The sequence below is a fragment of the Coregonus clupeaformis genome, chromosome 15, assembly GCF_020615455.1.
Source record: "Coregonus clupeaformis isolate EN_2021a chromosome 15, ASM2061545v1, whole genome shotgun sequence".
In the NCBI taxonomy this organism is placed as follows: domain Eukaryota; kingdom Metazoa; phylum Chordata; class Actinopteri; order Salmoniformes; family Salmonidae; genus Coregonus; species Coregonus clupeaformis.
Window position 1 is genome coordinate 8,452,771 of NC_059206.1, and position 144,179 is coordinate 8,596,949.

At 43.4% G+C, this 144,179-nt stretch overlaps 2 protein-coding genes across 4 annotated transcripts in view; both read left to right on the plus strand.

Annotated features, from left to right (window-relative positions):
• The first annotated feature begins 20,491 nt into the window (after positions 1-20,491).
• mvb12ba (multivesicular body subunit 12Ba) lies at positions 20,492-81,863 on the plus strand. Of its 2 annotated transcripts, none has more exons than XM_041897333.2 (10): positions 20,492-20,722; positions 41,106-41,228; positions 61,130-61,237; positions 63,649-63,745; positions 64,242-64,371; positions 64,679-64,822; positions 70,845-70,939; positions 74,862-74,917; positions 75,038-75,097; positions 81,701-81,863. In XM_041897333.2, the coding sequence occupies exons 2-10, from the start codon at positions 41,115-41,117 to the stop codon at positions 81,785-81,787; spliced, it is 891 nt and encodes a 296-aa protein (XP_041753267.2). In that variant the 5' UTR covers positions 20,492-20,722; positions 41,106-41,114; the 3' UTR covers positions 81,788-81,863. The 2 variants fall into 2 exon arrangements, with proteins under 2 accessions (XP_041753267.2, XP_041753266.2); XM_041897332.2 differs by lacking the exon at positions 20,492-20,722 and adding an exon at positions 20,735-20,942.
• Positions 81,864-113,683: 31,820 nt separating this feature from the next.
• LOC121581925 (LIM homeobox transcription factor 1-beta-like) overlaps positions 113,684-144,179 on the plus strand; it is a 102,663-nt gene continuing 72,167 nt past the window's right edge. For both annotated transcript variants that reach the window (XM_041897330.1, XM_041897331.1), the window contains exons 1-2: positions 113,684-114,361; positions 116,475-116,661. In XM_041897330.1, the coding sequence (XP_041753264.1) occupies positions 114,223-114,361; positions 116,475-116,661 (326 nt within the window). In that variant the 5' untranslated portion in view covers positions 113,684-114,222. The remainder of the gene's footprint in view (positions 114,362-116,474; positions 116,662-144,179) is intronic.

The following is a 144,179-nucleotide window of genomic DNA, read 5'->3' on the forward strand; positions in this document are numbered from 1 at the left end:
ATAACACATGCGTTAGACATCCATCGCCTCAGTTTAATCCCACAACCCCACAATAATGATAATAATAGCTTCTAGATATGTTTTTAAGATAATGGATCACCACCAATTGACACTCACACTTGGATCAGGATTAAAACGTGAATAGAGTATATATTAAAGTGGCATTAAAACTCATTCACACATTTAGCTGTACAGACATGAAATATTTTAAATACATCATTAAAGATGTTTAGCTTTTGGCTGAACCAACCTCCCCAATGTATCAACAACACTTCTAGTACACCACCTGTATTCAACATCCACTACTTTCTTTTGTGTTTCAAAATGTACTTAGCCAGTTACCTTATTAACTTAAAACATGGAGGCTGGAGAGCATAAATCAGCCAGGAGGATTCCAATTCCAAGTTTGTTGCTGACCAAGCAGCCAAGGTCAGCAAGGCTCTGGCATTCAAATATACCCCAAACAATGAAAACACTGTAAACCATATTTAAAAGCTCTGCTACCAAACCAGAGAGGCACGCATTGCGCTCCGGTGCCAATTATTCCTGGCCTCTTCCTGTTTCCAGAATGTCAGGGGAGGCTGCTGCCATCAAATGAATCAACTGACCGTTTTCATTCATATCTGGACATGTGATATTTGAAACGAGCATGTAACTTCAGTCTGCTGTGCGAAAAATAACACATTGTCAAATCATACATACTATAGGCCAGGGTTCTTCAATTCCGGTCCTGGAAACACTTGTTTTTTTATTTCTACCTGGTAGTTAATTGCACTCACCTGGTGTCCCAGGTCTGAATTAGCCCCTGATTAGAAGGAGAGGATGAAAAACCAGAGGTGTTTCGGCCCTCCAGGACCGGAATTGAAGAACCCTGCATAGGCGTTTACATACAGTGTCTTCAGTAAGTATTCATACCCCTTGACTTATTCCACATTTTGTTGTGTTACAGCCTGAATTCAAAATGGATGAAATGTTGTTGTTTTTTCACCGATCTATATGCAATATCCCATAATGACAAAGTGAAAACATGTTTTTTTTGTTTAGCAAATGTATTGAAAATAAACTACATGAATATCTCATTTAGATAAGTATTCACACCCCTGAGTCAATACTTTGTAGAAGCATCTTTGGCAGCAATTACAGCTGTGAGTCTTTCTGGGTAAGTCTCTAAGAGCTTTCCACACCTTGATTGTGTAACATTTGCCCATTATTCTTTTCAAAATTCTTCAAGCTCTGTCGAATGTATTATTGATCATTGCTAGACAACCATTTTCAGGTCTTCCCAAGTAGATTTAAGTAAAAACTGTAACTCGACCACTCAGGAACATTCACTGTCTTCTTGGTAAGCAACTCCAGTGTAGATTTGGCCTTGTGTTTTAGGTTATTGTGGGTTCGATTCCCACGGGGGGCCAGTGTGAAAAAATAAAATAAAAAAATAAAATAATGTATGCACTCACTAACTGTAAGGCGCTCTGGATAAGAGCGTCTGCTAAATGACTAAAATGTAATGTAAATGTGTCTGGTGGAAAGCAGACTGAACCAGGTTTTCCTCTAGGATTTTGCCTTTGCTTAGCTCCATTCCCTTTCTTTTTTATCCTGAAAAATTCCCCAGTCCTTAACTATTACAAGCATACCCATAACATGATGCAGCCACCACTATGCCTGAAAATATGGAATGTGGTACTCAGTGATGTGTTGTATTGGATTTGCCCCAAAAATAACGCTTCGTATTCAGGACATAAAGTTAATTGCTTTGACACATTTTTTGCAGTTTTACTTTAGTGCCTTATTGCAAACAGGATGCATGTTTTGGAATATTTTTTATTCTATACAAGCTTCCTTCTTTTCACTTTGTCATTTGGGTTAGTATTGCGGAGTAACTACAATGTTGTTGATCCATCCTCAGTTCTCTCTTATCACAGCCATTCAACTCTGTAACTATTTTAAAGTCACCATTTGCCTCATGGTGAAATCCCTGAGTGGTTTCCTTCCTCTCAGGTAACTGAGTTAGGAAGGACGCCTGTATCTTTGTAGTGACTGGGTGTATTGATACATCATCCAAAGTGTAATTAATAACTTCACTGTCTGCTTTTTTTTCTTTTTTTTACCCATTTACCAATAGGTGCCCTTCTTTGCAAGGCATTGGAAAACCTCCCTGGTCTTTGTGGTTGAATCTGTGTTTGAAATTCACTGCTCGACTGCCATTCAAAAATCATGTTAAACACTATTATTGAACAAAGAGCGAGTCCATGCAACTTATTATGTGACTTTTTAAGCACATTTTTACTCCTGAACTTATTTAGGCTTGCCATAACAAAGGGGTTGAATACTTATTCACTCAAGACATTTCAGCTTTTCATTTTTTATTAATTAGTAAAAATTCGAAAAACACTTTTACATTATGTGTAGGCCAGTGGGAAAAAAATCTCAATTTAATCAATTTTAAATTCCGGCTGTAACACAACAAAATATGGAAAATGTCAAGGGGTTTGAATACTTTCTGAAGGCACTGTATTTCTGTCATTTAGCAGGCACTCTAACCCAGAGCGATTAACAATGAACGCATTCAAGGGAAGAGAATGAAACAACCCTATTATACAAGCACTGTAAAGAAAGCCCTGCTCAAAAATCTGGTGTTTGCAAGAATCACACTGTTAGAAGATAAATATTAAAATACCGATATAATATAATACAAAACAGAGACAAATTCGAACTATTACAACATTGTGCAAGGTAAAGCATGGGCAAGTGGATGCGTAGATGCTGATCTGGATCCCTCTCCCTTCCATGGCTTTTCAGATTCTTTACAGAGTCTTCTTTTTTGGGTATTCCTACCGGTGATGCAACAATGCCAATATGGAGATTTACAGTTATCTTGTGTTTTAAAGCCGAGTGTTTCTGTTCCGCTTTAATGTCCCTGGATCTTGTTGGTATGGCAACTATCACTTCTTGTGTTTACTCCCAGAGAAACCCTCCTTGACAGCCACTCCCATCAAGAATACCATTGTTGTGTTCACAGACACAACAACACAAGGCTTAAAATTGTCAGTTTCAAAGCCTTTCTGTTTTTGAACATTGAATTGTGTATTGTTGTAATCAAACCTAAATGAACAGTATTGTAGTTTACATTTACAGTAAAATACATAACCTCATCAACCTCTCCAAACAAAATCATAAAGTACACAACATTTGCTTGTCTCTCTCAATCTAACGGCCTGTTATTAAGTCTGAATGTGATAGTACATCAGTAATAACTATCTAAATATAATATTAATATGCCATTTAGCAGACGCTTTTATCCAAAGCGACTTACAGTCATGTGTGCATACATTTTTACGCATGTGTGCATACATTCTGACATGTTTATCTGAATCTCAACATTCTTTCAAAAGGTTATTCTTCAACATAGACCACTTCCATTCTTTGAAAGTGCAGACAGAAAAACTAAAGTAATGTCATGAGTCTTTGACCACTGCATGTTTGACCATCTAATTAGAAGTTGCAATTGAACATTAGGGGACCTGGGTGTGAGCTTGCGTGGGACATGCTCTGTATCTATGTTTCTAACTGTGTACAAACCGAGACCAAGGCTTCAGATTCTTGACATTTTACATTGTAGCTCAGGGCAAGTCTTTGATTATAAGAACTGCAGCAAATTCTATTGATCAGAATATAAATACTTCAAATGCTGATGAAGAGTTTGGGCTGCATGCGTCATCACCAATCTGTCCATGAGCCAATTCCCTTTAATTAATTAACAAATTGCAGATCACAAGATATGGCATGGCCCATCCGTAAAGAAAATATACGGAAATCAATTCACCACAAGTACAGTTGATGTCAGAAGTTTACATACACTTAGGTTGGAGTCATTAAAACTCATTTTTCAACCATTCCACAAATTTCTTGTTAACAAACTATGGTTTTGGCAAGTCGGTTAGGACATCTACTTTGTGCAAGACACAAGTAATCTTTCCAACAATTGTTTACAGACAGATTATTCCACTTTAATTCACTGTATCACAATTCCAGTGGGTCAGAGGTTTACAAACACTAAGTTGACTGTGCCTTTAAACAGCTTGGAAAATTCCAGAAAATGATGTCATGGCTTTAGAAGCTTCTGATAGGCTAATTGACATCATTTGAGTCAATTGGAGGTGTACCTGTGGATGTATTTCAAGGCCTACCTTCAAACTCAGTGCCTCTTTGCTTGACATCATGGGAAAATCAAAAGAAATCAGCCAAGACCTCAGAAAATAAATTGTAGACCTCCACAAGTCTGGTTCATCCTTGGGAGCAATTTCCAAACGCCTGAAGGTACCACGTTCATCTGTACAAACAATAGTACACAAGTATAAACACCATGGGACCACGCAGCTGTCATACCACTCTGGAAGGAGACGCATTCTGTCTCCTAGAGATGAACGTACTTTGGTGCGAAAAGTGCAAATCAATCCCAGAACGACAGCAAAGGACCTTGTGAAGATGCTGGAGGAAACAGGTACAAAAGTATCTATATCCACAGTAAAATGAGTCCTATATCGACATAACCTGAAAGGCCGCTCAGCAAGGAAGAAGCCACTGCTCCAAAACCGCCATAGAAAATCCAGACTACGGTTTGCATCTGCACATGGGGACAAAGATCTTACTTTTTGGAGAAATGTCCTCTGGTCTAATGAAACAAAAATAGAACTGTTTGGCCGTAATGACCATCGATATATTTGGAGGAAAAGGGGGGGGCTTGCAAGCCAAAGAACACCATCCCAACCGTGAAGGACGGGGGTGGCAGAATCATGCTGTGGGGGTGCTTTGCTGCAGGAGGGACTGGTGCATTTCACAAAATAGATGTCATCATGAGGAAGGAAAATTATGTGGATATATTGAAGCAACATCTCAAGACATCAGTCAGGAAGTTAAAGCTTGGTCGCAAATGGGTCTTCCAAATGGACAATGACCCCAAGCATACTTCCAAAGTTGTGGCAAAATGGCTTAAGGACAACAAAGTCAAGGTATTGGAGTAGCCATCACAAAGCCCTGACCTCAATCCTATAGAAAATGTGTGGGCAGAACTGAAAAAGCGTGTGCGAGCAAGGAGGCCTGCATACCTGACTCAGTTATACCAGCTCTGTCAGGAGGAATGGGCCAAAATTCCCCCAACTTATTGTGGGAAGCTTGTGGAAGGCTACCCGAAACGTTTGACCCAAGTTAAACAATATATAGGCAATGCTACCAAATACTAATTCAAATCAAATTAAATTTTATTTGTCACATATACGTGTTTAGGAGATGTTATAGCGGGTGTAGCGAAATGTTTGTAACTTCTGACCCACTGGGAATGTGATGAATGAAATAAAAGCTGAAATAAATCATTCTCTCTACTATTATTCTGACATTTCACATTCTTAAAATAAAGTGGTGATAAAGTGGTGACCTAAGACATGGAATATTTATTAGGATTAAATGTCAGGAATTGTGAAAAAAACAGAGTTTAAATGTATTTGGCTAAGGTGTATGTAAACTTCAGACTTCAACTGTACGTAATGGAAACATTTGCAAAGGGTATTTTCCGTTATGGTTCTCACTGGTGGTTCAAAACAAACAAGGAAGTAACGTCGTCCTAACATCTAACAAGTGGTGCGGAGGAGACACTTGCACACACAGAACATAGAGAGAGGCCATGGCTGAGGATAAACAGACCACTACTGTAGAAGACATGCATCAGTACGCCAGCGTGGGACAGGAAGTCCATCTGCCGTGTGTCAATGTGGTCTATCCAAACAACTCCTCAACGGTGTGGTATGTACACCAGGTTTGTGTCTCATAGCCCTATCGAGGTGGTCACGGGAGATCCACAACAAAAACACAGAGAGCCGAGAGACTGTAAGTGGGATCCGACTGCTCTCTACATGTCCGTAACATCAGAGCTACTTCTGCACAGGAAGGACAGTTGGTAAGGGATACTTATGTATTTCCGTCTCTTCTAACCATCTCCTCATCCACTCTGGCGACAGGTCTAAAGCCTCGGAGGCCTGTGACATTAAGGTGCTCTCTGCTCTATTAGGATGGACTTAGAGATGACGTGTGTTCCCATAGCGTGGACAGCTTCTGAGGTGGGATTTTGAGCTTCAGGGAGATGGTCAGAATTCACACAGAATTCCCATTGTGACATCAATCTGACTGTGACACCCCAGAGGGTGGAGACCTTTCTTGACTTCACTCCTAAGCTCTCAGAAAAGGTCTGACTGGACAATTGTGCTTTCAGTCAAAGAAAAAAACAATGACTGCCCTTCAGCAACATACCTATGATGGATTAGGTCCAGGTGCCAATGACATTAATGAGTTGTCGTAATCCCTCCGTGGTAATCACTGCAGTTGTTTACAGAGCATGGAAGAACCGTCCTCCTGCTGATGTTTCGTAAAGGTGATGGGGAGGCGGTAAAACTAGACAGGTGGGCCAGTAACCAGAGGGTTGCCGGTTCAAAGCCCTTTCAGAGATGAGCTCTGTGGCGTTTCAGGGTGTTGGGTACCGTGTCGTCAGAATAACACTTATGTTGTTATCTCAGTGTAACTGATACACACTGAGTGTACAAATCATTAAAGAACACCTGCCCTTTCCATGACGTAGACTGACCAGGTGAATCCAGGTGAAAGCTATGATACCTTATTGATGTCACTTGTTAAATCCACTTCAAATCAGTGTAGATGAAGGGGAGGAGACAGGTTAAAGAAGGATTGTTAAGCCTTGAGACAATTGAGACATGGATTGTGTATGTGTGCCATTTAGAGGGTGAATGGGCAAGACAAAATATGTAAGTGCCTTTGAACGGGGTATGGTAGTAGGTGCCAGGTGCACCATTTTGTGTCAAGAACTGCAACACTGCAGGGTTTTCCACGCTTAACAGTTTCCGTGTGTGTCAAGAATGGTCCACCACCCAAAGGACATCCAGCCAACTTGACTAAACTGTGGGAAGCATTGGAGTCAACATGGGGCCAGCATCCCTGTGGAACGCTTTCGACACCTTGTGGAGTCCATGCCCCGATGAATTGAGGCTGCTGGGGGAATGTCTCCTTCGGGAAAGAGGATGCAAAGTTGTGATGGGCATCATCATTTAGCAGAAATAGCATATGGCAACGGTACTAAAGACATTGGTTGGTGATTAGTTTATTGTCCATTATAGAGAAAGGGGAAACCAATACCACTTACCTACAGTTGAAGTCGGAAGTTTACATACACCTTAGCTAAATACATTTAAAGTCAGTTTTTCACAATTCCTGACATTTAATCCTAGTAAAAAAATCCCTGTCTTAGGTCAGTTAGGATCACCACTTTATTTTAAGAATGTCAAATGTCAGAATAACAGTAGAGAGAATGATTTATTTCAGCTTTTATTTCTTGCATCACATTCCCAGTGGGTCAGAAGTTTACATAAACTCAATTAGTATTTGGTAACATTGCCTTTAAATTGTTTAACTTGGGTCAAACGTTTCGGGTAGCCTTCCACAAGCTTCCCACAATAAGTTGGGGGAATTTTGGCCCATTCCTCCTGACAGAGCTGGTGTAGCTGAATCAGGTTTGTAGGCCTCCTTGCTCGCACACGCTTTTTCAGTTCTTCCCACACATTTTCTATAGGATTGAGGTCAGGGCTTTGTGATGGCTACTCCAATACCTTGACTTTGTTGTTCTTAAGCCATTTTGCCACAACTTTGGAAGTATGCTTGGGGCCATTGTCCATTTGCAAGACCCATTTACGACCAAGCTTAAACTTCCTGACTGATGTCTTGAGATGTTGCTTCAATATATCCACATAATTTTCCTTCCTCATGATGCCATCTATTTTGTGAAGTGCACCAGTCCCTCCTGCAGCAATGCACCCCCACAGCATGATGCTGCCACCCCCGTGCTTCACAGTTGGGATGGTGTTATTCGGCTTGCAAGGCACCCCCTTTTTCCTCCAAACATAACGATGGTCATTATGGCCAAACAGTTCCATTTTTGTTTCATCAGACCAGAGGACATTTCTCCAAAAAGTAAGATCTTTGTCCCCATGTGCAGTTGCAAACCGTAGTCTGGCTTTTTATGGCGGTTTTGGAGCAGTGGCTTCTTCCTTGCCGAGCAGCCTTTCAGGTTATGTCGGTATAGGACTCATTTACTGTGGATATAGATACTTTTGTACCTGTTTCCTCCAGCATCTTCACAAGGTCCTTTGCTGTTGTTCTGGGATTGATTTGCACTTTTCACACCAAAGTATGTTCATCTCTAGGAGACAGAACGTGTCTCCTTCCTGAGCGGTATGACGGCTGCGTGGTCCAATGGTGTTTATAGTTGCGTACTATTGTTTGTACAGATGAACGTGGTACCTTCAGGCGTTTGGAAATTGCTCCCAAGGATGAACCAGACTTGTGGAGGTCTACAATATTTTTCTGAGGTCTTGGCTGATTTCTTTTGATTTTCCCATGATGTCAAGCAAAGAGGCACTGAGTTTAAAGGTAGGCCTTGAAATACATCCACAGGTACACCTCCAATTGACTCAAATTATGTCAATTAGCCTATCAGAAGCTTCTAAAGCCATGACAACATTTTCTGGAATTTTCCAAGCTGTTTAAAGGCACAGTCAACTTAGTGTATGTAAACTTCTGACCCACTGGAATTGTGATACAGTGAATTATAAGTGAAATAATCTGTCTGTAAACAATTGTTGGAAAGATTACTTGTGTCATGCACAAAGTAGATGTCCTAACCGACTTGCCAAAACTATAGTTTGTTAACAAGAAATGTGTGGAGTGGTTGAAAAACAAGTTTTAATGACTCCAACCTAAGTGTATGTAAACTTCCGACTTCAACTGTACATTTTATTGAACGTTTCCCAAGCCTCTCATATAGGGAGCATGAGCAGGAATACATTGTGTTTGCAGATGGCATGATATTGTTTGCAAGTCTATCATAATCAAAAACAACAGCAACCAAGTGGAAGTAGATAGCTCTTTACATCCCACTGCGGGAGGGTTGAGGGTGTGACACACCAGACAAGCTATAATTTACCTTCATTAATGAACATTACAATTCTACTCTAAGTACGGACCGACCGTCTCCAAAAAAGTTATGACATTTTGAAAGCTGCTACACATGGTAATTTTCAACCCAGAGGCACCCAGGCACACCGTTGCATAGAGAGAAGGAGTAGGCGGGGACAGAACACGGATGACACGCACACGAGGGCTGTGACAAAAATAATAAAGTGACAAAATGATTCCGTGTCGGACACACTTACCAGAGCAGAAAGCGTCTGGAGGGAAGGAAGGCATCTTGAGTCATCTATCTTCCTTAAACACAGAAAGCCTCGAAAGGTGGAAAAATAAATGATGACAAATGGGCAGATACATTTAGTCAATACCTGACTTTCTGTTCGTCGCCCTAACTCCGTTTTTTTTTTTTATTCCAACTTGCTCTGTTCGAGCTAATGCACTTTGGATTTAATCAAGGGTCTTGTCTTTGTCTTTGTGGGAGTCTTTATATATCATTTTAGTCATTTATTTTAGTTAAAGCTCATTGGTGAATCCCACACTGTGACTAAAATGACAATGAGAACCTGATGGGCTCCACACTGCAGGCTCTGTCACCGAGACAAATCACCCAGGGCTCTTTTACATGTCTTGTGTCTCCATTACAGTCAAACGCATCTTCAAATGGCTGAGATAGGCCTCTCTACTGTCTGTTCAAGCAAACAATGCCGTCAATTATTTCACTGACTCGTTTGAATACAAGGGCTTTTGTTTAATTTGTGTGTGTGTGTGTGTGTGTGTGTGTGTGTGAGTGAGTGAGTGAGTGAGTGAGTGAGTGAGTGAGTGAGAGAGAGAGAGACACAGAGACAGAGACAGTTATAACAGGGTTAACTTAATGAGTAAACAAATATAAACAGGTTCTGTGGGTTTTCTGTCATCAGGATAATTCTGAAGATCGATTGAGCATCAGCTTCATTGTCTTTAACCCTTTATTGTCATGGTTCACCAGCATCAGAACTGTTGAGAAAGTCAAGCAGGTTATCAAGACTATAATGTTAAGTCTGGGTTGTGTTCAGTAGGGCACCCTGTAGCAAAATGCTTTGCAACAGAAAACACTAATCTGTGTTCTTATTGGACAAGGTCAGGTAGTACCTCCCGGCTTCACTTGGCTTCAAAAAGTTATTCCTAATGAACACTACTCTGGTGTGCCAAATAACCATATGTTCAGCCTATTGATAACCTAGTGGCATTCGAAGGCCATAGAACGTGAGAACCACAGAAGAAGACACAACCTAATGGAATAAACATAGATGAAGACAACCTAATGCAAGGAAGCCGATCACCATCTGATGATGACCCTGAGAAGATCCTTGTGGTCCTTCACTTCAAGAGATGCCACGTTTTCCCAGCATGCATGGGGTTTCCATAACACATTTGACAGGGGCTGGAGGTGTTGGTCACCGGGGGCGACATTACGTAGCTTGTCAACATTTCTGCTCTTGCCAATACACTTGAACCCCATAGACTCAGGCCCGGAGTTAGCATTATTGATTTCTAACTACGTTTTTCCCCTCCACAATTATCTTCAACGCAAACTCAGACCATGAAAACAATTGAGAGAGAGAGAGAGAGCTCTGGAAGATGGAGAGACTGTGCTCATTAGAGAGAGGGGAAAGGGCCACATCGTTATACGACTGCTCCATCATAAAAAAGACAGCACCAGACACAGCTGTGCTGCTATTCATCTCAGGACAGCCAAGAGCTGGCACGCACATCTGGTGCCAGATACTTAGAACAATTATTTATGATTCCCTGGCTGATTGAAAAAGCCCTCTGCCAGGCGGTAACTGATGGTGCCGCTAATGTCATTATGGGGAGATTATGATACCCGTGTGGAGCAGCAGATGGTGGCACTCACTGCCAGGGGGGCTGGTAGAGGGCTCGGCTAGGGCACCATGGCAATGCCAGCCAGTCAAAAGATACTAGACTGGTGAGTGAGTGAGCGAGCGTCCCTGCATGTATATATATATATATACACACTACATGACCAAAAGTATGTGGACACCTGCTCGTCGAACATCTCATTCCAAAATCATGGGCATTAATGTGGAGTTGGTCCCTCCTTTGCCTCTATAAACAGCCTCCACTCTTGAGGGAAGGCTTTCCACTAGATGTTGGAACATTGCTGCGGGGACTTGCTTCCATTCAGCCACAAGAGCATTAAGTGAGGTTGGGCACTGGTGTTGGCCGATTAGGCATTGCTCGCAGTCCTCGTTCCAATTCTTCCCAAAGGTGTTTGATGGGGTTGAGGTCATGGCTCTGTGCAGGACAGTCAAGTTCTTCCACACCGATCTCGACAAACCATTTCTGTATGGACCTTGCTTTGTGCACGGGGGCATTGTCATGCTGAAACAGGAAAGAGTCTTCCCCAAACTGTTGCCACAAAGTTGGAAACACGGAATCGTCTATAATGTAATTGTATGCTGTAGCGTTAATATTTCCCTTCACTATAACTAAGGGGCCTAGCTCGAACCATGAAAAAACTGCCCCAGACCATTATTCCTCCTCCACCAAACTTTACAGTTGGCACTATGCATTCAGGCAGGTAGCGTTCTCCTGGCATCCGCCAAACCCAGATTTGTCTGTCGGACTGCCAGATGGTGAAGCGTGATTCATCACTCCAGAGAACGCGTTTCCACTGCTCCAGAGTCCAATGGCGGCGAGCTTTATACCACTCCAGCCGACGCTTGGCGTTACACATGGTGATCTTAGGCTTGTGTGCGGCTGCTCGGCCATGGAAACCCATTTCATAAAGCTCCCGACGAACAGTTGTGCTGACGTTGCTTCCAGAGGCAGTTTGGAACTCGGTAGTGAGTGTTGCAACCAAGGACAGACGATTTTTACGTGCTACGTGCTTCAGCACTCGACGGTCCCATTCTGTGAGCTTGTGTGGCCTACCACTTCGTGGCTGAGCCTGTGTTGCTCTCAGATGTTTCCACTTCACAATAACAGCACCTACAGTTGACTGGGGCAGCTCTAGCAGGGCAGAAATTTGTCGAACTGAAATGTTGGAAAGGTGGCATCCTATGACAGTGCCATGTTGAAATTCACCGAGCTCTTCAGTAAGACCAGTACTGCCAGTGTTTGTCTATGGAGATTGCATGGTGTGTGCTCGATTTTATACACCTGTCAGCAACGGGTGTGGATGAAATAGCCGAATCCACCAATTTGAAGCGGTTTCCACATACCTTTGTGTATATAGTGTATGTGTATGTATGTGAGTGTGTGCGTGTGCGTGTTTGCACCTTGGAAGTCAACGTGGACCAACAGATCTACCCGTCTCTTCCAGACAATGTTAGGGATGTTACGTCCATTCTGACACATGTTGTAAAGGTAGGGTGCTATCGTCATAATTTTATCCATCGTATACATTATTGTATACAGTATTGCCAATGATAAGGTCAAGGGTCCCCTCAATTAATTATTTTCATTTCTCCCAAGAGAAAATCAAAGTATGCTTACACATAGAGTAGTTAACAAAATGTGTCTTACATATCTAAAACGGCTAGCCACATTTAGCCCATGTTTAAAATCAAGAAATATGTAGTTAGTAAATGCAGCTAAATCATAGTTGTTGTTTAAATGAAAGTACAGTATTTTAACATGCTGATGAGTTTCTAGCTTCCCGTATCACAGGTCTGTATAAAAGCAGCACTGTTTTAGTTGGAGAGTGACTCTGAGATTGACCACAGCGTAGATTACACCAATCATGTTAGTGCCAAATGGGAGCCGAAGAATATACCTTCTGTTTATGAGATTATCAACAGCTAGTAAAGAGAGAGTAAAGGATGAGTGAAGGTTGCCTGGTATTCACACCTCTCTCCTACTCCCATGCACACATACACACACACACACACACACACACACACCACACACACACACACACACACACACACACACACACACACACACACACACACACACACACCCATGCACTCAAGAACACACGTATGCACACAATCTCAATAAGGTAATAACATAAAACAAGAATGTTCATGGTATAGGGAGAGAGGGGTGGAGTAAACACCATGGTATAGGGAGAGAGGGGTGGAGTAAACACCATAGTATAGGGAGAGAGGGGTGGAGTAAACACCATAGTATAGGGAGAGAGGGGTGGAGTAAACACCATGGTATAGGGAGAGAGGGGTGGAGTAAACACCATAGTATAGGGAGAGAGGGGTGGAGTAAACACCATAGTATAGGGAGAGAGGGGGTGGAGTAAACACCATGGTATAGGGAGAGAGGGGTGGAGTAAACACCATAGTATAGGGAGAGAGGGGTGGAGTAAACACCATGGTATAGGAGAGAGAGGGTGGAGTAAACACCATGGTATAGGGAGAGAGGTGGAGTAAACACCATAGTATAGGGAGAGAGGGGTGGAGTAAACACCATGGTATAGGGAGAGAGGGGTGGAGTAAACACCATAGTATAGGGAGAGAGAGGGTGGAGTAAACACCATAGTATAGGGAGAGAGGGGGGTGGAGTAAACACCATAGTATAGGGAGAGAGGGGTGGAGTAAACACCATGGTATAGGGAGAGAGGGGTGGAGTAAACACCATGGTATAGGGAGAGAGGGGTGGAGTAAACACCATGGTATAGGGAGAGAGGGGTGGAGTAAACACCATAGTATAGGGAGAGAGGGGTGGAGTAAACACCATGGTATAGGGAGAGAGGGGTGGAGTAAACACCATGGTATAGGGAGAGAGGAAGTGGAGTAAACACCATGGTATAGGGGAGAGAGGGGTGGAGTAAACACCATGGTATAGGGAGAGAGGGGTGGAGTAAACACCATAGTATAGGGAGAGAGGGGTGGAGTAAACACCATGGTATAGGGAGAGAGGGGTGGAGTAAACACCATGGTATAGGGAGAGAGGGGTGGAGTAAACACCATGGTATAGGGAGAGAGGGGTGGAGTAAACACCATGGTATAGGGAGAGGGGGTGGAGTAAACACCATAGTATAGGGAGAGAGGGGTGGAGTAAACACCATAGTATAGGGAGAGAGGGGTGGAGTAAACACCATAGTATAGGGAGAGAGGGGTGGAGTAAACACCATGGTATAGGGAGAGAGGGGTGGAGTAAACACCATAGTATAGGGAGAGGGGGTGGAGTAAACACCATAGTATAGGGAGAGAGGGGTGGAGTAAACACCATAGTATAGGGAGAGAGGGGTGGAGTAAACACCATGGTATAGGGAGAGAGGGGTGGAGTAAACACCATGGTATAGGGAGAGAGGGGTGGAGTAAACACCATGGTATAGGGAGAGAGGGGTGGAGTAAACACCATGGTATAGGGAGAGAGGGGTGGAGTAAACACCATGGTATAGGGAGAGAGGGGTGGAGTAAACACCATAGTATAGGGAGAGAGGGGTGGAGTAAACGAATCAAATACAATTTTGCAAAATAAGCCCCTATTGCTACTCCAAAAACATTCACCATCACCAAATCCACTCCTCATTTACATTCAAGCAATCACTTGAGTGACAGACATTGTAAATATCTTCCCCAATTCATTGCCCTCTAAGTAATGTCAGTGGTAGAAACACAGTTCAGGTTGAATATCAGAAGTGAAAAGTGTCAGTAGGGATATGGGGATCTCGCACGACAGACGAAACCTCTCCGATGCATGAGGCAGGGAAATGGAAAGACATGGAGGATCGAGAGATAAATTGATTTAAGCCTGGGCTCAGTAAACGTGTCCTGTTGAGGGATTAGGTCTAAGTGACAAGATAATATGGGTACCCACATTCAGGGTTGTGACGGGTGTCATGATGTTTATTGTTTGGCCTACATTTCTGGATGGGGGATCATCCGTTGTGATTTGTGCATGTCAGTCTTACTCCATTTACTGGTGCATTGTTCTCATGACACTATCCTTCTCCCTCCATTAGTTTTATTTATAATTTTTCTATCAATCATCATAAAGGGTTTTACATTTATGAAGGGCAAGCAGTGTAGATGGATTGGGACATTTATGCATTGTATACTATAGTCTACCTATTCAACCATTTCCCCAGAGTATGAGGCATACTGTTAATAGTATCGTAACTATAACAACACCCAGCTAGCACATTTGGTTCTTTGGAAGTTGTGGGAAGGTACATTTTTGGTTTCCCATTGGTACTGGGAACGAAGCCATACGTTTCCTGATGGTTAAAATAGAAGAAGAAAAAAAACATTATAAGAACGGAAGTGAACATTTAGCCTGTTCTGGGATTGTACATTTCTAGGTTGCAGGGAGGTTCTGATAACGTTTTTCTATGGTTCCCTGAAAGTTTTCCTGGTAGGTTTTTAGTAACGTTCTGAGAAAGGAAATGATAGGTTATTTGAAGGTAATTAAAAAACGTTCTGAGAACATGTTTCAATAAGACTTTTTATAACACTGCTAGCTTAGTTTGGGTTAACTGTTTTGAACAATCGTGGGAAAAGTACCCAATTGTCATACTTGAGTAAAAGTAAAGATACCTTAATAGAAAATGATTAAAGTAAAAGTCACCCAGTAAAATACCACTTGAGTAAAAGTCTGAAAGTATTTGGTTTTAAATATATTTAAGTATCAAAAGTAAATGTAATTGCTCAGATATACTTACGCATAAAAAGTAAAAGTATAAATCATTTCAAGCAAACCAGACGGCACCATTTTCTTGTTTTTTATTTATTTACGGATAGCCAGGCGCACACTCCAACACTTAGACATCATTTACAAATGAAGCATGTGTTTAGTGAGTCCCCCAGACCAGAGCCAATAGGGACGACCAGTGAATTTGTCCATTTTCCTGTCCTGCTAAGAATATAAAATGTAATGAGTACTTTTGGGTGTAAGAGAAAATGTTTTGGGAAAAAGTACATTCTTTTCATAAGGAATGTAGTGAAATAAAAGTAAAAGTTGTCAAAAATATAAATAGTAAAGTACAGATACCCCATAAAACGACTTAAGTACTAACTTAAAGTATTTTTACTTAAGTACTTTACACCACTGGTTTTGAACTCCAAGCACAGGACACATGGAAATTAATTTGCTTAGGCCAGGTGTCACGAACTACCTATAGCTCGCCAAGCAATTCTGAAAGTACATGCAATTTTAAGAAAATCTTTCTTAAAAAAGCCGAACCTAAAACAACATCTACCAATTAATTTCCAGCAATATCGCCCGTCTGTCTGTCTGTCTGTCTGTCTGTCTGGTGCACGCATTTGTCTATCACTCTGTATGTAGCCAGTTGATGTGATAACCATCTTGTGGGTTGACAGAAACACTTTCCCTGAAAAACGTCTTAATTCAATGTTAACTGCAAAATAGGTTAACCTGGCAGAAGTATATTATGAGTATGTACAGTACCAGTTTGCGACTGCACTTGAAGAAACGTTCAAAGTTCTTGAAATGTTCCGGATTGACTGACCTTCATGTCTTAAAGTAATGATGGACTGTTGTTTCTCTTTGCTTATTTGAGCTGTTCTTGCCATAATATGGACTTGGTCTTTTACCAAATAGGGCTATCTTCTGTATACCACCCCTACCTTGTCACAACACAACTGATTGGCTCAAACGCATTAAGAAGGAAAGAAATTCCACAAATTAACTTTTAACAAGGCACACCTGTTAATTGAAATGCATTCCAGGTGACTACCTCATGAAGCTGGTTGAGAGAATGCCAAGAGTGTGCAAAGCTGTCATCAAGGCAAAGGGTGGCTACTTTGAAGAATCTCAAATATAAAATATATTTTGATTTGTTTAACACTTTTTTGGTTACTAAGTGACTCCATATGTGTTATTTCATATTTTTGATGTCTTCACTATTATTCTATAATGTATAAAATTGTAAAAATAAAGAAAAACCCTTGAATGAGTAGGTGTGTCAAACTTTTGACTGGGACTGTATATCATTTGTATAAATTGTTTGTTATTTGCAAACTTTACCATGAAATGAGCAGCAACAGTACAGAACCATCACTAGACCTGCACATTAGACAGCACAACATTCCTCTCTCGACCAGCACATTAGACAGCACAACATTCCTCTCTCGACCAGCACATTAGACAGCACAACATTCCTCTCTCGACCAGCACATTAGACAGCACAACATTCCTCTCTCGACTAGCACATTAGACAGCACAACATTCCTCTCTCGACCAGCACATTAGACAGCACAACATTCCTCTCTCGACTAGCACATTAGACAGCACAACATTCCTCTCTCGACCAGCACATTAGACGGCACAACATTCCTCTCTCGACCAGCACATTAGACAGCACAACATTCCTTTTCTTGACCAGCACATTAGACAGCACAACATTCCTCTCTCGACCAGCACATTAGACAGCACAACATTCCTCTCTCGACCAGCACATTAGACAGCACAACATTCCTCTCTCGACCAGCACATTAGACGGCACAACATTCCTCTCTCGACCAGCACATTAGACAGCACAACATTCCTCTCTAGACCAGCACATTAGACGGCACAACATTCCTCTCTAGACCTGCACATTAGACAGCACAACATTCCTCTCTAGACCAGCACATTAGACAGCACAACATTCCTCTCTCGACCTGCACATTAGACGGCACAACATTCCTCTCTAGACCTGCACATTAGACAGCACAACATTCCTCTCTAGACCTGCACATTAGACAGCACAACATTCCTCTCTCGACTAGCACATTAGACAGCACAACATTCCTCTCTAGACCAGCACATTAGACAGCACAACATTCCTCTCTAGACCAGCACATTAGACAGCACAACATTCCTCTCTAGACCAGCACATTAGACAGCACAACATTCCTCTCTACACCAGCACATTAGACAGCACAACATTCCTCTCTAGACCAGCACATTAGACAGCACAACATTCCTCTCTAGACCAGCACATTAGACGGCACAACATTCCTCTCTCGACCAGCACATTAGACGGCACAACATTCCTCTCTCGACCAGCACATTAGACAGCACAACATTCCTCTCTAGACCTGCACATTAGACAGCACAACATTCCTCTCTAGACCAGCACATTAGACAGCACAACATTCCTCTCTAGACCAGCACATTAGACAGCACAACATTCCTCTCTCGACCAGCACATTAGACAGCACAACATTCCTCTCTCGACTAGCACATTAGACAGCACAACATTCCTCTCTCGACCAGCACATTAGACGGCACAACATTCCTCTCTCGACCAGCACATTAGACGGCACAACATTCCTCTCTCGACCAGCACATTAGACGGCACAACATTCCTCTCTCGACCAGCACATTAGACAGCACAACATTCCTCTCTCGACCAGCACATTAGACAGCACAACATTCCTCTCTCGACCAGCACATTAGACAGCACAACATTCCTCTCTCGACCAGCACATTAGACAGCACAACATTCCTCTCTCGACCAGCACATTAGATGGCACAACATTCCTCTCTCGACCAGCACATTAGACGGCACAACATTCCTCTCTAGACCAGCACATTAGACGGCACAACATTCCTCTCTAGACCTGCACATTAGACAGCACAACATTCCTCTCTAGACCAGCACATTAGACAGCACAACATTCCTCTCTCGACCTGCACATTAGACGGCACAACATTCCTCTCTAGACCTGCACATTAGACAGCACAACATTCCTCTCTAGACCTGCACATTAGACAGCACAACATTCCTCTCTCGACTAGCACATTAGACAGCACAGCATTCCTCTCTAGACCAGCACATTAGACAGCACAACATTCCTCTCTAGACCAGCACATTAGACAGCACAACATTCCTCTCTAGACCAGCACATTAGACAGCACAACATTCCTCTCTAGACCAGCACATTAGACAGCACAACATTCCTCTCTAGACCTGCACATTAGACGGCACAACATTCCTCTCTAGACCAGCACATTAGACGGCACAACATTCCTCTCTAGACCAGCACATTAGACAGCACAACATTCCTCTCTAGACCAGCACATTAGACAGCACAACATTCCTCTCTCGACTAGCACATTAGACAGCACAACATTCCTCTCTCGACCAGCACATTAGACAGCACAACATTCCTCTCTAGACCAGCACATTAGACAGCACAACATTCCTCTCTCGACCAGCACATTAGACAGCACAACATTCCTCTCTAGACCAGCACATTAGACAGCACAACATTCCTCTCTAGACCAGCACATTAGACAGCACAACATTCCTCTCTCGACCAGCACATTAGACAGCACAACATTCCTCTCTAGACCAGCACATTAGACAGCACAACATTCCTCTCTAGACCAGCACATTAGACAGCACAACATTCCTCTCTAGACCAGCACATTAGACAGCACAACATTCCTCTCTCGACTAGCACATTAGACAGCACAACATTCCTCTCTCGACTAGCACATTAGACAGCACAACATTCCTCTCTCGACTAGCACATTAGACAGCACAACATTCCTCTCTCGACTAGCACATTAGACAGCACAACATTCCTCTCTCGACTAGCACATTAGACAGCACAACATTCCTCTCTCGACTAGCACATTAGACAGCACAACATGCCTCACTAGACCAGCACATTAGACAGCACAACATTCCTCTCTCGACTAGCACATTAGACAGCACAACATTCCTCTCTAGACCAGCACATTAGACGGCACAACATTCCTCTCTCGACCAGCACATTAGACAGCACAACATTCCTCTCTCGACCAGCACATTAGACAGCACAACATTCCTCTCTCGACCAGCACATTAGACAGCACAACATTCCTCTCTCGACTAGCACATTAGACAGCACAACATTCCTCTCTAGACCTGCACATTAGACAGCACAACATTCCTCTCTCGACCAGCACATTAGACAGCACAACATTCCTCTCTCGACCAGCACATTAGACAGCACAACATTCCTCTCTCGACCAGCACATTAGACAGCACAACATTCCTCTCTCGACCAGCACATTAGACAGCACAACATTCCTCTCTCGACCAGCACATTAGACAGCACAACATTCCTCTCTCGACCAGCACATTAGACGGCACAACATTCCTCTCTAGACCTGCACATTAGACAGCACAACATTCCTCTCTAGACCTGCACATTAGACGGCACAACATTCCTCTCTCGACTAGATGTGCAATTAAAGGGCCAGATGCGCAATTAAAGGGGAATTACACTCAAAAATCAAAATGTGTTCGTTTTCTACCAGACCTAAAACAAAAAAAAGGTATTCTGATGTGATTTGAGCATTGACATGGACTCAGAACAGCCAAACTAATAATGGGGAAGGAAATTAAAAGGAAAACAATGTGACTGTAGTTCTTCCATCATAAGAAAATAATTCATAGCGTCTCATTTATAGTACTTAGCTACATGCATTGTTGATATGTCCGTCACAAAACAAAACAAACATGATCAGAGAGAGGGGGTCATTACCATACCCCTTCTGCCATGGTACACTCCCTCATTCTCTCACTGCAATGTCCACAAATGGCAGCTATTAGACTCCGCTAGCTATAATCTCAGTCACCTGAATGCTCAGTAAATCTACTCGTTGGGGTTTAGCTAACATCACGGAAAGGATGCGTTTCTTGGCGCTGTAACTCCGAACAAGGGGAGAAAAGGAAAAGAAGATCTAAACCAAGATTGTTTAAAAAAAAAAAAAACATAATTCTTGGCCTCACTGGGTAAGAAACCGATTAGTTAGCTTGCAAACTAGCTAGTTAGCTTAGCTTCCATCTGCTTTCCCCCTAAGCGAAGGTTGCATCTCGCCCTCTCTCGCTTCTCTCTCCGCGGTGGCCTCAAACGAGACCGCGGCTTGTAGTACGACTACTAGCGCCTGCTGCTTCTGTGGTCATGAAAAGCTGCTTTTGTCTGAAAAGGAGGGACACTGTGCCGCGAGTAACAGTTAAGTCGACGAGATTTAACGAGATGATGACAAATTTGGAGTAATAGATATGGATTGTATTGTTGCTAATTTGCTTTGCATTATTAACCTGCTAACTAGCTATTGATGGTGCATGCAAACTACCGAGAATGCTTTGACCTTCTTTTGGAGCGAAGAGGGTAATGTTAGCTAGCTTTGTTTACTAACTTAATTGCCAGTTCTACTGTTACCATAATATGGCAAGCCGTTTTATTATTTAATCGACTTTAGTTACCTAGCTAAGCTACAAATATGAATGAAACGTTAGCTAGCTAGCATGCCAGAGCACTGGCTGTGTTCGTTAGCTAAAGTTAGCAAAACATCGGCAAGAAGGGATGTGGCAATGTCAAGGACTCACATAATCGGCTAGTTAGCATTCTCTTACCAACGGTAAACCAAAGAGTAACTTCGCTACTAGCTAGCTAGCAGTGTATGTCTTTCCACAGCCGTATATTTACTACATAGCTAACGAACTAACTAGTTAGTTGGAGGAGGACGCTAGCTAGGTTTGTAGGTAGGCTAGGTCCCAGTCAACAAAGCAGGCCACTCATTTAGCTACACAGTGCATTCAGTCATACAACATTTTTTTTTTTTTATTACATTTACATTTTAGTCATTTAGCAGACGCTCTTATCCAGAGCGACTTACAGTTAGTGCATACATTTTTCATACTGGCCCCCCGTGGGAATCGAACCCACAACCCTGGCGTTGCAAGCGCCATGCTCTACCAACTGAGCTACAGGAGGCTACATTCCTTTTATCAAAGGCAATGGTACTGGCTACACCCCACGGTGATCTTTACTCTCATGAACAATAAGCAAGGTTCTCTGCAATCTTGTTGACCAGTTGTGCATATGCCTATTTGTTGGGAAGAAGTTGTGTATATAGATGAGCTATAATGCTATTCCTTTGCATGGCGTTCGGTCACTCAGAATATATTTTTTAAAGGCCTCAGATAAAATGCTAAACAGCCAAGAGACCCAGGCATTCGCTCTGTGATGTAACGTTAGGCTACAGCTAAGTATAATTGCGGTTTAGTCTCAAACTCTCTATTTGGATCAGCCACCTACCTTTTATACAGAAATGCACACTTCTTCCTATATAGGCCTATTGAATGTGATTCATCAGATTTTGTAAACAGTTTTGTAAGCATTACAATGCAATAGCCTAACCAGAGTCATTCAATTCGCAAAACGCTAGGATAGCTGGTAAATCCGATTTTGGTCTGTTTTCTGTAGTCAGTGCTTGGTGCTCTGCCAATGCCAAGGCATACAGAAGGCCCATCTACATACTGTAGATAGTAGTAGGCTACTGTAACTTTCATACTATATTAATTTGTTCTGGGATGTTGTTGCTGGATTCGTTCATCTTGAAAGGTTCGATCGTCTTTTATTGGGGTGTACGAGTTAACTTGTCCTACATAAGGTAGGCAAGGTTAAATGCTTGAGCTGCATCTCTGTGCAGAAAAGTAATTAAAAATCTGATGATGGACCTTGCTAATTTTAGCTGACACTTGTTCAGCAATTAATCGGATTTAGCCTCAGACCATGTTCTTACATGAAGAGGGAGGAAGTTAGCCTCAGACCATGTTCTTACATGAAGAGGGAGGAAGTTACAGTGGGGAAAAAAAGTATTTAGTCAGCCACCAATTGTGCAAGTTCTCCCACTTAAAAAGATGAGAGAGGCCTGTAATTTTCATCATAGGTACACGTAAACTATGACAGACAAAATGAGGAAAAAAAATCCAGAAAATCACATTGTAGGATTTTTAATGAATTTATTGGCATATGATGGTGGAAAATAAGTATTTGGTCAATAACAAAAGTTTCTCAATACTTTGTTATATACCCTTTGTTGGCAATGACACAGGTCAAACGTTTTCTGTAAGTCTTCACAAGGTTTTCACACACTGTTGCTGGTATTTTGGCCCATTCCTCCATGCAGATCTCCTCTAGAGCAGTGATGTTTTTGGGGCTGTCGCTGGGCAACACAGACTTTCAACTCCCTCCAAAGATTTTCTATGGGGTTGAGATCTGGAGACTGGCTAGGCCACTCCAGGACCTTGGAAATGCTTCTTACGAAGCCACTCCTTCGTTGCCGGGCGGTGTGTTTGGGATCATTGTCATGCTGAAAGACCCAGCCACGTTTCATCTTCAATGCCCTTGCTGATGGAAGGAGGGTTTCACTCAAAATCTCACGATACATGGCCCCATTCATTCTTTCCCTTTACACGGATCAGTCGTCCTGGTCCCTTTGCAGAAAAACAGCCCCAAAGCATGATGTTTCCAACCCCATGCTTCACAGTAGGTATGGTGTTCTTTGGATGCAACTCAGCATTCTTTGTCCTCCAAACATGACGAGTTGAGTTTTTACCAAAAAGTTATATTTTGGTTTCATCTGACCATATGACATTCTCCCCAATCCTCTTCTGGATCATCCAAATGCACTTCAGACGTGCCTGGACATGTACTGGCTTAAGCAGGGGGACACGCCTCGCACTGCAGGATTTTAGTCCCTGGCGGCGTAGTGTGTTACTGATGGTTGGCTTTGTTACTTTGGTCCCAGCTCTCTGCAGGTCATTCACTAGGTCCCCCGTGTGGTTCTGGGATTTTTGCTCACCGTTCTTGTGATCATTTTGACCCCACGGGGTGAGATCTTGCGTGGAGCCCCAGATCGAGGGAGATTATCAGTGGTCTTGTATGTCTTCCATTTCCTAATAATTGCTCCCACAGTTGATTTCTTCAAACCAAGCTGCTTACCTATTGCAGATTCAGTTTTCCCAGCCTGGTGCAGGTCTACAATTTTGTTTTTGGTGTCCTTTGACAGCTCTTTGGTCTTGGCCATTGTGAAGTTTGGAGTGTGACTGTTTGAGGTTGTGGACAGGTGTCTTTTATACTGATAACAAGTTCAAACAGGTGCCATTAATACAGGTAACGAGTGGAGGACAGAGGAGCCTCTTAAAGAAGAAGTTACAGGTCTGTGAGAGCCAGAAATCTTGCTTGTTTGTAGGTGACCAAATACTTATTTTCCACCATAATTTGCAAATTTGCCTACAATGGGATTTTCTGGATTTTTTTTCCTCAATTTGTCTGTCATAGTTGACGTGTACCTATGATGAAAATTACAGGCCTCTCTCATCTTTTTAAGTGGGAGAACTTGCACAATTGGTGGCTGACTAAATACTTTTTTTCCCCACTGTATGTGTCTGGTCTGTCATTGTGCGCTATTGCAAATGGGTGAATAAATATGTTGAGTTACAAATTGAGAGACCTGAAAGTACAGATTTTTAAACAAGGTAGCCACTACCTTCAGTTAAGACCTGTTGGTAGCCTATGCCTTTCTGTTTAGAATGCGAGACATTTTGGTTTGGCGTGGGGTACTTTTTCTTCGTGTTAATTACAGTAAGATGAGAGAAGAGGAAGCTTAAGGAGGACCTGTGTATTGAGGAAGTGACCCATGATTTCACCTACCTGCTATGGGAGCATAACATTTGGGTAGTTTCCTTTTACTACATTTGCCCATAACACTTAAATTGCTGTTTGTTTTGAGTTTCTCTCCAGAAAAGGGGTCAAGGAGGCAAATTGTTGGGGAAGTCCTGCTGTGTTAGGCTATGTAGGCTGGACTACAACCCTCTCAACAGAAGGATGCAGGGACCATAGCCGTAGGCTGTTTGTTTTTCTTAATGTGAGGACCAGTGCTAGCTTAATGCAAGCTGACTACTTAACTTGCCACCTACTCTGTTTTAACTGTCTTTGCCCTCAAACTAATCAAGACTGGTTAATGACACATTCCAGGCTCTGTCTCTCTGTCTCTCTCTCTCTGTCTCTCTCTCTCTGTCTCTCTCTCTCTCTGTCTCTCTCTGTCTCTCTCTCTCTGTCTCTCTCTCTCTGTCTCTCTCTCTCTGTCTCTCTCTCTCTCTCTCTTTCTGTCTGTCTGTCTGTCTGTCTGTCTGTGTGTGTGTGTCTCTCTCTCTCTCTCTCTCTCTCTCTCTCTCTCTCTCTCTCTCTCTCTCTCTCTCTGTGTGAGTCAAGAGTGTGTTCACTCACTGTTCAGCTCATGTCACTGTAAGCAGAGATACAGTGCCTGGATGGTCTCTGCAATCTTGGCAGCCGTGTTCCTCCCTGTCTCCTTGGCAATGGCTTTATTATTATTATTATTTTTTTTTAACGAGGAATTCAGATAGGACTCTGCTCGGTGTGGACCCGCTTCGCCCCATTAGCGTGTAAGTGGTATGCACATAGTGTAATGGGTGTGCATGTGCACTTCTTGGCTAGCCCAGAGACCCACCTAACCTCTGCTGTTGACAAATGCTGGATTCCTACAGGTTATACCAGGCACTATGCATTTGTTCTCGCTGTTTTTTAGGCACATGCTTGTGTGTACGATTTTAGGATGTCCTGGTTCTCCTGGTTCTGCGATGCCGCAGTGAATGAGTGAGTTAAAAACGGGTTGTACAGTATCCTAATGTCTCTGTGTCACTGTCAGGTGCCTGACGCCTAGTCACTTGTCAGGTCGCTCTGACTCTAGCCTGTCACCATCAGCTGCGTCAACCCCAGTGACTCAGAAACCCAGGATAACTCGACAGTCGTTTGCAGTCTTGAGGTTAAACGGGTGTCTTTTGTGTGTCATCACTCTGTACTATCTCCGAGGAGGGGGGGGGGGGGGGTTCTGTCTCCTCCTGAGCCTGTGGTATACATTTCACGTCGGCCTTTCCCTTTGCCTCAAACTGCTTCTGTTTACCTCACCGAGTTGACGCAGCCCCTTTTTATGTCAGTTGTTTTGGCAAGGGAGCCGGGTAGCCAAGGAGATACCAGGCGGGGGGCCCCGGTTGCCTAGGTAGCCTCCAGAGTGTTGCCTGCTCTGTGCAAACCCCAGAGTTCAGCTCTCGTTAATATGCTGCTATGTCTTGATGTCCCCCCAAGGCTCAATATTCAGAGGACAAAGGGGTAAATCCAATGCAAAATGTAAATAAAGTACTAACCACTAGGCTAAGTTCTGGTTTGAAGGCTGCCAGGTAGGGATTTGACCAATTTTACTTTTTTTCTTAACGTTTAAACTTCAAATTTTTTTTGGTTAAAACTATAGAACATTAAAAAAAATTCCAGGTGAAATCCAATTGCGTGGTATGACTGCTAGGGTGGCAATGAAGATCTACCACTGTCGTACAGTAGGCCTAGGCATCTGGAATCTGCTTTGTGGCTGTCCGAACGGCAGGTGAAGTTTTGTCCTGAAGACAACCGTTAATTAATTCACGTTGACTCTAGTGTTCCTTCCATTTGCTATGTGCATTAACAACTGACATTAAAAAATAAAACTAGCCAAGTGATCACAGTTCTTCTCCCTACATTCTCTTTTTCCTCCATAACGTGTCTCACTCAATTTCTGACCGCTCCCTCTACACCCCCAAGCCCCCATTAGGCCTACTGAAGTGATGGGATACACAAACAAAACTGGAGACGAGCTACAGTCCTGCCAAATCAAGACAGCTTTAACACCAATTCAAAATGGACTTGATAAAAGTAGGGAAATATGTGTTCCAACCACGAGCTGCAGTTGTGGAATATTTTAGGCTTTTTTTTGCCCCCCAACAAAAAAAAACCTAGACAGGTTCCAGACTGAAATATGCAGCAAAAATGTTTTGATGAAGGCAAATAGCGTTTTTATTCGTCTAGGGGCCTAGTTTGTTTCATGTTGAATAAAAGCCTGCCCACCAAGATTAAACTCACATATCAAACCCAGACCAAAAGAAACCACCAAATGTGGGTATCTACTGGTTAAAAGGGGAAGAATTTTCCCTTTCTAATGCTGTTAGTCTCAACTCCCATTATGAAGGTAATAACATCCTGTTGAAAAGGGAGTGAACGGTTCACAGTGATATTGATGAGTAAGACTAACTTGTTTCAGTAGCGCAAGTCGCGGCTCAAATGGCGCTCGCAGTCCTTCATTTAGCAAATTACCTCGCAACTTCACAAAGGCCATTGACAATGGCTACATATCAACTGCAATCATTTCTGTAATCAGCGCATTTTCCCCCAACTGTTAACGACGATGCACGCGGAGGACTTTATATCCGTGGCAAATCATTTGAAAGATGCATATCCCCTCTTACTAACGTTAGAGCATTGTTGTGTTAGGTAGACCTATTTGTTGACATTTTTTCCCTTTACGAAGATGATCGGGACTTTGAAAAATAAATATTCATAGCACTGATGCGCCCAACTTAAAGTTATGAGAACCACATTAAATCTAGGAGAAACTGAAAATAAGATTTTAAAATAAATTGATTGAGATACAGCCTATATGAATTCTATCTAGGCTACTTTTGAAGCACATTTTGTGCCCCACAAACTGTAAATATATTAGTTTATTATAAAAGCTAAAATGTTGATACGAATATGTCGTTGAAATGTGTCATTTGTGGAATATTAGGTTTCTACATTGTATAAAAGCAACATTTTCCTATTGCAGTACATTGAAAATTGAACACAGTCTCTTTAAAAACATCAGGTTTGTGATGACGACATGCAAGACATCTGTCATTCATTCATTGCTATGATCATTGATCTCCTGAAGAAGATATCCCTTTCTTTCTGTGCCCCCAAATGTTTGGATATACTGATAAAATTCCCAGGTTGTTAGCTAGCTAATGAGGTAACGTGACTGAACAAAGATTAAATAAATGGTTAACGACGTCGATGCACAAGTAGTTTTTAGAATGGCCCATGACATGGTTTATGAATTATGGCAGATCAGGGGGTTGGGTCAAGACGTTTACACAGATCAGACACGGACAGAGTATGATTAGCTCGGTTTCAAGGGTGTTTATTAATTGTGGTCCTCTGTAGCTCAGCTGGTAGAGCACGGCGCTTGTAACGCCAAGGTAGTGGGTTCGATCCCCGGGACCACCCATACACAAAAAAATTGATGCACGCATGACTGTAAGTCGCTTTGGATAAAAGCGTCTGCTAAATGGCATATTATTATTATTATTATTATTAATAAAATAATCAAAAGAAAAGGTTAGGTCTCCCCCATGAGACCCTCTCCAGGATACCGTCTCCAACTACACGGAAGTTACCTTACTTCCCCCAGTCCTCTCTCTCATATGCTGCCCTTCTGGCAGCTTTATGGGCCTTGCACAGCTGGTGAGCAATCCGCCCTTAATTACTCATCAGCCCCAATTAGTCCTGTCCGGGGAGCCCGTCGAGACCTGGCACGTCCAGCAGATGGAGCCACCGCCTCGTGCTGTATACTCCATCTGTTACCAGGCCTCGACAAGTCTCCCCCTGGTGGCTGACCTGCTGTACACCACAGAATGTAAAATGCTTTCCTGGTTATCCGCTACTGCTATAGGAAGATATGTGTGTTGCGCCGGTAATATGGGTCAGATCTGCGTACTGCTGGTGGGGTCGAAGCACTCTGTTCATCAGTCGCTGGAATGTGGGCGGGGCTCCGTGGAGACCAAATGGGAGCACCCGGTACTGGTACAGACTGTCTGGTGTTGAGAACGCTGTCTTCTCCCGGGTGGAGGCTTCCAATGGTACCTGCCAATATCCTTTGGTCAGGTCAAGGGTGCTGATGTACCGGGCCTTTCCCAATCGGTCGATTAGCTCGTCCACCCTCGGCATGGGGTAGGCGTCGAATACGCTTATGTCGTTCACCCCCCGGAAATCATTACAGAAGCGGAGGCTACCGTCCGGTTTGGGCACCAACACGATGGGGCTGCACCATGCACTGTGGGACTCTTCAACAACCCCCATCCTCAGCATAGCCTCCCACTTCTTGTTTCATGGCCTTCCGTTGGGCCTCCGGAATTCGATACGGCCTCTTTCTTACAGTTTCCCCGGGCCGGATATGGATGTGGTGTTCAATGAGGGTCGTGCGGCCCGGCTTCTCTGATAACACCGCCGTGTTCCGATCAACAAGCTCCCGGAGCTCTTGCTTCTGGGCCGGGTCAAGGTCCTCACTGCTCGGGACCACCACTGGTACCGTTGGCGTCCTGGGTCCCGACCATAACACGGCCAAGGCTGTCCTCTCGTGCCACTTCTTCAATAGGTTCACGTGGTAAATCTGAGGTTTCCGTCTCCCCGGTTGCCATACGCGGTAGTTGACAGGTCCCAGTTTCTCGACCACCTCGTATGGTCCATGCCATGTTGCCAGGAACTTACTTTCGGCTGTGGGGATCAACACCAACAGCCTGTCTCCCACCTGGAATTCTCGGGGCTGGGCTCCCCGATTGTAGACCTGGGCTTGGGCGCGTTGGGCCTTCTCCATATGTTCCCTCACGACTGGCCAAATGGATGTCATCCGCTCCCGCATCGTCCCCACGTGCTCTACCACGCTGCGTTGGGCTTCCCACACCTCCTTGGCGAGGTCCAGTAGGCCACATGGCCTCCTCCCTTAGAGGAGTTCAAACGGGGAAAAACCCAGTGGAGGATTGGGGTACTTCTCGGATTGAGAACATTAGGTGGGGTAGCAGCTGGTCCCAGTTCTTCCCGTCCTGCTCAATGACCTTCCGCAGCATCTGTTTGAGCGTTTTGTTAAAGCGCTCAACGAGGCCATCCGTCTGCGGGTGAAAAACGGAGTTCCGGATCTGCTTGATCTGCATGAGGGAACACAACTCTTTCATGAGGTGGGACATAAACTCTGTACCTTGGTCTGTCAGGATCTCGTTCAGGATGCCCACCCGGCTAAAGAGGTGGAACAGCTCCCGGGCGATTCCCTTGGATACCGCCGCCCGTAGGGGAATGGCCTCGGGATACCGGGTGGCATAGTCTACTATTACCAAGATGTACCTGTGTCCTCGTGCAGTCTTTACCAGGGGTCCCACTATGTCCATGGCGATGCGTTCAAAGGGCACCCCGATGATCGTGTGCTTTCGGGTGTGGGCTTTCGGGGCAGTGAGTTGACACTCCGGGCAGCTGCGACAGTAGTCTTCCACGGCCCTCCTCTTCCCGGGCCAGTGGAACCAGGCGGCAACCCGTTCCCGGGTCTTCTCCATTCCCAGGTGCGCCCCCAACAGGTGGGTGTGGGCCAGCTGAAGAACGGTTCCTACGTACCGTCGGGGCAGCAACAACACCTCTCGACGTTCCCTCTGTTGGCGCGACACCTGATACAAAAGGTTATTCGTATCGCCGGTCACTCACCCCCGGAAGTAGCTGTCCATCCACCGCTATCACTTGGGCTGCGGCAGCTTTCAAATTCGGATCCGCCCACTGGGCCGTCCAGAATTGTCCCCTCAGTTGTCCCCCAACGGGGTCTCAACTGGCCCCTCGAAATCGAGGGGGAGGCTGGGCTCCTCCTCCAGTGGTTCCCCAGGGGGTTCGGGTTCTGGCTCCCACTCCGACTCCGGACCTGTAGAGTCAGGTTGGTTAACCGGTGTTGTCCTGACCGTACAGGCGAAGGGTCGTCCCCGCTCTCTTCTTCGGCCGGCTCGTATCTTTTTTTTCAACTCGTGCCCCCATAGGGCCGTGAACAGCGGACAATCCCGTCCCACTAGGATAGGTACCGGCAGCTCTGGTACTGCACCCACCGTCATCTGGCAGCTCACTTGTGGTGTCACGAGGTTGGTCCATACGGTGGGATTCCGCTTTGTGTCATCGTGACCACAGGAAATGGACATCTCCTTACCCCGTTCGGTCTCCTGGTTCAGCAGGCTCGTGGTTACGAGTGTAACCATGCTTCCGGAGTCTAATAGCGCTTCCGTGTCGTGTCCGTCAACCTTCACCGGGACCATGGGTGCAGTTGATTCATGGTGAGCCCAACAGGAGGTGACAGTTCACGGCATGACCCACCTGGCCTCCGGTGCTAGCTGATAGCATCGACTCCTCTCAAGCAGGGTAATTCCAGGCAATATGCCCCCGGGCGCCACACTCAAAACACCTCCGTTGGTCCATCTACCTTGTGTCGTCGGTGGCGAGTCGGCCCTTCCCCAGCCGTCTCTCCACGGGTTTGCGGTCCCTTGGCCCTGCCGACTGTCTGTTCGGGGTACACCGCGGTGGGGTTGTCCTTCCGTCCCCTCGCACAGGTCGCCGACTCGTCCCGGCTCCCCCTCAGTAGGGCCTGAGTGTTCTGATTCGACTCCACTGCTTCCAGGTGGCCCTCCAAGGTCTTGGGCGCGCATAGGCTCGCTGCCCTCTTCATGTCGTGGGGTAGCGCCCGTACGAAGCGATCCAGGACCACTATGTTGAGGAGGGAGAGGGTGGATACGTCGGTTAGGAGCCATGCCCTGGTGACGCGCAGAAGGTCGCTCATCTGGGCTCGGGGGGATGCGTCGGGTACGAACCTCCAGTCGTGGAACCGTTGAGCCCGATGGGCCAGGCTGTACCCGTAGCGGCTGAGTATCTCCCGTTTTGAGTCCGTCGTAGTTAGCTGCCTGTTAGTCGTTCAGGTCCCAATACACCTTTTGGGCATTCCCAGAGAGGAACGGGGCCAGCAGACTTTGCCCACTTTGGCCTTGGCCATCCAGCGCTGTCCGTTCAAACGTACAGAGGTATGTTTCAATGTCATCGTCTTCCGCTAGCTTGATTAAAAACGGGTTGGGATGGGTTTCAGGAGACGCTCCTCCTTGCAGCTTCCTGACTTCCTCCACGAGGCGGACGTTTTGTAGTCGCTGTTCCTCCAACGTTTGTTCCTGAACCGCCTGTTGTGCTTGTTGGACCCGGACGAACTGAGCTATCAACTCGTCCGCTGATGCTGTGTAAACGTCAACCCTGATCTGACCACGTTATCAAAATGCCCGCATTCTCCACCACTTGTGGCAGATCAGGGGGTTGGGTCAAGACGTTTACACAGATCAGACACGGACAGAGTATGATTAGCTCGGTTTCAAGGGTGTTTATTAATAAAATAATCAAAAGAAAAGGTTAGGTCTCCCCCATGAGACCCTCTCCAGGATACCGTTACTTCCCCCAGTCCTCTCTCATATGCTGCCCTTCTCGCAGCTTTATGGGCCTTGCACAGCTGGTGAGCAATCCGCCCTTAATTACTCACCAGCTCCCAATCAGCCCCAATTAGTCCTGTCCAGGAGCCCGTCGAGACCTGGCAGATGGAGCCACCGCCTCGTGCTGTATACTCCATCTGTTACCAGGCCTCGACAAGTCTCCCCCTGGTGGCTGACCTGCTGTACGCCACAGAATGTAAAATGCTTTCCTGGTTATCCGCTACTGCTATAGGAAGATATGTGTGTTGCGCCGGTAATATGGGTCAGATCTTTTGAGCTGGTTGGGCTAGAAGCAAGCCGTTTTTGCTGTAGTAATGGTGTGAACATGGCGCTAACAAATCTGCACTTGCTTGTTTATCTAGGGCGCTCGGAAACAACGGCACAGCGAAGCCTTATGCCCCGTTTCCATTGTGACGTATTTCATTAAGTACGAAAAAAGTATTAAAATGTATGCACTCACTACTGTAAGTCACTCTGGATAAGAGCGTCTTCTAAATGACTAAAATGTAAATTACGCCGTACGTCATCTTCACGGAGTCTTGTCCCGCTACTGAACGGACAAGTGTAGTGTAATGCAAGATGGAGGAGAGCCTGTCTCTCGTCAAAGATCACATTTATTTTGGAAGATTGCAAAATTACCTTTTCATTCACTACAGGATAAATATATTGTTTCAGGTGATAATAAAACATGTTTTGTTACTTTTTCCTCAACTTGTTTCTCTAATGTTATAGCAAGTCAAGCTAGCTTGCACTGCAGAGCAGCTAGCTAGCTAAAAGCTAGGCTAGGTTGAAGATACCATTGTAGCTAGCGACCTCCACCTAATAATTATAATAAAAAACAAACGTCATTACCATCACAATAAACTTAAACGGGAGGCAACAGTCAATATAATTGGCTTAACAGCCAATGTGTATTAGTTAACATTACTATTCAAATACAGTAGTACTCACTTATAGGAATAGGTCATTGTTAACAAGTTGCTAGCTATCCCATAAATCCATCACCGAAAACCACATTTTCTTCTTCTGTGGTTTGGTCATTACCTGTTCTTCAACGGACTCTGGCTGGACTGAAGATGAAGGAGAGAAAAAATCTTAAGTATGCGGCGTCTCCATTGATATGCAGGACATCCGGCGCAACGTAACGGAGTGCTTATGGGTATCAGTGCTCCCAAAATAAAACTCCTGGTCGCCCAGGAACATATTTCGTCGCACTTTAGAGCCCTGCCTGTTAGTGGTAGTTGTGTGATAACTGCACTGTGTTTTTAAATGTTGTGGAGAGATTCAACTTTTTAACGTTTAAATCATCACACCCAGACTGCCAGGTCAGGACCTCCATTCCGTGTCCTGTCTGTGAATCAGTGGAACCCATTTTTGCTGCGCTGTTCGAGACGACAGTGTTCTTTGCCATCTCTAATTCTGCTAAGCACTTCCAAAGCAATCTGATTCTGTTTGTTATTAAGGAGGCCAGGTTACCCTTTTTACCTCTGAGTAATTTGAATCCAGAGCAATCAGCTTTTCCTTAATACATGTCCATTGTTGTCTCTCCGTGTAGCCTGACATTTTCTTCTTGTTTTGTTAACTAGCATTTGATCAAGTTTGCTTTCAGGTAGACATCAGAGAAATCCTGCTCGTCTTGTCTATTAGGCAGTGGTAAATGGTCATAATCAGGCCACATCCTCTCTGGTGAAACTGAGCTCTCCTCTGGTCAAAACGAGTATCCTGTCCCCTCCCACTGCAACTGGGTGACCCACTGTGAGATGTTGTTCCAACATGTTCAGGTGCTGTTTGGCTCTAGTTGCTTAGTGTTTGTGCCCCGCCTGGAACAGTGGATGTATTGTTCTATTGGTGTTTCTGAGGTGCTGTCATGAAGCTTTTGTGTTTTGTTGTGTGAAGTCACAGGAGGAATGAGGCTGTGGGATTCTGTGGTCTGCACAGAGGAAGGGCACAGTTTTAAGGGCCCCAGTGAGACTGTTGAGACCAAAGGTGAATATGATTGATTGGATCAAATTTCTCTTGGTTTGAAACCCGTCTTCTGCAGTCTGCTGAATTGAGGAGAAGCAGAGAGGATAGTGTGATCCAAATATTTTTGTAGCGTTTATCGTTTCAAAATGCATTGAAAATATGAATTACTCATACAGTGCCTTCAGAAAGTATTCACACCCCTTGACTTTTTCTACATTTTGTTGTTTTACAGCCTGAATTTAAAATGGATTACATTTAGATTTTTTGTCACTGGCCTACACACAATACCCCATAACGTCAAAGTGGAATTATGTTTTTTTTTCGAAATTCTTAAAAATTAATTACAAATTAAAAGTCTTTGATGTCTTGAGTCAATAAGTATTCAACCCCTTTTATGGCAAGCCTAAATAAATTAAGGAGTAAAAATGTGCTTACCAAGTGACATAATAAGTTGTATGGCAATAATAGTGTTTAACATGATTTTTGATTGACTACCTCATCTCTGTACCCCACACATACAATTATCTGTAAGGTCCCTCAGTCCAGCAGTGAATTTCAAACACAGATTCACCGACAAAGACCAGGGAGGTTTTCCAATGCCTCGCAAAGAAGGGCACCTATTGGTAGATGGGTAAAAATAAAAAAGCAGACATTGAATATCTCTTTGAGCATGGTGAAGTTAATTACACGTTGGATGGTGTATCAATACACCCAGTCACTACAAAGATACAGGTGTCCTTCCTAACTCAGTTGCCAGTGAGGAAGGAAACCGCTCCAGGAATTCACCATGAGGCCAATGGTGACTTTAAAACAGTTACTGAGTTTAATGGCTGTGATAGGAGAAAACTGAGGAGGAAGCTTGTAAAGAAGGAAGCTTGTACAGAATAAAAAATATTCCAAAACATGCATCCTTTTTGAAGGCACTGTATAATGAGTCCCTGCCTGGTCTAACAGTAGGCTAATTCCAATCCCCTTAATGTAAGATGGGATCATCATTCTATGAACCTGCTAGTTCAACACTCCAAAAGTAGGCTATTGTGGTTTAGTTTTATTAACAAGCTTGTGGTCCTCTGTAGCTCAGCTGGTAGAGCACAGCGCTTGTAACGCCAAGGTAGTGGGTTCGATCCCCGGGACCACCCATACACAAAAATGCATGCACGCACGACTGTAAGTCGCTTTGGATAAAAGCGTCTGCTAAATGGCATATTATTATTATTATTATTATTATAAGTTAATACTTTTTTTTGTCATTTTGAACTTGCCTCTTGGTAATTATTCTGGGGTTGATCCTCCTAATGGTATTGTATCTTATGAACTTTTTTTTTTTTCTTAAGAAAATTCCTCAACAATATCTTAAGATTTCATGATTTTCTTACTGTGACGAGTACTGAGTATACGAAGAGGCAGACGCAGGAATGAACAAGGTCAAGGTTTACTCAAACAATGACAAAGAGAAATAACAAAGATAGAGGAACCGACACGAAGCTAAACAATCACACACAACATCATCCAGAACAGTCCCGGGCTAAATAGGGGTGGTGATGAGATGATGAGGTGCAGGTGCGCTGGAGGTGATTAGGGTGCGTTGGGTTTCCATTCCGGTGTTGCCGAGGTGGTGCGCTCAGTAGACCGGCGAATCAGAGCGCTGGAGGGGAGCAGCAACGAGAGGAGACGTGACACTTAAAAACGTCTCAAATATCTTCTTACAAATCTTCTTAAGGTGTTTGTTGCTAGGCAACTGTTTTAGCTAGCTATCTAGTTAGCATATTTCTTACTGAGATTACTGTTCTAAAACATGTTCTCGGGTTTAAAATAATCAATACTGAAATGTTCAGTTGAATGTTCAATTGCTTTCATGAGCTTTTTCTCTCACTGCCCTGAGTTTAAGACAAGGGTTTAGAACAAATTCAAGAGCTTTATTTTCAAGAATCGAAACATTTATTTTCGCAACAACGCAATAACATTTCTAATAACCTTTTTGAGGAATAGCAACTTTGCTTAAGGAAAACATTTCAGTTAAGAATGCATTTCTTCCTAAGGTCTTGTGAATCTGGGCCCAGGTCTCCAACTTCTAAAGTAGTTTGTGGTCTAAGGGTCTATTCTCAGTGACGAGAGTTGAGGAGAATTTCGAGAGATTCTCGAGAGGTATCGATGATTCTGGAGAGATATTACTGTAACGTAAACTTATTTCTCACGTCTCGACCGCTACCTCCTGAGGTCGCGCATGACACTTGCCCCCACTCTAAGCAGATCGGTGTAAACAGAATTGTCTCATTGAGCCCAACATTCATATCGTAAAAATACTAATAGACTAATGTTTTTAAAACAGCTGAAATGTATAGACATTTTCATTTATATTTGAGACTTGTTTTATTGAGTTTTCACCTGAAATGGCAGTTAACAGCCTGTTACATTCTGAAGTTGGCTGCTGTATTTGCCACATGCACTGAATACAACAGGTGTAAGTAGACCTTAGAGTGAAATGCATACTTACAAGCCCTTAACCAACAATGCAGTTTTAAGAACAATAAGTGTTAATTAAAGAGCAGCGGTAAAATAAAATAACAGTAGGGAGGCTATATACAGGGGGTACAGAGTCAATGTGCGGGGGCACTGGTTAGTCGAGGTAATTGAGGTAATATGTACATGTGGGTAGAGTTAAAGTGACTACATAGATAATAAACAGAGAGTAGCAGCAGCGTAAAAGAGGAGGTGGGGTGGGGTGGGGGGGGCAATGCACATAGTCCGGGTAGCCATGTTTAGCTGTTCAGGAGTCTTATGGCTTGGGGGTAGAAGCTGTTAAGAAGCCTTTTGGACCTAGACTTGGTGCCCCGGTACCGCCTGCCGTGCGGTAGCAGAGAGAACAGTCCATGACTAGGGCGGCTGGAGTCTTTTGACAATTTTTAGGGCCTTCCTCTGACACCGCCTGGTATAGAGGTCCTGGATGGCAGGAAGCTTGGCCCCAGTGATGTACTGGGCTGTACGCAGTAGTAGCTCGCTGCCCACCTATGAGTAGCTCTCCAAACAATTCTGAAAGTACATGTATTTTTCACGTGTTCCACCGCAAACTTTCATTAACAAGTCTCACAAGTAGCTATCAGACACTTCAAGCTTCTCTACTATCAGGAATTGAGATGTATGTATGTATGTATGTATGTATGTATGTATGTATGTATGTATGTATGTATGTATGTATGTGTATATACAGTGGGGGAAAAAAGTATTTAGTCAGCCACCAATTGTGCAAGTTCTCCCACTTAAAAAGATGAGGCCTGTAATTTTCATCATAGGTACACGTCAACTATGACAGACAAATTGAGAATTTTTTTTCTCCAGAAAATCACATTGTAGAATTTTTAATGAATTTATTTTCAAATTATGGTGGAAAATAAGTATTTGGTCACCTACAAACAAGCAAGATTTCTGGCTCTCACAGACCTGTAACTTCTTCTTTAAGAGGCTCCTCTGTCCTCCACTCGTTACCTGTATTAATGGCACCTGTTTGAACTTGTTATCAGTATAAAAGACACCTGTCCACAACCTCAAACAGTCACACTCCAAAGTCCACTATGGCCAAGACCAAAGAGCTGTCAAAGGACACCAGAAACAAAATTGTAGACCTGCACCAGGCTGGGAAGACTGAATCTGCAATAGGTAAGCAGCTTGGTTTGAAGAAATCAACTGTGGGAGCAATTATTAGGAAATGGAAGACATACAAGACCACTGATAATCTCCCTCGATCTGGGGCTCCACACAAGATCTCACCCCGTGGGGTCAAAATGATCACAAGAACGGTGAGCAAAAATCCCAGAACCACACGGGGGGACCTAGTGAATGACCTGCAGAGAGCTGGGACCAAAGTAACAAAGCCTACCATCAGTAACACACTACGCCGCCAGGGACTCAAATCCTGCAGTGCCAGACGTGTCCCACTGCTTAAGCCAGTACATGTCCAGGCCCGTCTGAAGTTTGCTAGAGTGCATTTGGATGATCCAGAAGAGGATTGGGAGAATGTCATATGGTCAGATGAAACCAAAATAGAAGTTTTTGGTCAAAACTAAACTCGTCGTGTTTGGAGGACAAAGAATGCTGAGTTGCATCCAAAGAACACCATACCTACTGTGAAGCATGGGGGTGGAAACATCATGCTTTGGGGCTGTTTTTCTGCAATAGGACCAGGACGACTGATCCGTGTAAAGGAAAGAATGAATGGGGCCATGTATCGTGAGATTTTGAGTGAAAACCTTCCATCAGCAAGGGCATTGAAGATGAAACGTGGCTGGGTCTTTCAGCATGACAATGATCCCAAACACACCGCCCGGGCAACGAAGGAGTGGCTTCGTAAGAAGCATTTCAAGGTCCTGGAGTGGCCTAGCCAGTCTCCAGATCTCAACCCCATAGAAAATCTTTGGAGGGAGTTGAAAGTCTGTGTTGCCCAGCGACAGCCCCAAAACATCACTGCTCTAGAGGAGATCTGCATGGAGGAATGGGCCAAAATACCAGCAACAGTGGTTGAAAACCTTGTGAAGACTTAAAGAAAACGTTTGACCTGTGTCATTGCCAACAAAGGGTATATAACAAAGTATTGAGAAACTTTTGTTATTGACCAAATACTTATTTTCCACCATAATTTGCAAATAAATTCATTAAAAATCCTACAATGTGATTTTCTGGATTTCTTTTCCTCATTTTGTCTGTCATAGTTGACGTGTACCTATGATGAAAATTACAGGCCTCTCTCATCTTTTTAAGTGGGAGAACTTATATATATATATATATATACAGTGGGGGAAAAAAGTATTTAGTCAGCCACCAATTGTGCAAGTTCTCCCACTTAAAAAGATGAGAGAGGCCTGTAATTTTCATCATAGCTACACGTCAACTATGACAGACAAAATGAGAAAAAGAATTCCAGAAAATCACATTGTAGGATTTTTAATGAATTTATTTGCAAATTATGGTGGAAAATAAGTATGTGGTCACCTACAAACAAGCAAGATTTCTGGCTCTCACAGACCTGTAACTTCTTCTTTAAGAGGCTCCTCTGTCCTCCACTCGTTACCTGTATTAATGGCACTTGTTTGAACTTGTTATCAGTATAAAAGACACCTGTCCACAACCTCAAACAGTCACACTCCAAACTCCACTATGGCCAAGACCAAAGAGCTGTCAAAGGACACCAGAAACAAAATTGTAGACCTGCACCAGGCTGGGAAGACTGAATCTGCAATAGGTAAGCAGCTTGGTTTGAAGAAATCAACTGTGGGAGCAATTATTAGGAAATGGAAGACATACAAGACCACTGATAATCTCCCTCGATCTGGGGCTCCACGCAAGATCTCACCCCGTGGGGTCAAAATGATCACAAGAACGGTGAGCAAAATCCCAGAACCACACGGGGGGACCTAGTGAATGACCTGCAGAGAGCTGGGACCAAAGGAACAAAGCCTACCATCAGTAACACACTACGCCGCCAGGGACTCAAATCCTGCAGTGCCAGACGTGTCCCCCTGCTTAAGCCAGTACATGTCCAGGCCCGTCTGAAGTTTGCTACAGTGCATTTGGATGATCCAGAAGAGGATTGGGAGAATGTCATATGGTCAGATGAAACCAAAATATAACTTTTTGGTAAAAACTCAACTCGTCGTATTTGGAGGACAAAGAATGCTGAGTTGCATCCAAAGAACACCATAACTACTGTGAAGCATGGGGGTGGAAACATCATGCTTTGGGGCTGTTTTTCTGCAAAGGGACCAGGACGACTGATCCGTGTAAAGGAAAGAATGAATGGGGCCATGTATCGTGAGATTTTGAGTGAAAACCTCCTTCCATCAGCAAGGGCATTGAAGATGAAACGTGGCTGGGTCTTTCAGCATGACAATGATCCCAAACACACCACCCGGGCAACGAAGGAGTGGCTTCGTAAGAAGCATTTCAAGGTCCTGGAGTGGCCTAGCCAGTCTCCAGAGCTCAACCCCATAGAAAATCTTTGGAGGGAGTTGAAAGTCCGTGTTGCCCAGCGACAGCCCCAAAACATCACTGCTCTAGAGGAGATCTGCATGGAGGAATGGGCCAAAATACCAGCAACAGTGTGTGAAAACCTTGTGAAGACTTACAGAAAACGTTTGACCTGTGTCATTGCCAACAAAGGGTATATAGCAAAGTATTGAGAAACTTTTGTTATTGACCAAATACTTATTTTCCACCATAATTTGCAAATAAATTCATAAAAAATCCTACAATGTGATTTTCTGGAGAAAAAAAATCTCAATTTGTCTGTCATAGTTGACGTGTACCTATGATGAAAATTACAGGCCTCTCTCATCTTTTTAAGTGGGAGAACTTGCACAATTGGTGGCTGACTAAATACTTTTTTCCCCCACTGTATATGTGTATATATATATATATATATATATATATACTATTGAATTGACTGGTTGGAAATCCCCCTCATTGCTCACAGAGTGGTCTTTGCTCACCGCTACGGATCTCAACGTCCTTTCCCCCGCTCCGCAAAAAATCGCTCAGACTTTCCCCAAAACCTTCTCAATTAAATGTTAACTGCAAAGGCTTACCTTTAGGCTTACCTTTAGGCTTACCTTTAGGCTTACCTTTAGGCTTACCTGGCAGAATCATTATTATTTGTATCAATCGCGTGGCCTTTTTGTTTTGCAGAAGCAAAAACATCGCTAGACCAGCCCATTCCTCACTCGCAAAATGCGCAATTAAAGAGATATTGTACTCAAATCTAAATGTATTTATTTTTATTCAAAAATGGTATTCGGATGTGAGTTAACCATTGACATGGACTCAGAACAGCACATGTTATTGTTTCTCTATGAATAATTGTAATTTTGAGAGTTAAAAAAAAATCCCAAACCAGGAAGAATAAAACCGAATAAGTAATTCTGGAAAATACAAAGACCTGCTTATTTGAAAGCTAAGAAAATAAATGTATGAGTAGCATGTGACATGTTTCATAATTTAAAAGTAGCCCTCATGCTAGAAAATGTTGGACACCTCCTCTAATCTTTTACCATAGCCAGCGTGTCTTGCTACCAGTCACTAGCACTGGGTCCATAACATAGATCTGTGCTTAACATAGATAACATAACATAACATAGATCTGTGCTTAACTTTTACATTAAACCTGTTTCTCTTGCCCTTTTCAACCCAATCTAGCCTATCAGACATTTCTGGAGGCGCTGAAACCTAGCTGCGTTTCTTCCTTCCCCAGAACTCTCCGATGATGCCTGAGGTTCGGGACCTTTCAGATGCACTGCCGGAGTTGCCCATGGACCCCATCACTGGCGTGGGGGTGGTGGCCTCGCGAAACAGAGCGCCTACTGGCTACGATGTGGTGAGTACATCAAGGAGGGAGGAGGACTCAGGAAAGATGTGTTAAAAAAAAGATCAAATCAGCCTGTTTGATGAAGGATTAGCCACACAAGCTATTTTTTTTATGTTGGCATGTGATGTTCATCACATATTTATTGTGTTGATTCTTACACTGATGTAGGCTCATAGTTAGGGATGTAACAATTCACCGATACGCATCAGTCCCCAATTCAAATGTTTAAGATGCAAGTGCATCGGTCAGCGGACCCCAAACCAATGCAAATGCAGAATGCGTTGGTCAGAAAATAGATTCAAAGGTTACGAATCGCCACTAACAATCTTTGCTCATATTACATTCTTTCTGGCTTTTCGAAAATACCTCTTCTTTTGTGACAACTGATGCGTCCTCTCTCCTTCGGTGTCAAACTGCTAGGTTAGTGTTGACTTTTAATATGTTAGGTTGTTATCTATGCGCTGTTGAATTAGTTAAAAGTAAGGTAACGGAGACAACTCTGATCTGGCTATACCTGCTGAACGGGGCTTACAATTGCCTGACGACTCAAACAGAATTATTCCGCTGCTGTATTGTTCGCTGGGCGTGGCGTAGCGTTTGGCCGGAGCCAAAAGTCTGGGTAACCAGGCAAGGCCTACAATAGATTTTGATTTTGATTTTTCAGTTTCCGCAGCAGTTTTGGTAGTTTAGCTTAAAACAATCAGTGTGTATATATAGTCATTTTTAGATATACAGGGTAAAGTTGATAATTTCATAACGAGGACACCAAGGTGTACTGCATGGCCGACACGAGAGGAGAAGATCACTGTAAACATTTCGAATTTGAGACTGGGGGTGAAATCCAAAGGTGTGGCTTTGTCATAGTAACGTGTCAATAGTTATCGTTTACAAATTAGCTATCTCAAACACTTCATCTGCAAAAACGACTAGTTAATTAGTGGGTGATGGTGATTTCAGAACCCAATATATATGCCCCCCTTAAAAAACAGACTACATAAATTAACGGAAAGTGGTGCGTGCATATGTACAGTTGAAGTCGGAAGTTTACATACACCTTAGCCAAATACATTTAAACTCAGTTTTTCACAATTCCTGACATTTAATCCTTGTAAATATCCCCTGTCTTAGGTCAGTTAGGATCACCACTTTTATTTTAAGAATGTGAAATGTCAGAATAATTGTAGAGAGAATGATTTATTTCAGCTTTTATTTATTTCATCACATTCCCAGTGGGTCAGAAGTTTACATACACTCAATTACAAGCATTTCGCTACACCCGCTATAACATCTGCTAAACACGTATGTGACAAATACAATTTGATTTGATTTGAATTAGTATTTGGTAGCATTGCCTTTGTTTAACTTGGGTCAAACATTTCAGGTAGCCTTCCACAAGCTTCCCACAATAAGTTGGGTGAATTTTGGCCCATTCCTCCTGACAGAGCTGGTGTAACTGCTCGCACACGCTTTTTCAGTTCTGCCCACACATTTTCTATAGGATTGAGGTCAGGGCTTTGTGATGGCCACTCCAATACCTTGACTTTGTTGTCCTTAAGCCATTTTGCCACAACTTTTCAAGTATGCTTTGGGTCATTGTCCATTTGGAAGACCCATTTGCGACCAAGCTTTAACTTCCTGACTGATGTCTTGAGATGTTGCTTCAATATATCCACATAATTGTCCTTCCTCATGATGCCATCTATTTTGTGAAGTGCACCAGTCCCCCCTGCAGCAAAGCACCCCCACAGCATGATGCTGCCACCCCCGTGCTTCACGGTTGGGATGGTGTTCTTCGGCTTGCAAGCCAACCCCTTTTTCCTCCAAACATAATGATAGTCATTATGGCCAAACAGTTCTGTTTTTGTTTCATCAGACCAGATGATGAAACCGTACAACCACCGTACCTATAATAATAATAATAATAATATGCCATTTAGCAGACGCTTTTATCCAAAGCGACTTACAGTCGTGCGTGCATACATTTTTGTGTATGGGTGGTCCCGGGGATTGAACCCACTACCTTGGCGTTACAAGCGCCGTGCTCTACCAGCTGAGCTACAGAGGACCACATACCTGCGGGCGGCAGGTAGCTTAGTGGTTAAGAGCGTTGTGCCAGTAACCAAAAGGTCGCTGGTTCTAATCCCCGAGCCGACTAGGTGAAAAACCTGTCGATGTGCCCTTGAGCAAGGCACTTAACCCTAATTGCTCCTGTAAGTCGCTCTGGATAAGAGCGTCTGCTAAATGACCAATTTATTTTTATTTATTTACCAGAGGACATTTCTCCAAAAAGTACGATCTTTGTCCCCATGTGCAGTTGCAAACCGTAGTCTGGCTTTTTTATGGCGGTTTTGGAGCAGTGGCTGCTTCCTTGCTGAGCGGCCTTTCAGGTTATGTCGATATAGGACTAGTTTTACTGTGGATATAGATACTTTTGTACCTGTTTCCTCCAGCATCTTCACAAGGTCCTTTGCTGTTGTTCTGGGATTGATTTAGACTTTTCGCACCACAGTACGTTAATCTCTAGGAGACAGAACGCGTCTCCTTCCTGAGCGGTATGACGGATGCGTGGTCCCATGGTGTTTATACTAGCATACTATTGTTTGTACAGATGAACGTGGTACCTTCAGGCATTTGGAAATTGCTCCCAAGGATGAACCAGACTTGTGGAGGTCTACAAAAAAAAATCTGAGGTCTTGGCTGATTTCTTTTGATTTTCCCATGATGTCAAGCAAAGAGGCACTGAGTTTGAAGGTAGGCCTTGAAATACATCCACAGGTACACCTGCAATTGATTCAAATGTTGTCAATTAGCCTATCAGAAGCCTCTAAAGCCATAACATCATTATCTGGAATTTTCCATGCTGTTTAAAGGCACAGTCAACTTAGTGAGTATAAACTTCTGACCCATTGGAATTGTGATACAGTGAATTATAAGTCAAATAATCTGTCTGTAAACAATTGTTGGAAAAATTACTTGTGTCATGCACAAAGTAGATGTCCTAACCGACTTGCCAAAACTATAGTTTAACAAGACATTTGTGGAGTGGTTGAAAAACTAGTTTCAATGACTCCAACCTAAGTGTATGTAAACTTCTGACTTCAACTGTATTCACCCCCTTTGCTATGAAGCCCCTAAATAAGATCTGGTGCAACCAATTACCTTCAGAAGTCACATAATTAGTTAGATTGCACACAGGCGGACTTAATTTAAGTGTCACATGATCTGTCACATGATCTCAGTATATATACACCTGTTCTGAAAGGCCCCAGAGTCTGTAACACCACTAAGCAAGGGGCACCACCAAGCAAGCGGCACCATGAAGACCAAGGAGCTCTCCAAACAGGTCAGGGACAAAGTTGTGGAGAAGTACAGATCAGGGTTCGGTTATAAAAAAATATCAGAAACTTTGAACATCCCACGGAGCACCATTAAATCCATCATTAAAAAATTGAAAGAATATGGCACCACAACAAACCTGCCAAGAGAGGGCCACCCACCAAAACCCACGGACCAGGCAGGAGGGCCTTAATCAGAGAGGCAACAAAGAGACCAAAGATAACCCTGAAGGAGCTGCAAAGCTCCACAGCGGAGATTGGAGTATCTGTCCATAGGACCACTTTAAGCCGTACACTCCACAGAGCTGGGCTTTACGGAAGAGTGGCCAGAAAAAAGCCATTGCTTTAAGAAATAAATAAGCAAACACGTTTGATGTTCGCCAAAAGGCATGTGGGAGACTCCCCAAACATATGGAAGAAGGTACTCTGGTCAGATGAGACAAAAATTTTGGTTTTTGGCCATCAAGGAAAACGCTATGTCTGGTGCAAACCCAACACCTCTCATCACCCCGAGAACACCATCCCCACAGTGAAGCATGGTGGTGGCAGCATCACGCTGTGGGGATGTTTTTCATCGGCAGGGACTGGAAAACTGGTAAAAATTTAAGGAATGATGGATGGCGCTAAATACAGGGAAATTCTTGAGGGAAACCTGTCTCAGTCTTCCAGAGATTTGAGACTGGGAAGGAGGTTCACCTTCCAGCAGGACAATGACCCTAAGCATACTGCTAAAGCAACACTTGAGTGGTTTAAGGGGAAACATTTAAATGTCTTGGAATGGCCTAGTCAAAGCCCAGACCTCAATCCAATTGAGAATCTGTGGTATGACTTACAGATTGCTGTACACCAGCGGAACCCATCCAACATGAAGGAGCTGGAGCAGTTTTGCCTTGAAGAATGGGCAAAAATCCCAGTGGCTAGATGTGCCAAGCTTATAAAGACATACCCCAAGAGACTTGCAGCTGTAATTGCTGCAAAAGGTGGCTCTACAAAGTCTTGACTTTGGGGGGTGAATAGTTATGCACACTTAAGTGTTCTGTATTTTTGTCTTATTTCTAATTTGTTTCACAATAAAAAATATTTTGCATCTTCAAATGTTGTGTAAATCAAATGATACAAACCCCCCCCAAAAAATCCATTTTAATTCCAGGTTGTAAGGCAACAAAATAGGAAAAATGCCAAGGGGGGTGAATTCTTTCGCAAGCCACTGTACATCATTTACACACACAGAGAGAGAAGTCCAGCTCAGACCGATCCAGCTCATCAGCAACACATGTTAGTGCATCGAATCGTTTCAAACTAAAATCTATGGTTCCTGTATCGTATCGGAGCTCATGTACAGTGAGGGGAAAAAAGTATTTGACCCCCTTCTGATTTTGTACATTTTCCCACTGACAAAGACATGATCAGTCTATAATTTTAATGGTAGGTTTATTTGAACAGTGAGAGACAGAATAACAACAAAACAATCCAGAAAAATGCATGTCAAAGATTTTATAAATTGATTTACATTTTAATGAGGGAAATAAGCATAATGTTTCCACCTCCATGTTCGACGGTGGGGATGGTGTTCTTGGGGTCATAGGCAGCATTCCTCCTCCTCCAAACACGGTGAGTTGAGTTGATGCCAAAGAGCTCGATTTTGGTCTCATCTGACCACAACACTTTCATCCAGTTCTCCTCTGAATCATTCAGATGTTCATTGGCAAACTTCAGACAGGCCTGTATATGTGCTTTCTTGAGCAGGGGGACCTTGTGGGCGCTGCAGGATTTCAGTCCTTCACGGCGTAGTGTGTTACCAATTGTTTTCTTGGTGACTATGATCCCAGCTGCCTTGAGATCATTGACAAGATCCTCCTGTGTAGTTCTGGGCTGATTCCTCACCGTTCTCATGATCATTGCAACTCCACGAGGTGAGATCTTGCATGGAGCCCCAGGCCGAGGGAGATTGACAGTTATTTTGTGTTTCTTCCATTTGCGAATAATCACACCAACTGTTGTGACCTTCTCACCAAGCTGCTTGGCAATGGTCTTGTAGCCCATTCCAGCCTTGTGTAGGTCTACAATCTTGTCCCTGACATCCTTGGAGAGCTCTTTGGTCTTGGCCATGGTGGAGAGTTTGGAATCTGATTGATTGATTGCTTCTGTGGACAGGTGTCTTTTATACAGGTAACAAGCTGAGATTAGGAGCACTCCCTTTAAGAGTGTGCTCCTAATCTCAGCTCATTACCTGTATAAAAGACACCTGGGAGCCAGAAGTCTTTCTGATTGAGAGGGGGTCAAATACTTATTTCCCTCATTAAAATGCAAATCAATTTATAACATTTTTGACATGCTTTTTTCTGGATTTTTTTGTTGTTATTCTGTCTCTCACTGTTCAAATAAACCTACCATTAAAATTATAGACTGGTCGTTTCTTTGTCAGTGGGCAAACATACAAAATCAGCAGGGGATCAAATACTTTTTTCCCTCACTGTATGTAGATGCGTATTGAATAATCTGGAAAGGGAGAGATGCACATTCCTACCCCTAGTCCTAGTTGTACTTTTGAATGTGAAACAACATCCTGCAGTTTGAGTCTCCTTGAGCATTGCAGCCAGCAGCCTTGTGTTTATGATTCAGAAGGTGGCCATCTTGTTAGCCTGTTGAAGTTCTCTAGGCCTCCACACGGTAGTAGCCTCTCAGCTGTGCCTCATCCATTCTGCTGGCACCCAGAGCATCACTCATAGTGTGCCCAAGTTGAACTGGAGTGCAAGTTTACATGGACATACTACTACATGGTGCTATTTAATGAAGCTGCCAGTTGAGGACCTGTGAGGCGCCTGTTTCTCAAACTAGACACTAATGTATTTGTCCTCTTGCTCAGTTGTTCACCGGGGCCTCCCACTCCTCTTTCTATTCTGGTTAGAGCCAGTTTGCGCTGTTCTGTGAAGGGAGTAGTACACAGCGTTGTACGAGATCTTCAGGTTCTTGGCAATTTCTCGCATGGAATAGCCTTAGTTTCTCAGAACAAGAATAGACTGACGAGTTTTAGAAGAAAGTTCTTTGTTTCTGGCCATTTTGAGCCTGTAATCGAACCCACAATTGCTGATGCTCCAGATACTCAACTAGTCTCAAGAAGGCCAGTTTTATTGCTTCTTTAATCAGCACAACAGTTTTCAGCTGTGCTAACATAATTGCAAAAGGGTTTTCTAATGATCACTTGGATTAGCAAAACACAACGTGCCATTGGAACACAGGACTGATGGTTGCTGATAATGGGCCTCTGTATGCCTATGTAGATATTCCATTAAAAATCTGCCGTTTCCAGCTACAATAGCCATTTACAACATTAACAATGTCTACACTGTATTTCTGATCAATTTGATGTTATTTTAATGGACCAAAAAATTGCTTTTCTTTCAAAAACAAGGACATTTCTAAGTGACCCCAAACTTTCGAGCGATAGTGTAAGTATTTTGATATTATTGTTTAAATATTGGAATGTATTTGGAAATACACTTGGAAATTATTGGCATGCATTTAAAAAATACTCAAATGCATAGAAAAGTGTATTTTCAAATTCAACACAGATTCAACCACAAAGAGCAGGGTTGTTTTCCAATTCTTCGCAAAGAAGGGCAACTATTGCTAGATCAAATAAATAAAAAACGCAGACATTGAACATTCCTTTGAGCATGGTGAAGTTGTTCATTACACTTTGGATGGTGTATCAATACACCCAGTCACTGCAAAGATACAGGTGTCCTTCCTAACTCAGTTGCCGGAGAGGAAGGAAACCGCTCAGGGATTTCACCATGAGGGCAATGGTGCCTTTAAACAATTAGAGTTTAATGGCTGTGATAGGAGAAAACTGAGGATGGATCACGACATTGTAGTTACTCCACAATACTAACCTAATTGACAAAGTGAAAAGAAGGAAGCCTGTACAGAATAAAAAATATTCCAAAACATTCATCCTGTTTGCAACAAGGCTCTAAAGTAATACTGCAAAGAATGTGGCAAAGTGGATTCACTTTTTGTCCTGAATACAACGTGTTATGTTTGGGGCAAATCCAACACATTACTGAGTACCACTATCTATTGTAGTGTATTAGGATTATGCCTTTGTTAAATGTTTTTCATGAAGAAATGGAATGTTGTTTATGTTAGTTCAAAAGTAGTCCGTTTTAGGGTGACGCCCCAGGGGAGACCGGTGATTGGACGAAAGAGGGAGCAACCCATTTTTGCCATTGTTTATAAGTATGAGCTAGACAAAGAGGCGGCAGAAGCATTCAGATTAATTTGGGACGGTGCTTCTCCAGACACCGCGGGTCTGTAACTTATGCTGTAAACTTGTGATATTAATAAAAGCTTATAATCAAGGTGCAGCCTAAGCGGACTCTTTGTTTGACAGCAATAGCCACCAACAGCCGACGGGACACGATACTATATTTTCAGGCATAGTGGTGGCTTCATCATGTTATGGGTATGTTTGTAATCGTTAAGGACGGGGGAATTTTTTCTGGATAAAAAAGAAACGGAATGGAGCTAAGCAAAGGCAAAATCCTAGAGGAAAACCTGGTTCAGTCTGCTTTCCACCAGACACTGGGAGATTAATTCACCTTTCAATGGGACAATAACCTAAAACACAAGGCCAAATATACACTGGAGTTGCTTACCAAGAAGACAGTGGCTCAGTTACAGTTTTGACTTAAATCTGCTTGAAAATATTTGGCAAGACCTGAAAATGGCTGTCTAGCAATGATCAACAATCAATTTGACAGAGCATGAAGAATTTTGAAAATAATAATGGGCGAATGTTACACAATCAAGGTGTGGAAAGCTCTTAGAGACTGAAGAAGGTGCTTCTACAAAGTATTGACTGAGGGGTGTGAATACTTCTATAAATGAGATATTCCTGTAGTTCATTTTCAATGCATTTGCAAAAAAAAAAAAAAATAACATGTTTGTAACTTTGTCAGAGAATGCCAAGAGTGTGCAAAGCTGTCATCAAGGCAAAAGGTGGCTATTTGAAGAATCTCAAATCTCAAATATAGTCGTGGTCAAAAGTTTTGAGAATGACACAAGTCTTGGTCTTCACAAAGTTTGCTGCTTCAGTGTTTTTAGATATTTTTGTCAGATGTTACTATGGTATACTGAAGTATAATTACAAGCATTCCATAAGTGTCAAAGGATTTTATTGACAATTACATTAAGTTTGTGCAAAGAGTCAATATTTGCAGTGTTGACCCTTCTTTTTCAAAACCTCTGCAATCTGCCCTGGCATGCTGTCAAATAACTTCTGGGCCACATCCTGACTGATGGCAGCCCATTCTTGCATAATCAATGCTTGGAGTTTGTCAGAATTTGTGGGGTTTTGTTTGTCCACCCGCCTCTTGAGGATTGACCACAAGTTCTCAATGGGATTAAGGTCTGGGGAGTTTCCTGGCCATGGACCCAAAATTTCGATGTTTTGTTCCCCGAGCCACTTAGTTATCACTTTTGCCCTATGGCAAGGTGCTCCATGATGCTGGAAAAGGCATTGTTCGTCACCAAACTGTTCTTGGATGGCTGGGAGAAGTTGCTCTGGGAGGATGTGTTGGTACCATTCTGTGCTGTGTTCTTAGGCAAAATTGTGAGTGAGCCCACTCCCTTGGCTGAGAAGCAACCCCACACATGAATGGTCTCAGGATGCTTTACTGTTGGCATGACACAGGACTGATGGTAGCGCTCACCTTGTCTTCTCCGGACAAGCTTTTTTACGGATGCCCCAAACAATCGGAAAGGGGATTCATCAGAGAAAATGACTTTACCCCAGTCCTCAGCAGTCCAATCCCTGTACCTTTTGCAGAATATCAGTCTGTCCCTGATGTTTTTCCTGGAGAGAAGTGGCTTCCTCGCTTCCCTTTTTGACACCAGGCCATCCTCCAAAAGTCTTCGCCTCACTGTGCGTGCAGATGCACTCACAGCTGCCTGCTGCCATTCCTGAGCAAGCTCTGCACTGGTGGTGCCCCGATTCCGCAGTTGAATCAACTTTAGGAGACGGTCCTGGCGCTTGCTGGACTTTCTTGGGCGCCCTGAAGCCTTCTTCACAACAATTGAACCTCTCTCCTTGAAGTTCTTGATGATCCGATAAATGGTTGATTTAGGTGCAATCTTACTAGCAGCAATATCCTTGCCTGTGAAGCCCTTTTTGTGCAATGCAATGATGACGGCACGTGTTTCCTTGCAGGTAACCATGGTTAACAGAGGAAGAACAATGATTTCAAGCACCACCCTCCTTTTAAAGCTTCCAGTCTGTTATTCTAACTCAATCAGCATGACAGAGTGATCTCCAGCCTTGTCCTCGTCAACACTCTCACTTGTGTTAACTAGAGAATCACTGACATGATGTCAGCTGGTCCTTTTGTGGCAGGGCTGAAATGCAGTGGAAATGTTTTTTTGGGATTAAGTTCGTTTTCATGGCAAAGAGGGACTTTGCAATGAATTGCAATTAATCGGACATCTGATCAGTCTTCTTTAGGGCCTTTCAGAACAGGTGTATATATACTGAGATCTTCTGACAGATCATGTGACACTTAGATTGCATACAGGTGGACTTAATTAGTTAAATAATGTGACTTCTGAAGGTACAGTGGGGAGAACAAGTATTTGATACACTGCCGATTTTGCAGGTTTTCCTACTTACAAAGCATGTAGAGGTCTGTAATTTTTATCATAGGTACACTTCAACTGTGAGAGACGGAATCCAGAAAAAAAAAAATCCAGAAAATCACATTGTATGATTTTTAAATAATGAATGTGCATTTTATTGCATGACATAAGTATTTGATCACCTACCAACCAGTAAGAATTCCGGCTCTCACAGACCTGTTAGTTTTTCTTTAAGAAGCCCACCTGTTCTCCACTCATTACCTGTTAACTGCACCTGTTTGAACTCGTTACCTGTATAAAAGACACCTGTCCACACACTCAATCAAACAGACTCCAACCTCTCCACAATGGCCAAGACCAGAGAGCTGTGTAAGGACATCAGTGATACAATTGTAGACCTGCACAAGGCTGGGATGGGCTACAGGACAATAGGTAAGCAGCTTGGTGAGAAGGCAACAACTGTTGGCGCAATAATTAGAAAATGGAAGAAGTTCAAGATGACGGTCAATCATCCTCGGTCTGGGGCTCCATGCAAGATCTCACCTCATGGGGCATCAATGATCATGAGGAAGGTGAGGGATCAGCCCAGAACTACACGGCAGGACCTGGTCAATGACCTGAAGAGAGCTGGGACCACAGTCTCAAAGAAAACCATTAGTAACACACTACGCCATCATGGATTAAAATCCTGCAGCGCACGCAAGGTCCCCCTGCTCAAGCCAGCGCATGTCCAGGCCCGTCTGAAGTTTGCCAATGACCATCTGGATGATCCAGAGGAGGAATGGGAGAAGGTCATGTGGTCTGATGAGACAAAAATAGAGCTTTTTGGTCTAAACTCCACTCGCCGTGTTTGGAGGAAGAAGAAGGATGAGTACAACCCCAAGAACACCATCCCAACCGTGAAGCATGGAGTTGGAAACATCATTCTTTGGGGATGCTTTTCTGCAAAGGGGACAGGACGACTGCACCGTATTGAGGGGAGGATGGATGGGGCCATGTATCGCGAGATCTTGGCCAACAACCTCCTTCTCTCAGTAAGAGCATTGAAGATGGGTCTTGGCTGGGTCTTCCAGCATGACAACGACCCGAAACACACAGCTAGGGCAACTAAGGAGTGGCTCCGTAAGAAGCATCTCAAGGTCCTGGAGTGGCCTAGCCAGTCTCCAGACCTGAACTCAATAGAACATCTTTAGAGGGAGCTGAAAGTCCGTATTGCCCAGCGACAGCCCCGAAACCTGAAGGATCTGGAGAAGGTCTGTATGGAGGAGTGGGCCAAAATCCCTGCTGCAGTGTGTGCAAACCTGGTCAAGACCTACAGGAAACGTATGATCTCTGTAATTGCAAACAAAGGTTTCTGTACCAAATATTAAGTTCTGCTTTTCTGATGTATCAAATACTTATGTCATGCAATAAAATGCAAATTAATTACTTAAAAACAAGTAATTTTTTTCACTTCACCAATTTGGACTATTTTGTGTATGTCCATTACATTAAATCCAAATAAAAATCAATTTAAATTACAGGTTGTAATGCAACAAAATAGGAAAGACGCCAAGGGGGATGAATACTTTTGCAAGGCACTGTACAGTAGCCTAGCTATTGAGGGACTGAGAAACCTGGAGAAGAGCACACTTTGAATAAATGTGTTATCCCGAAATATTCCTCAATTGTCAGTTCTGATCCATTCTTAGAATTTTGTGAATGTTGTCTTGTTTCGTTTGGCCTACTGGCTCTCCACACCCAGGCAGAGATCTAACAAAGATCCAAGTCACCCAGGCAGAGATCTAACAAAGATCCAGGTCACCCAGGCAGAGATCTAACAAAGATCCAGGTCACCCAGGCAGAGATCTAACAAAGATCCAAGTCACCCAGGCAGAGATCTAACAAATATCTAAGTCACCCAGGCAGAGATCTAACAAAGATCCAAGTCACCCAGGCAGAGATCTAACAAAGATCCAGGTCACCCAGGCAGAGATCTAACAAAGATCCAGGTCACCCAGGCAGAGATCTAACAAAGATCCAAGTCACCCAGGCAGAGATCTAACAAATATCTAAGTCACCCAGGCAGAGATCTAACAAAGATCCAAGTCACCCGGGCAGAGATCTAACAAAGATCCAAGTCACCCGGGCAGAGATCTAACAAAGATCCAAGTCACCCAGGCAGAGATCTAACAAAGATCCAAGTCACCCGGGCAGAGATCTAACAAAGATCCAAGTCACCCGGGCAGAGATCTAACAAAGATCCAAGTCACCCGGGCAGAGATCTAACAAAGATCCAAGTCACCCTGGCAGAGATCTAACAAATATCTAAGTCACCCAGGCAGAGATCTAACAAAGATCCAAGTCACCCTGGCAGAGATCTAACAAATATCTAAGTCACCCAGGCAGAGATCTAACAAAGATCCAAGTCACCCAGGCAGAGATCTAACAAAGATCCAAGTCACCCAGGCAGAGATCTAACAAAGATCCAAGTCACCCAGGCAGAGATCTAACAAAGATCCAAGTCACCCAGGCAGAGATCTAACAAAGATCCAAGTCACCCAGGCAGAGATCTAACAAATATCTAAGTCACCCAGGCAGAGATCTAACAAAGATCCAAGTCACCCAGGCAGAGATCTAACAAAGATCCAAGTCACCCAGGCAGAGATCTAACAAAGATCCAAGTCACCCAGGCAGAGATCTAACAAAGATCCAAGTCACCCAGGCAGAGATCTAACAAAGATCCAAGTCACCCAGGCAGAGATCTAACAAAGATCCAAGTCACCCAGGCAGAGATCTAACAAAGATCCAAGTCACCCGGGCAGAGATCTAACAAAGATCCAAGTCACCCGGGCAGAGATCTAACAAAGATCCAAGTCACCCGGGCAGAGATCTAACAAAGATCCAAGTCACCCGGGCAGAGATCTAACAAAGATCCAAGTCACCCGGGCAGAGATCTAACAAAGATCCAAGTCACCCGGGCAGAGATCTAACAAAGATCCAAGTCACCCGGGCAGAGATCTAACAAAGATCCAAGTCACCCGGCAGAGATCTAACAAAGATCCAAGTCACCCGGGCAGAGATCTAACAAAGATCCAAGTCACCCGGGCAGAGATCTAACAAAGATCCAAGTCACCCGGGCAGAGATCTAACAAAGATCCAAGTCACCCGGGCAGAGATCTAACAAAGATCCAAGTCACCCGGGCAGAGATCTAACAAAGATCCAAGTCACCCGGGCAGAGATCTAACAAAGATCCAAGTCACCCGGGCAGAGATCTAACAAAGATCCAAGTCACCCGGGCAGAGATCTAACAAAGATCCAAGTCACCCGGGCAGAGATCTAACAAAGATCCAAGTCACCCGGGCAGAGATCTAACAAAGATCCAAGTCACCCGGGCAGAGATCTAACAAAGATCCAAGTCACCCGGGCAGAGATCTAACAAAGATCCAAGTCACCCGGGCAGAGATCTAACAAAGATCCAAGTCACCCGGGCAGAGATCTAACAAAGATCCAAGTCACCCGGGCAGAGATCTAACAAAGATCCAAGTCACCCGGGCAGAGATCTAACAAAGATCCAGGTCTCGTAGGCCGGCCTTTGGCGCTAGCGCTTTTAGTGTGGACTCTTCACTTAGATAGTCCAACCGTGTTGAATTTTTATTGATTTTCCTCCTGCGTCCTCCAACTTCCTTCCACCGCTCTTCTTTGAAAGCAGCTGGATGAATTGACATACAGCTAGGCTATTGCAATCCAGTCATAGTTACGAACGCCTCATGTCTACAATGGGATTTGCACAGTCTCTACTTCACTCGTAGTGTTTTTGGGGCTACGACTCTGCAGACACCACACTCTGACACACTAGTGGAGTTGTTCAGGGTTGGATTTGACCTCTGAATGCCCACCATTTTATCTGGAGTTATATTATCAGGACTACAGGAATTCATTATTTCTGGATTGGCGCGTTTGCCCCCAGCAACCTTACTTTTTAGCAGCACAGGGTATTTGTTCAAGGGGAAAAACACGCCATACTTGTTCAGCATGTTCCTTCAGGCGTGCTCATTCCAAACTGCTCCATGACCCCTGAACAGAGGCTACATATACTAATAATAATAATAATAATATGCCATTTAGCAGACGCTTTTATCCAAAGCGACTTACAGTCATGCGTGCATAAATTTTTGTGTATGGGTTTTCCCGGGGATCGAACCCACTACCCTGGCGTTACAAGCGCCGTGCTCTACCAGCTGAGCTACAGAGGACCACATACAGCACAGCAAAGAGACCCGGCTTAGCATATCAACTTTCCCCCCCAAATATACACACACACACACGCAGGGTGGCATCCCTCCAGACTAGTGCCCAGTCCGTGTCAGGATGGTGTGCCCGCACTTCTCTTTGTCACGAGTACCCCTCATCCTTAACCCTACACTGGATCTCTCCCATGGGCCCTCAACAGGATGCGGTGTGCACTGACCCTGGAAAAGAGGCTGAGATGGTGTCTTGTACGTTAGAGGCACTTTCTCTATCCACACACTACCTTCAAACCCCAGGCACTTCCTCTATCCACACACTACCTTCAAACCCCAGGCACTTCCTCTATCCTCACACTACCCCAGCTCAAACCCCAGGCACTTTCTCTATCCACACACTACCTTCAAACCCCAGGCACTTTCTCTATCCTCACACTACCTTCAAACCCCAGGCACTTTCTCTATCCTCACACTACCTTCAAACCCCAGGCACTTCCTCTATCCTCACACTACCTTCAAACCCCAGGCACTTCCTCTATCCACACACTACCTTCAAATCCCAGGCGCTTCCTCTATCCACACACTACCTTCAAACCCCAGGCGCTTTCTCTATCCTCACACTACCTTCAAACCCCAGGCACTTTCTCTATCCTCACACTACCTTCAAACCCCAGGCACTTTCTCTATCCTCACACTACCTTCAAACCCCAGGCACTTCCTCTATCCTCACACTGCCCCAGCTCAAACCCCAGGCACTTTCTCTATCCTCACACTACCTTCAAACCCCAGGCACTTTCTCTATCCTCACACTACCTTCAAACCCCAGGCACTTCCTCTATCCTCACACTACCTTCAAACCCCAGGCACTTCCTCTATCCACACACTACCTTCAAACCCCAGGCACTTTCTCTATCCACACACTACCTTCAAACCCCAGGCACTTTCTCTATCCACACACTACCTTCAAACCCCAGGCACTTCCTCTATCCACACACTGCCCCAGCTCAAACCCCAGGCACTTTCTCTATCCTCACACTACCTTCAAACCCCAGGCACTTTCTCTATCCTCACACTACCTTCAAACCCCAGGCACTTCCTCTATCCTCACACTACCTTCAAACCCCAGGCACTTCCTCTATCCACACACTACCTTCAAACCCCAGGCACTTTCTCTATCCTCACACTGCCCCAGCTCAAACCCCAGGCACTTTCTCTATCCACACACTACCTTCAAACCCCAGGCACTTCCTCTATCCTCACACTACCTTCAAACCCCAGGCACTTTCTCTATCCACACACCACCTTCAAACCCCAGGCACTTTCTCTATCCACACACTACCTTCAAACCCCAGGCACTTTCTCTATCCTCACACTACCTTCAAACCCCAGGCACTTTCTCTATCCTCACACTGCCCCAGCTCAAACCCCAGGCACTTTCTCTATCCTCACACTACCTTCAAACCCCAGGCACTTTCTCTATCCACACACTACCTTCAAACCCCAGGCACTTTCTCTATCCTCACACTGCCTTCAAACCCCAGGCACTTTCTCTATCCACACACTACCTTCAAATCCCAGGCACTTTCTCTATCCACACACTACCTTCAAACCCCCAGGCACTTTCTCTATCCTCACACTGCCTTCAAACCCCAGGCACTTCCTCTATCCACACACTACCTTCAAACCCCAGGCACTTCCTCTATCCTCACACTGCCCCAGCTCAAACCCCAGGCACTTCCTCTATCCACACACTACCTTCAAACCCCAGGCACTTCCTCTATCCTCACACTACCCCAGCTCAAACCCCAGGCACTTTCTCTATCCACACACTACCTTCAAACCCCAGGCACTTTCTCTATCCTCACACTACCTTCAAACCCCAGGCACTTTCTCTATCCTCACACTACCTTCAAACCCCAGGCACTTCCTCTATCCTCACACTACCTTCAAACCCCAGGCACTTCCTCTATCCACACACTACCTTCAAATCCCAGGCGCTTCCTCTATCCACACACTACCTTCAAACCCCAGGCGCTTTCTCTATCCTCACACTACCTTCAAACCCCAGGCACTTTCTCTATCCTCACACTACCTTCAAACCCCAGGCACTTTCTCTATCCTCACACTACCTTCAAACCCCAGGCACTTTCTCTATCCTCACACTGCCCCAGCTCAAACCCCAGGCACTTTCTCTATCCTCACACTACCTTCAAACCCCAGGCACTTTCTCTATCCACACACTACCTTCAAACCCCAGGCACTTTCTCTATCCTCACACTGCCTTCAAACCCCAGGCACTTTCTCTATCCACACACTACCTTCAAATCCCAGGCACTTTCTCTATCCACACACTACCTTCAAACCCCAGGCACTTTCTCTATCCTCACACTGCCTTCAAACCCCAGGCACTTCCTCTATCCACACACTACCTTCAAACCCCAGGCACTTCCTCTATCCTCACACTGCCCCAGCTCAAACCCCAGGCACTTCCTCTATCCACACACTACCTTCAAACCCCAGGCACTTCCTCTATCCTCACACTACCCCAGCTCAAACCCCAGGCACTTTCTCTATCCACACACTACCTTCAAACCCCAGGCACTTTCTCTATCCTCACACTACCTTCAAACCCCAGGCACTTTCTCTATCCTCACACTACCTTCAAACCCCAGGCACTTCCTCTATCCTCACACTACCTTCAAACCCCAGGCACTTCCTCTATCCACACACTACCTTCAAATCCCAGGCGCTTCCTCTATCCACACACTACCTTCAAACCCCAGGCGCTTTCTCTATCCTCACACTACCTTCAAACCCCAGGCACTTTCTCTATCCTCACACTACCTTCAAACCCCAGGCACTTTCTCTATCCTCACACTACCTTCAAACCCCAGGCACTTCCTCTATCCTCACACTGCCCCAGCTCAAACCCCAGGCACTTTCTCTATCCTCACACTACCTTCAAACCCCAGGCACTTTCTCTATCCTCACACTACCTTCAAACCCCAGGCACTTCCTCTATCCTCACACTACCTTCAAACCCCAGGCACTTCCTCTATCACACACTACCTTCAAACCCCCAGGCACTTTCTCTATCCACACACTACCTTCAAACCCCAGGCACTTTCTCTATCCACACACTACCTTCAAACCCCAGGCACTTCCTCTATCCACACACTGCCCCAGCTCAAACCCCAGGCACTTTCTCTATCCTCACACTACCTTCAAACCCCAGGCACTTTCTCTATCCTCACACTACCTTCAAACCCCAGGCACTTCCTCTATCCTCACACTACCTTCAAACCCCAGGCACTTCCTCTATCCACACACTACCTTCAAACCCCAGGCACTTTCTCTATCCTCACACTGCCCCAGCTCAAACCCCAGGCACTTTCTCTATCCACACACTACCTTCAAACCCCAGGCACTTCCTCTATCCTCACACTACCTTCAAACCCCAGGCACTTTCTCTATCCACACACTACCTTCAAACCCCAGGCACTTTCTCTATCCACACACTACCTTCAAACCCCAGGCACTTTCTCTATCCTCACACTACCTTCAAACCCCAGGCACTTTCTCTATCCTCACACTGCCCCAGCTCAAACCCCAGGCACTTTCTCTATCCTCACACTACCTTCAAACCCCAGGCACTTTCTCTATCCACACACTACCTTCAAACCCCAGGCACTTTCTCTATCCTCACACTGCCTTCAAACCCCAGGCACTTTCTCTATCCACACACTACCTTCAAATCCAGGCACTTTCTCTATCCACACACTACCTTCAAACCCCAGGCACTTTCTCTATCCTCACACTGCCTTCAAACCCCAGGCACTTCCTCTATCCACACACTACCTTCAAACCCCAGGCACTTCCTCTATCCTCACACTGCCCCAGCTCAAACCCCAGGCACTTCCTCTATCCACACACTACCTTCAAACCCCAGGCACTTCCTCTATCCACACACTACCTTCAAACCCCAGGCACTTCCTCTATCCTCACACTGCCCCAGCTCAAACCCCAGGCACTTCCTCTATCCACACACTACCTTCAAATCCCAGGCACTTTCTCTATCCTCACACTACCTTCAAACCCCAGGCACTTTCTCTATCCTCACACTACCTTCAAACCCCAGGCACTTCCTCTATCCTCACACTGCCCAAGCTCAAACCCCAGGCACTTTCTCTATCCTCACACTACCTTCAAACCCCAGGCACTTTCTCTATCCTCACACTACCTTCAAACCCCAGGCACTTCCTCTATCCTCACACTACCTTCAAACCCCAGGCACTTCCTCTATCCACACACTACCTTCAAACCCCAGGCACTTTCTCTATCCACACACTACCTTCAAACCCCAGGCACTTTCTCTATCCACACACTACCTTCAAACCCCAGGCACTTCCTCTATCCACACACTGCCCCAGCTCAAACCCCAGGCACTTTCTCTATCCTCACACTACCTTCAAACCCCAGGCACTTTCTCTATCCTCACACTACCTTCAAACCCCAGGCACTTCCTCTATCCTCACACTACCTTCAAACCCCAGGCACTTTCTCTATCCTCACACTACCTTCAAACCCCAGGCACTTTCTCTATCCACACACTACCTTCAAACCCCAGGCACTTTCTCTATCCACACACTACCTTCAAACCCCAGGCACTTTCTCTATCCACACACTACCTTCAAACCCCAGGCACTTTCTCTATCCTCACACTACCTTCAAACCCCAGGCACTTTCTCTATCCACACACTACCTTCAAACCCCAGGCACTTTCTCTATCCTCACACTACCTTCAAACCCCAGGCACTTTCTCTATTTCTCATTCCTTGCCAGCTGGGGTTGGTAGTTCTCCATCAAAACTCATTTTTGGAAGAGGAGTTTCCACATAAGGAACAGTCAAGGCTGAGAACAAACCCTCTCTGTGGTAGAGGAAATATCATTGTAGAGGCATGCTGACCTCTGGTCTGACAGGGAATTGACATTTTTCACTGGTATCGAAGTATATACACTTCCGTCTTAACTCTAATCATGCATCATTGGGATGGCAGTGGCTTCCAAACCGGCCCCCTGTGGACCACATCATTTCTGTTGCCATGGAGAAGCCCAAGACTGTGTTGCTTTGTGTGAGGGCAGCTTAACTTGCAGTTTATTTCTCTATCAAGTTCACGGGCACTGATGGATTGGCCGGGTACAGGCATTCTAAGGAGTACTTTCCAGGCTATGGGTTAAATGGAGAAGATTACTTGCATGACTAGTAGTGTAGCACCCCCGATATCCCACAGGTTCAAATATCCTCAGAGTTACTGAGTGGTGGATCCCTCAATTTCATTTGCATAATCAATTTTTTTGACATGAGTTTAATGTCACTGTTTTTAGTAGTGTGTTCACTTTTCAAGCGTTATGTTTTGACAATAGGTGTCTTTTTCAGTCTGAAGTGGAAAACTGCTATTGTCTGTCCCCAAGCTTGACCCAACCTCATGTCAATCAGCCAGTAAAATCCTTGTATTTGCCAGTATCAACAGATTCATCACCATCTCCCTCAATGTTAATTGGCACACACACACACACACACACACACACACACACACACACACACACACACACACACACACACACACACACACACACACACACACACACACACACACTCACACACACTCACTAACGATGCCCCTCTAAATCTATATCCCTCTCAACCAACAGGTTTCCCAAACAACAGATGGCCTTGACGCTGACTTGTGGAAAGACGGCCTGTTCAAATCCAAGGTGACGCGCTACCTCTGTTTCACCAGGGTGTTCTCTAAAGAAAACGTAAGTGATCAAAATCAGTGTACCCGAATGATCCCACACTGCAACTCTTAATACCCACTGTGATGAAAGTATGGCTCGGAAACCAAGGTTTATCTACTGCTGTAGGGAGGAGGAACCTGTTTCTCAACACAACAATACAATACGCCTCTCTAGTCAGAAACTCAAACAGCATGCATGACTCACTCTCTGTGATGGGAAAGAGACCGAAATATCTCATTTGAAGCACCAGCTTGTTTTCTCTGCAGCTTTTTTGTTGCATATTTTATGTTACCTGACAGAAACATATTTTGCAATGAGTCACCAGTTTCTTCGCTTAGGTTAATAAGCCGAAACAAATTAAGGATTTGATTTTATATAGCACTTTACCAGGTGCAATAATATATGCCAAGCAGCTTTTATCCAAAGCGACGTACATTTTTAAAAACATTTTTAGTCATTTAGCAGACGCTCTTATCCAGAGCGACTTACAGTTAGTGAGTGCATACATTTTCATACTGGCCCCCCGTGGGAACCATGCGTGCATACATTTTACGTATGGGTGGCCCCGGGTATCGAACCCACAACCCCGGCATTGCGAGCGCCATGCTCTACCAACTGATCCATACAGGACCACTATGGTTGGAAACTTGCCTAATAGTAATTAGGTAATAACAAAATAATAATACAAATAAATAAATATCTGGGCCTCCCGAGTGGCGCAGCAGTCTAAGGCACTGCATCGCAGTGCTTGAGGCGTCACTACAGACCCGGGTTCGTTCCCAGGCTGTCACACAACCGGCCATGACCAGGATTCCCATAGGGCACCGAACAATTGGCACAGCGTCGTCCGGGTTAGGGGAGGGTTTGGCCGGGGGTGGCTTTACTTGGCTCATCGCGCTCTAGCGACTCCTTGTGGCGGGCCGGGCACCTGCAGGCTGCCTTCGGTTGTCAGTTGAACGGTGTTTACTCCGACACATTGGTGCGACTGGCTTCCCGGTTAAGCTGGTGGGTGTTAAGGAGCGCGGTTTGGCGGGTCATGTTTCAGAGGACGCATGACTCGACCTTTGCCTCTCCCGAGCCCGTTGGGGACTTGCAGCGATGAGACAAGATGGTAATTGGATATTACGAAATTGTGGAGAAAAAGGGGGTAAAAAATGAATGAATAAATATATATCAGAATCAACTAGTCTTGAATACAGTTTGTCTTCTTAAAATTGTATAGCCAACGTATATCCACTGTCAGAGAATAGAATAACACAGTACATACAGTTTGGGTAATAGGCTAACTAACTTCACCTCAGGTGGACTAACAAAGGCAATAGCTACATCAGTGAAAATCTACCCGGGTGGATCCTGGAACTGCGACACCGATGACCTTATTTAGGCCTAGAGCCTGTCGGTAGAGAAAGTTTTGACCATGAGCCTCTTTTGCACAGCTCCATGGAGAACATTGGACAGAGGTCCTTAGGCGTAGGAGTGTTCTCTCACAAAGGCTTTCCCAAACAAACATCTCCGAGTTATAAAATATTTTCTCCGTAGCCCCAGGAATGTTATTCTGAAATGATTCCAGTGCTCCATTTTGATATTTTCCCTTGCTCTGGATGTTTAAACAACTCCTCTGTTGTTTTGCACAGGCTCTATAGCGCCGTTACCAAATCAGGAATTCTCTTCTCATACTGATGTTATTTTGTTGCACTTACAGTATAATCGTTTTGAGATGGTGGCTGCTTTGTGAGATCTGTTTAAGTAAGTCTAGTTTGAACAATTGCTATACGAACTTGGCCTGTAGAGTTTCTGTGAAAATAATAGGTCTGTAACATACGACTCGGTCTGATAACTTGACAAGCTGAGATGGGGCCAGTTGATACACATCCTGGCCAAGGTAGAAACCAATGCACTGATGATATTCATCCTTGACAGAAACACAATTGAAGTCCGAAACAAATAGCCACGTAGCAAACATTTACTCCCGCCCCGCCCCCAACCCCCTCCCATGTCTGTCCATCAAGCTCAGACTAACTTCGGTTTAGTTTCCTTCCATTTTGAGGTGTGATCGGATGTGACCGTTCCATCAACGGAAGCTATTTTGTCTGCCAATCAATACGGCCCGCAGCGTAATTATCTGTGACAAAAACAGATACTGTGAAATTAGTCCGCAAAGTGTGCGACAGAACCACAGGAGTTAGTGATTTATCACCCTCCGTGGAGGTAGGGACACATCCTCTCTGTCAGGGAAGAACTCCCTTTTTTCCACTGCTAACACTTTTTGCACATGCACAAACATTCTGCCGAGTTCCGCCATTGTCAAGGCTTTGGAATGAACTGTTGACTGATCATTAGCTAACGTGGATGTGGTTTGTCCCTCTGGTTCTCTCTCTCGCTCTCTCTCTCTTGCTTTCTCTGTCTCTTGCTTTCTCTGTCTCTGTCTGCAGAGTCATTTAGGAAATGTGCTGGTGGACATGAAGCTCATCGACATCAAGGACACTCTGCCCGTAGGTTTTATTCCCATCCAGGAGACTGTGGACACACGTAAGCACTGACCTTCTCCTCTCATATCCTAATTCTTTCCCCCCGGGTCTATTTAAAAAAATCTGATTAACCATAAAGGTCAGAGTTCGTTAAGCTTAGTTAGTGCTACATGACAGAATGTGATTTTAAAAAAAGTTTTATTTGCCTGCAAATGTGAAAGGCATATCAGATGTTTTTATGAGTCAGGCTTTGTGGACTCTGGGAGATAGGATGCTGGTCACCCTCACACGGTTAGTTTATCATTTATAGACCGTAACATGATCAGAGGCCTTTCACAGTGCACTGACTCTCTTTGTCTCTCTCTTTCCCTTTTGTCTCTCTCTCTCTCTCTCTCTCTCTCTCTCTCTCTCTCTCTCTCTCTCTCTCTCTTTCCCCTTTTCTCTGTATTTTCCCTTTTCTCTGTATTTTCCCTTCTCTCTCTGTCACCCTCCTGCTTCCTCTTTATCTGTCTATCTGTCTCTTTTTTTTTGTCTGTCTGTCTGCTGGCCACACACAGAGGAGCAGGCCTTCCGGAAGAGGAGGCTGTGTATCAAGTTCATCCCACGGGACTCCACAGAGGCAGCCATCTGTGACATCAGAATCCTGGGCAGGTCCAAGCAGGCCCCACCGCAGTACACCTTCATAGGGTTAGCAGCTGTGATGTTATTAACATGCCCTGTCTTCAGCTATCATAGAGCCAGATGATGTAGAGCTAGGGTTTTTCTGAATAAGCCAGCCACCAGGTAAATGGGTTTAGTTTACTTGTAAAATGGGAGGGAAATTGGGTTTTCACACAATTTTGAGTTCCCTCAACGGGTTATGAATTGAGGTGAACAGGCACCATTTTGAGTGGTCAGAATGTTGTACTACTAGTCAGCCTATGTTTTCCAGGTGGTGTTGGCTGTATGCAGGAAATGGATGATGATGCTAAAAGAGGCTGTGGTTGTTTTCCAGAGAGCTCAACAACATGGGGATCTGGTATCGCATGGGGAAGGTCCCGCGTGCCCAGGAATCTTCGCCAACCCCAGCCACCAATAACATCCAGAACATCAACTCGACGGCTAACACCACCCCAACCCCAGCAGCCCCCCTGCCCAAGTATGCTACATTTACCATATTATCTTATTCAAGACCTCTTGTGTGTCTGTGCCTGTGTGTGTGTTCCACTTCCCCATAATGCAGAGTTGGTTCTATTTCAAGTCTGCAGCCAAGTAAGTTATAGAACAGGGACGTTGTGTTGAAACTGCATTTACTCAAGAGAATGGAAATATGAACTGTCTATAGCCTGCAACTAAAGAGGAAAGAAAAGGGAACTGTGGCTATATACTTCTGCAAGAGAAGGAGATTAACTCTCATCTGCAGCTGGAATAGTGAGCTTTCCTCACATCCGAGGTGTACACAGAAGATATTGTCCGGACTGCCATCAGGACTTGTCTCTGTGGTTTTCTCTAACAATGGTTAACCACTAGAGTTTAGCTCCTCTCTGAGGGTGGTTTAGTGTCGACGTCAAACCCTCAAAGCGAAAAAGGGCCAACGTTGTTAGCAGTGCTGAAATGTCTGAACAAGGTCCTAATGGTTTAGATGGAAGCTGTTATTGTAACAAAGCTCTGACATTTTAATGAAAACAATGTATACTTGTAATCCTAAAACACTTTTTTTGTTATGCCTTCCACTAAAGTTAATCATGAAAATGGCCCTTAATAGTTTACTACAAGTTTTTGCTTGTTGACAACGATGGCTTTGCACTTTGTTGTCGTGTGTTTTGTGAGTATTATTATACCAATAAAGTTTTACTATCAATTTGATATCAACACCATAGTTTGGCAGTGAGATTTAAACACTGTAACAAAAATGTATGCACGCATGACTGTAAGTCGCTTTGGATAAAAGCGTCTGCTAAATGGCATATTATTATTATTATTATTATTATTATTATTATAATACTAGGTGATGCTATATAAAGGGACGTTCTGCTAAATCCCCCTCAGGAAAAGCATTACGCCATGATCCCACGGTCAGTGCTATCCGGGACCCTTGGACGACCCTAACCTTAACCATAACTCTTATGTAACCTTAACCACAGGAGCGCATGGGGACCATTGGGATTCCTCTCACACTGTTGCTCTCAGACAATGTTCCACTGGACTAGCAACGCTACCCAAGCCAGGCTAGTGTGTAACTCCACTGGACTGGCAGCGCTACCCAAGCCAGGCTAGTGTGTAACTCCACTGGACTGGCAGCGCTACCCAAGCCAGGCTAGTGTGTAACTCCACTGGACTGGCAGCGCTACCCAAGCCAGGCTAGTGTGTAACTCCACTGGACTGGCAGCGCTACCCAAGCCAGGCTAGTGTGTAACTCCACTGGACTGGCAGCGCTACCCAAGCCAGGCTAGTGTGTAACTCCACTGGACTGGCAGCGCTACCCAAGCCAGGCTAGTGTGTAACTCCACTGGACTGGCAACGCTACCCAAGCCAGGCTAGTGTGTAACTCCACTGGACTGGCAACGCTACCCAAGCCAGGCTAGTGTGTAACTCCACTGGACTGGCAGCGCTACCCAAGCCAGGCTAGTGTGTAACTCCACTGGTCTGGATGGATGCTCTGCTGTGCGGTAGTGTCAGCGTAGCCTCCTACTGCTGCCAATAACAGCGTTGTGTTTTTTGGGGGGGCTGGATTCAGTATTGTCAGGATCGTCATGCTAAGCGACAAAGTTGGTGGCATATAAGCTGTTGGTGGCATTTATAAACTAGGTAGTTAGAGCCCTGAATGCTGATTGCGGGTATGACGCAAAACTACTTGTTTACTGTTCTAATTATGTTGGTAACCAGTTTATAATACCAATAAGGTACCTCAGGGGTTTGTGTATGTGGCCAATATACCACGGCTAAGGGCTGTATCCAGGCACTCCGTGTTGCATAAGAACAGCCCTTAGCCATGATGTATTGGTGAAATACCACACCTCCTCTGGCGTTATTTCTTAAGTATACTTTCCCTGTGAAAGAGAAATTAAATGCATTTTTGTGCAATGTGTTTCGGCAATTTGAAAGAGACAGGAAGCTGCTTCCTCTCCCAGAGGCAGTTCCCCTTTTCTTTCAGCCCTCTTCTCTCGTTCGTTCTGAACCAGTTCAAACTCCAAACAAAAGTAACAGTTTATATCATTCCTTTCTATTCCTTTTTAAACCTCTGAAATCTTTTTTTTTTTTTTTTACATTTAGCTCTACATTAAATTGCTTCACCAATCATGCAGTGTGGATAGAGCAGCTTGCTATGGAGCGGGCAAGCTATAGCTCAGCGAGTTGTTTACGTACGTGATGGAAAGACAAGTGTCAGGTGCTAGATACAACTGAAATGTTACAGGTGGGGGGAGAGCGAGAGAGGGTGGAGGAGCGTTGGGCATCTTGTGATGACATGCATTACACGAATTACGCTCACAGAATTATACCTACGGGAAGTGCGGCTTCTATGGAGGAACTTTGAATGTCTTTTGAACTTCAGAGTTGGCTTAACGTTGGACCAGAGAAGCTAGCTAGTCAACAAGCTTGTGTGTGCAGAGCGTCACCAGAATTAAAAACACGTCTTACCTTTTTTTGTAGTTAGCTATTAAATCCAATGTGATCTAAAGTATCCCTAACTAGCATTGAAAAAGTTAATCCATTCTTCTTTAATTAAAATTATCCCTCCCTATCTTCTGAATCACGCTTGTAACGTCAGTAGGCTACAGCTATGTTTCGGAGCGGGAGTGGCAGGTAGCCTACTCGTGCACACACACTGGCAGAGATTTTCAGCTGGCAGGCAGATGCTGGAAAAATATCTGATTGACAGGAGGAGGGCTTTGCATAGGCGCTTTGTTGCATTTTTTTGTGGGACAAAAGAAAAAGCCCAGAATGTAAAAGAACGTTATTCACCGGTTCCCATGCTTTTAAAAATAACATTTCTGTTAAGGAACAGTATAGATCACTTTCGTTCCTGGTTCTGATTCTGTTCCTTGAAGAATGTATTTATTTTCTGGTTTTCGGTTCTGTTCCCTAAACCGGTTCCAACCCCTGCTGCTCTCACTGTCCCCGCCCTCCACAGCTTTCTATGAGACATGGCACTTTTTAGCTATTCAATTTGTTTATTTTTGATGAATATGCTTTCATTTTGTGACATTTTGTAAGTGAATTTCATCACTTTTTCACAAGTCTTACTTTGTATGGATTGTCCATGGTTTACAGCGTTCTCATATTGCCCTTTCATACACAGAGATCCCACTAATTGACCTACTTATTTTTACCTGCTTGTTGGTATATTAAAGACCTAGTCATGATTCCTGCATTTTCACTGACCCTGTAACCAAAATACAGGGATCGAGTCTGTGTGAATGGTTCTCTGCTTTTTTGAAAAGCAGGTCAATTCATCAAAGACTTCCATTGTTCAACACCTCCCTCATTTGAAATAGAAACAGCCCCCATTTGTTTAATAACAACCCCCACCCCTCCCAATTTGCCAGTTACCCACTGATATGTATAAAAGGGGTAAACCTGCAAGAAAGTGGTATATAAGGGGCTGTTTGAAATGGGGTCATATAAACATTGCCAATATATATATATATATATATATATATATATATATATATATATATATATATATATATATATATATATATATACACTCCGCAAAAAAAGAAACGTCCTCTCACTGTCAACTGCGTTTATTTTCAGCAAACTTAACGTGTAAATATTTGTATGAACATAACAAGATTCAACAACTGAGACATAAACTGAACAAGTTCCACAGACACGTGACTAACAGAAATTGAATAATGTGTCCCTGAACAAAGGGGGGGGTCAAAATCAAAAGTAACAGTCAGTATCTGGTGTGGCCACCAGCTGCATGAAGTACTGCAGTCTAAAGCCTTGGAGCTTCTCTGAGCTGTGGCTGATTTCTGAGTTTAATAAATGCAGTTTTTCATTTGAGAAAAGTTTGTAGAGGAACGTTTCACAGCAACAGAAGGACCATGGGTGCCTGTAGTGTAGCATCTTAGCCACCAGGGAAGTAGGCCGGTTCTCCTTGCAGTGCCTGTGAAGTGGCTCTGCAGCAGGGTTCTCAAACCCTGTTCCTGGGGAGCTACCGTAACGTCCAGGGCCCGGTTTCCAAAAGGCATCTTAAGGCTAAGTTCATCGTAAGAACCTTTTGCTATTTACCAAAACCACCGTTACTAAAGTTGCACTTGAAAACACTTATTTACCAACTGCCTCAGACCACTCGAACAACTAAGTGCGTCGTTAGATGCGTTGTTTACCTACATTTAATTTTTTTAAATTTTAGTCATTTTAGCAGACGCTCTTATCCAGAGCGACTTTCCCCGTGGGAAACGAACCCACAACCCTGGCGTTGCAAGCGCCACGCTCTACCAACTGAGCTACAGGGGACTGACACAGTGATCGGTGGTCACTTTATACACAGAAGATCTCCGCTAAACATAAAATCAATATGTTTATCTGGCTCTGTGACCACCGATGAAGTTGACTACAAATACAAAGTTGCCTTTTGCAATTGTTACAAACAAGTGAAGGAGAAAAAAAGATAAATAGCCTACAGTATAGACCTATATATAATTCAATAATATTGAAATCAATTTCTTGTTCATTCAATTGAGTTGTATTTTGCTAATTGTAGGCTACTGTCTGTCATTTTCCCCTCAATATATGTGTAACAACTTGTGCGATTTTAGTGCATCATTATAGGGTACGGCATTAGAATAAACTGCCTCAATATTTGCAGCCATAGGTGATAATCTCTTTCTAGGAGCTGATCCAATGTCAGTATTGTGGAATAATTATAATGTCGAGGTAAGATTTGAATGGCAAAATCTGATCCGAGAGCAGTTCTCTCAGTGTTTAGGGAAACACATGTTACATCTTCAGCCACTGTAGGAAAGATGCATCGTTAAAACTCTTGTAAACCTAAATTCTATCGCTATCGGGAAACCGGGCCCTGTAGGTTTTCGCTCCAACCCTAATCTAGCACACCTGATTCTAATAATTAACCGGTTGATAAGCTGAATCAGGTTAGTTACAACTGGGGTTGGAGCAAAAACCTACAGGAGGGTAGCTCTCCAGGAACAGGGTTGGAGTTAACCTACAGGAGGGTATCTCTCCAGGAACAGGGTTGGAGTTAACCTACAGGAGGGTAGCTCTCCAGGAACAGGGTTGGAGCAAAAACCTACAGGAGGGTAGCTCTCCAGGAACAGGGTTGGAGACCCCTGCTCTACAGTATTCAAAAGCTTATCACTTGAATGAAAAGCGGATCTCCTGTTCTTGTTTCTGATTGACTCTAGACGCAACTCCTGAGTACGTTGTCGTTCTGGCCGAGAGAGTAGACCTCACAAAATCAGCTGATTTACTGTATTCATTTCTGGATGTTTGATGGTTGTTTGGTCAAGTGCGGCCGAAGGCAGGCATACGCAGAAAGAGCACCCAAACAATATCTGTCAGGTCAATCTGTGTTTGAAATATCACACTGCCATCGGAATCCTATCACAGACATAATTCCCCTCCACTTCCTCAGTCAACCTTTTGAGATGAGATGGAGAGGTGGTCTTCATTAAAGCTGTCCGTGGCCTAGATTGACGTCAACCTTTTTTTTTTTTTTTATCCCCGCTGTCCTGTCTGAAAGGAGCGTGGCCACACGCTGATGGAATTGATGAGGTTAAAAGGTCGACCCCGTCATGGCAGAATAAACCCGAGAACCAGACGTCTGTTTTGTAAATAGCACTGACTGTTGTGGGGCGTCGAGGAAGACGCGCGTCTTCGCTTTGGTTTCAATCGCTTCGAGCTGATTTTTATCTGTAAGATCTCCGACATCAAAGTAATTTCAATATTCTTCTAGATTTCATAGTAAAAACTTTCAATTTAGGACAGTTTTTTAAAAAGTTTAAACTAAATTGATGAAAGCTTTATTGGAGATTGAGAAGTTTCTTGTGGGCCATTCCACTGGCTAGATTAAAATAGGTTTTATTTCCTGATGTGGAAGATTGTAGCTTGTACAAGATAATGAAGCATGGTACATGTAACATTCTGTATTTTTTTTTATGACACATTGATTACTAAACATGGCTTTTTATTCTGTTTGTCCCCCACAGACATATATCCATGACACTCCCCGCCAGCTTCAAAAGGCAAACCACTACCAGACCAGACTATGAACACCAGAACTCCAGCCTGTACGCCATATCAGGTGAGCCACTGTCTACGTTTTTTTCCCCCATGTCCCAATAGCAAAATCTTTGGGAATATGCATATATTCAATGTTTGTTTTTGTTTTTCCTTCTCAACCAATGCATAATATTCAGTGAAATGTAGTGTTATCCCTCAGTTTACTCTGAAGTCACTGTGGTAGCTGGCCTCAAGGAGACTAGGGGTTTTGGATGTAATGAGACGGATATGTTACGGATGCAAAGAGAGACATCATCTGGTGAGCCAGAGAGATGGACCCTCTGTTACTGGGGGGACTCAATTTCTCCACACTCTATGAACTATGCATTACCACTCCCAGTACAATCTAATAGGGGTTTACGTGTACTCTATCATTGGCACAGCACTCTTATCAAAAAGAGAAATAAATAAACTAGTTGACCCAACACTGACACAGGAAATCTTCCTGGAGTTGAGAGAGAAAGAAACCCTTTAGGCAAAAAAAAAAAGCGGGACATTTATGGTTTACCCAAACGTTTTCTCCTTCTGTTCTCTCAACTCTGGGTGACCACTGCACAGTTGGGGAAAGGCGGCGAAAACCAACATGACCGCCCCCAACTCGTCAACAACTGCAGTAGACATCGGTTTGCTTCGACGGATCGCTTTCATTACTCCCACGTTGTTTGAACGGCTGCGATGTCAGTCGGGAGAGAAGTCTAGTAACCAATTAAAGACGAGACAAAACCGTCAGTCGGGTGCCGGTGACGGTCCCCTTTTGATATCCTTTTTGAAACAAATATCAGATATCAGCCATTTTAAGGAGCTGCACCTGCCTTTTTTAAATTTGCCCCTAATAATTGTAGCTCCGAGAACTCAGCCGAGCTTTCCAATTAAAACCTACGCTGGCTCCTTGACGGCGGTCGCAATAATAACACCCCCGCAGCATTAGAGAGGCTGAAACTGACAGGTGAGTCCCCCGGATGAATTAAACATGAGGTGGGTGGCGGCGGTGAGAAGAGGAAAAGCCTCAGACAGAAGTTGGCTTTGGAAGGGAGGAGGGGAGGGTATTCTAGGCTTGTAACATGCTCAATGTAATTTACATATTAATCTCTTGCCGTTCAGCCTTATCGAGCGCTCGGCCCACTCTTGGTGAAGTCTCCGAAGCTAAAATAGCAGTGACAGGCGAGGGTGTGCTTCATTTTCCCCAGGATTTATGACTTGTGTAATTTAGGATATTTTATTAATACGCTCAGACGATTGATCCCCCCTGTCGCTCTGTGTGTGGAATAATCTTAATGGTTCCAGATGGCGCCTGGCTCACTGATTATGGAAAATGACTTCTTCTCTTTCTCCTCTTTGAGTTATATATATTTTTTCTTCTCTTCCGTTTTTTTTTATTGAGTTTCATTCTATCGACCCCCAAGTTTGAGTTCACTATTACACAGTGAAAAGGATCACCATTTTGATAGTTAAGGTTTTCAGTCAAATCCATCCGGATATTTGGGAGCATAGAATGGAGAAATAGAAACAAATTACATACCAAATGTATACATTTTAGCAGCACCGTGAGCTCTACGCTTCTTATCCCAACACATCCCCAACTCTTGGTCTCAAATCCCCAACTCTTGGTCTCAAATCCACATATCTTGGTCTCAAATCTCCAACTCTTGGTCTCAAATCCCCAACTCTTGGTCTCAAATCTCCAACTCTTGGTCTCAAATCCCCAACTCTTGGTCTCAAATCCCCAACTCTTGGTCTCAAATCCACATATCTTGGTCTCAAATCCACATATCTTGGTCTCAAATCCACATATCTTGGTCTCAAATCCCCAACTCTTGGTCTCAAATCCCCAACTCTTGGTCTCAAATCCCCAACTCTTGGTCTCAAATCCCCAACTCTTGGTCTCAAATCCACATATCTTGGTCTCAAATCCACATATCTTGGTCTCAAATCCCCAACTCTTGGTCTCAAATCCCCAACTCTTGGTCTCAAATCCCCAACTCTTGGTCTCAAATCCACATATCTTGGTCTCAAATTCACATATCTTGGTCTCAAATCCACCTCTTGGTTTTACACTTTATTAGTCAAAGAGCACAAGTAGTCAACAAACTACATGACACAACCCAGATGTACCACTACAGGTCACCTTCAGTTCAGTAGATGTACCACTACAGGTCACCTTCAGTTCAGTAGATGTACCACTACAGGTCACCTTCAGTTCAGTAGATGTACCACTACAGGTCACCTTCAGTTCAGTAGATGTACCACTACAGGTCACCTTCAGTTCAGTAGATGTACCACTACAGGTCACCTTCAGTTCAGTATCTCCCATAACCCCCTGTCTGGGGTTGCAAAATTCAAGTAACTTTCCAAAAATTCTGGTTTACCAGAAATCCTGGTTGGGTTGGAGAATTCCTGTATTTCTTGCTTATTCTCTCGTAATTTCAGTAATCTTCCAACCCGAATTTCTGGAAAACCGTGGAATTTTGGGAAAGTTATCGGAATTTTGAAACCCTACCCCTGTCGCAACACACGGCCTGAGGAGACAGTGACACACCGTCCATCCACCCCAAACTATGAAGGAGTGTTGTCCTGCTCTATATCCCCGGCTAATTACAACCAGATGAAATTATGCCCTCCACATCCAAGCCATTAAATACATTTTTATAAAGATTCATCATCCCAATGTCCCTTAAAGATCCTCTAATGGCTCCGCGGGTTATTTAAGTAAGTTATTAATGAGCTTCTAATGCTCTGCTTGAAGGAAGTGTCCTTCCCTTGTCTCCTCTCCTTCGTTGATCTGGGGGGTTCTATGCCCTACAGAGTTTAAGGTTTGTTAGGAAGGACGAGGCACTAGACAAGGAGGTCGAAGGACATGGCCAAATCAGTTTTTTTTTTGTTTGGATGAGGATTATTTATATTTGTATTATAGTGGAGGAGTAACATGATAGGAATCAACAATTGACCTGCGCCAGCTTTTCACGCGTCAACAGGTTTAAAAGGGATTGTTGAAAGCATTTGCGCTCTTTCATTGGAGGATTCTCTCCCTCTCTTCACCCCATCCTCACCTCCAACCCCTGGCCTGCACCCATGTCATCTGTACAGGATTTTAAAATAAAGATTTCAATTTCGGAAGTGTGACAAATGCAATCGTTTACATAGTTCATGGTTGGAAGGCCTGTCATTTGAATGTGGTAAAGGCTGCATACCACATTTGGGAGGTTGTAATTACCACTTTACTCCAGCATCTGGACGTCTTGAATTTAACACACACCCTGTTTGTACTAATTCAGCTGAACCAAAAGCCATACACTGGGGTCAAACTGAAACTGGGGTCAAACTGACACGGTCAGTGCTATCCGGGATTCCTTTTGGACGTCCTTAACCCATAACCATTATCCAACCCTTAACCATTTTAAATCTAAACTTAAATGGGGTGGGAACGTCCCAGCGATCCCGGATAGCACGAACCAAACTGACACTGGGGTAAAACTGACACTTTATCAAACAAAACTATGCAGGCCGAGGTTTTTCTTATTGAACGATCATCGTGGTCCCACGTGATAGCTAAGCCCTCATGCCTCAAGACCAGGAATTTGACCTTGTAGCAAAATGGCTATTTCTATTGAATCTAGTGTATAATAAAAATGTATTGGAACTTGAGGTTAATTAGCAATAAGGCAACAGACCCAGTGGCCTCGACGGAACCTTCTGACAGAGGGTTTTAGGTATTTTATAATACATCATTTAGCGGGTGCTTATAGTTGTCGTTCTTGCGTATCCCAACTTCCCCCCCTGGTACACCCACAGGGAGTGAGGTCACAGCCAGGGTCACCATTATACAGCGCCGCCTTGTCGGCTCCGGGATTCAAACCAGAAACCTTTCGGTTACTGGCCCAACGCGCTAACCTCGAGGCCAGCCATTTGGTATCTGTGGTGTAATGAGTCTTCTGTGTCTCTTTCAGCAATGGATGGAGTGCCTTTCATGATCTCTGAGAAGTTTGCCTGCGCTTCCGATGATGTGAGTCCGTCTTTCGGTTGGTTCACTCACAAAATGAAATCTTTGACTGTTGAGCACCATTTGTTTTTAATAAAATGCAACGGGCAATATTCACGTCCTGTCGGCCATCTGTATTTTCAGCTGCAGCAGGTGGATCTGATGGGCATCACAATCAAGTCCCTGACAGAGATTGAGAAAGAGGTGAGTGCACAGTCTCGCCCAAGGCTAACGCATACTAGCCTGGTTCCAGACCTGTTTGTGCCGTCTTGGTGCTGTGGTCGTTGTCATGCAAGACTCCACAAACCGAGCCTGGGACCAGGCTAAACTCATACCACCATGTCCAAGACATACGACATCATCGACTGCCTTCAAACGGGGGTTCCAGCATTTACTAGAGCCCGTGTGTGTTCACACTTCTGGACTTGTGTTGATTATGTAAAGGGTCTTTTACACATAGAGTTAAAGGGGCCTTTCCAGCAGAGATGAACCCTCTCTGAATTAAACCACACCCAAGGGTCTTTTACACATAGAGTTAAAGGGGCCTTTCCAGCAGAGATGAGCCCTCTCTGAATTAAACCACACCCAAGATGGAAAGAGGATGAGGAAGATGATGGATTGCAGGGATGAAGGAGAGATGGACAAGGGATTAGGAAGATGGTAGACCCACACACGGGCTCTAGTAAATGCTGGAACCCCCGTTTGAAGGCAGTCGATGATGTCGTATGTCTTGGACATGGTGGTATGAGTTTAGCCTGGTCCCAGGCTCGGTTTGTGGAGTCTTGCATGACAACGACCACAAATAAGTGTGGAGAGGAGGTACATAGCCTATTTTGTTAGTGCTTTGTGAAGGCAGCATTTTCAGTTACAGTTGCAATGTTGTGTGAAGAAGTGACTACTGTATTTCTCCATCTGTCCACTAGAGGCCTGTATTGGCCCTTTTTCGCCCTCTACTCTGAGAAGTTTGTCTGTTGAAGGGTTGTATATTAATGGACTGATGCTGATGCTATTCGATATGCAGTAATTAAGGGGAGACATTTTGAGGGAATTAAAATGCATGTTCCAGTGATGAGAATGGATCCTGTAATCATATACAGTAGCCAATAATATTTTTGGGACGGGTGCTACATGGTTTTCTCCCCTCATCGCTTCAGATGGTGTCGGTTCCAGCCATTAAGCAAGGCTCCCATTTCCCCAATGACTAGAGGAACTTGCGAACATAGTAATTGGTTCTAGCCACGCATATCTAATTTGTGTCTCTTTTAAGTGTTGATTATCCTGCAATTTGCGCTGACGTCTTCATCCTGTGGTGGAGTGGCAACAGGAGAGATGAGGGAGATGATGGATGAGGGAGAGATGGAAAGAGGATGAGGGAGATGATGGAAAGAGGATGAGGGAGATGATGGAAAGAGGATGAGGGAGATGATGGAAAGAGGATGAGGGAGATGATGGAAAGAGGATGAGGGAGAGATGGAAAGAGGATGAGGGAGATGATGGAAAGAGGATGAGGGAGAGATGGAAAGAGGATGAGGGAGAGATGGAAAGAGGATGAGGGAGATGATGGAAAGAGGATGAGGGAGATATGGAAAGAGGATGAGGGAGAGATGGAAAGAGGATGAGAGAGAGATGGAAAGAGGATGAGGGAGATGATGGAAAGAGGATGAGGGAGATGATGGAAAGAGGATGAGGGAGATGATGGAAAGAGGATGAGGGAGAGATGGAAAGAGGATGAGGGAGAGATGGAAAGAGGATGAGGAAGATGATGGATTGCAGGGATGAAGGAGAGATGGACAAGGGATTAGGAAGATGGTGGATTGAAGGAATGAGGGAGAGATGGATTGCAGGGATGAGGGAGATGATGGAAAGAAGATGAGGGAGAGATGGAAAGAGGATGAGGGAGATGATGGAAAGAGGATGAGGGAGATGATGGAAAGAGGATGAGGGAGATGATGGAAAGAGGATGAGGGAGAGATGGAAAGAGGATGAGGAAGATGATGGATTGCAGGGATGAAGGAGAGATGGACAAGGGATTAGGAAGATGGTGGATTGAAGGGATGAGGGAGAGATGGATTGCAGGGATGAGGCAGATGATGGAAAGAGGATGAGGGAAAGATGGAAAGAGGATGAGGAGATGATGGAAATAGGATGAGGGAGATGATGGAAAGAGGATGAGGGCGAGATGGGATGAGGGAGAGATGGGATGAGGGAGAGATGGGATGAGGGAGAGATGGGATGAGGGAGAGATGGGATGAGGGAGAGATGGAAAGAGGATGAGGGAGAGATGGAAAGAGGATGAGGGAGATGATGGAAAGAGGATGAGGGAGATGGTGGAAAGAGGATGAGGGAGATGATGGAAAGAGGATGAGTGAGAGATGGAAAGAGGATGAGGGAGATGATGGAAATAGGATGAGGGAGATGATGGAAAGAGGATGAGGGAGATGATGGAAAGAGGATGAGGGAGATGATGGAAAGAGGATGAGGGAGAGATAGAAAGAGGATGAGGGAGAGATGGAAAGAGGATGAGGAAGATGATGGATTGCAGGGATGAAGGAGAGATGGACAAGGGATTAGGAAGATGGTAGATTGAAGGGATGAGGGAGAGATGGATTGCAGGGATGAGGGAGATGATGGAAAGAGGATGAGGGAGAGATGGAAAGAGGATGAGGAGATGATGGAAAGAGGATGAGGGAGATGATGGGAGAGATGGGATGATGGGAGAGATGGGATGAGGGAGATGATGGGAGAGATGGGATGAGGGAGAGATGGAAAGAGGATGAGGGAGATGATGGAAAGAGGATGAGGGAGATGATGGAAAGAGGATGAGGGAGATGATGGAAAGAGGATGAGGGAGAGATGGAAAGAGGATGAGGGAGAGATGGAAAGAGGATGAGGAAGATGATGGATTGCAGGGATGAAGGAGAGATGGACAAGGGATTAGGAAGATGGTGGATTGAAGGAATGAGGGAGAGATGGATTGCAGGGATGAGGGAGATGATGGAAAGAAGATGAGGGAGAGATGGAAAGAGGATGAGGGAGATGATGGAAAGAGGATGAGGGAGATGATGGAAAGAGGATGAGGGAGATGATGGAAAGAGGATGAGGGAGAGATGGAAAGAGGATGAGGAAGATGATGGATTGCAGGGATGAAGGAGAGATGGACAAGGGATTAGGAAGATGGTGGATTGAAGGGATGAGGGAGAGATGGATTGCAGGGATGAGGCAGATGATGGAAAGAGGATGAGGGAAAGATGGAAAGAGGATGAGGAGATGATGGAAATAGGATGAGGGAGATGATGGAAAGAGGATGAGGGCGAGATGGGATGAGGGAGAGATGGGATGAGGGAGAGATGGGATGAGGGAGAGATGGGATGAGGGAGAGATGGGATGAGGGAGAGATGGGATGAGGGAGAGATGGAAAGAGGATGAGGGAGAGATGGAAAGAGGATGAGGGAGATGATGGAAAGAGGATGAGGGAGATGGTGGAAAGAGGATGAGGGAGATGATGGAAAGAGGATGAGTGAGAGATGGAAAGAGGATGAGGGAGATGATGGAAATAGGATGAGGGAGATGATGGAAAGAGGATGAGGGAGATGATGGAAAGAGGATGAGGGAGATGATGGAAAGAGGATGAGGGAGAGATAGAAAGAGGATGAGGGAGAGATGGAAAGAGGATGAGGAAGATGATGGATTGCAGGGATGAAGGAGAGATGGACAAGGGATTAGGAAGATGGTAGATTGAAGGGATGAGGGAGAGATGGATTGCAGGGATGAGGGAGATGATGGAAAGAGGATGAGGGAGAGATGGAAAGAGGATGAGGAGATGATGGAAAGAGGATGAGGGAGATGATGGGAGAGATGGGATGATGGGAGAGATGGGATGAGGGAGATGATGGGAGAGATGGGATGAGGGAGAGATGGGATGAGGGAGAGATGGAAAGAGGATGAGGGAGATGATGGAAAGAGGATGAGGGAGATGGTGGAAAGAGGATGAGGGAGATGGTGGAAAGAGGATGAGGGAGATGGTGGAAAGAGGATGAGGGAGATGATGGAAAGAGGATGAGGAAGATGACGGATTGCAGGGATGAAGGAGAGATGGACAAGGGATTAGGAAGATGGTGGATTGAAGGGATGAGGGAGAGATGGATTGCAGGGATGAGGCAGATGATGGAAAGAGGATGAGGGAAAGATGGAAAGAGGATGAGGAGATGATGGAAATAGGATGAGGGAGATGATGGAAAGAGGATGAGGGCGAGATGGGATGAGGGAGAGATGGGATGAGGGAGAGATGGGATGAGGGAGAGATGGGATGAGGGAGAGATGGGATGAGGGAGAGATGGAAAGAGGATGAGGGAGAGATGGAAAGAGGATGAGGGAGATGATGGAAAGAGGATGAGGGAGATGGTGGAAAGAGGATGAGGGAGATGATGGAAAGAGGATGAGTGAGAGATGGAAAGAGGATGAGGGAGATGATGGAAAGAGGATGAGGGAGATGATGGAAAGAGGATGAGGGAGATGATGGAAAGAGGATGAGGGAGATGATGGAAAGAGGATGAGGGAGATGATGGAAAGAGGATGAGGGAGATGATGGAAAGAGGATGAGGGAGAGATAGAAAGAGGATGAGGGAGAGATGGAAAGAGGATGAGGAAGATGATGGATTGCAGGGATGAAGGAGAGATGGACAAGGGATTAGGAAGATGGTAGATTGAAGGGATGAGGGAGAGATGGATTGCAGGGATGAGGGAGATGATGGAAAGAGGATGAGGGAGAGATGGAAAGAGGATGAGGAGATGATGGAAAGAGGATGAGGGAGATGATGGGAGAGATGGGATGATGGGAGAGATGGGATGAGGGAGATGATGGGAGAGATGGGATGAGGGAGAGATGGAAAGAGGATGAGGGAGATGATGGAAAGAGGATGAGGGAGATGGTGGAAAGAGGATGAGGGAGATGATGGAAAGAAGATGAGGGAGATGATGGAAAGAAGATGAGGGAGATGAGGGAAAGAGATGAGGGAGAGATGGAAAGAGGATGAGGGAGATGATGGAAAGAGGATGAGGGAGATGATGGAAAGAGGATGAGGGAGATGATGGAAAGAGGATGAGGGAGATGATGGAAAGAGGATGAGGGAGATGATGGAAAGAGGATGAGGGAGAGATGGAAAGAGGATGATGGAAAGAGGATGAAGGAGAGATGGAAAGAGGATGAGGGAGAGATGGAAAGATGGAAAGAGGATGAGGAGATGATGGAAAGAGGATGAGGGAGATGATGGAAAGAGGATGAGGGAGATGATGGAAAGAGGATGAGGGAGATGATGGAAAGAGGATGAGGAGAGATGGAAAGAGGATGAGGGAGAGATGGAAAGAGGATGAGGGAGAGATGGAAAGAGGATGAGGGAGATGATGGAAAGAGGATGAGGGAGAGATGGAAAGAGGATGAGGGAGAGATGGAAAGAGGATGAGGGAGATGATGGAAAGAGGATGAGGTAGATGATGGAAAGAGGATGAGGGAGAGATGGAAAGAGGATGAGGGAGAGACGGATAGAGGATCAGGGAGAGATGGAAAGAGGATGAGGGAGAGATGGAAAGAGAAACAGACATACAAAAAACAAATGTCTTAAAACCTGGAATGTCGACGACGCTGAATGTCGTAGTACACAGTGACAACAGCAGGGGTCTAGGCTGGTGGTTTTAGCCAGTTGTCATGACAACAAATGAACATGGCAGAGAAATAATATTTGCTAAACCACGTACCGATCGGGCCAGGTTAGCCTCATTTGTGACAATAGATCGAACCAGGTTAGCCTCATTTGTGACAATAGATCGGACCAGGTTAGCCTTAGTTGAGACAATAATCCTTGTTTAAGTAAGGTAAAAAAATTAAATAAAAAGCCCAAAAAGCGCCAAAATACAAGATGCTTCATTGAATCTTGCTCATCTGGCAGGTCTGCTATTGTACCATACAATGTGTTGTATGTGTGTCGGTTCTCTGCAATCGCTTTTCAAGCCATGAATGGGTGCGGTGGGAATACTGTAACGTCTGCTTGTTTTACGGTAATCCTGTGGTATGGAGGAGATCCCTCAACTAGCAGTCACACAGCATCACCTAGTGCCCTGGTTTCTTACCACACAACAAATCAACTGAAATCATTTCATTGAAAACTTTGATTGTAATCTCTTTGTTGACTTTTTTTTGTTCCGTTTGTTGTAATAGATTATCAGGTATTACAACAAACTGTTGGCAGTCCTCTGAACCCAACACACTATTGTTCTCTCTTGATTCAGCATTTTAATAAGCGGTTGTTTTGGATTTAAATGAGTTTGATTTGATTCCAGACCTCAAACCTATATCAGAGCCAGTGGGGAACTACATTTTACTTTTGTGGTGGATATAATTTGTTTTGGCTTGTGCTGGGTTTAGCCACAAGGGGGAATACTTTGACCAGAAATCATGTCAGAGACTGGTAACTGGGTAAGAGACAGATGGGTGGCCCTAACTCTTTTCAAAGGTGTGTTAAACAAATGCACTAAAGATGCCTTATTATTTATGTATTTAATGTAGGCCTAATAATAGTTAATGGGGCCCCGTGTAGCTCAGTTGGTAGAGCATGGCGCTTGCAACGCCAGGGTTGTGGGTTCGATTCCCTACGGGGGGCCAGTATGGGGGGGGGAAAATGTATGCACTCACTTAACTGTAAGCCGCTCTGGATAAGAGCGTCTGCTAAATGACTAAAAATGTTTTTTTTTTATGTTATCTTTCTTCCCCTCTCCCACATTTCCATCTCTCTCCATCTACCTCTCTTCTCTCAGTACGAGTATAGTTTCCGCACGGAGCACAGCGCAGCAGCGAGGCTGCCCCCCAGTCCCACACGGACCTCCATGGGCTCTGAGGCCTGAGCCTCCCCCCAGTCCCACACAGATCTGAGCCTCCCACTCCCCCCTTCCCCCTCCTCCCCTACGGAGAGACCTGAGCCCCCCCTCCCGGAGAGACCTGAGGAGAGACTCAGACACTACTACTGAGAACCAGCCCACACAAACCAAGCCAGGGAGAGATAGAGATAGAGAGGAAACTAGGTCTCCCTCTCTCCCTTCGGCCTGCCTCCCTCCACACCTCCCTGCCTCCCTCCACTCCTCCCTGCCTCCCTCCACTCCTCCATGCCTCCCTCCACTCCTCCCTGCCTCCCTCCACACCTCCCTCCCTCCACACCTCCACTCCTCCCTGCCTCCCTCCACTCCTCCCTGCCTCCCTCCACTCCTCCCTGCCTCCCTCCACTCTTCCATCCACTCCTCTACTCTTCCATCCACTCCTCCATGCCTCCCTCCACTCCTCCCTGCCTCCCTCCACTCTTCCATCCACTCCTCCACTCTTCCATCCACTCCTCCATGCCTCCCTCCACTCCTCCCTGCCTCCCTCCACTCTTCCATCCACTCCTCCATGCCTCCCTCCACTCCTCCACTCTTCCATCCACTCTCTCATGCTGCCCTCCACTCCTCCCAAACAAAACAATACTGTCATTGAGACAGCTGGAGATGGTCCTTTTTATTTAGCTTGGTCCACTGTCCAAATGGATGGTGCTTTTTATTTAGCTTGGTCCACTGTCCAAATGGATGGTCCTTTTTATTTAGCTTGGTCCACTGTCCAAATGGATGGTCCTTTTTATTTAGCTTGGTCCACTGTCCAAATGGATGGTGCTTTTATTTTGAAAAAGAACTAATTAGAACAAACTCCTTTGGTCGCCCGTTCAGTACTGCTTATTGGAAGAAGACCCACTACAAGACAAAGGGAAGGAAGGAACCACTACATGATAAAGGGACCCGTTGACGCATTAAGGTTTTCACAGACATGTGGTAGAGACGAGCTCCAGTGTGCATTCGGGATGTGAAAGACTTGGGGTCAAAACAACCTTATGGTGGTCTGATTTGGTGGTAAAGGGGGAAGAGTGCCAGGCCTGCCCATTCACCCCATGAACCATCGTGACAGAGGAACCAGTTTAGTCTAGAAAGGCCTTTTAAAGTTCTGTGTTTGTTGGAACAAACGGTGATCTAAAATACCCTATTGGATACAAGCAGTGCACAACCCACTGGTCTGGACTTTGTTCCAATGGTCGTCTGTGGATATTTCTGCATCAACGAGCAGTTTCCCCCCTCCACCTTCTCCCTGTACACTAGATGCAAGCCCAGGGAGAGGAGAAGTCAGCTTACATGTGTTACTGTAAAATAAATGTCCCCAACAATATTGATTTGGACAGTTCACAAACTGCTTTGCAGCGTTGAGAATGTTCTGTTCTCATCATTCTATGTGAGTGTTATTTAGTCATTTCAGTGTTCTTACTCTTTTCCTCAGCTATTCTGTCGAGTTTCAACCACTCCATCAATGTTCTTTCTGGTCTGAGACACTCCTTGGATTAAAAGCAGAACCACTAGTAATGGACTGTTACTGTGGGTGATGTCTTGCCATTGCCCACTGGTAAGACAGCTGGACAACAAACCACTATGTATTTTTTTTTTTTTTTCTTTTTTTTTCTCAAAGCCAGATGTTTGCATCTGTTACCAGTTTCACTGTGGCTTACTCAGTCTTTTGTCATAGTTGTAGTATTTTTTTATCTTTAAAGCTGTATTTTCTATTTCTCGCAGAATGAGTTTGACAGAAACCTACTGCTTTGTTTATAAGGAGCCAGTTACCAATAAGAGTCAGGTTACAATGGGCAGCATTGTGATAGTATTCATTTGCCACTTTCATTTTCTTAATGAACAAAATAGATTTTAATGTTTTAATTACATGTATAATATTTGCTTTGAACTAAATGTGATGTTCTTGTATCAAGAAGAACACACTTGATAATTTGGACTCAAGTAACAATGTATTTTGTTTCAGTGTTTCACGCATAAGCTGATATGTGGTCTTCTAAACAGTAAATGCTTTTTTTTTGTATTGTCATAAAAAATTAATTGTTGTAATTTAATAAAATGTTCCTGATGTTTTGCCTGTCCACTGGCATATAGGGGGGGTGCTATAACTAATAACACCCTCACCTCCTCAGAACACCGACACTATTCCCTTTAAACCTCTGGGTTGTGTTCACCATATATCAAAATGTTTTGCAACAGGAAACTGAAAGCTGTGTTCAGTTTAGTACCTTCGGTTTGAAAAAATGTTTTCTCTCTGTTGAACACGACCCAGCTCACACACTCCAAACTATCAGGAGACGCGCATCTTCTGCGATTCGTTTTTTCGACACTTTAGTCTGGTACCCAGAGTTTTTTGTTGTTGTTGTTGTTGTTGTTGTTGTCTTATTGCCTCAACTGTGTTACAACAAACTGTGATCAAACCACTAATTGATATTACTTTTTGTTTATTTGCTGTCGCTTGTCATTCTTGCTGTTAGGTCTTTTACCCACACATGCTTGATATTAATGGTATTAATATTGAGAACGTTTTTAGTTTTTTGTTTTTTTTGTACCACAGTATTGTCTTAAATGGCATCCAGGGTTGCACCTTTTCAACATAAGCTTTTAAACACTGCCTTGAAAATGTCAACTCTGGTGAACCTTTCTAGCATTCCTGGTACTGATTATATTCTATCACTGTCGTTTTAAGCAGTAAAAGTCTCAACAGCATTTGTTGAGCTTTTAGGAATTCAATTTCATACATCTTTCTATGCTTGGCAGATATTGTTTCCTTAGAACATCTCTTGGGAACAATTAGGAAGGAATTAGTTAATCAGCTCTTTATTTTCTGTTTGTCTTAATTCCTAATTTAAGCTAAGAAGTATTCTGATCCTTTTCTCACCCAAAATAATTGACCATTACATATCAGTGTTGTATTTTTTCCGAAAATTGAAATGGTCAATTCAATGTCAAATGTGACATTAAAAAAAAAAGAGATCCATTTTCTTATTGCACTGCCTATATATTGGAATCATGATAGTAGCTTAGTTAGTTCAACTAGACCAAATGTCCATACAAAACATATGCTTGCAACACTTCCATGCCCATGTTACTGCTTGCTACAACCTGTTTTGTTCTGCCTGCGTCATGGTAAACTAACCTACATCTGTACTCCTACATCCGAACAGTGGTGTGTAAATATCTTCAGATGGTCATGATAAAATTACATTGTTGTTAACTAATATGATTTGTCTGTGTATTAACATTTAATAATACTGTTTATTTCAGAGAGGTCAGGTTTTCAGTCCTGCATTGTTTTCAATATGGACTCCTTTTAAGCCAACCATGGATTACTTCCAACCATGAGATATACTGTCCAACAAGCTGTAGCTCAGCTGTGATTTGTAGATTTTTTTATTGTTGTTTTGATTGCAACTTCTCTCCTGGATGGAGTTTGGGTTATCCTACTTTGAATGAGGCTCATCCCACCAGTAAACAAAACTTATTTGACGACGGGAAGCTAACACCATCATATTATCAGTTAAATCCTCAAATTATTAAAAACTAACAATCAACCCACCCAAACAACAGCTCCGTGCTACCGGAGTTAGAGCCTATACAACTGATGTTTCGTTTTTCTTCCGAGAACTCTTAATTTGTAAATGCTTGTAAATTAATTATGGCTCTGAGGATCCTGTGGTTGATAACTGATGTTTAAAGGTCGATTTTGGGCAAAAACGCAAAAAAATAACGTATTTAAACTGTATAACTGATCAATGCACCATTACACCAGGTCATTTAATGCTTAAACAAATGGATGAATAAGATATTTGGATACAGAAGTGGCATTTCCTACCGATCTCTACAGCTTCCGTCCAAAAACAAATCCTGTGAAATGACGTCAACACATACTGGAGGAGTTATTGACTAGCTACAAGTGGCTAGCTTAGCTAACGAACTAGCTACGTTTGTCGCGGAGCGCATGACCAGAATGACACATCGACGAACCACCAAAGGCACACCCCATTTATTTTAGAAAATTGAGAAATAGGCGGAGTTGGACCGTTTTTCATGCCCAAAGTCAGCCTTTAAAGACAAAACCTTGTCTCCCAGGTTCAAAGCCTACTCTGTTAGGTGTCAGACAGTTCAAATCAATATGGGTCCATTAGTGTGGCTGTCATTTTGTATTTATTATCGTGTGTCATTGAGTGTGTTTGCACGTGTTTTTTGTTTGTGTGACACGGAGCACCAACCAAACTACTGGTGACTAATCCACAGGAGCAATGTTTATTTCCCGTTTCTCAGAAGCGTTCTAAATTGGATTAATTTCAACCCACTGCCTCTTCAATACTTCTTCGTTCTATAAATGTTATTTTAGTTTTTTTTGGTGGTCAGGTTCGCTCCCTCAATCATTAGTTATCCGGCAGTGTGCAAACATGCGGGTTCTCTCATCTCAGTGCCACCCCAGTCGTTTTAATGACGACTAGTAAAACAACAGAGAGAGACTTCTTAACTAGCCACTTCAAAACCCACAAGTTACTTTCCTCTCAAGATGTGTAGGCAACAGAAATCTGGCACGCACATCCCACTGTCACCAAATTGTACCTGTAACGGAAGCGTTCGGGGAAGCAATCTGTCCTTTCCTTGGATATTGGCTACTTTTGATCCCATTTTTTTAAATTAGATACTGAACATCTTATTAAGGAATTGAATCAGAAACGCTGAGTGCCTGTCATGATGCCATGTACCTGTCAAGACTGCTTTCTTACCTCTGCTGTCTTTGACTTCTGATTTCTCTCCATTTAGTTTTTGTCACCCAAATAGAATCTTCTTTCATCTTATCCGATGTGGGTTGATGCAGAGTCCCATGGAAATGACGTTGAAGTGTGTCTGTTTTAGACTTTGCATGTTGCTAGTATGCCATCGTACTGGGTCGTCTCTACTGGTTTAAGGCTAATGGTACCATGGATTACGTTTGTCAATTGCTTAACATTTACAATGCAGTGGTTTACATGGTATAGGACAATGCCATGATTACCAATATACAAAACCATAGTTATCCATCTATGTTCTAAGTTTAATGTTCACAGTTGACTAGTGGGGTTTTTGTGTCTGATCAAGTTTTGACTTCGGAATGCAAACCATCGTCCGCACCTGTCAAATTAGTGCATCTCTTCAAAAATGATAACTGTAATTTAAAAAGGAAAAAAAAAAAAAAAGTAGTCATTGTATCATTTGTATTCATTTATTTAACATTGTCGTCTTTAATATTGACAGTAGGGACAAAGCGGTGTGCTTGTTTGTCTGGATTTAACCCATTTTGAATAAAACTTTATTAAAATGGTGGCTGATTTGTCTCTGATTTTAAAACAGGACATATGTTGACTAAATTTAACAATAAGATTACAATGATATCCAGTGCTGTGACTGTTGTTATTCAGCCGACCAGGTGCAACCCACCCCCAGCACACATTATGTATGCAGCCTGAGAGGTAAGGTTTTTCTGTAACGCTTCATGGGTTGTTGTGGTCTTTTGTACTTCTATATAGAAAGGTATTGGAATAAAGACTTCACTTCAATTCAACTACATCGGATTACACCTTGCACCAAATTGTACATTGTGGCACTTGTTTAATAAAAAAAAAACATGGTTTAAACTATAATTTTGATATCATGGTTGGTCAGTCATTACATCAGTCCTTGCATCCAGTGCTCTCTATGAATTTGAGTGGTTACTTTTCTCCGGCCCCGTTCCTTAGCTTTTTACCAAAACAGTGGCGGTTTGACCGCTTTGTTATTGTTTGAACTGCAGCTTTAATATGCCGTCTGAAAGTCGTCTCAATGTCTTCAAACTGAACATGTAGCGGCGGATATCAAAACTATCTACGAAGTACAATGGCATCTCACTTTTACCCTTGTTCCCTACTACTTAACCAGAAGGGTCCCGTCTAGGTAAAGAAATATCTCCCTTTCATCCTCGAGGTTTCTGCTGGTCCCCATGTGAGTCTGATTAGGACGATTGGGTTGTGATGGAGCAAGGTGTGAGCTGATCCCTCCCTCTGATGGGCAGATGTTGAGGAGAGATGACCAGCCAGGCTCCGGCGTTGCCTTCCCTTGGGAATGGCATTTAAGTGGTCGGAGCAGGAAGACAAATGGATTCCTTTCTGGTGAGATCAAAGGAGCGGCCATCGCGCAGACTCCAGGGGAACCTTCCTCCCTAACTAACTACCCCCGAGGAGGGTTGTTGTTTGATGGTTGGGGGGCGATGGAAAGAGTCAGGTTTTGGGGAAGCTTGTTTTATGGCTTGTTTTTTGCTCTCTCAGGACCAGGTTGTTGCTAAGTGCTGCTCCCTCAGGACCAGGTTGTTGCTAAGTGCTGCTCCCTCAGGACCAGCTTGTTGCTAAGTGCTGCTCCCTCAGGACCAAGTTGTTGCTAAGTGCTTCTCCCTCAGGACCAAGTTGTTGCTAAGTGCTGCTCCCTCAGGACCAGGTTGTTGCCGGGTGCTGCTCCCTCAGGACCAGGTTGTTGCTAAGTACTGCTCCCTCAGGACCATTTTGTTGCTAAGTGCTGCTCCCTCAGGACCAAGTTGTTGCTAAGTGCTGCTCCCTCAGGACCAAGTTGTTGCTAAGTGCTGCTCCCTCAGGACCAAGTTGTTGCTAAGTGCTGCTCCCTCAGGACCAAGTTGTTGCTAAGTGCTGCTCCCTCAGGACCAAGTTGTTGCTAAGTGCTGCTCCCTCAGGACCAGGTTGTTGCCGGGTGCTGCTCCCTCAGGACCAGGTTGTTGCCGGGTGCTGCTCCCTCAGGACCACGTTGTTGCTAAGTGCTGCTCCCTCAGGGCCAGATTGTTGCCGAGTGCTGCTCCGGGCCAGGTTGTTGCTCAGAAAATGAGCGGGATCCATGATGAAGTGGCGTTTTGTCTGAAACGACGGTTGAGGGCCAGCAAGTGGAGTTCTTTCCTCTGAGCCACTGTCATGGGAGATGTAATACTTTCTCAGTCAAAAGTTTAATAAGTTGAACTTTTGACTGACAAAGTTGGACTAGTTGCATAAGTAATGATGGAGAAAACATCAACAGCATATAAAAAAAGTTATTGTATGAATGTTTTAAACTTTCAGGCCGGTATTCTGCGTCTCTCTCATTGACATCAATGATTAATTGATGAACCCCCTGAGAGGTTATTGAGTCATGATACCTGAGATCATTCGAGGCAATGCCATTCTTAGTTTTGGGGGGGGGTTTAGAGCGGGACTGTCCGTACATTTGCAAGAAAAGAGTGGACAGGATATGGCCAATCGAAAAGACAGGTGCGCTAACACTGCACACCCTTGGAGGTGCTATGCTTTTTTTGACATTTACAGCCCTCTTTCTCCTTTCATCAGAGCCAGATGTACTCAGTAAAGGTCTGAGCATCCACAAGCAGGAATAACCTGCAACTCCCCAAGGGAAACCAGGGCCGCTAACATGGAGAAGCTAACGGTTCAAGGGGGACAGGAGCCAACAGCCCTGTTATTAATGAAAAAGTCAGCGTTGCACAAAGTAAACAGCAATATCTGGCCAGCTAAGAGGCTAAACTTCTCTACTGTTTTTTTTTTTGCTATCACGCTGCAGCAGCATGAAGGACATCCGTGCAGATGTTTTTTGCGATAATGTTTTGCATCGTGCTGTATACCGCAGATGATATATGCAGTTCATCCTATCAATGAGTCTCATTTCAAACTTAAAGGGATAGTTGGTGAAAAATGCCTTCGGAAAGTACTCAGACCCCTGGACTTTTTTACCTTCGGAAAGTATTCAGACCCCTTGACTTTTTCCAAATTTTGTTACGTTACAGCCTTATTCTAAAATTGATCAACATTTTTCCTCAGCAATCTACACACAATACCCCATAATGACAAAGTGAAAACAGGTTTTTTGGAATGTTTGCAAATATAAAAAAACAGAAATAGCTTATTTACATAAGTATTCAGACCCTTTGCTATGAGACTTGAAATTGAGCTCAGGTGCATCCTGTTTCCATTGATCATCCTTGATGTTCTACAACTTGATTTGAGTCCACCTGTGGTAAATTCAATTGATTGGACATGATTTGGAAAGGCCCACACCTGTCTACAGTTGACAGTGACAGTTGACCACAGTTGACAGTGCATGTCAGAGCAAAAACCAGGCCATGAGGTCGAAGAAATTGTCCGTAGAGCTCCGAGACAGGATTGTGTTGAGGCAAAGATCTAGGGAAGGGTACCAAAACATTTCTGCAGCATTGAAGACACCAAGAACACAGTGGACTCCATTATTCTTAAATGGAAGAAGTTTGGAACCACCAAGACACTTCCTAGAGCTGTGTTTCGGAGGACGCACGGCTCTCGACCTTCACCTCTCCCGAGTCCGTACGGGAGTTGCAGCGATGGGACAAGACTGTAACTACCAATTGGATACCACGAAATTGGGGAGAAAAAATGGTTTAAAAAAATTCTAATAAAAATTCATACATTCAAATAAAATACAAAGAGTGAGTGTCGGGTTCTTGGTCACCTCCCTGACCAAGGCCCTTCTCCCCCGATTGCTCAGTTTGAACCCTCCCCTAACCTGGACAACGCTGGGCCAATTGTGCGCCGCAACAACAGGGTCTCCTGGTCAAGGCCGGCTGCAACATAGCCTGGACTCGAACCAGGATCTCTAGTGGCACAGCTAGCACTGCGATGCAGTGTCTTAGACCACTGCACCACTCGGGAGGCCCCGATGGTCACGCTAACAGAGCTCTAGAGTTCCTCTGTGGAGATGGGAGAACCTTCCAGAAAGAGAACCATCTCTGCAGCACTCCACCAATCAGGCCTTTATGGTAGAGTGGCTAGACGAAAGCCACTTCTCAGTAAAAGGCACATTCACATAGAAACAAGATTCTCTGGTCTAATGAAACCAAGATTGAAATATTTAGCCTGAATGCCAAGCGTCACGTCTGGAGGAAACCTGGCACCATCCCTACGGTAAAGCATGGTGGTGGCAGCATCATGCTGTGGGGATGATTTTCAGCGGCAGGGACTGGGAGACTAGTCAAGATCGAGGCAAAGATGAACGGAGCAAAGTACAGAGAGCTCCTTGATGAAAACCTGCTCCAGAGCACTCAGGACCTCGGACTGAGGTGACGGTTCACCTTCCAATAGGACAATGACCCTAAGCACACAGCCAAGACAATGCAGGAGTGGTTTCGGGACAAGTCTCTGAATGTCCTTGAGTGGCCCAGCCAGGGCCCGGACTTGAACCCGATCGAACATCTCTGGAGAGACCTGAAAATAGCTGTGCAGCAACACTCCCCATCCAACCTGACAGAGCTTGAGAGGATCTGCAGAGTAGAATGGGAGAAACTCCCCAAATACAGGTGTGCTAAGCTTGTAGCGTCATACCCAAGAAGACTCGATGCTGTGATCGCTGCCAAAGGTGCTTCAACAAAGTACTGAGTAAAGGGTCTGAATACTTATGTAAATGTATTATTTACATTTTTTATTTTGAAATTAGCAAATTTTTTGCTTTGTCATTATGGGGTATTGTGTGTAGATTGATACAATTTAATCAATTTTAGAATATGGCTGTAACGTAACAAAATGTGGAAAAAGTCAAGGGGTCTGAATACTTTCCGAAGGCACTGTAGGTACCATGACTTGCATGGGATTTGTGCCACAACTGTTAAAATGTTAGCATTTGGAAACAATGCCAGGAAAACTAAACTAAAGCATGGATTTCTGTCATACCTTGTCCATAGACTGCTGACACAGGAAGGAAACCAAAGCATGGATTTCTGTCATACCTTGTCCATAGACTGCTGACACAGGAAGGAAACCAAAGCATGGATTTCTGTCATACCTTGTCCATAGACTGCTCACACAGTAAGGAAACCAAAGCATGGATTTCTGTCATACCTTGTCCATAGACTGCTGACACAGGAAAGAAACCAAAGCATGGATTTCTGTCGTACCTTGTCCATAGACTGCTGACACAGGAAGGAAACCAAAGCATGGATTTCTGTCATACCTTGTCCATAGACTGCTGACACAGGAAGGAAACCAAAGCATGGATTTCTGTCATACCTTGTCCATAGACTGCTGACACAGGAAGGAAACCAAAGCATGGATTTCTGTCATACCTTGTCCATAGACTGCTGACACAGTAAGGAAACCAAAGCATGGATTTCTGTCATACCTTGTCCATAGACTGCATTTACACAGTAAGGAAACCAAAGCATGGATTTCTGTCATACCTTGTCCATAGACTGCTGACACAGGAAGGAAACCAAAGCATGGATTTCTGTCATACCTTGTCCATAGACTGCTCACACAGTAAGGAAACCAAAGCATGGATTTCTGTCATACCTTGTCCATAGACTGCTGACACAGGAAGGAAACCAAAGCATGGATTTCTGTCATACCTTGTCTATAGACTGCTGACACAGGAAGGAAACCAAAGCATGGATTTCTGTCATACCTTGTCCATAGACTGCTGACACAGGAAGGAAACCAAAGCATGGATTTCTGTCATACCTTGTCCATAGACTGCTGACACAGGAAGGAAACCAAAGCATGGATTTCTGTCATACCTTGTCCATAGACTGCTGACACAGGAAGGAAACCAAAGCATGGATTTCTGTCATACCTTGTCCATAGACTGCTGACAAAGGAAGGAAACCAAAGCATGGATTTCTGTCATACCTTGTCCATAGACTGCTGACACAGGAAGGAAACCAAAGCATGGATTTCTGTCATACCTTGTCCATAGACTGCTGACACAGGAAGGAAACCAAAGCATGGATTTCTGTCATACCTTGTCCATAGACTGCTGACACAGGAAGGAAACCAAAGCATGGATTTCTGTCATACCTTGTCCATAGACTGCTGACACAGGAAGGAAACCAAAGCATGGATTTCTGTCGTACCTTGTCCATAGACTGCTGACACAGGAAGGAAACCAAAGCATGGATTTGTGTCGTACCTTGTCCATAGACTGCTGACACAGGAAGGAAACCAAAGCATGGATTTGTGTCGTACCTTGTCCATAGACTGCTGACACAGGAAGGAAACCAAAGCATGGATTTCTGTCGTACCTTGTCCATAGACTGCTGACACAGGAAGGAAACCAAAGCATGGATTTCTGTCGTACCTTGTCCATAGACTGCTGACACAGGAAGGAAACCAAAGCATGGATTTCTGTCGTACCTTGTCCATAGACTGCTGACACAGGAAGGAAACCAAAGCATGGATTTCTGTCATACCTTGTCCATAGACTGCTGACACAGGAAGGAAACCAAAGCATGGATTTCTGTCATACCTTGTCCATAGACTGCTGACACAGGAAGGAAACCAAAGTATGGATTTCTGTCATACCTTGTCCATAGACTGCTCACACAGTAAGGAAACCAAAGCATGGATTTCTGTCATACCTTGTCCATAGACTGCTGACACAGGAAGGAAACCAAAGCATGGATTTCTGTCATACCTTGTCCATAGACTGCTCACACAGTAAGGAAACCAAAGCATGGATTTCTGTCATACCTTGTCCATAGACTGCTGACACAGGAAGGAAACCAATATGTCATTATGTCATGTGTGTTAACTATCCCTCTAAACTAAAATGTAGTAAGACGTGAGTGGGCGGGGGAGAGAGAGGGGGGGAGAGAGGGAGAGAGGGGGAGAGAGAGGGCAGGGGGGAGAGAGAGGGAGAGGGAGAGAGGGGAGAGAGAGGGCAGGGGGAGAGAGAGGGCGGGGGAGAGAGGGCGGGGGGAGAGAGGGGAGAGAGGGCGGGGGGGAGAGAGGGGAGAGAGGGGAAAGAGAGGAGAGGGGGGGAGAGAGGGAGGGGGGGAGAGAGGGCAGAGGGAGAGAGGGGAGAGAGAGGAGAGAGAGAGAGAGAGATGGGAGAGGGAGAGAGGAGAGAGAGAGATGGGGAGAGGGAGAGAGAGATATGTGGTGAAATACCACAGTGTGCCATCACAGCTGCACCTGTTGCCACAAGAAAAGGGCAACCAGTGAAGAACAAACACCATTGTAAATACAACCCATACAGTGAGGGGAAAAAAGTATTTGATCCCCTGCTGATTTTGTACGTTTGCCCACTGACAAAGACATGATCAGTCTATAATTTTAATGGTAGGTTTATTTGAACAGTGAGAGACAGAATAACAACAACAAAATCCAGAAAAACGCATGTCAAAAATGTTATAAATTGATTTGCATTTTAATGAGGGAAATAAGTATTTGACCCCCTCTCAATCAGAAAGATTTCTGGCTCCCAGGTGTCTTTTATACAGGTAACGAGCTGAGATTAGGAGCACACTCTTAAAGGGAGTTCTCCTAATCTCAGCTTGTTACCTGTATAAAAGACACCTGCCCACAGAAGCAATCAATCAATCAGATTCCAAACTCTCCACCATGGCCAAGACCAAAGAGCTCCCCAAGGATGTCAGGGACAAGATTGTAGACCTAGTCAAGGCTGGAATTGTCTACAAGACCATCGCCAAGCAGCTTGGTGAGAAGGGGACAACAGTTGGTGCAATTATTCGCAAATAACTGTCAATCTCCCTCGGCCTGGGGCTCCATGCAAGATCTCACTTCGTGGAGTAGCAATGATCATGAGAACGGTGAGGAATCAGCCCATAACTACACGGGAGGATCTTGTCAATGATCTCAAGGCAGCTGGGACCATAGTCACCAAGAAAACATTTGGTAACACACTACGCCGTGAAGGACTGAAATCCTGCAGCGCCCGCAAGGTTCCCCTGCTCAAGAAAGCACATATACAGGCCCGTCTGAAGTTTGCCAATGAACATCTGAATGATTCAGAGGAGAACTGGGTGAAAGTGTTGTGGTCAGATGAGACCAAAATCAAGCTCTTTGGCATCAACTCAACTCACCGTGTTTGGAGGAGGAGGAATGCTGCCTATGACCCCAAGAACACCATCCCCACCATCAAACATGGAGGTGGAAACATTATGCTTTGGGGGTGTTTTTCTGCTAAGGGGACAGGACAACTTCACCACATCAAAGGGACGATGGACGGGGCCATGTACCATCAAATCTTGGGTGAGAACCTCCTTCCCTCAGCCAGGGAATTGAAAATGGGTCGTGGATGGGTATTCCAGCATGACAATGACCCAAAACACACGGCCAAGGCAACAAAGGAGTGGCTCAAGAAGAAGCACATTAAGGTCCTGGAGTGGCCTAGCCAGTCTCCAGACCTTAATCCCATAGAAAATCTGTGGAGGGAGCTGAAGGTTCGAGTTGCCAAACGTCAGCCTCTAAACCTTAATGACTTGGAGAAGATCTGCAAAGAGGAGTGGGACAAAATCCCTCCTGAGATGTGTGCAAACCTGGTGGCCAACTACAAGAAACATCTGACCTCTGTGATTGCCAACAAGGGTTTTGCCACCAAGTACTAAGTCATGTTTTGCAGAGGGGTCAAATACTTATTTCCCTCATTAAAATGCAAATCAATTTATAACATTTTTGACATGTGTTTTTCTGGATTTTTTTGTTGTTATTCTGTCTCTCACTGTTCAAATAAACCTACCATTAAAATTATAGACTGATCATGTCTTTGTCAGTGGGCAAATGTACAAAATCAGCAGGGGATCAAATATTTTTTCCCTCACTGTACAAGGATAGGTAGGAATAAAACGGACTGAAAAATAAATTCACTGTATATGATAGAAATATTGTAATTACAGTAATAGGCCTACAATAGTCCTCAGAGGGGTGGTGGGTTAGTTAGTTGTAAAAAATGGGAAACTACATTTTCCACAAAGAAAAGAGAAATGCTCGTATGCTGCCATTTCATTTCCATGGCAAGGTGTGAGGGGTCTGTGACCTCTGAGTGAGTGAGTGACTCTCTCTCTAGTGTGTGTGTGTGTGTGTGTGTGTGTGTGTGTGTGTGTGTGTGTGTGTGTGTGTGTGTGTGTGTGTGTGTGTGATGAGTAAGACAGAAGAGATGGATTGTTAGGATGTTCTATTATCAGTAATTACTCTAAGATTAATGCAATGGTCATCTCAGTCTCCGGACTTGAACCCCATTTGAAAACCTGTGGTTTGAATTGAAGAGGGCAGTCCATAAGTGTATCAAGGATCTGGAAAAAGGATCTGTATGGACTGCTTATTAAACGGGTGACAATAATTTTGACCCTTATCTTTTTTAGATTTGTTTTATTACTTGTTGAACAAAATCTCTTTCTCTGCGCAATTGTATTAGTAAATACTTTTTGGAGCATACAATATAGCAGTGTATGTATTCTTATTTTTTGTTCATTATCAAGTGTCAATATTTATGGCCCTGGCTGTACTCACCTGCATGATACATGTCAAAATGTTCACCATACATCTTACCACAGTAGCAAGGTTAGGAGTGCATTATGCAGGGATAGAGGGAATGGCTTTGTTTTTTAGTCTATCAAAGCATTGTAATGAGGTTTACTTGTAAACTTATTTTTCTTGTAGGCTAGCGAGTTATCTAATTTATTTAGTGAACTAGTCATCTAATTAAAACCCTTTCTCAATCGTACAATCAGGCCTGTAAGTAATTGTGATTCCTCGTTACCACTGTCATACCGTCGTCATGGAAAGAAAGTGGTGAATTGCTGTCACAAGTTTACAATGAGCTCCAAAGACGTCAGAGTTCAATTAGCTTGCATCTTTTATGGTTGGTGGACTCTTTTTGAAGCTGGCATTTTTCTATTCGTTCCAGAACACAGCAAATCCCCATAGTTTTTCATAAAGAGCAGTCAGTTTAAAGTGGAGGGGTTGTCTCCTCACAAACCAAGAAACAAAAGGGACAGATGTAAGAACTAAACACATGCATGCACCAGTGAAAAGCTAGGGGGGTAAAGGTTATGGAGTTCTAGGGGGTTAAAGGTTATGGAGTTCTAAGGGGGTAGAGGTTATGGAGTTCTAGGGGGGTAAAGGTTATGGAGTTCTAGGGGGGTAAAGGTTATGGAGTTCTAGGGAGGTAAAGGTTATGGAGTTCTAGGGGGTTAAAGGTTATGGAGTTCTAGGGGGGTAAAGGTTATGGAGTTCTAGGGGGTTAAAGGTTATGGAGTTCTAGGGGGTTAAAGGTTATGGAGTTCTAGGGGGGTAAAGGCTATGGAGTTCTAGGGGGTAAAGGCTATGGAGTTCTAGGGGGGTAAAGGTTATGGAGTTCTAGGGGGGTAAAGGTTATGGAGTTCTAGGGGGGTAAAGGTTATGGAGTTCTAGGGGGGTAAAGGTTGTGGAGTTCTAGGGGGGTAAAGGTTATGGAGTTCTAGGGGGGTAAAGGTTATGGAGTTCTAGTCAGCGCCTAATGTTATGGACAGTTACCACTCTTAGTGGTAAAATGAATACATGCAATTGCTCGCTAGATTGCATAATCTATGGGCATATTCAATAGTTTCTCTGTTATTCTGTGAGGTCACTCTCTGATGTGTGTAATGTTAAAGGCCATACCCTTATTCGTCTTGAGGTATGCGTTTGATCGTACTTTTCTCAATGATTATTTTACAATTTTTACAATACAGTGTTTTGTCTGAGTTATATATTTCGTTTTGATATCCTTTTAATAATGTATTGCTTGTTGTGAAATGTCTTGCCTAGAGGCATACAGATGTTGGCTTTGTCTCTACATGAAAGGTACGATGATTTGATAATTAACAGAGGATAGTGACAAATGACAGCATAGATTAAGCTAATTAACACTTACAATGCAAGTACAGAGGTACATTTTTTGGGGGGGGGTCATTTAGCAGACACTCTTATCCAGAGCGACTTACAGGAGCAATTAGGGTTAAGTGCCTTGCTCAAGGACACATCGGCAGATTTTTCACCTAGTCGGCTTGGGGATTAGAACCAGCGACCTTTCGGTTACTGGCACAACGCTCTTAACCACTAAGCTACCTGCCGCCCACGAGAGCATTGCCATAGCTCAGACAAGTCAGAAAACCATCAAAGCTGAATTTTCTATCTGGATAGTCCACCCAAATTACAAAATGTCATACAAGGCCAGAATATAGAGTTTGCTTACATAGCCACTGCTTGTGCTATAGGCATCTGCTAACTTGACTGCCATTTTCCAACTGAAAAAACAAGTTAATACCTGATATTAGCATTTTTCAATTTCATGCCCAATTCATCCCAAAGTTGTCTCTGAAAGGGATGTTTCAATAACTTTGTCCTTTGCTCCGTTCATCTTTCCCTCGATCCTGACTAGTCTCCCAATCCCTGCCACTGAAAAACATCCCCACAGGATTATGCTGCCACCACCATGCTTCACCGTAGGGATGGTGCCAGGTTTCCTCCAGACGTGACGCTTGGCATTCAGGCCAAAGAGTTCAATCTTGGTTTCATCAGACCAGAGAATCTTGTTTCTCATGGTCTGAGAGTAATCTGGCCACTCTACCATAAAGGCCTGATTTGGTGGAGTGCTGCAGAGATGGTTGTCCTGGAAGGTTCTCCCATCTCCACAGAGGAACTCTGGAGCTCTGTCAGAATCACCATCGGGTTCTTGGTCACCTCCCTGACCAAGGCTCTTCTCCCCCGATTGCTAAGTTTGGCCGGGCGGCCAGCTCTAGGAAGAGTCTTGGTGGTTCCAAACGTATTCAATTTAAGAATGATGGAGGCCACTGTGTTCTTGGTGTCTTCAATGCTGCAGAAATGTTTTGGTACCCTTCCCTAGATCTTTGCCTCAACACAATCCTGTCTCGGAGCTCTACGGACAATTTCTTCGACCTCATGGCTTGGTTTTTTCTCTGACATGCACTGTCAACTGTGGGACCTTATATAGACAGGTGTGTGCCTTTCCAAATCATGCCCAATCAATTGAATTTACCACAGGTGGACTCCAACCAAGTTGTAGAAACATGTCAAGGATGATCAATGGAAACAGGATGCACCTGATCTCAATTTTAGAGTCTTATAGCAAAAGGGTTGAATACTTATGTAAATATGGTATTTCTGTTGTTTTACATAAATTAGCAAACATTTCTAAAAACCTGTTTTCACTTTGTCATTATGGGGTATTGTGTGTAAATTGATGAGGAATTTTTTTTTATTTAATCCATTTTAGAATAAGGCTGTAACGAGTCAAATCTGGAAAAAGTCAAGGGGTCTGAATACTTTCCGAAGGCACTGTACAAAGATTAGTCCTCTATCTAACTCTATGGTCCTGAACTATGTCCCTGTCCATAGAGTACAAACAAGGTAGGAGGAAAAATATTACATTTTATAATTTGAGTAGATTATCCCTTTAATGACATATAGATAGACTTACACTGAGGGTATGGATCTTGTATTATTTTAATTAATTCACAAATGCACATATCCCATGCACCAACATCAGTGATCAGTTAGTCTGTTCTTTGTCATATATATATAAAAAACAAAAACATTTATAACTGCAATCTGTTGTACATTCAATCAAATTACCCTGAATGCTTTTTGTTGAAAACCACCAAAACCATTTTAAGACTGTGGCGGGATGATTTTCCATGCTAGTTTAAAGGGTTCTGATGTCCCATCCTCCATTTGGTACAGTAAAGCCAATCACAATAAACTAGCTTGGAGTCCTCTCTCTCTCTCAGTGGATTCATGCTTTACAACCGCTTTGATGACACACAACTGATAAAAACGTAATTGATGGTGATCCGCATGTGGGCCATATCCTAATAAAATCCCCACATCATAGCTGCACCGTACCTAAACACAGTATTGCATGTGAGCAGAACACAGAACACAGAACACATGCCGGAGGCAGCAATATGTCTCTCCTTTGCTCCTGTTTTACAGGGAATCTGTTGTCAGATTAGTCGCTCCCAGCTAATTGTATGACTTCCAAAAACTATTGACTAGGCATCTGTGAAAACCGCTATGACATTTGTCTCTTAAAGGGTGACAATTGAAAAAAACTACTTATCTGGTTGAAAATGGCCTATGTGGCATTGATATGAGTCAAACATTTATTCTAGTGTCAAAATGTACTACAAAGTGTAAATAAGAATTTTGGTCATAAAGTCAGTCTTGTCCAAAGCAGAGATTTGTGAGATAATTAGGAAAAAAGGGTACGTAGCAGTTTTCCTTGGGGTTGGGTTTATTTCAAACCTGCCCACAGCTGGAAGCACCCAAGTAATCATAAATTCGGAGTGCAGTTGCACGCCACCCGATCCTAGTTAGGGACCATCAGTAAATTACATAATGTACCTGGGACAATATTTTCACATTTCAGTAGCTCCAAATTTCAATGACTTTTTATTTTATTTTTATTTCACCTTTATTTAACCAGGTAAGCCAGTTGAGAACAGGTTCTCATTTACAACTGCGACCTGGCCAAGATAAAGCAAAGCAGTGCAATAAAAACAACACAGAGTTACATATGGGGTAAAAAACATAAAGTCAAAAATACTACAGAAAATATATATACAGTGTGTGCAAATGTAGCAAGTTATGGAGGTAAGGCAATAAATAGGCTATAGTGCAAAATAATTACAATAGTATTAACACTGGAATGCTAGATGTGCAAGAGATTATGTGCAAATAGAGATACTGGGGTGCAAAAGAGCAAAATAAATAACAATATGGGGATGAGGTAGTTGGGTGGGCTAATTACAGATGGGCTGTGTACAGGTGCAGTGATCGGTAAGGTGCTCTGACAACTGATGCTTAAAGTTATTGAGGGAGATAAGAGTCTCCAGCTTCAGAGATTTTTGCAATTCGTTCCAGTCATTGGCAGCAGAGAACTGGAAGGAATGGCGGCCAAAGGAGGTGTTGGCTTTGGGAATGACCAGTGAGATATACCTGCTGGAGCGCAGACTACGGGTGGGTGCTGCTATGGTGACCAATGAGCTAAGATAAGGCGGGGATTTGCCTAGCAGTGATTTATAGATGGCCTGGAGCCAGTGGGTTTGACGACGAACATGTAGTGAGGACCAGCCAACAAGAGCGTACAGGTCACAGTGGTGGGTAGTGTATGGGGCTTTGGAGACAAAACGGATGGCACTGTGATAGACTACATCCAATTTGCTGAGTAGAGTGTTGGAGGCTATTTTGTAAATGACATCGCCGAAGTCAAGGATCGGTAGGATAGTCAGTTTTACGAGGGCATGTTTGGCAGCATGAGTGAAGGAGGCTTTGTTGCGAAATAGGAAGCCGATTCTAGATTTAACTTTGGATTGGAGATTCTTTATGTGAGTCTGGAAGTTGAGTTTACAGTCTAACCAGACACCTAGGTATTTGTAGTTGTCCACATACTCTAGGTCAGACCCGTCGAGAGTGGTGATTCTAGTCGGGTGGGCGGGTGCCAGCAGCGTTCGATTGAAAAGCATGCATTTAGTTTTACTAGTGTTTAAGAGCAGTTGGAGGCTACTGAAGGATTGTTGTATGGCATTGAAGCTTGTTTGGAGGTTTGTTAACACAGTGTCCAATGAAGGGCCAGATGTATACAAAATGGTGTCGTCTGCGTAGAGGTGGATCTGAGAGTCACCAGCAGCAAGAGCGACATCATTGATATACACGGAGAAAAGTGTCGGCCCAAGAATTGAACCCTGTGGCACCCCCATAGAGACTGCCATAGGTCCAGACAACAGGCCCTCCGATTTGACACACTGAACTCTATCTGAGAAGTAGTTGGTGAACCAGGCGAGGCAGTCATTTGAGAAACCAAGGCTATTTAGTCTGCCAATAAGAATGCGGTGGTTGACAGAGTCGAAAGCCTTGGCCAGGTCGATGAAGACGGCTGCACAGTACTGTCTATTATCAATCGCGGTTATAATATCGTTTAGGACCTTGAGCGTGGCTGAAGTGCACCCATGACCAGCTCGAAACCGGATTGCATAGCGGAGAAGGTACGGTGGTATTCGAAATGGTCGGTGATCTGTTTGTTAACTTGGCTTTCAAATACTTTCGAAAGGCAGGGCAGGATGGATATAGGTCTGTAGCAGTTTGGATCTAGAGTGTCACCCCCTTTGAAGAGGGGGGATGACCGCGGCAGCTTTCCAATCTCTGGGGATCTCAGACGTTATGAAAGAGAGGTTGAACAGACTAGTAATAGGGGTTGCGACAATTTCGCGGCTAGTTTTAGAAAGAAAGGGTCCAGATTGTCTAGCCCAGCTGATTTGTAGGGGTCCAGATTTTGCAGCGCTTTCAAAACATCAGCTGTCTGAATTTGTGTGAAGGAGAAGCGGGGGGCATGGGCAAGTTGCAGCAGAGGGTGCAGAGTTGGTGGCCGGGGTAGTGGTAGCCAGATGGAAAGCATGCCCAGCTGTAGCAAAATGCTTGTTGAAATTCTCGATTATTGTAGATTTATCGGTGGTGATAGTGTTTCCTAGCCTCAGTGCAGTGGGCAGCTGGGAGGAAGTGCTCTTATTCTCCATGGACTTTACAGTGTCCCAAAACTTTTTGGAGTTAGTGCTACAGGATGCAAATTTCTGTTTGAAAAAGTTAGCCTTTGCTTTCCTGACTGCTTGTGTATATTGGTTCCTAACTTCCCTGAAAAGTTGCATATCGCGGGGGCTATTTGATGCGAATGCTGTACGCCACAGGATGTTTTTGTGCTTGTCAAGGGCAGTCAAGTCTGAGGAGAACCAGGGGCTATATCGGTTCTTAGTTCTGTATTTTTTGAATGGGGCATGTTTATTTAAGATTGAGAGGAAATTACTTTTAAGGAACAACCAGGCATCCTCTACTGACAGAATGAGATCTATATCCATCCAGGATACCTGGGCCAGGTCAATTAGGGAAGGCCTGCTCGCTAAAGTGTTTTAGGGAGCGTTTGACAGTGATGAGGGGTGGTCGTTTGACCGCGGACCCGTTACGGACGCAGGCAATAAGGCAGTGATCGCTGAGATCCTGGTTGAAGACAGCTGAGGTGTATTTAGAGGGTATGTTAGTCAGGATGATATCTATGAGGGTACCCATGTTTACGGATTTAGGGTTGTACCTGGTAGGTTCGTTGATAATTTGCGTGAGGTTGAGGGCATCTAGCTTGGATTGTAGGATGGCTGGGGTATTAAGCATATCCCAATTTAGGTCACCAAGCAGTACAAACTCTGAGGATAAATGGGGGGCAATCAATTCACATATGGTGTCCAGGGCACAGCTGGGGGCTGAGGGGGTCTGTAGCAAGCGGCAACAGTGAGAGACTTATTTCTGGAAAGGTGGATTTTTAGAAGTAGAAGCTCAAACTGTTTGGGCACAGACCTGGATAGTATGATAGAGCTCTGCAGGCTATCTCTACAGTAGATTGCAACTCCACCCCCTTTGGCAGTTCTATCTAGACGGAAAATGTTATAGTTGGGGATGGAAATTTCAGAATTTTTGGTGGCCTTCCTGAGCCAGGATTCAGACACTGCTAGAACATCAGGGTTGGCAGAGTGTGCTAACGCAGTGAATAACTCAAACTTGGAAGTAGACTTCTGATATTTATGTGCAAGAAACCAAGACTTTTGCGATTACAGAAGTCAGCAAATGATAGCGCCTGGGGAGTAGGAGTGATACTGAGGGCTGCAGGGCCTGGGTTAGCCTCTACATCACCAGAGGAACAGAGGAGGACTAGAATAAGGATACGGCTAAAGGCTTTAAGAACTGGTCTTCTAGTGCGTTGGGTACATAGAATAAAGGGGGCAGATTTCCGGGTGTTATAGAAAAGATTCAGGGCATTATGTACAGACAAGGATATGGAAGGATATGAGTAAAGTGGAGGTAAACCTAAGCGTTGGGTAACAATGAAAGAGATAGCATCGCTGGAGGCATCAATTGAGTCGGTCTCCGCGTGTATAGGGGGTGGGACAAATGAGCTATCGAAGGCAGGTTTAGCTAGGCTGGGGGGTCTACAGTGAAATAGTACAATTAGAAATAACCGAAACAACAATAAACTAACCATGTTTGGGCTGAGGCTAAACATAAACAGGATGTAGTACCGTAAAAGGAACAGTCCAGCAGACATCAGCTGTATAGCTGAGTTATCATAAGGTCCGGTGGTAAAGCACTAGCGAGTAAGAGGCCACGGCTAGCGTGTGCTAGCGGGCCGGGGCTAGCAGATGGAATCTTCGTGGTTAACGTCGTAACCACATCAGACGATTTCGTCGGCAGACCAGTCGTGTAGGATCGGCGGGGCTCCGTGTCAACACTAGGTGGTCCCGTCCGGTTGACAGAGAGGTAGATAGCCGGGAGATGGGCCTAGCTCAGGATGATTAGCCAGACCACAGCGTCCATTTTGTTGTAGCTAACTGGTAGCGATGAATCCGGAGTTAAAGGTCCAGTGATTCAGTGATTCCGGCGGAAAAACTGATATGTTCTGGGTCGATAACGCGCTGTGCAGACTGGCCGAATATCCGGTGATTAATGTCCAGTGATTAAAATTAATCCCGCAGAAAAAAATCCAATGTTCTGGGTGAAATACCGCTAGCTGTGGCTAATAGCAAGTAGCTAGTTAGCTGGCTAGCTAGTTTCAACTGGAGATTCTAGATTCTAGATAAAGGTAAGTCAATAATAGAATCCGTTCCACATTGAGTGAGGCGGGTTGCAGGAAAGTATATTTTGTAGAAGGATGAAAAGTCTGATAGGGAAATATGTACGAAAAATACAGAAAAAATAGGGTATTTACAGGCTATTTACAGACATACGACAAAAACAGAACTGCACTACTACGCCATCTTGGAAAAAAGTCCAGATTTAACCACAAATCAACCATAAAGTGTAGAAATCCATACAAATATTTAAAGCATTTAATGAGAACTAAAAATGTGTGTACCATGAAATTATTGTCCCGTTTTAAATTGTGTAATATATTGAGGGTCCCTAACTAGCCTCACAGATAGGCTATCCAAAGTCAAACCAACTTTGCCATGGCCGCACACAGGCCAGCTGAAGCTAATTGGTGAAAGAAGTTGGCTAGCTTGCCTAGTCTAGGCGAATTCCAGACGCCAGACCAGATTAAACTGTAGGCCTATCAAGTTATCTAGAAGGGTGAGTGACTGTAACTGTGTACTGTTTTGGCAGAGAGAATGTACAAACGCTTCCCACGTGCGAACACAAACACAACAGACACCACATTAAGCCACGCCTCCATATATCTGCCTTTACACAATGGTCCTCGCTATTCGGGATCCTTGGGACGTCCCTAGCCCATTGAAGTTGACATTTTAAAAATGGTTAAGGTTTATACTATGGGCACCGATTGATAACGAGCAGCTATAGTTCCGGTGCCTGGGTTTTTCTTCACTTGTTTTTCGTCACTGGTCATCTGGACAAATCAAGATTTCGCAGGTGTTAGTATCTTTCGAATTTCGGAAGGGGAGGGGACATTTGGCCCATACACTTGCCCGTAACCATGTTCCTAGCTCGTAACTTTCAAATAGACAGGGTGGAGCTCCTCGTTGTACAATCTCTTCATCTCTTAACATGTATGGACCCAGAACATAAGCGAGCATCTAGCCAATTACACAAGACGTTAGTTCTGGGTTAGCAAGTGACATTGAAAGCCATTTAGGGTGTGTATGGAGGTAAATTATAGGCAATATATCCTGGTACAGGGGAGCTCTTGAACTTGACTCAGGCTAACCTCCAATCACGTGCCTCTAAGCCTCATTAAAGTGGATTCCTTTTCAAAGAGAAAGCATTCCTCTCTAAAGTGAACCAGCCAATGAAGCCCCCAGCAGTAACCAAAAGGCTCATTAAAATGGAGTGGGCTATGGACAGCTAGCATGTGCATTCACATTAGTCTCTCACCTGCATTTCAGTCAGGCTTGCGATATTTTTATTTCACTGTGGCTAAACAAAAGTGAGAGTCTTGTACATCTGTTTTCAGAGTTCATAGTTGATCAACAGCTCTCCATCTTCAAGGACAATTATTTCCAATTATTTTGTGATGGGATTGGGACCCTTGTAATGATTGTTGTTCAGTTGCAGAATACGAATACGTTTTGATGAGAGAGAGTGCTACTAATATGACATCCTGAGAAGTTAAAGCTAGATGTTAATTTTGACCAACAACTTCTGTTTTACGTGCTTGTTTTCATCCACAGTGAAAGCTGTCACACTATACAGTACATTTACTTTTCTTGACGATTGGTTAAGGTAGTTCAAGCCTTTACATTAGGTTTTACATGGTTCGACTTGCAACACAAAATGAATGACATGTTGGGGGTTTTTTTTATCTCCTCTCCTCAGTCTTCGGTGTGACGCTTGAGTCATGTCTCATCAAATAGCAAAACATTTTTACCTGCCATTCAAGTTATTTCTTCTGTTTAGACATTTGAGTATTGCTCTGTATGTAACACTGCAACGTTTCAGATTGAAGTGTAAAGCCTACAAATTCACTCATTATAGTTAAATGTCATATAGTTGGATTGAATCCAGATGTTATGTATGTTATTGTTTAGCATACTTTGAAACAGGCTTAGGCTATAGTCCATGAAAAATAAGTTGTGCAAGGACAAAAGGTTTAATTATTAATTGTCAACATTGATCTAATACATGTATAATGTTATCCTCCATAACATATTTCGGCTGATTTATTTGTACATTAAAACGAACGTTCATTGTAGACTTCTCACAATTCCACAGCACATAAAAGGTTTTATTTACAACCCCCTTAGCTATTATTTCCCGTTTAGTATTAAGAAAACGTTAAGGTAGAAGCCCTACTGTTAAACTTGACTCTCGTTTTGCGCCCAAGGTTTACAACTCCCAGAGGACAAACAGTAAACACGTTATTTGTCTGCATTGCCTATTGAGAAGAGCCATAAATGTGGTATAGGGACTTGCATAAGAGATAATTACTGCAGTTTAAGCAACTAATAGGTGCCCAATAAAGTGAAGTTGTGTACTCAAGGTGTTGATTTAGAGGTCCCTCACATGATCCTATTTTGTGTGTGTGCGTGCGTGCGCGTGCGCGCCAATTACATTATAACGTCACTTACCGTTTTTATTTAATATGCAATTGCTTTTCTTAATAATATACTGCGATTGGTTCATACGTTTTTTGGACTATTCAATTAATAATATGTACCCATTGATTGTTGAAGAAACGTATAATGTGTCAAGAAACGCCTCATGAGCTTAGTTCAACTGTGTACCCTATCAGAACCCAACATATACGTTTGTTCTGTGTACAGATGTAAGTTTGTCAACAATGTAATTGTAAACAAACACTGTATAGCCTCAAAACATGTTTAAAACTATGTTGATATCATGGATGGTTATTCTTTGCATCCATAGCTCTGTCTATGAATTGGATTTGAGAGTGGTTACATTTCTCAACCCCATTCCTCGGCTTTAACAAAAAGTGGTGAGGTGCCCACTTTGTTATTGTTTGAAACGCAGATTGCCCCTTTAAGGTAGAATTACGATTCACAGTGAATTGTTGCTTTGTTTCTCTTTATCACAGGATATCTAGAAAATGTCAAACTTGTAATACTGTAAATGTGTGCATGCACAAACTATAAAGCACAGACCTAATGTTGGAATAGATTAAAAGAAAGGGAAAGGGGGGTACCTAGTCAGTTGTGCAACTGAATGCATTCAACTGAAATGTGTCTTCCGCATTTAACCCAACCCCTATGAATCAGAGAGGTGCGGAGGGGCTGCCTTAATCGACGCCGAAGCTACTTAAAAGTGCAATATTAGATATTCAAGGTAATTGTATGCCTACTTTGAGCGAAAATATTGGGTTTATCTAGTTAGTCTAATGTAAATATAGCCTACAGAATAATTATGTCCGAAGAATTATGTCTAAAATATCTTTAGGCTTTGTTTTCACACCACATTACTAGCACATTTTTATAAAAATCGATTAATTGCTATTGGTCCTAATCACTTGAACATTATGATAATATAGCTTTGTTAAAAAAAACTTTTGTAATACAAACTTTTTTATTATTATTTTAGTATTGGAACGGGTAGATTTGACACAAGCCTTAGAAAACCGAACATTCGCTCTTTGCAAACTAAAAGGCTAAATTATAGTATCGTAGGCTATTATAAACCTGAAATGTGGTGATTATTTTTTATTTATTATTAATAATACCAAAGATATAGGCAATGCCTCTCGAGAATCAGGTAGGCTAAACTGAATTTCACATATCCAAATTCCAGATGTAACAGAATTTGGCTTAAACTCAACATGAATCAACTGTTGCAAGTAGACTATATCAAAATGTAGTTTGACTACAGTTTGGAAGTTGACTTAGCCCTTTATATTTATGAACCATAGCAAGGCCAACATTTAAACTGTAAAGCGTGCCGGTTTATAAGGCAATAGGCCTGTTATTATCCGACCATAAAAAAGTTTCGTTTATAATGTCAATATGAGAAAATCTCAAGTATTTACACCAAAGGCATGCGTCAAATGTTCAAGCCTGCTCGAGATTTAATCGGAAAAGATGGAATCATGCAATCCTTTCTAGCTATTTTACCTCTCCTGGTTGTAGCTGTTTTTACGAACGTAGGCCTAAAGGTATTGCATATAGCCAAAATTGTGGGTAATGTTATTTATCATTGGTCTTTAAATCGTAAAAATATATACATAATTTACTTCATTGCACATAATGGCTATTCTTTACAAAATAAAGTATATTTCAAAATTATCCTAAATCCGAAATATAATTATTATACTCTACGTTAAACTTTCCAAAAACGAAAAACACCTCTGAAGGCTTCATCACAAACGAACTTCATCGAAGCAATATGGATCCAAATATAGGATTAAAAAGCAGAACATTTTGTTTTATCCTATCTTGTTGGCTATCACTGGATTTTGCAGTCATCCAACTTGATGGGAAAACTTGTCAGAACTCAAAAAAAATGATCAAATTATGCTTACCAACACCATCCTTGCTGCTCCTTCTGACACAAGAAGGAAACGTGAAAGTAGGTTCATGCAGGTGTAGGTCGTCTGTTCACATTATTATCCAGCCCCATTATCCAGCCCCATTGTCAGTAATATGAAGTGCAAGGAGCACGTGCCACACACCTGCTCAGATTCGCGGGCATTCTGTGAAGCGGACGCATACATTGCTTAAGAGGCGTTGGGGAAATGTAACCTACGAAATTATAATATGTTTTGTTTTCAATTCATGTATAAGGCTACATATTTGATAATAAATTATATTATTTATATTATAAAGTGACTGGACGAGCCTTATGTGTTTTCCATGCCAAGAGTGTTTTGGGTACATTGCTTATTCACATTAGCCCACTGCCTGCTAACCATTAACATGTGATATATTTAATTGCGTTTCGAAGTATTTTATGGCCGTGGTGCAAGCATTGCTTTTATGAAACACTTCGAAAGCCAATGACATAGTCTCTAACTTCTAACCCAACATTACACTAGGCCTATAGATGGTTAGAAAATGTGAACTCATATAGGCCTAGGCTTATTGGCATAAAAAGACAGACTATGGTAATCATTTCACGTTAGAAGTAGGCCTAGTTTCTAGTTTAGCTGGGCTATCACGTTCAATGACAGTCGTTTTCAACTAAAGAGATCGATATAGCCAAATTCATTCAACGTTCACCTCAGTTTCGTCATCCTTTTCAATAAGAATGTCAACCAAGCTATTCGATAGAGTATTTGAAGCCATCCATACATTACAACCATTTTTAATCACGAAAATATTTTGCATGCAGTCACTATAGGCTACTGCAGTGACTGAAAATGTAGTTTATTCAACCGCACTGGTGCACTTCTGATCGTAAACACTAGGGGTCAGAATACTCCAAAATATCAAAGCACTGGGGCTTTATAGAAGTCTGAGAACGGTGACAGGGGCAGCACTGGGGCTTTTCAGAAGTCTCAAAGATCATGACGTTTTGACTGCAATCGACTGCAAGTTTCTACAGTTGCTCTTCACCGACTTCATCCTGCAGCCATCGCCTGCATTGTGGGAGGCTCTAAATCAACCAATCATTATAGTGTTTTTGTTTGACCCACCCACATGAACATGACCAAAGAAGTGACTGAAACAGGAACTAACTTTGCACCATTCATGTCGGCTATACATTGGATATGTACAAAATGCATGTGATATTTGAGGCTCTCTCGCCATTTTGCACTGAGCCTTGCTGTTGGAAATCCACATTAGTGTGCTTTCACAGATGCACCTCCCCTAACTTCCAATAGTAGCCTATCCAGCTTCAGCCCCACAGCATAAGGCTAGCCTGTGGCTAAAACCAACACAATCGCTCTCTACTGGCCGTGGTTAACCGCTACCACATACTGTACATGCAACTCCTCCTTTTCTTTCCTAGATTCCTTTCCCCGCTCCCTTTCCTCTATTCCTCACTCCCTTTGCTTTCCTCCTTTCATAGATTCCGTTCCTCCTTTCCTAGCTTTCTTTCCCTCTTCCTTTCCTTTTCTCTACTACCACTGGTTAATCCCTACCACATGCATGTCAACTCCTCCTTTTCTTTCCTAGAATCCTTTCCTCCTTTCCTCACTGCCTTTCCTTTCCTCCTTTCCTAGATCCCTTTATTTTCTTCCTTTCCTAATTTCCTAGCCTCCTATCCTTCCCTAGATCCTTCCCTATCTCATTTCCTCCTCTACTAGTCCCTTTCCTAGTTTCTTTCCCTGGGATTAACCACAGCCAGTAGAGAGGAAAGGGAGCAAGGAGCTAGGCAAGGAGATATGGAGGTAGGAAAGGAAATGGAGGTAGGAAAGGAAATGGAGGTAGGAAATGATGGAAGGAAAAGGGAGTTAGGAAGTGAGGAAAGAAGGAAAGGAAGATAGGAAAGGGAGTAAGGAAAGGAATCTAGGATGGAAAAGGAATTCACGTGTGTGGTAGGGATTAACCACAGCCAGTAGATGGCGACAGTATTGGTTTTAGTGACAGGCTAGTTTTAGTCACAGGCTATGCTGCGGGGCTGCAGCCGGATGCATCTCACAACTTCAGTCCTTGACTTTATTTGCAGTTGGTTGCTTCAGCCTTAACACTCAAACAAGCCCATATTCTTTACATATTTATTGAGATATTGTGCATGCGCACATGCCATCCTCTTCTCCCTACCCTGTTCTCTCTTACAGGCTAAGCTGTTTGTCCTTTTAGTTTAGGATGCATTTATTCGTATAAAATTAGATTTTCTGATGTTCACTGGAGAGTAGGCAGGCCCATGTTTTCATAACACTGATGCAAGGAGTTAAAGCTACACTTGTTTAGGCTACTCGTTACAAAAGTAATAGGTATTTAATAATTATAATAGGCTAATAATAAGCATAACAATAATAATAATAATACAATGTTATTATTTCAAAAGTTTTTAGAAAACGTATTTGTCTTCGATATTCTAAGTTTTTGTATTGTTTTGAGGAGTATCTGACTCTGAATCTGAACTCTATCAATCGGAACACAGGCCTCTGGACTATATCATGGGACCTCATGAAGAATGCTGCAATCAGTTCAACTAATAAGCCATAATAATAATAATAATAATAATAATAATAATAATAATAATAATAATAATAATAATAATAATAATAATAATAATAATAATAATAATAAAAAGCCAACAATAGAAAGTCGATTTTTTAAATATGTGATCCTGTCAAGGGACTGTTCCCTGGACCTGATACTGTAAGCGTCAGTATAGTAGAGGCCTAATTATCTCCAGCAGAGTTTCTATCCCGATTGCACGCTAGACTAGGCTACACTGAGATCTTAACTGTGGAGTGCATGGGGAAGTAGTCCATTTAGCTCAGTGGATCAAAACAAGACCGTAAACCATATTGTCAGTGACCTGTCTGTTCTGTCAGCTCCGTCTTCAATGCCACACTCGTTTCGGTGTGGTCGCTCAAAACATTATTTTTGAAATAGATTTTCTTAGGAAAACAAAGGAGGGGAGGGGATGATGAACCTAATAACTCGCTAGCCCGAGGTACACTGCCCTCGAGGCCGAGACGGGGCAGCTGTAGCCTGATTTATAGCCTCACTTGTCCACTGAGCCACATTCTATTGTCATATATCTCAGAGAATTGAGGGGGACACAGATTTTCACGGGAAACATAAAGGCCTATTAGCCTTAATAGTAGACTCTAAGCCTACAATGTTGAATGTAAAACGCTAAGCTATGTTGGAATGGCCATTTATTTTAGGGGGTTGACAATGCAGAATTTTCTTTCACGCTAATTGTCAAATAAATTGATGGTTCGTAACCTAGGCTTCATCTGTACTGTATTTTTATCCCTGCATATATAGTTGGTTTGTTGTTATTATTATTGTTATTATTATTATTATACCCTAAAATTTTTGCAACCTCTTGTTGTTGTTTTTGCTGATGAGGAATATACATTATTATTTCGGGGGGAAAATATGTATTATTTTAGCCCTAGGTGATTTGTGGGGATTGTGCAATGGCATTGTTTATGCACGTGCAAAGGGCGACAGACGTCAGACCCTTCAGGTAGCCAATAATACGATCAAAACAGGAATAGATACAGTATATAGGCCTTATAAACGTTTATGTAGTCTGGACTAAATAATTAGACCTCCTAAACTACATTCATTGTTTCGCTCTTGACAAATGCAAAAAGTAGCCTAAAAACAGACCTAAGGCAATAAATACCCTTTTATGGAAAAATCACAAAATTAACATAAATCATTATTTAGTCTCGGTTGATTGATTCGTGTTGAGCTGATGCCAATATTATAGCCACCAAATTATCTGTCCGTGGCTTTATTCCTACAAAACGCTTTTCAATCCATTGGCGCACAGGTTGATTTAATGAATTCATACAATAAAATATAGGCCTACGAAATAGCCTATACAATCCCTCTTCTAATGTCATAGATAGCCTATAGATTTATATCTTTGAAATGAATTTGTGTGCTTTTTAAGGACAAAGGACACAACTTATGAATATTACATTTTTAGAGCCGATATGATTCAGTGGAATAAAGAAGTGATGAACGGAAAGCATTTCATTTCATTAATCTCCCGTTTTATCTGTGGGTTTATTAATCATGTAGATATGCCATTTTCATATAGCGCGAGAGGGGCCCCCACCGCTACCTACTACCACTTATGAGGGCTCTCCTCCGCGGGTGACTTCCAATTGGTGCAGGCCTTTGTTGTTATCGCGACTAATCGCCAGGTGCGTCGGTTGTGCGAAGTCGGAGGGCTTGATGCTTTGCAATAGATAATGCAAGTGTGGCAAAATGATGGCTTGCATAAAATAATAATGACGAATTAATTGTAGGATTTCGTAAAGTATTGACAACACATCATCCTCTGAATGTGGGATATAGACTAACTGCACTTATAGCATGGTAATGAAGTGGTAATAATAATAATAATAATAATAATAATAATAATAATAATAATAATAATAGTAATAATAATAATAATAGTAATAGTAATAATAAACGAAATTGCTTTAAAGTGTATTATCGATATTCCTATATCATTTCCAAATGGGTCACAGCTGGATAATGCCCTCACAGCATCAAAATCTGTTGAATAAAAGCAGACACAACTTATTCATAATTCCTATAGGCCTACACTCTTAGAAAAAAAGAGTTCCTAAAGGGTTCTTCGGCTGTCCCCATAGGATAACCCGTTTTGGTTCCAGGTAGAACCCCTTTTTGGTTCCAGGTAGAACCCTTTTGGAACCAAAATGGTTCTACCTGAACAAAAAAGTGTTATTCAAAGGGTTTTCCTATGGGGACAGCTGAAGAACCCTTTTAGGTTCCAGATAGCACCTATAAATGATGGCATTGAAGTGCATGTTTGTTCTGGTCCTATACTTAGCCTAAATACTTTGCTTGAAATCACCACAGACACGTAGCCTTGTATTCCGTTTAACTTCAAGGGTTCTCTGATTCTCTTTTGGAGGCGGAACGATTCAGTTCCATGGCACTGAACACACAAACAGTGCGCACCAATAGCATCCCGCAGCAGCAGAATAGTGCAGAAAAAAAGTGCTACTGCGAGGGCAAGGGGAGGGCTTCTCTCCAGTTGCCTCAATCTCGGCTTCGCCCTCTTCAAGAGACTATACACTCGGCATGGCACATTAACTTTAGTGCTCACTTTGGAACGAACCCGTCTACTCCACGTCTCTGGATTTACAGCACTTGCTTATTACTTTAATTCCTCGGCAATATTGTTCTTTGGGAGTCAGAGAATTCACCAGAAACTCAACGCTTTGCATCGACGCTAATATTTCCATCCCGCACAATATAGCGACACGCTAAATCAGCCTAAATTGAGCAGGTGACAACCTAAAACCGTTCTTGACAAATATGTTCCTTCGCTATGTCACGATTTAGGCTGTAACTTCAAAAGTTTTCCCTTGAACAAACACCAATAGGCTATTTATCACCGCGCAGTAAAAGTAAAAATCCCAAATCGTGTCTATTAACAACTCTTTCCCTCTGGGTTTTCCTCTGCAAAGAAGTTCAGTGTGCAACAAGGAGGGGTTTGGGGTGGAATAGACCACACTGTCTGTGACCATACATTGTTATGGAAATTGCAACAGGTCTCGAATCATTGGAGAGACGCTTCTCGGCAAGGAATCATTCCGCCTGTTCAAAGATGCTGGACGGTATTAAAATCGAAGATCATTTTAGGACGGGAGCGGCCACTTTGGGCGTGATGATCGGTGAGTTTACGGATGGCTCATATTATCTTTTAATATTCAAAGGTGAAGATATGTACTATTTGGGGGATTTAATGGTTTCATTCTCCTTTTAGTCTCATATGCCATCCTGTGACGGCAAGGCCTTCCTGAACACAACACTTGGCAGGCACCTGTAGCAATAAGCTACAAATAGACACAAGATAGAAATTCAGTTTTCATATGGCCTATTCAAATTATGTAGGGTGATATCAGGTAAAATGGGCCATCAGGTAAAATGGGCCATTTAAGGTTTGGGGGTCCCAGCCCCTCTGGAATTTAGAGCCAATGACTGCAAAGGATTTCAAACTGTTGTCATAACTGTACTTGACAAGTAACAGGTGATTTGATTGGTTCATGGTTGCTATGGTGGGCAGTGCAATAATTCAAATCAAGACTGCACCAGAAAGCTGCATGGTGAGTAGCCTGGCATACCAAATCTAACTAAACTATTATAAGGATGATAAATCTGTAAAAAACAACAACATGCCCATAAAAAACTATGCATAATATCTGTCTTGATGGCATCAATCAGAAATAATGTTGTTAGTTTGGTATATGAACATATTTTTTGAAAAAGTGATGCTTTTTTTTGTGTCCCAATTTACCTTAACCCCTTGAGGTAAAATGGGCCACATGGTTTCAGCTAAAATGGGCCATCATTTGTGTCACTCACAAACACACATACACATGTGTTTGAGTGTGTGTGAGTGAGTTTGTGTGTAAGGGTGTGTGTTTGTGTTTGTATGTGTATGTACGTGCATACACACACACACACGCACACACACATACATACACACAATTTAGTCCCTAATCATATAAAATGTACACCAAATAATTATTCTATTTCTTGCAATAATATAGGCTCTTTTTGTTATTTTCTTTCTGTTCAGTCTGTGAGATCGGTCACATTCAATGACTTGATCTCAATGCCGCAAAGGGAGAGGGCCATCAGAAAGAGAGTGAAGCCACCATCGTATAACCTAACAAGTGAGCAACACATTGAATATATTCAAACAAAAAATCATCCAGCAAGCATCCAGCCAAGCAAGCCAGCTGGTACCCGGGCAGCAAGCAACCGAAAGGGAAAAAAAGCAGGGCAAGAGAAGCAAATCACCTTGCAAAGTCTGCAACACCCACTATGGTGACCCAAATGACCCTAAGGCTACTGAGGAATGGTTAAAATGTGTTCCATGTTCTGCCTGGTTTCATGAGAGCTGTGGTGAAGACAATGGTATCTGTGCTGACGATGGTTTCATTTGCAAAGACTGTGTTTGAAAAGTTTTCACACAAACATATCAGTTAATAATTTGGAATGTGAATTTTTGTATTTTTGTGAATGCACATTTTGTTCTAAATGTGTTGTTCACACACACACACACACACACACACACACACACACACACACACACACACACACACACCACTGACAGTTCACTGATCTATGCTGTTCCAAAATGGATTTTTTTAATTGCACATTTGAATATGTGGGTTTGCACCCAAAATGTTTTTTGAATGGCACATATGAATTTTTGTTTAATGCAGTTTAAATGTTATGTGGCTGTATAAGCAACTGTGTTTTAAAATTAAAATTGATGATAAATGACTATTTCCCTTTGGAGTTTGACTGGCCCATTTTACCTGAAGCTGTGGCCCATTTTACCTGAAACTGCTCATGCAACAAATGTTGGCAGAGCTGATGTTTCAAGAACTGTAGGGCCTAAATAATTATATTTTATTAAATAATTTCAACACAAAATTATCAAAAACAGTCATTATTAATCATAAAAACACATGGAAAAGGCATATATGGTATTGTATTATTGTCCCAAACGATTTACCAAAAAGTGGCCCAATTTAGCTGATGTCACCCTATGCTAACCCAACAGTAACTTGAACCTAGCTATTCTCCTGACATCGACGTTAGTGGCAGGTTTAACCGTTGCTTATGCATTATATTTGTGAGTCATTTAGTAAGACACGCCTACTAATATTGTTTTTTCTCCCTACCATTCCAACTTTTTTAGTGAGTAGAAAATCCTCATTATGTCTTTGAATCCGAAAGATACAGAAATTCACATTTTCGTTTATCACCCAGGTGCTGAATGCCATCATCAGGCCGTCTGCGAGGGATGTCAGCGGCCTATTTCCGACCGATTTCTGATGCGGGTCAACGAATCGTCGTGGCACGAGGAGTGTTTGCAGTGCGCGGTGTGTCAACAGCCGCTTACCACAACTTGCTACTTCAGAGATAGGAAACTCTACTGCAAAATTGACTACCAACAGTAAGCACATATATCTTTCTATTTTCATTGGTAATTTGACCATGGTCGACAATCGAGTAGGCTATAACACCAAACTCGTTTACCTTTAGCGCGCCGCATTGGCAGAACTCTTTCTCTTCGCATTTTTGTATCAAATATATAGCGGAGCTTTTTATCTTGTACTATCTCTTACACATTTCTTTATCTTGTACTATCTCTTACACATTTATGTGTTCCATAGCTATGTAGCTCTGTTTAGTTTTTTATCATAGAGCTTGGCAATTGTGCTATGTTTGGGCCTACATACCTACTTCATAATTCTTCGAAATTGCCGTTGGAAACGAACCTAGGTCTAGGCCTATTTGCCAGAGAAGTTATCGATAATGTTAACGATTTAAAACACATTTGTGTGTAATTTTAACAATAAGATATACATAATTTAGGCTAGTCAGTTAATTATACATTTTGTTTCATATTGAAGTCATGCGTTATTATTTGAAGGTCTTCTAAATACATTCTGAAATGTCTTCCTAATTGGTTTTAGCCACTGGCAAATATCACATAAATATTTTAGATTTTGTGGTATTGCCATTGAAGTCAAAATCTCAAGGTAAATATTTTGCACAGTGTGTGTAGAAATGATAGTGAAATAAAATTGTGGTCATGAAATCTAATCAGACAGACTGACGTTTTGAAATGCAGCCAGAGCTGTTTTGACGTGGGGGTTCTATGACTATAAACTATGTCAAACTATATGGGGGAAAAAATAGTCGGATATAAGATCAATAACCTATAATCACTGCATCAATTATACAAAAAATCGTATGTTTTAGATTTTTATATAAGATGATCTTTGCAATATAACATTTCTATATGGTCCGTGCTATCCGGGATCCTTGGGACGTCCCTACCCAATTGAAGTAGACATTTAAAATGGTTATGGTAGGGGTTAGGTTTAGGGTAGGGGTTAGGTTTAGGGTAGGGACGTCCCAAGGATAGAACTGACCATTTCTATACCCGTTGTTGAGAAATTCTCTTTTGTATTTTTCATAACGAATTCTGTGATTATTAAACCACCATAATAGGGATATTACTTTTGATCTGTAATTGTCAATAATATTTTATCGAGCTGACAATGACTTTTATTATTACAGACAAAAAACGTGTTATAATACAAATGATAATAATAATAAGTATTAGGCTATAACTATTATAAATGTAATTACTATTTTATAATAATTATGACCTCTTGCTATTACCAGGCTATAACCTTTGTGCAGTTATAGCCTGGTTTTATCATTTTGTAGGTAACATTATGTTGGGTGTCAGTGTTGAAGTAGTGGTGCTGGTGCCATTGTCTGTACTGTGTCAAACTTTGGGGATTTAACATTTAGTTGTATGTTACATGGTCTAGTTGCATGGTCTCAATAGTTACGAGGTAACAGAATGGTAGAAATTATGAAAACGAAAAAACAAATCAGAAAAAAATTAGGACCTAATAATGTGTTAAGAGTGTTTGTGTGTAGTGATTGTGTGTGTGTGTGTGTGTGTGTGTGTGTGTGTGCCTTGCTCTAATCGCCATGGGAAAACACACAGCTATGATATTAGCAGATATACATCATGACATTAGCAGATATACATCATGATGTTAGCGCATATAAATCACGTGTAGTTCTGAGCGGCAGCCTATGGTGTGGCTGTAATCAGTATATGTGGGGGCCGTGTGTGGACAGTTTGGGCAGTGTGTAGACCGTGGGGTTGTGTTCTTGTTCTCATCTCACTGCACGGTTGCTCTTCATGCCTGTCAGTAAGTTTTAAGGGCTCTTTGTCCGAGGGCTTTTAAACATTGCTACTTCAATCACTGCGACATTATCGCTCCCTGCTAGAAGTCTGGCAAGGAACAATGGGCGACATCCATTGGCTGCGTCTGTCTGCCATTCAGCGGCCTTCCCCCGACATGATGGCAAGCAGTTTGTGGGAACAATGAATTCCTTCACCTGAGAAACGCACAAATCCAAGGGCTTTGGTGCATGCATGGTTTTCTACCTTAGGTCAAGAGTGGTGTACTAATGTTACTAGAAGCTGTTGATAGTGTTTTGATGATGTAAGTCATGGAGATATGTGAGGGAGGTATTTTAAATGCTTTAGTGGGAAGCTTGCCAGGAATATGAGTGCGCAAATCAGGTGGTCATGATATTTATTTAGATGTATTATTTTTTTATCCACGTGATTTTTTTTTTTATGACCTGCTGTCATATTATTGTGTCATATTTGAGGTTTTGGTAGCCTTTTCTCCTAGAATTTTGTCATTGCATTCCCACATTTGTTCCTATGAGGATGTTGTTGATCGGCTGAAAGATAATGCCTTGAGTCCACCTTCAGCCGTTGTTGCTACTGTGAATATTTGTAGTTTCATTCTGGGGTAATGCGAACAGACCGCTTAGGCCTCAATCAGTCAAAAGTAAATCTGATTTTTCAAAAGTTCATATTTGGGCTTGGTGCCCAAACCATAATGAAACGCTTCAGAGGCCTCTCTTCAAACTCAAAATCCTCTTTATTGGCAAAAAGTTAACCGACTATCTTTTCTAGCCCTGTAAGTCTCGATTTAGGATTTAAGGTGATTCACACGTTTAATGGAAACCAGTATACTAATAGGCCGACATTGAAAACATGATATTTGAATGTTTCCATTAGTTTTCTACTGGGACTATTTTCTAGAGAAGTAGTTTGAATTGATAACATGTCACCAAAATGTGACATAATTTTTTTAATGTAATCATACAATAAATAATTACATGATTTTAAACTTAACTTCCAAAACATTCAGATTGCTTATAACAAGAGCTAGAATTTAGAAATATTCATCAGAATAGCTTTGAGTTATGCCAATTGTTGCCTTTAAGTTATTTTTTTCCTCCACATGTTGATGCTGAATAAAAAATAAAAAAATTAAATTGTTTATGTGGGTATTGAAACAAAAACAAATGGGATGATGGATTGTAATAACATTATAGTATGCATTTTGTGTTGTTTTATCCAGTATTTTCCTTTTGTGGTAGTCTAGAGCAGCTAAAAGCAGTGCCCGTCACTGGTCAGGCATGCTAGCTGTGCTCCTGGGGGCCAGTCCGAGAGTGAGCAGGATGCCTCTGCATGTTTAACCCTTTGTTTGGCCTTTCCACTTCAAGACACGCCCCTTTTAACGCTCACACGGCCTTGTCGTAGTACGCGCAGCATCTCCCAAACACACGACAAGGAAATACACTTATCAATTCTCTCGCCTACAAAAAAAATACTATTTACTCGCAATGACATAAAAGTATCCACTTAGAGATCTCATTCACACTCATTCTGACTTTTATGGCACTCATTTAAGACACATTAGTCAGACCTAAGGCAAAGCTGGCGTCCCTGACAAGTCGTTGCAGAGAAGGCAGCGGACAACCCACGGTGCACTGTAATGATCTGTAGGCTACTGTAAATCCTAACATTCCCATCCCTCCCCAGCAAACTAAAATTGTTTCTGTGAATGTTCCCAGAACATTTGTTAGGTCGCGGCAAATGTTCTCATAACACAAAAACTGCCCAGTCGTGGTGATGATTATAGAATGTTTGCATAAAACATTCGCCTGATGTTGCAAGAAGGTTCCTAGAACACATTTAAACTGTTCTTTAAAGGTGCCCATAATGTTTTATTAGGTTGTGGGAACAGTCTGGTGAGAACATTGTGTGGACATCACAAAATATATGTTCCCAAAACACAACTGTCCAGTTTAGCGGATTATTCTACAATGTTTATTTTAGGGTGCAAAAAACATTCACCTGATGTTACAAGAACATTCCCAGGACACATTTAATCTGTTCTATAAAGGTTCCCAGAATGTTTCATTAGGTTTTGGGAACAGTCTGGTGTGAACATTGTGGGGACATAACAAAACATCTAATGTTACAAGAACATTCCCAGAAGCTCTCTTACATCTTCTTCTTTCAGCATATAGCCATGGTCAATCAGGAATTCGATCCTTCCTTTTTAACCTTCTTAGACATAACTAACTCAGGGAAATACACGGTTATTCACCATCATTTCACCCATCCTCTTTATATACTGTATACTTCTGGACCCATTTTTCCAAGGTATCCAAGACTATGAGTGCTGATCTAGGATCATTTTTGCTTTTCAGATCATGAAAAATAAGCCAGGGGGCCCATATCATGCGTCTCAAAATCTAAATTATATCGGGGGCTTTTTAAAAGTCGAACAGTCCATTTTTACACAATGTTTTATTTTTTTGTGAGTCTAAATTCTGCATTTCTGACTGGATTTATAAATCTAGATGAAATAAAGACTTCCTCTCTTTCAGTACAGTATATCTGAGCTTCAATTTAATATTTTTTTTTCTTCAAAAGAAACATGGTTAAAGAATATGTGGGATTGAACCTGCAATCTTTGGATCTGCAGTCAGATCATTAACCCTCTGCACCAACAGTGGATAGCTGTGGCCTTATGGGTTTTCAGTCGAATATATTCAATCAGGACACAGAACACAATTTCTGAGTTATTATAAATAAATAAATAGGTCATTTAGCAGATGCTCTTATCCAGAGCGACTTACAGGAGCAATTAGGGTTAAGTGCCTTGCTCAAGGGCACATCGACAGATTTTTCACCTAGTCGGCTCGGGGATTAGAACCAGCGACCTTTCGGTTACTGGCACAACGCTCTTAACCACTAAGCTACCTGCCGCCCTGTACTTGTAACACTATTTTATTATTTTCTTTCTTCATCGCGTGTTGAAAGTCTTAAGAAATGTGATGTTAGTTGGATACGGCTTCCTTTAAATAGCTTGTATTCTTGCGTATTCGTATGCTTTTTAAATACAGATTCAGGACCTTCAAACTAAATAAGAAAACAATTTGATATTTTTCTTAATTCCAAAATCGCAGCAATATGAAGAGGATGGGAACATTTTAATAACTCAGAAATTGTGTTCTGTGTCCTGATTGACCATATTCGACTGAAAACCCACAAGGCCAAAGCTATCCCCTGGTGGCGCAGAGGGTTAATGAGGACTGTACAATACAGGTGTCCTGGGAAACCGAACTTAAACAATGTATGAATGCCACCACAACTGAGCATGTTTTGGGAACCTATCTCTTGTAATGTACCCACACTGTTCCCACAACTTAATTACATGTTCTTGGAACCTTTAAAGAAGTCATAAAGGCTTTTCTGTTAACATTCTTGCAACATCAAAGGAATGTTCCAAATATGCCAATTGTCATGTCCCCATAATATTACCACAACCTAATCAAACATTCTGGGAACCTTTAAAGAATAGATGAAATGTGTTCTGGGAACATTCTTGTAACATCAGGTGAATGTTTTCTGTACCCAAAAGAAACATTGTAGAATCATCCGCACAACTGGACAGTTTTTGTGTTTTGGGAACATATCTTTTGTGATTTCCCCACAATGTTCCCACCAGACTGTTTCCACAACCTAAAGAAATATTCTGGGAACCTTTTAAAGAACAAATTAAATGTCTTATAGGAACGTTCTTGCATCATCAGGTGAATGTTTTACACAAACATTCTATAATATTCACCATGAATGGACAGTTTTTGTGTTATGAGAACATTTACCGCGACCTAACGAATGTTCTGGGAACTTTCACAGAACCTATTTTGGGTTGCTGGAAAAACATTACTGGTACATTGTGTTATTACATTACCTGGAAACCTAATGAGAACTTTTTGGGAATGTTCTGTGGTGGTTGTTACAGATGTTGTGCACAATATTTTTGTGAATGTTAAAGGAACATTCCAAGGATATTTCTTAATTGTTTGTTGAAAAATAGAAATATTTTATCAAAAACATTTTCTGAATTGGGATGTTATCATCCTAATGTTAAATAAAACCCTAAATAGAACTTAATGGGAATTTTAGCTAGGTTTGCTGTGTCGACACCTCCATCCGCTCTGTAAATGGTTTTAATTCACGTGGCTTTTTGTTTTTCGAACATTTTGCTTCATGCTTTTTTGTGTGTTCATTTTGAGCCGCCAAATGATTTCTGACTAATGCCACTATGCTATCTCTCGACCGCACTGTAAGCTTCTGAATATCTTTACACGTTGTGTCAAATGGAACATTCTGTAGCTGTGTAAATGGCAGAGCAGCTTTCTACTCACAGTTGGGTCTACTCGTTAAACTAGTTGTGCAGCTGTTGCAGTGCTAGGCTAATTGCAGTGCTGTTATGTGTCAAATATATTTATTTTCTGGACTTTATACTTGGATAATGTTTGTCAGCAGGCTACTTTTGAAAATATGTTTGGTAACGTTATTTCACCTCTGGACATAATGTTTTCTGTGACATTTCTGGGAAGTTGCACCTGGCAACAGAATGATTTGCATGGATTACATGCAACAGCATGGATTGAAACTTTGATGCAATACCTGCATCTTATTCAATATAATAATAATAATAATAATAATAATAATAATAATAATAATAATAAATAATAATATATGACATTTAGCAAACAATTGTATTTGTGCATACATTTTACATATGGGTGGCCCCAGCGGCAATCAAATCCATGGCCTTTGGCGTTGCAAGCGCCATGCCCTACCTACCTAAGCCACACAGGACCACATATTTCACTGTATCTTATGAGAAAAGGGCAGTAAATGTTTATAGTTTTATATGAGCATGAGATGAGACGGTGTGCTGGATTTGGGGGAGAGTAGACAGTGATGTCATTTCAACATAGAATAACACAGAGCTGCTCCAAACCTCACCAAGGCTAACATGTGGGCTCCAGCCAATTGGGGTTTAAGGATGTCTCCCTGGCAACCAGGCGACTATGCAGTGGGCTTTGCGTGACATTTGGAATTCCGTGTGTGTGACTTTGAGAGTCATTTATTTGTTTTCAGAACAAAGGGGGAAACCAGAATAATCCTCTGGAAAATACTTTCAATATCAGTGTTTCTGGTCACCATCTTTCCAGAAGACAAAAGCAGATCCTTCGTTGAGAATACTAGTTGTGGTGCATCTCAATGATTCTCAATGGCTTCATTAATTGTTGTCAATGTTGGATAACATCCCACTATAGAGTTCCAACCTCCATGTACAGCGCCTTCAGAAAGTTTTCACACCCCTTGACCTTTTCCACATTTTTGTTGTTAGGAAGTGGCATTAAAATGGATTGAATTGTCATTTTGTTGTCAATGATCTACACAAAATACTATGTAATGTCAAAGTGGAAGAAAAACTCTATAGCATTTGTAAAATAAATTATGAAAAATAAAACACAAATATATCTTGATTAGATAAGTATTCAACCCCCTCAACACTCAACACATGTTAGAATCGCCTTTGGCAGTGATTACAGCTGTGAGTCTTTCTGGGTAAGTCTCTAAGAGCTTTGCACACCTGGATTGTACAATATTTGCACAGTATTATACAAAATTATTCAAGCTCTATCAAGTTGGTTGTTGATCATTGCTAGACAGCCATTTTCAAGTCTTGCCATAGATTTTCAAGATGATTTAAGTCAAAACTGCAACTAGGCCACTCGGGAACATTCAATGCAATCTTGGTAAGCAACTCCAGTGTATATTTGGCCTTGTGTTTTAGGTTATTTTCCTGCTGAAAGGTGAATTTGTCTCCCAGTTTCTGTTGGAAAGCAGACTGAACCAGGTTTAACCTCTAGGATGTTGCCTGTGCTTAGCTCAATTCTGTTTATTTTTATCATAAAATAAACTCACTAGTCCCTTGCCGATGACAAGCATACCCATAACATGATGCAGCCACCACCATCTTTTAAAATATGAAGTGGTCCCCATCAGTGATGTGTTGTGTTGGATTTGCCCTAAACATAACGCTTTGTATTCAGGACATAAAGTTAATTGCTTTGCCACATTTTTTGCAGTTTTACTTTAGTGCCTTATTGCAAACAGGATGCATGTTTTTGAATATTTTTATTCTGTACAGGCTTCCTTCTTTTCACACTGTCATTTAGATTAGTATTTTAGAGTAACTACAATGTTGTTGATCCATCCTCAGTTCTCTCTTATCACAGCCATTAAATTCTGTAACCGTTTTAAAGTCACCATTGGCCTCATGGTGAAATCCCTGAGCGGTTTCCTTCCTCTCAGGTAACTGAGTTAGGAAGGACGCCTGTATCTTTGTAGTGACTGGGTGTATTCATACATCAACCACAGTGTAATTAATAACTTCACCATGATCAAAGGAATGTTCAATGTCTGCTTTTTAATTTTTTTACCCATCTACCAATCGGTGCCCTTCTTTGCGAGGCATTGGAAAACCTCCCTGATCTTTGTGGTTGAATCTGTGTTTCAAATTCACTGCTTGACTTGAACACAACGGATTTAATTCACTGCTTGACCTTACAGATAAGTATATGTGTGTGGTACAGAGGTGAGTTAGTCATTCAAAATCATTTTAAACACAATATTTGCACACAGTGAGTCCATGCAACTTATTATGTGACTTGTTAAGCAACGTTTTACTCCTGAACTTATTTAGGCTTGCCATAACAAAGAGGTTGAATACTTCTTGACTCAAGACATTTTGGATTTTCATTTTTAATGAATTTGTAAAATTTTCAAAAAACATATTTCCACTTTGACGTTATGGGTATTGTGTGTAGGCCAGTGGCAACAAATCTCAATTTAATAAATTTTAAATTCAGGCTGTAACACAACAAAATGTGGAAAAAGCCAAGTGGTGTGAATACTTTCTGAAGGCACTGCATTTTCTGGCTGTGGGGGATCCTGACATGGAAAAACTGTAGCTCCGGACGATTGTAACCCTGGCGATGGAATTCTAGGGGCACTTTCTCCGTTGGGACAGGGCTTGAACCGAACGGATTGAAATACAAGTCTCTCTTCTAGCTGTGTTTATATATCTTCTGCTCAGAAAATATTTCTCAGTTTACAGAGACAACAGAGCAACCATCCTTCTTGAACAGTAAATACAAAATGTAATTAAGAATGAGCTATGGGCTTGAGAGGAAGAGTTATGATTATTATTTGCAGTTTTCTCTGAATGAAATGCCAAATTCATCACTCAATTCAATTCATGCAGATTTGACGGGGCACGTTCGGTTTTAGTAAACCCTCAGCATGTCTTGAGTGGTTGATGCTGAAAAGAGCAAGCAAACACAGTTGTTCAGTCATATACACACACATCCCTTGTGGGTGATGATGATCTTTGTTGTGCTGATGGGACCTTTTTTTTGTTCGGTGGCCATTAGCGAATCCTTCTTTTTAAATGTTGTTTTTTAATTAACTAGAGCTCAGGACCCCTGTTTATAAACGCTGACTTTAAGATTTTTTGACCTGACTGCATGTTTTTAAGACTACACTATCTTCGATCCCCCCTATGTCTTTATCCACCCACAGGGAGAGAAACAATATTTATATATCTACTGTATAAGAGCCTGGTAGGGTTTTACTATTGCCCATCAACCCATATAGGCTCTTTCTTAGGGACTGTTGAGTTCTATGGTTATGTGGAGCTTTTCAGGGATGTTCTCTCTACGTGAAGAGATTAGAGCGTCCCCTGTTCTTTTTGGCCAGTTGTCCTGGATTATTAGCAAACACAGAAAGCCCTGAGGTATTTGCACATGTCAGTCTATGGGAGGTTATTTCAGAACGAGCAAGTGGAGAGCTTTTAGCTGTTAAGTCAAAGAATTACACAGAGTGATTTGAAGAAAAAGTTATTGTTTTATGGTTTTAATGTATATATATATATATATATATATTCAGAAGAAAATAGCCCAAGTTAGCAGCTTGTACAATATTGACACGATATTGCTTCAGCTTGCCTGGCCTCTGGCTCAGCAGTGTGTTTGGCGTTGCCTTAGCTTGGGCGTGCTCAGTAAGGAAGTATCTAGTTTCATATCAACACATCCTTCCCAGTCCTACCATCCAAGTATGGTGATGCATTTATCTATCATCCCATAGTACGCATACTTTTCCCTCTGCTGGTTTTATTGATCTGTTTTTCTGCTTCTGCACCGAACGACTCGGTTGTTTTGGACGCCATATTGTTGGTGACAAGATGATCCTCATTTTCCTTATTCAGTTAACAGGATTCATGCATTTTTTTTATTTTAAAGTGCACAAAGTAACATTTTTGTTGACAAATGTTTGTCTGGTCTCCAATTTTTAAGGTCACTCCAAAATTATTAGTAAGTGTCATCCAAAATACTGCGATAGATGTTTACCGAATTTGGCAGTAATGCCTGAGAATCCGCTCGAGAATCCGTTTTTTTTTAACGTTATTCCAGTACGGAACTATTCATAATGACCTTTTGCGCTTTTCTCAAAGTTGTCTGTCACGGAGCACTTAACGAAAGGTTCAGGCCTGAATCCCTGGAAGTCATTTGACGCTTGAAACAACACAGCCTCTTCCTCCCTAAAGGCCTGACAACCTCAATGTGACTGTTTATGTGTTAATAATATAGTTTGAATAGCCCATTCCTGACCCTGTCAGCAAGAGCGATCCATCTCTCGACCCGAGAAAAGGAGTGCCGTGTCATTGAGCAGCTTTGTCACAGATACAAGATGGAGGCATCCACGTAATATTGAGCCAATTATTTTACTGACCCTTATTTTACCAGGTAAGTTGACTGAGAACATATTCTCTTTTACAGCAACGACCTGGCGAAGAGTTACAGGGTGGAGGAGAAGGCATGGATGAACCAACTGAAAGCCGGGGATGATTAGGTGGCCATATTGGGAATTTAGCCAGGACACCAGGGGTTAATTAACACCCCTACTCTTACGATACGTGCCATGGGTTCTTTAGTGACCACAGAGTCAATCATTTTACATTTGACATTTTAGTCATTTAGCAGACGCTCTTATCCAGAGCGACTTACAGGAGCAATTAGGGTTAAGTGCCTTGACTCAAGGGCACAAAGACAGATTCTTCACCTAGTCGGCTCGGGGATTAGAACCAGCGGTTACTGGCACGACGCTCTTAACCACTAAGCTACCTGCCGTCCCCCAAATCAACAAGTACATGACGCTCAGCTGGGATGAACAAGATATTCATGAGTTCACTGTCCATTCTTTTCTTCAATTTCACAATCTTGACTGGGAAGTGTGATGTCTTCTGTAGAAACATTGAGCAGGAAAGCAACCCCCGATGACAATGCAAATCTCCTACCTCTGTAAGTCACTCTTACTCACAGGAAAATATGAGTACTATGGCTTGGACCCTCATATCATTCAGCCAACGTGGCGTTCCTGTGAGATCTTCCTGTTCTCTCGGGACGGCCCTTTCGAACACGCATGTGGAATGGAGTCAGGGAGCTAACCTCCTCACTTCCTGTGCGTTATCATCCCCCCGTAGTGGAATGCTTCTCCAAATACAGCGTCCCACCTCTTCTTCCACCGGGGTGTGAGGAGTAGCTGCCACCACTGTGGCAAGTGCTGCCGTGCCGGTGCTGTGTACCCAGAGCCCCGCTCTCGCACCCAGACGCCACATTCTACCAGCGCGTGGGGACATGGGCGCAACCTGACAGAGCACTTTTCCTCCCCCCGCAAGAGTATTTTAAGGAGAGTGATTGCTCCTTGCCCAGAGCCACGTAACTACAAGGTATCTACCGTGCAAAAAACACGAGTGGCATCGCGCATTTTTAAAACGATTCACGATTAATGACAATCCACGATCACCATACAAGCAGAGTGAAGCCACACGTTAACCCATAAGAGATGTGAAAGAGACTGAGTAACATGTTTAACCCCATAAGAGATGTGAAAGAGACTGGTATGAGCTATCACTGATAGCCCCTAACCCCCTGCCCCCCCAACCTTCCTACTTTTTCATATACCCCCTCTTCATCTTCTAATGAGATTAGGTTACAGACCCCATGTTTCCGTAGCGGTTGACTGACACTGATCTGTAATTTTATCCCTAACTGTGACACTAAGCTCCCCTCCACTTTGTCCTCAACGGAGGGCCAACGGAAGACCAGCCTCCTAATCCCCCTATTGTGTCAAGCACGGAGGAAAATGGTGGAAAGAACAGTTCAGAATGGGATGGGGCTCTATAATTACCCCCCCACCCCCCCAACCAACCAAACCCTCCTTGGCCAAATAAGCATGAGAACGATATCCCCCCCCCCCTCCATGCACTTCAACACCCAGCTCTGCCAAGAGTACTGATTTGGCAAAATTCCCTGAAGTATCTTTTCATCGTTCGGTGTCAAGGCCTTTTTCACATTTCCAGTTTTTTAAAAGTCAGTGGTTGCCCCCAGTTCTGTCTGTTTTCTTTTCAGTTAGACTCTTTTGTGTCCTGCCTTCATTAATATTGCTTTTAAATTCTAGCCTATATGGCTCTCTTTCTCTCTTCAGGTTGATATAGATATGGTGTACTTGAGTTTACTCTCACTCTCTGTATCATTGTATTTGATGATTTCCTCTATGTTGTATTAATACCATATCTTTGCAGGATTAGTTTTCCGTGTTGAGCATAGTATGGAATGGACACGAGGCATGTTCACAAGCAAAGATACTTTTTTAGAAAAATGTATGCCAACCTCCTCCTCCACGGTTCATTGAAGACCGACAGCGAGAAAGACCATGAATTCAAATGATTTAAGGTAAAAAAAATAAAAAATAACGCTGGCGTTGAAGTGGAAGAGGATTTGGATGGTGGTCAACGCTCTGCCGTCACCACATTTGGCAAATATCATGAGAAACACAAAGGCCTTGCCCCCCCACCTGTCGCTTACAGGAATGCCACAGGAAAAGCTCCCCTCGCTGGTTTTCCTTTGAGCCCAGTGCCTTGAAATGGACTGGGAGGTGTAGCTTCAAGATGACATGACGAAATCCTGCCCCTTTTTTCTCTATGGAGCCTCTGCCGTCTGCGTTCCTTCTCCGTATACGGTCCCATACTCTCGTTTACGGTCCTGGGCATCGTACATTCCTCTGTGTGCTCACCCTGGTTGGTAATGTTTCCACCCATGGGAGGGATTTTATGGGGGAGTTTATTTACTTATCCAAGTGTTTTTGGAAGTCTGTTAGGGCAAAAGATCAGATGCGCTGAAAACAAATCTCATTAATCTAAAAGTCCCCATCAGGTAGCCTGATTTCAGATGTGTCAAGTAAAACGGGATAATTAGGGAAATCGTTCATTCTTGCAAAGCATGTAAATGTTTTAAACAAACTATTATATTGAATCTGACTATCCACAATAATTGTATTATTGCGTGCATGTAACCGTACTCAATGACTTCCTCTCAGTCAGACGTAATGTGGAGGTTGCAGGCAGTCTATGGGGCCTTGGCCAGCATCTTACCTCCCTAAACCCTCTCTGCCACCTCCAGTAACAAACCCCCCCAGACTCCTCCGCGTTGAGCTTAAATTCTTCATAATGTCAATTTAGGAGCAAACGTATTGAGAAAATATGTAGTTGCAAAATCTCTTATCATACGTCATTATAGCACTTCAGATTCAAATAAAGAGAGGTTAAGGAGTCTTAAGGAGGAATTTATTGTGAAATCCTTGAGCCTTTTTAGAAAATCATCAGCGCAGCCGCAGACTTTACATGACTAGAGATGATATACGGCCTCTGACGCCTTTAACTGTATATACCAGTATATATTTACGGTCTTTAATGTGTAGATTTCTGCACAAAGCGTCTCATTGCGACCTCAGACACTCCACTTTATCTCCCTACTGTCTGGGAACGTGTTCCTCCCTGTTACATAAGACGATAAAGCCTGTCAGTGAAACTGTGGAGCCTCTTTAAATGTTTCGCTATCTGCCCCTCTTTCCAAGCCAACCATAATTCATTAGTAAACGAGAAGGCATGCGGGGTGTCACATTGTAAAAAATTAACAGCTTTGTTTTATTAGAAACCAGAAGATCTAGAGTGTTCTCCATCTATCAAAGGGAAGGACTAGTACTAGAGAGTAAATCCAGGACCCGGGCACAGCAGGCTGTCGGGAACTCTAAATATGCTCCATCCCTCTCGGAGTGCGAAGCAGGGGGATAAAACGCTCAGTAAACCCAAAGAAACAACACTGGGACCAGCAAGAGCTGCTTAAAACCCTCCCTGTTTGGGTATTGCAGAGCTCCTTAAAACCCTCTCTGTTTGGGTATTGCAGAGCTCCTTAAAACCCTCTCTGTTTGGGTATTGCGGCTGATCGCCGACCACTCTCATGGCAAGAAAAACAACCCTCAGTGAACATTTAGCAGATAGGGTTTCATCGCCTCCCGAGCCTCTTCAGTCAACCCTTGCCCCGACACCGCTCCTCCTCCCCTCTCGCCCCATGCTCCTCTAACTAAAGTGATTTGTGCTACAGGTCATCTGACCCAATGGAGCTTGAAAAAGAGGCAGAGTTTTTATTGAGCAGATCTAAATAAATAGAGCTGCATAAGGAGGGAGGGGCTTGGTGTCCATGGTTCATATAGGGAGGGAGGGGCTTGGTTTCTATGGCTCGTATAGGGAGGGGCTTGGTGTCTGGTTCGTATAGGGAGGGAGGGGCTTGGTGTCTATGGTTTGTATAGGGAGGGAGGGGCTTGGTGTCCATGGTTCATATAGGGAGGGAGGGGCTTGGTTTCTATGGCTCGTATAGGGAGGGGCTTGGTGTCTGGTTCGTATAGGGAGGGAGGGGCTTGGTGTCTATGGTTTGTATAGGGAGGGAGGGGCTTGGTGTCTATGGCTCGTAGAGGGAGGGGCTTGGTTTCTATGGTTCGTATGAGTTCTGTAGGACTAAGTGCTGCTCCAGCGATGACAGCTGTTGTTAGGCTGTGTAACAAGCCTGGCCTCTTCTTAGTCCACAGACAAAATGTGTTTGCCCTGAATGCTCACAGGAGGAATATGCAACCTGACAGTTGTGAATAGTGTATTAGGGTGTATCTTCCATTTTACGTATAGAGGTTAATTAAGGATACATGTGTAAAAGGTTTTTCAAGACTTTAAAGGAATGGCTTTAGCAATGAAAAATGCTGTTTATGGAATCCTGTTTGCCATTTTGTTGACTTAGGTATCTAATATGAATCTTCACTTTCTTAGTATCTTTGCATCTTAAATACTAACTTGTCGTGCACTTTGCCTCTTACTGCATAAGAACAAAAATTATTAGCCCAGGTTCAGTGCTCTGAATGATTTAGATGCAGATAACATATTGCTCTTCCTTGGCACGCTTCTAAGTCTCTCCCCAGTGACCTCAAAACACCTTACTTGGCATGAAAAGGAGATCAGCCAGTAGTAGGTTAGGAGGCTGGAAGTGGAGCACGTCTCTGTCCACGCATCCTTTATAAATAGCAACCTAGCCTTGCTCTGTTAGATTCGGAGGTTGTACGTGGAAACTGATATGTACAGGAGAAAAAGCCAGTTGATGGAGACGTGCGTGTTTTCATCACACCCCTCCCTTTTCGAAGGAACCCTCTGTGGTCGACCCCCCCCCGGGGGGGCGGGTCCACGTGGGCTTGGAGGGTTGGGCGGTTTCAGACGCATGCCGAACATTCTAAATGGATGATGTGAATGTGGTGCCAACGTGGGCGGCTTCTGTCTTCCATGCCCTGGCTCCAGCAGGTGGACACGGATCCTGGCGTTTAAGTAGGATCAAAGTATTAAAGCCTATGCACCCTTTCTTCACTCCTACAATAACTTCCACTCGCTTATGCTTTTTAATAAAAAAAACAAATGTAATGTCTTTCCTGCCACTCTTGGCTCAGTCTTCATTCGTTTCGAGCGTCAATCTTTTTGCATGAAATTTCATTTTTCTAATTGAAGGGCTCCTGTTTAGGTAGCATTCAGCCCTTACTGTTTATGTAGAATTCAGCCCTTCTTACTGTATTTAGACCCTATCTTTGGCGGTACGTACTGGTCAACTCCCCCTGTGCTGGTCAACGCCCCATGAGCGGGTGACTTCGGACTCCCAGCGTGCAAACGGAGCCTTGCTTGCGGCCCCACCGGTGGATGGCAGTCTGTCTCAGTGGGTTGTCTCTTGCCCCAGCAGTAGGTAGTGCTCAGGGTAAAGTGATACCCCCCCCACACACACACACACACACACTCCACAAACAACCACCCGCAGGCTGGGCCCCAGAAACCCGAGCTGCCGTTTAGCGTTCTCATCCCAGCAGGAGTGGCACTGCTGCTTTGACACGGCCCATCGGGGGAGCTGGCGAGGGGGCAGAGGTGCGCTCAGGCCTTCCGCTGGGCTCGGCGCCTGGGATGTCTCGAAACACAGAGCCTCTCCATGCCTGAACACATGGAATCTCCTACTCTGCGCTATGTCCACTTGGCTGATCTGGACACTGTGTAAAGGTTCCTTCCTGGTTGACCTGAGGCCCCGCTGCCACTGCTCGATATGGCGTGAAGTATCACCAGCTTGGTGCTGAAATCGTTATTGTGAACTGACTGATCTCCACATAACTACGGTATTGGAAGGGTTGGCTCTGACAGAAAAACTGCAGCCTGTTTTTTGGGCCCTCTCTTTTGCTGCATTGTTGCCTTTTATTAGCCATTATTTCAATGATCTTTAACGCTCGTCAGGTACCTATAAAACTTTACAGTACTCTTCTTCGGGGGGCAAGTATCTCTTTACACTCCATAAGCATGATAATGGCCTGACATTGCATCTGAACTTTGCTCTGGAAGACGGATAATTCAATTTCCTCTTGTTATTGTTTTTTTGCTTACCCAGTATCCCATTGCTTCCTTGTGTGGTGTCTCCCCAAATATTTTCCCTTGACTCTGTTGTGATTTACAGTGTCTCTCTCTGTAGTTGGATATTGTTTGCAGTCATGTAAGACTTGAGGGATGGCCTTTGCTTTACTTTGACTTCACCGTTGATCTGTAAATCATTAAGACAGCAAAAACATATGATTGCATGTACAGTAGGATGATGGCGCCTGTTTGAGTTTATTGATTGTTGCTCACAGATAAAACTGAAGAAATTTGGAATTTACATCATTAAAAAAATAGCTAAAAAAAAACCTCACTTAAAATACATGGTACATTTTGAGAGATTTAAACATCAAACTCATTCCTTTTTTTCATTTGAGGCAAAATCACTTGACAGCTCAGTTGTTTTCCTCCACCTCTGCTGTATGGTTAGAAATGAGTCCTGTGTATTCACTATGAGCAGCTCCACACCCCTCAGGTTGGAATGGCATGTTTGTGTTAGTAAAGGTGCTGTCAGCCTGGACCGGGCGGCCGGGAGGGTTTTCGAGAGCAGGCGCGACCACGACACCCTCTCTCCTCACCGCATTGCCACCGCACCCGTGGCTGACACAGCCGTGCGGGAAAAAAGGGTGTCCATCACCCTCCCATACACACACTCCCATACACACCCACCAATACACACCCTCCCATACACACACTCCCATACACACCCACCAATACACACCCTCCCATACACACACACCCATACACACCCACCAATACACACCCTCCCATACACACACTCCCATACACACCCACCAATACACACCCTCCCATACACACACACCCATACACACCCACCAATACACACCCTCCAATACACTCCCATACACACACTCCCATACACGCCAGGTCGACTTAACAGGTCGTCTTAACAGGTCGTCTTAACAGGTCGACTTAACAGGTCATCTTAACAGGTCGACTTAACAGAGTCATCCAATCAATACTTTTTTTTTTGATGACAGGATCTCTATGTAAAACAGATACAAACATTTTCCCCAAGACCTGATTTTTAACAGATGATCTCAAAATGTAATAATAAAAATAGTAATGTAATAATATGTCAAAATGTAAAACCACATTTGGTCAGTGAGCCTAAAGGCGTCCGCATGCTTCCCAGCCGGAAACAAGTCGATAGAGTTCGTGCATATATTTTGTGACGTTTTTGTTCGTTTTGGACTTCGGTGAGGGTGTTTCTGGCTGTCCGGGCACACAATCTTTTTTCTGTAGGCAAGCCGAAGTTCGGAGCCGAGGTCTATGCCACTTCGTCAGTGATTGGTCAACAGTAGGTGTTTCTTCAATAAAGGCTTTGTTGTCATTCAACGAGAGACGACTCATTTTCATGCAATATTTTTCATTGAATGCTGCGCCAAACATCTGAGTCGCGCAATTTTACATCTAACTAAGATCTCTTTGGCAAAAACATCAAAATTAATGACAGATTTCTTGAGCTATTTTAGATTAATTCTGACTACTTTGAGGGAGCTACAGTGTCTCAAAAAGGATAAACAGTACTATTGCTGCTTTTTTCTCGTTTTTCAGGCAAAGGTATTTTAAGGGAGTGTGCCAGCCGAACTGAAGCACTAAATAGTTCTACAACCACCTCTGCTGAAAATGCATGGTGGGGGTTTTAAACCCTGATGAACAAATGTTTCATTTGTTTACACGCTGTTAGCAATGTCTAATCAGACGCTAAGCTAATTATGAAAATCAGAGTCGAGAGTGATGATCATTAGCATGTGTTATAGAGGTGCAGAAATATGATGAATTCTTCTGACTCAGTGACTGTCATTTCCCCCCCATGACGCATCCCCAGCTTCCCGTATGTACTGTCAGGCGACGTAGCGTTAACCCTATTATTTGGTTGATTTATTTCTCATGTTGTGTCCTCCCTCTGTGACTCTACTGAGCCTATAATTACTGCCCCCCGTCACCCGTGCTAACACGTCTCCACTCATTTTCAATAATTCTCTGTTTATCATTTTATTTTGTTTGGCGAGACCGTTTGTTTTTACGTCATTGACAGGCAGGCAGAGCCCAACAAATAGAGCTGTTTTGTCGCGTGGACCTCGTAACCGTCAGATTTATGACGCATCCCAAGGGTGGGAAACCATGTTACTGGGAAAACAGTTTGTTGTATTGTTGTTTTAATTATTTCTATTGCTGTAGACAACTGGAAGGAAAATAAGAAACAGATCCTATGGGGTTTGAGAACAAAAGAGAAACTTCACCGTTGATTTATGTATTTCTCTCGTTGGTCCGTCATGTCCTTTTTCTCCATGTCCAAGCCTTGATCAGACCACAGCTCGGTTTGAGTTTTTAGGATCAGATTTGACGTGTCTCGCTTCTAACAACAAACAGTATGTTTTTCAGTTGTAAGCTGTACATTTGGCGTAAGGCTGTGTGGTTCTACAGTTGAATTACTGATTAAAAATCAGAGTAACAATTGTATTTGCAGAAGCTCGTCTTACTCGGACACCGTTCTCTTCCAACAAATAGTTGAGAGTGGTTTCTAATTGTTTTGGCTTTAAACTTCGTTCTTGTTGCTGTTTCACAATTGTCCCACCAATTCCTTGTTTTAACCGTTTCCACGGATGGAGAAGACCTGACTGTGCATTGGATCCATCAGTGTTGTGTTGACTCTGTGATTTGCTCAAGTGTGTGTCTAGAGAACCATGCAAATCAAATCACTTATGGGTCCTTCTCCAACAATGCAGAGAGAAAGATAGAAAAATAATAGAAGGATAATAACACAACAAATCCACAATTAGTAACGATAACTTGGCTATAAACACAGGGTACCAGTACAGAGTCTATGATAACTTGGCTATATACACAGGGTACCAGTACAGAGTCTATGATAACTTGGCTATATACACGGGGTACCAGTACAGAGTCGATGATAACTTGGCTATATACACGGGGTACCAGTACCGAGTCTATGATAACTTGGCTATATACACGGGGTACCAGTACCGAGTCTATGATAACTTGGCTATATACACAGGGTACCAGTACAGAGTCTATGATAACTTGGCTATATACACAGGGTACCAGTACAGAGTCTATGATAACTTGGCTATATACACGGGGTACCAGTACCGAGTCTATGATAACTTGGCTATATACACAGGGTACCAGTACAGAGTCTATGATAACTTGGCTATATACACAGGGTACCAGTACCGAGTCTATGATAACTTGGCTATATACACAGGGTACCAGTACAGAGTCGATGATAACTTGGCCATATACACAGGGTACCTGTACAGAGTCTATGATAACTTGGCTATATACACGGGGTACCAGTACAGAGTCTATGATAACTTGGCTATTTACATGGGGTACCAGTACAGAGTCTATGATAACTTGGCTATATACACAGGGTACCAGTACCGAGTCTATGATAACTTGACTATATACACAGGGTACCAGTACCGAGTCTATGATAACTTGGCTATATACACAGGGTACCAGTACAGAGTCTATGATAACTTGGCTATATACACGGGGTACCAGTACCGAGTCTATGATAACTTGGCTATATACACAGGGTACCAGTACATAGTCGATGATAACTTGGCTATATACACAGGGTACCAGTACCGAGTGTATGATAACTTGGCTATATACACGGGGTACCAGTACAGAGTCTATGACAACCTGGCTATATACACGGGGTACCAGTACAGAGTCTATGATAACTTGGCTATATACACAGGGTACCAGTACAGAGTCTATGATAACTTGGCTATATACACGGGGTACCAGTACAGAGTCTATGATAACTTGGCTATATACACAGGGTACCAGTACAGAGTCTATGATAACTTGGCCATATACACAGGGTACCAGTACCGAGTCTATGATAACTTGGCTATATACACGGGGTACCAGTACAGAGTCTATGATAACTTGGCTATATACACGGGGTACCAGTACAGAGTCTATGATAACTTGGCTATATACACAGGGTACCAGTACCGAGTCTATGATAACTTGACTATATACACGGGGTACCAGTACAGAGTCTATGATAACTTGGCTATATACACGGGGTACCAGTACAGAGTCTATGATAACTTGGCTATATACACGGGGTACCAGTACAGAGTCTATGATAACTTGGCTATATACACGGGGTACCAGTACCGAGTCTATGATAACTTGTCTATATACACGGGGTACCAGTACCGAGTCTATGATAACTTGTCTATATACACAGGGATAGAATCACCTCCCCTACCTGATAGAATCACCTCCCCTAACTAATAGAATCACCTCCCCTAACTGATAGAATCACCTCCCCTACCTGATATTATCACCTCCCCTACCTGATAGAATCACCTCCCCTACCTGATAGAATCACCTCCCCTACCTGATAGAATCACCTCCCCTACCTGATAGAATCACCTCCCCTAACTGATAGAATCACCTCCCCTACCTGATATTATCACCTCCCCTACCTGATATAATAACTTCCCCTACCTGATAGAATCAACTCCCCTACCTGATAGAATCACCTCCCCTACCTGATAGAATCACCTCCCCTACCTGATAGAATCACCTCCCCTACCTGATAGAATCACCGCCCCTACCTGATATTATCACCGCCGTTACCTGATAGAATCACCTCCCCTACCTGATATAATAACTTCCCCTACCTGATAGAATCAACTCCCCTACCTGATAGAATCACCTCCCCTTCCTGATAGAATCACCTCCCCTACCTGATAGAATCACCTCCCCTACCTGATAGAATCACCTCCCCTACCTGATATTATCACCTCCCCTACCTGATATTATCACCTCCCCTAACTGATAGAATCACCTCCCCTACCTGATAGAATCACCTCCCCTAACTGATAGAATCACCTCCCCTACCTGATATAATCACCTCCCCTAACTGATCAAATCACCTCCCCTACCTGATAGAATATCCTCCCCTAACTGATAGAATCACCTCCCCTACCTGATATAATCACCTCCCCTAACTGATCAAATCACTTCCCCTACCTGATAGAATCACCTCCCCTACCTGATAGAATCACCTCCCCTACCTGATAGAATCACCTCCCCTGCCTCATATTATCATCTCTCCTACCTGATAGAATCACCTCCCCTACCTGATCGAATCACCTCCCCTACCTGATAGAATCACCTCCCTACCTGAGAGAATCACCTCCCCTAACTGATAGAATCACCTCCCCTAACTGATAGAATCACCTCCCCTACCTGATAGAATCAACTCCCCTACCTGATAGAATCAACCCTGCTACCTGATAGAATCACCTCCCCTACCTAATAGAATAACCTCCCCTACCTGATATTATCACCTCTCCTACCTGATAGAATCACCTCCCCTACCTGATAGAATCACCTCCCCTACCTGATAGAATATCCTCCCCTAACTGATAGAATCACCTCCCCTACCTGATATAATCACCTCCCCTACCTGATAGAATCACCTCCCCTACCTGATAGAATCACCTCCCCTACCTGATAGAATCACCTCCCCTACCTGATAGAATCACCTCCCCTACCTGATATTATCACCGCCGTTACCTGATAGAATCACCTCCCCTACCTGATAGAATATCCTCCCCTACCTGATATTATCACCTCCCCTACCTGATATAATATCTTCCCCTACCTGATAGAATCAACTCCCCTACCTGATAGAATCACCTCCCCTACCTGATAGAATATCCTCCCCTACCTGATATTATCACCTCCCCTACCTGATATAATATCTTCCCCTACCTGATAGAATCACCTCCCCTTCCTGATAGAATCACCTCCCCTACCTGATAGAATCACCTCCCCTACCTGATAGAATCATCTCCCCTACCTGATAGAATCACCTCCCCTAACTGATAGAATCACCTCCCCTACCTGATAAAATCACCTCCCCAACTGATAAAATCACCTCCCCTACCTAATAGATAACCTCCCCTACCTCATATTATCACCGCCCTTACCTAATAGAATCACCTCCCCTAACTGATAGAATCACCTCCCCTACCTGATATAATCACCTCCCTTACCTGATAGAATCACCTCCCCAACTGATAGAATCACCTCCATTAACTGATAGAATCACCTCCCCTACCTGATAGAATCACCTCCCCTACCTGATAGAATCACCTCCCCTAACTGATAGAATCACCTCCCCTACCTGATATAATCACCTCCCCTACTGGATAGAATCACCTCCCCTACCTGATAGAATCACCTCCCCTACCTGATAGAATCACTGCACCTACCTGATAGAATAACCGTCCCTACCTGATATTATCACCGCCCTTACCTGATAGAATCACCTCCCTTACCTGATATTATCACCTCCCCTACCTGATATTATCACCTCCCCTACCTGATAGAATCACCTCCCCTACCTGATAGAATATCCTCCCCTACCTGATAGAATCACCTCCCCTACCTGATAGAATCACCTCCCCTACCTGATAGAATCACCTCCCCTACCTGATAGAATCACCTCCCCTACCTGATATAATCACCTCCCCTAGCTGATAGAATCATCTCCCCTACCTGATATTATCACCTCCCCTACCTGATAGAATCAACTCCCCTACCTGATAGAATCACCTCCCCTACCTGATAGAATCAACTCCCCTACCTTATAGAATCACCTCCCCTACCTCATATTATCACCGCCCTTACCTAATAGAATCACCTCCCCTAACTGATAGAATCACCTCCCCTAACTGATAGAATCACCTCCCCTACCTGATAGAATCACCTCCCCTAACTGATAGAATCACCTCCATTAACTGATAGAATCACCTCCCCTACCTGATAGAATCACCTCCCCTACCTGATAGAATCACCTCCCCTAACTGATAGAATCACCTCCCCTACCTGATAGAATCACCTCCCCTACCTGATAGAATCACCTCCCCTACCTGATAGAATCACCTCCCCTAACTGATAGAATCACCTCCCCTACCTGATAGAATCACCTCCATTAACTGATAGAATCACCTCCCCTACCTGATAGAATCACCTCCCTTACCTGATAGAATCACCTCCCCTAACTGATAGAATCACCTCCATTAACTGATAGAATCACCTCCCCTACCTGATAGAATCACCTCCCCTACCTGATAGAATCACCTCCCCTAACTGATAGAATCACCTCCCCTACCTGATAGAATCACCTCCCCTACTGGATAGAATCACCTCCCCTACCTGATAGAATCACCTCCCCTACCTGATAGAATATCCTCCCCTACCTGATAGAATATCCTCCCCTACCTGATAGAATCGGTGCCCCTACCTGACAGAATCACCTCCCATACCTGATAGAATCACCTCCCCTACCTGATAGAATCACCTCCCCTACCTGATAGAATCACCGCCCCTACCTGATATTATCACCGCCCTTAGAATCAACTCCCCTAACTGATAGAATCACCGCCCCTACCTGATATTATCACCGCCCTTAGAATCAACTCCCCTACCTGATAGAATCACCTCCCCTAACTGATAGAATCACCTCCCCTACCTGATAGAATCACCTCCCCTACCTGATAGAATCACCTACACTACCTGATAGAATCACCTCCCCTACCTGATAGAATCACCTCCCCTACCTGATAGAATCACCTCCCCTACCTGATAGAATCACCTACACTACCTGATAGAATCACCTCCCCTACCTGATAGAATCACCTCCCCTAACTGATAGAATCACCGCCCCTACCTGATATTATCACCGCCCTTAGAATCAACTCCCCTACCTGATAGAATCACCTCCCCTACCTGATAGAATCACCTCCCCTACCTGATAGAATCACCTCCCCTACCTGATAGAATCACCTACACTACCTGATAGAATCACCTCCCCTACCTGATAGAATCACCTCCCCTACCTGATAGAATCACCTCCCCTAACTGATAGAATCACCTCCCCTACCTGATAGAATCACCTCCCCTACCTGATAGAATCACCTCCCCTACCTGATAGAATCACCTCCCCTACCTGATAGAATCACCTCCCCTACCTGATAGAATCAACTCCCCTACCTGATAGAATCACCTCCCCTACCTGATAGAATCAACTCCCCTACCTTATAGAATCACCTCCCCTGCCTCATATTATCACCGCCCTTACCTAATAGAATCACCTCCCCTAACTGATAGAATCACCTCCCCTACCTGATATAATCACCTCCCTTACCTGATAGAATCACCTCCCCAACTGATAGAATCACCTCCATTAACTGATAGAATCACCTCCCCTACCTGATAGAATCACCTCCCCTACCTGATATAATCACCTCCCTTACCTGATAGAATCACCTCCCCTGCCTCATATTATCACCGCCCTTACCTAATAGAATCACCTCCCCTAACTGATAGAATCACCTCCCCTACCTGATATAATCACCTCCCTTACCTGATAGAATCACCTCCCCAACTGATAGAATCACCTCCATTAACTGATAGAATCACCTCCCCTAACTGATAGAATCACCTCCCCTACCTGATAGAATCAACTCCCCTACCTGATAGAATCACCTCCCCTAACTGATAGAATCACCTCCCCTACCTGATATAATCACCTCCCCTACATGATAGAATCACCTCCCCTAACTGATAGAATCACCTCCCCTACTGGATAGAATCACCTCCCCTACCTGATAGAATCACCTCCCCTACCTGATAGAATCACTGCACCTACCTGATAGAATAACCGTCCCTACCTGATATTATCACCGCCCTTACCTGATAGAATGACCTCCCTTACCTGATATTATCACCTCCCCTACCTGATATTATCACCTCCCCTACCTGATAGAATCACCTCCCCTACCTGATAGAATATCCTCCCCTACCTGATAGAATCACCTCCCCTACCTGATAGAATCACCTCCCCTACCTGATAGAATCACCTCCCCTACCTGATAGAATCACCTCCCCTACCTGATATAATCACCTCCCTAGCTGATAGAATCATCTCCCCTACCTGATATTATCACCTCCCCTACCTGATAGAATCAACTCCCCTACCTGATAGAATCACCTCCCCTACCTGATAGAATCAACTCCCCTACCTTATAGAATCACCTCCCCTACCTGATAGAATCACCTCCCCTACCTGATAGAATCAACTCCCCTACCTTATAGAATCACCTCCCCTACCTGATAGAATCACCTCCCCTACCTGATAGAATCACCTCCCCTACCTGATAGAATCACCGCCCCTACCTGATAGAATCACCGCCCCTACCTGATATTATCACCGCCCTTAGAATCAACTCCCCTAACTGATAGAATCACCGCCCCAGCTGATATTATCACCGCCCTTAGAATCAACTCCCCTACCTGATAGAATCACCTCCCCTAACTGATAGAATCACCTCCCCTACCTGATATAATCACCTCCCCTACCTGATAGAATCACCTCCCCTACCTGATAGAATCACCTCCCCTACCTGATAGAATCACCTCCCCTAACTGATAGAATCACCTCCCCTACCTGATATTATCACCGCCCTTAGAATCAACTCCCCTACCTGATAGAATCACCTCCACTACCTGATAGAATCACCTCCCCTACCTGATAGAATCACCTCCCCTAACTGATAGAATCACCTCCCCTACCTGATAGAATCACCTCCCTACCTGATAGAATCACCTCCCTACCTGATAGAATCACCTCCCCTACCTGATAGAATCAACTCCCCTACCTGATAGAATCACCTCCCCTACCTGATAGAATCAACTCCCCTACCTTATAGAATCACCTCCCCTGCCTCATATTATCACCGCCCTTACCTAATAGAATCACCTCCCCTACCTGATAGAATCACCTCCCCTAACTGATAGAATCACCTCCCCTACCTGATAGAATCACCTCCCCTACCTGATAGAATCACCTCCCCTACCTGATAGAATCACCTCCCCTACCTGATAGAATCACCTCCCTACCTGATAGAATCAACTCCCCTACCTGATAGAATCACCTCCCCTACCTGATAGAATCAACTCCCCTACCTTATAGAATCACCTCCCCTGCCTCATATTATCACCGCCCTTACCTAATAGAATCACCTCCCCTACCTGATAGAATCACCTCCCCTACCTGATAGAATCAACTCCCCTACCTGATAGAATCACCTCCCCTACCTGATAGAATCACCTCCCCTACCTGATAGAATCACCTCCCCTAACTGATAGAATCACCTCCCCTACTGGATAGAATCACCTCCCCTACCTGATAGAATCACCTCCCCTACCTGATAGAATCACTGCACCTACCTGATAGAATAACCGTCCCTACCTGATATTATCACCGCCCTTACCTGATAGAATCACCTCCCTTACCTGATATTATCACCTCCCCTACCTGATATTATCACCTCCCCTACCTGATAGAATCACCTCCCCTACCTGATAGAATATCCTCCCCTACCTGATAGAATCACCTCCCCTACCTGATAGAATCACCTCCCCTACCTGATAGAATCACCTCCCCTACCTGATAGAATCACCTCCCCTACCTGATATAATCACCTCCCCTAGCTGATAGAATCATCTCCCCTACCTGATATTATCACCTCCCCTACCTGATAGAATCAACTCCCCTACCTGATAGAATCACCTCCCCTACCTGATAGAATCACCTCCCCTACCTAATAGAATCACCTCCCCTAACTGATAGAATCACCTCCCCTAACTGATAGAATCACCTCCCCTACCTGATATAATCACCTCCCTTACCTGATAGAATCACCTCCCCTACCTGATATAATCACCTCCCCTTACCTAATAGAATCACCTCCCCTACCTGATATAATCA

Bases quoted from the DNA above. Each gene is read 5' to 3' on its own strand.
- mvb12ba (XM_041897332.2), top strand. From the start codon at position 20,892: ATGAAAAGCTGCTTTTGTCTGAAAAGGAGGGACACTGTGCCGCGAGTA. The intron at 41,229-61,129 runs GTGAGTACATCA...CTCAACCAACAG, and splicing joins CGCCTACTGGCTACGATGTG to GTTTCCCAAACAACAGATGG. The intron at 75,098-81,700 runs GTGAGTGCACAG...CTCTTCTCTCAG, and splicing joins TGACAGAGATTGAGAAAGAG to TACGAGTATAGTTTCCGCAC.